Below are 118,575 nucleotides of genomic sequence, written 5' to 3'. Positions count from 1 at the left end.
ATCGGGCTAGGAACTGGAGAACCGAACCAACTTGAGTGAACCCTAAAACTAGTAGTATATATGGATCTTTTCACCATTTTCATACTAGTAATATCAAACTTTCAGGATTCGGAACATCATTTCATTTCTAATGTTATTCAGTTCTTCCTTTATTAGGATTAGTTTTAAATTTGCTTTGGTGCAGATGGAAGATATGTACTCATTAAAATCCACTTGCAACATATATGTATATTCATTGTAGAAGAAATCCACCTTCCACTTTGGAAACCTCAAATTAACTAACCATTACTTTTTTACACGTGTTTCTAGTTTACTCTTAAATCAACCCATTTCATTTACTCTAAATGATAACATAGTGCAACTTCTCTTATTAGGTTTGACAGATTACTTCACTTATAAATATGTTGGGATAAGTAGTCTTGTCGACGAAACTCTATCTATTTGAAGGGAAATTTTTGTTGTTATTTTAGTTTTCATTTTGCTTGACCAAAAATGAAGCAAAAAAAAAAAAAAAAGAAGAATTGGCCGATTCTTCGGTAGACCCTGGTACCAACCCTAAAACCACAGGTTTGGTTCCATTGTCGGTTCAGGATTTACAAAATAGGTTTCAGGTTCTAAAAATCGAGCCCGAATTGGTCCTAGAGTTGTACACGATTACTAAATGAGTATTGACATCGCCGTACAACTTTGTTTTGTGTCACAAAAGCAATCTAAGGAGTTCGGCATAACTAACTTGCGTCACGTTAGCTAATGCCTTCCTTGCCCACCTCTAGTCGATTCAAAAGGTTATAATGAATTAATGATGACATTCGGGCGAGTCAAGTTTGAGCTTTGAGCTCTATTGACTCGACCTGCGTAAACCATGCGCTTATTCCATATCACTTTTCAGCGTCTATTTATACCAGTGACTAAGGATATTCTTTGCAACAAGTAAGGAGATGTCCTTGACAATATTTTTGAACAAATGATAATTTGTCCATAATCTCGTCGCACCTAATTAGTAGCTTTCCAATAATTGATTAATGACGTCATGCCCGGGCTTTTTTCTCAGGAGCTATCTCTTAGCGGCCGACGCCGCATACCCTTGGGTCTAAGCTAGAAGGAATAGTGGGGTCTCAACGACAATGCCTCTTATCATCTATCCAATCACAACATTTCATATGACACAAAAGTCAAAACATTTTGGAAATTTTGCCGAAACTTGCCGTTTCTCTCTCAGGACAAGATTATTGGACCTAGCAGTAGCAGCTCTCTTAGTCAAACATTGGAAATGGAAATAGTCAAACCTAGATTTGGTCTTGGTGGCTTGCCTAAGGGCAGATAATTGCAGAAAACCTGTCCTGATTTTATTGGTGACATAAGGGTAGGCTTTAGACCACCCTTATCTAGACTTGGCATTGAAGTTTAATCCGCCAAAACCGTTGATTGATTCCCTTCATTATGGCTTTCTTAAATAGAATATCACTTTGAAGTTAAAGAAACAAGCTATAATCTCATTGAATTTGAGAAGGGCGCGATTTCCTTAAAAAGCATCGATTTTAAGTCCGATCTTAATTTTGATCCGAACTTTTTTTTTTGTCTCGTGAAAAACAAAATGTTTTAATTGATACCCAAATCCAGTTATCGTCAAGATTTCATTTAATGATGTCGTTAAAGTATTTATGTGTTATTCCATGTGTACATCTCTCTTTCTCTTTCACTTCAAGTCATCGTTATTTTTATTTTTTATCTGTTTTCTCTTTCGAAAAGATCGCTAGAGGAAAAGCTTGAAATTCTTAGTTCAGCGGGTGTTGAGGGCTTGAGTTTTTACTAATTGTGTTTCAGATTGTGTAGTGTTTTGATCCGATATGGGTTCTTTTCTTCGCGAAGGAGGAGTTCTTTGGGGTCGAATGGGGGATGAAGAGGATTAAAGGAAAAACAATGAAAGAAATGGCAAAGAAAAGAAATAAAGACGACATCGAATGACACGTGGAGGGAGACACGTGGATTGATACATCATAGGTGGAAACTCGACGAGAGCCAGTTTTGGGTACCCATTGAAAATTGGTACTTTTATATGAGATTAAAAAAGTTCAGATTAGAATTAGGACTCGTCCTAAAATTGGTACATATTATGAGACAAAAAAAGTTCAAGTTAAAATTGGAAGCAGACTGAAAATTGATACTTTCTAAAGAAATTGTGCCGTTCGAGAATAGAAACGGGTTGTGTAGCTCTTCGAAGCTACTCACAAACCACTCCAACTCAAGAATTTCAAGAAAAGCTTCATTTATTTCACGAAAAATAAATGATTTGAAAAATATTTTCTTAAAATTAATTACTTGTATCGCCTGAAATAATTAGCCAACGGAAAATGTTTTCATTATCGACAACAATTTATATCTGGATATTTTCGTGAACGATGAAAAATATTTTGTTGATTCATTTTTATAAGCAATATAAATGATTATTTTTTATAAAAATCCTTTCCAAATCATTCATTTTTCGTAAAATAATCAAAACTTAGCTCCATTCTCCTCAATTGCTTGAATTTGAGTGACTTGAGGAATTTGATCGAGACGAGATTGAGATTGATTTTGATTTTTGTCCATATGCTCCTCCATTTTAAGGATTCCACAAGCGTTAGCTGAGATTAGACTGAAATTTACCTATAAAAAAAACGAGTCGATTCTAAGATTACTATCAAGTTCTATTATGCCGAAGACTGGGTACTTCTGTCAAAGAGATAGAAACATTTTTTAACAATGGCCCTAAGACCAAAAACCAGAGCTACGAGTCTATTACTGGCAGTTAAATTCTTCAAAAAATAATGAAATTTATGAAAAAATAATGTAATTTCTCTTTGCAGGCGAAATTATTGGACCTAGCAGTTCTCTAGGAAATATCGGAAATAGTCAAAGGTAGATTTGTTCTTGTAAAGGTTTTGTTGGTGACATAAGGGTAGGGTTTGGACCGCCCCCATCTAGAGTTGGAATTGAAGTTTGATTCTCCAAAACCATTGATTATTTCTTAAATAGAATATCACTTCGAAGTTAAGAAAAAATTTTGTAACTTAATTGAGTTTGGGAACGGCCCAATTCTCTTAAGAAGCACCAACTTTAAATGGAGCCTCGATTTCTATCTAAACTTATTTTGGCTCATGAAAAAAATCAGCTTTAGGTCGGATCTTAATTTTGGCCCGAACTTTTTTTTTCGTCTTGCGATAGAACACTAACTTTCAATTGATACCCAAATCTAGCACGAACTAGTTGGTACTTAAATCCGGTCACCATCAAATTTATGTCCAATGATGCCGTTAAAGATTCGATGTGTCATTTCACATGGACGTCTCTCTTTCTATTTATCTCCGTGTGTCATTCACATGGTCTCCATTATTTTTTTCTATTCTTAATTTTCGAAAAAATCTTTCGAGGAGAAGCTTGTGATCTAAGTTCTGCATGTGCGGAGAGCTTGAGTTTTTGTTTGTGATGGGTGCTTTTCTTCGCGAAGGAGGAGTTCTTTTGAGATGAAGAAGACCAAAGGGCAAAAGGCGAAAGAAAAGGTAGAGAAAAGGATAAAACCAATGTGGAACGGCATGTGGAGGGAGGGACCGAGAGAGACAGATGTACAAGTGAAATGACACCTCCAATCTTTAATGGCATTATCAGATGGAAACTTGACAGGGTCGAGGAATTAAGACCCGACATAAAATTCGTGCTTCATCATGGGACCAAAAAAATTAAATTTCGGGCCAGATTGAAATATAGACTTAAAGTTTGTGTCTTTTTACGAGACTCAAAAAAAAAAAATTCGAATCGGAGTTGGAACCCAATCGAAAAATAATACTTCTTTAAGAAATTAGGCCGTTTGAGAAAAGAAACATATTGTGTAGTAACGCTTGAGAGAGCATCAAAGAAGCATTGGAGGTGAACCCAAAATTAGAGAGTCGAATTCATCACCCATCATACAAATTTTTTGTTGTCTATGCAGATACTACGGACACAGACACGCGTCCTTTTTCTTTTCAGAGATTAGTTGTTTCTCGTCTGGTCCTTGGGGCATTTTTTACTTTTTGTTCTCTCCAAAACTTGGAACAAGCTCGTCTGACCTTGTATTGTCTCCAGATGATATCTGCAAAAATGCTGAGTGTCAATTTATATTGGTTTACAAAGTTAATTTAATGATGTGTGAACTGGTTTTTGAATACGGCCTATTTGCTCGAAGGGTTACTCACCATCCGACACATCAATGAACAAATCGATTTTGTAAGTTAGTCTTCGTAAGACTAGCATCGAGCACCATGATCTACACAAAACCGCCGTCCAAAATGAATTCACAAGTAGAGGACAAACTTGACTCGAGCTCGAATTGACCACAGAGCGAAAGATAAATGCGCAGTTCGAGTTTCTACTTGGTTCCATTCGATTTGATATCGGGTCGTAAGCTTTACAAATTCCGTAATCTCGCATTCATCGGTTCGCTTTTGATTGGATCAAGGAGGTGGACTAAACCGATGGGCGATGGTTGCAAATTACGCCCGCATCACTCAAAATTGATCAATCATGTATTGGGGACCGCCTATTCAAAGATCAAATCGTTTTGGGGACCCCTTCCATCGGACCCTGAATACATCTAGCTTCTTCCAAAATAAGAGAGAAACTCCACATGGAAGGAACATGAACCGACGCTTCTTTTCTTGATACAAATATTATGACTGTTCAAATATGATATTATAGTGCTTACCCCATGCCTATGGCATTCAACATTGCGAGGGATAATGGTACGGTTGATCTCTGAATGTTTCTTTCAATATTTAATGTGATTCCTAAAATTCTCTTTTTGTTCAATCTAATTCTTCAACTCTCAAAAATCTAATCAATATGACGTAATTCTTCCGTTAGAAATTCCAAAACCGTTAGCTGACGCTGCCATAATTTCTATTGACTTGACCTATATGTACCGTGTTGGCACCCACATGGCTTACATGTGGCTATGTATGTATATAAACAAAATAAACAAAAGGAAAGGCCAAAAAGATTGGCTCACTTGGGAAAGCAGCACGGCGGTCCACATCAACATTTTGGCTCAACATACGCTAACACGACAGTCCACAACGAAAAAGCTCGCGTGATGTGGCGATATAGCACAGAATGATTAAATTGAGCAAATTTTTGAAAATTTATGGACTAAATTGAATTAAAAAAAGTTCAAAAATTGTATTGAATATTGAAGAGAAGTTCATATTCCATCCACGTCATTTTCCTTAATTTTGTAATTTTTTCATACTATTCCCACATTATGTTTGAGATAAAATGCCCGATTTATATGTGAGATGAGGACGTAATGAATAGTTAAGTTACTTTCTTTATTCAAAATTCACTTTCTTAAGTTTTGGTATGATCATATCCGTACCATACTTCACTTCGATTTAAAAAAATTCAATCATATGTCTATGTAAAAAATCATCCAAAAAGGATACACGTTGATTATCGTAAGTGTTTTCCCCTTTTTTGTTTATATTTAAATCTGCAAGATCAATTAGGGGCTTAAAAAACAAGTTTAGAAAATTCCCAAATTGCTCTATAAACTATCTTCCGTATTAAGAATTCTTAAAATCTGGATTCGTCTAATTAATTCAAGATTTATTTATTTGGAAAATCTCCCAAAAAATAGTAAAACCTATATTTTTTTTGTTACAGGTGGACGTGGGAATCCGTTGCTTGCATGTCGGTGACGACCACGACTTTTCCTCTTTCAAGTTTGGGTTCTTTTATTCAGAAAAAGATAAGGAATGTGACAATGGCAATGGCAACGAAAAGAATAAAGTAAAAAAAACCGACACTCGTCGGTGATGGAGATTTTTGTTTTGCATTAACTTGGTTATTATAATTTTTCGTTTTAAATCTTGGAAAATGAAAAAAAGGGAAAAAGAAAAAGAAAGAAGAAAAAGATAGACGTGCATGCATGTACGCGAGTGTCATGGACAAGGTAGTATCATGTGTTTACATTGAACTATGATCTTAATTTTGTAGATGACTTAGGTTGTTAAGCACGTGTTTAATTAGATTGTTATACAACCATCTAATCAACCATCTAGCTAAGAGTCTAGATCTGGGGGTTTTACTCTCTCGATTTAGATTTTGGTCTAGATTCGGGAGTTCTTTTACATGTGTTTGATATGTGTTTTTTCAACATATTGATATTGATATCTCTGCATGGCCATGGTGATGAGGACGTGGAACATATAGGCACGCACCGCGAGCCATTGCAAAAATAGTGGAGGATCTCGACGTTTGCTCATCACTGAATATGATGATCAACCGCCGAACATTTACATTGGCAGATCTGTTCTTAAGAGATGAGAGTGTGCTTCTAGTTGCAGGCTGTGCTTTGTATTTGCATTCTGACATTTGCTTTATTCCACAGTGATTTGGAATTTGTTAGGCTATGAGCCTCTCGAGTATTATTTTGAGAAATAATTGGAATCTTTTATTTCGACCAAAAAAAAGATGGTAATACATTAACATATTTGTAATTTATCAATCAGAAAATTGATTAGAGAAGATTCAGGACAGAGAAAAGTATGTGCTAGTTATAAATTGCTATATATTTGCTATGAAGCCTTTTGGTATTTATTTAATGTGGATTTTTCTTACCAAGGAGGACAAGTGGGTCATGTTTATGCCTCTTGGAGTCATCTTCCGTCTTCATCAAGTACGCATAGAATAATCGATTTGCGACAAGTGTCCGCGCGAGAGAGAAAATAATATATTTTTTTTATATTAAGCGACAGATTGACACATGATATATATCGAAGATCGAATGAATGGAGGAGAAGAGAAATGCAAGAGATGGATGTAGGGCGAGGAAGGGGACCTAGCTATCACCACCTCCATAGCCATCTCCCGTCACCACCCAATTGAATTGGTTTGATGTATGTCACATGACAATTTAACACCAAATTAAGAGGGCAAAGCAAGCCTTGTGTGGTGGCAAGAGCACTATAATGGTAACCGTGTGACCTTTTTAATTACGCGATAGATCGATACATGGTATGTCTAAATGATTTAGTTAATGGATGTGGAAATTAGACACAAGAGATGGATGTAAGAGGAGGAAAGAGCCCGTCATCTTCTCCGATCACCATCTTTCGCCATTAAGATGATTAGTCAAATGTGTGCAACCTGACAAATTAACACCAAACTAAATACAATCTCTCTCTTTCGCAAATGTGCATACAAACCCAAAACAACAACCCTTTGTTCACAAGCCCAAATGACCACAGGTCATCTCGATTCAAAACAAACCCTATAAATCCATTATTTTCAAACTAGGGATTAAGATTTTGCCATGTATATTTTCGACCAACTACGGACACATAAGTTCGCCTCAAAATCCATCCATACATTCTTTAAAAACAGAGTTCTCGATTCAGAAATCCAAAGCGAGAGTACCCATCTCGGAACAGTCGATCCTTCGGGTCTTGTTTTCGTCTCACTAAACTAGTTCTTTCTCACAGTTCTTGACATTTTCAAGGATACAACTTTCTTGTTTAGTGTTAAGTGAAGGCTTGGCTAAGACATGCTCTCTCTTTTTGACAATATTGAGAGAATTCTCAAGTGTTGAAGAAGGAAGGAAAACAAGAGATGGTTGGAGGAGGCAGTGACATGCTCCCTCTCCTTCGATGCAAGGTAGGGAAACGAAAGGACAACCTTGGAGATCTCTTCAATGAATAATGTTAAGTCTCGTGATTCTTGACTGGATTTCCAGTTATAAAATTGAGGGCGTTGACTATTGACATGTGAGGGCCATGAGATGGTGCACCCTTGAATTCAGTGTCTTTGCTGCCATTAATATTACTATAATCTCTCTCTACAGCACCGTCACGGTACTGTAATAATTGAAGGTAGCATTTTTTTCTTTCTTTTCTTGTCATTGTTGTTAAGGGAGGTACACTTTGATTAGTGATCTTAATGATGTAATTACCGCTTCCCATGCACGGCTTAATCCACATGCGGGGGATCGCTAATCCATGTGCCGTACATATTAGATGTGTGGACACCTGATTGAGTTGTTATTTTATGTTAAGGATGACAGATTATTGTGGGAGCTATAAGTATCATGTTAACCCAACAATATATAACATGTCCCAAATAACATAGTGATCTTCCATGTTAAGGAGAAAGCCATCTTCAAAAAGGCAAGCTAGAAGCTTCGTATTATTAGATGGTTCAAACTGGGATCGAATCGAAAGTTTAGGATGGTGTACGCAATTTCGTTTTAACTTCGAATTGGCCCTTCACCACGTACGATGTCTAGGCACTCCGAACCGAGTTTATGCCTTTTTTTTGTCATGGCGGATTCGAAAGTGAAGAAATTTCTTGATAGTTTATCTTTGGGTTTTCATGGTATTGTCTCTTCTGGGGAAAAAATCAAAGTGCGTGGGCAAACATGAATCCAACCAACTGATGTCTCATGTACCTAACTATGAAATGAATCCAACCAATTTGATCAAACATAGAATATTCTCTCTCTCTCTCTCTCTCTCTCTGAATGACAGTACGGACACGCGCAGGGCAATGAATTTTCTCTCATGGGGTTCGATCATACGAATTGCAGAATCAGAACAGGCCAAAAGAACAAAAGCGTAAAGGCAAGAGAGAAAAGAAAGGGAGGCATTCCCTGATCCCATCTGAAACTATGTCCGGTTTAAAGAGAGACAGAGAGAATCTCTCACCTCGCCACGCCAAGGAAACTTCGAGGAAGAAGACAGGGAAAGGTGATGATGTAGAGAGAGAGGGAGAGAGATTCACAGTCTGATTTCATCAATGGCTTCAAGCCGTACCAGGTGTGTCCATAGTTTAGTCCGAACGGTCTTCTTTTTTGCCGGCATAGATTCTGGTGAAAATATTCTTAGAATGAACCAAGGTGGAGTTTTTTTTTTAATAAAGAAATTGAGCATGACTAGTGCTATAACTTTATCAATTTCCAATTGATCGTTAGATTTATAAATGAACGAGAAATGATCTATGGGCAAATCAGAATAGTGTACGACCCTAGAATCGAGTGAAAATTATAGTCCAGGTTCACCGATGAACAGGAAATATATGTGTGCGCACACGAAGACCTAGCTCGGCCCTATAACTCGACCTAAAAATGCTTATGGGTACTTATGGCTCGGATCGGGTCTAGACGGGCCCCTGGGCTTGTAGGCTTATGATCAGGTCTAATATGGACATCATTCACATACAAATTTAATTAATAAGAACTTTGGTGAAAGTCACCATCGACAAGGGTCAGCACCATTGCCGCAATCATCGCCTCTTCTCAATAGATTTACGTATCCAATATCGATCTAGGTTTGCCATGAATAGTTTCGAATAATACACCCATTTCCGTAGTTACATCCAATTTTCTCTCGAGCAAGAGATAGCATGTATTATCTAACTTTATCCTATCTTACCTAACTTTTTGTGTGAGCAACCAAACACAGTCCAAAATTTCAAAATCTTTTCTTACCATAAAAATACAAACCGGATATATTGAAATCTAAAACATGCCGATCATATTATAATTGTTTTATGGAATTGATATATTAAATGATGCAACATATGCGGATACTTACCGAGTGTTTTATGAAAGTGATATATTAAGCGATGCAACATATGCGAATGCTCATCGAGCGTTCCATACTTAAAGCCTCGATAGAAATTTACCTCATATTATTTACTTTAAATTTATCTTGAAAGCATTACAACTTCTTGTCCGGTCTGCGTGTAATTCAGGTCCATCATGCTCCTCCACGGTGGAAATCAATGGAGGGTCTGTCGCTTTTTACCTGATGATGACGACTCCTGGAGAAGACAGTGAAAAAGGCGCAGAAAGAACCAAAAAGCCAGTAATAAAATCTCTCAGAAGAAAAGCTAAAGACCCACCAGGACGGTGAGCAAAGCGCTTGCCATAAGAGGAGAGAGAGAGAGAGAGAGAAACAGGGGCGACACAGCGAGGCAGAGGGCGAGAAAAGAGAGAGAGAGAGAGAGAGAGAGAGAGATGTTAATGTTAATGCTTATATCCCTGTGGCTGTGAGTCCTAGGAGCTCATCTTCATTCCTCATCTCTATCTCTGTGTGGGTGTGTCTCTCTCTGTCTCTACATCCTTTGAGACCTGAGACCCCACAAGTGGTGGCTGCTCTGCATCTGGGTCTCCCTAGATTTGAAGCAGAGAGGTGTCCAAGACTCTCCTCTGTCTCTCTTCAGAGTCGAGTGGGTACTTTCTTGAAACACGTAGACTCCTCCTGACTCTTCTTCTTGTTCTGTTTCGGCACTGTTCATTTCATTCCTTGGTACTTGCTTCTCTTCTCTCCTCTGTCGCGCGTAACTCAGATCCCATTAGCATTTGACCCCACTTTGTCCATTTCGGTCTTCTCCGTTTTCTTCAGAAGTAATTCGCATAGGATCTGATTGTTCCTGGGTGCGAAGTTCATTTCTTGTTCTCTTCTTGATCCTAGCTCCGCAAATTCAGTTGACCGGTCCTTGCTTATCACAGTTAGATTTTGTATGAGCAAGGACAGGATGGGAGGTCGCAGATTTCACTGATTCTTGGGTGGTATGCTTAGATTTAGATGCCCCTCGGCAACAGAGTACTATCACTTCAATTGTACTCTGCATTCTTTTCGTTTCTTCTTCGGATCTTGGTTTGCTAATTAGGCTCTGCTTTAGTCAAACTCAGGTGGATGTGACGCTATATACTTTGGTGGGCGACCATTTCAATTAAGATCTTTGAAGTTCTTGCTTTTCCTCTCATTGTCTGTTCTCTTTTAATTGTCAGTTTTTCTTGTTGAAAGTCAACAATTATTCTGAAGAGAGAACATCGATGTCGATATTGCCGACAGCTGAATTGGAAATGCCTCTCCTCTCAAGGAATTATGAAATCACACGAAGCGTGTCCAATTGGTTTGCTTTTCTTGATTATCCATGGCTTCTTTTTGCCTTTTTAACCTAGTGGGGCTTCTCAGAGAGAGAGAGAGAGAGAGAGAGAGAGAGAGAGAGAGGTCCTCCTATTAATGTTATTAGGTCGGCTGTGTTTGTTGAGCTTGGGCCCATTGTCACGTGAGAAAAAGGGAAAGTGACATGAAATTTTTTTATTTGTATGAAGTTACTGTCATGTCTTGTGAGCTTCAGAGGATTTTGCGAGTCCCTCTCATGAAGTCGGCATTAGAGTATTGACCGCTGATAACACTAGATCTGGTATATTTAACTATTTTTCTTAGATCCTTTTTAACACTGATTTGTCTTTTATGCTAAAATGGATACTGTTGCAGATAGCCACTAGTCCTAGAGACTTGATTTGAGTCCTACAATCATGCTCACCTAAACCTCTTCCAATGATCACTCGCTTTCATTGACAATGCATTATTGATTTTTCATCTTTTGAGGTTGATCTATGGGTTCTCTTTGATGAAAGATCTAAAAATGCTCGTTGTCTCTTTTCTCTATGAATTATGTTCTTAAATGCAATTCTGTCTTGACTGGAAACTTAGGGACTATACTTCTTTAATTTAATGTATCGAAACTATTCAGATTATTGCATTTGCAATTGGCATTTCGTGCTCAATATCTTGCTTTGCGAACAATGAGTGTCATAAGACAACGGAGTCATTGACATTATACTGCAGAACTAGTTTGAATATCATTTGTCTGATCAGTGGGCTTTCACAGAAATTCATTTATCTAAGCGTGGTGAAAAGTTCATCGTGAAGTAAGCTACAAGTAGCTTTCAGATGTATCGTGTTAGGAATTTGACTTGAAAAGCCACATCTGATCTGTGCAGAGAGTTGTAATTTAATAACAGTAGGATGACGAAGCATAAGGATGGAAAACTAGGGTCCTTACAAGACAAGCGATCTAGAGTTCTTCCGATGACGACTTTGCTCGTTGCCTTATGTGGCTTGTCATTTTATCTGGGAGGTATTTACTGTGCTGAGAAGAACAAATTCGAGGTAAAGAATGTCAAGGACATTGCTAAGGCCGTCCCTTCTCCTAAAGAATCGACAGTTGCTCCACTTCAGATGAAGTTTGTCACTTTCCCTGAGTGTAGCTTAGACTACCAAGACTACACTCCCTGCACGGATCCTAAGGTAAGAGTGGACCATGTAGTTCGTTATGATATGATCTTAACAGAACGAATCTGAGATATATGGTCTTCTTCTTTTGGGTACAGAGGTGGAGGAAGTATGGCATGCATCGTCTGACTTTCATGGAGCGCCACTGCCCAGCGGTTTTCGAGAGAAAGGAATGCTTGGTCCCGCCCCCGGAAGGGTACAAGCCGCCGATCAAATGGCCAAAGAGCAGGGACGAATGTTGGTACAGGTAATTCTGTTTCCTCAGTCATGCTAGAGAACAGAAATTTCTGGAATTCACAACATGAAAGTGAAAATGAATATTTGGATCGGGACATAGGAACGTGCCATATGATTGGATCAACAAGAAGAAATCAAACCAGAACTGGCTGAGAAAGCAAGGAGAGAAGTTTATTTTTCCTGGTGGTGGTACTATGTTTCCCAATGGTGTGAGTGCATACCTCGATTTGATGCAAAATCTGATCCCTGGTATGAAAGATGGCACGGTTCGAACTGCCATCGACACAGGTTGTGGGGTGAGTTTGTACTAACTCTTGAAGTGGAAAAGAATTGTGTACTTTTTTTCATTAGCATTTCTGAGATGTGCAGATGCTTCTGTGATTTAATAGATTCGGCACTTACAGTTCTAGTGGCAGTTTTAGCTGATGCCTACGATATCTTGACATTGTTAAAGGTTGCGAGCTGGGGAGGCGATTTGTTGGATCGTGGGATATTAACGGTTTCTCTTGCCCCTCGAGATAATCACGAAGCTCAAGTCCAATTTGCCTTGGAACGGGGGATTCCGGCAATACTAGGCATCATCTCCACGCAGAGGCTACCTTTCCCATCTAACTCATTCGATATGGCCCACTGCTCAAGATGTCTTATCCCATGGACGGAATTCGGTAACTTCCTTTCCTGATGCGTTGAATCTAAATACCAGGAATAATGGGATGTGGGGGGTATAAAATCTTTCTTGTCTAACTTATGAAAGTGCATTGGTCACAGGCGGATTATACCTCCTAGAAATCAACCGGATACTGCGGCCCGGAGGTTTCTGGGTCCTCTCAGGACCACCAGTCAACTACCAAAACCGCTGGCGTGGATGGAACACTACTGTGGAGGAACAGAAGTCAGATTATGACGGGCTGCAGAAGCTGCTCACCTCAATGTGCTTCAAGCTGTATAACAAGAAGGACGACATTGCTGTGTGGCAGAAAACATCGAACAGCAGTTGCTACAACCGCCTCACAAAACCCGACGCCTACCCACCGAAATGCGACGACAGCCTCGAGCCGGACTCCGCTTGGTATACTCCGCTCCGCCCTTGCGTGGTTGTTCCGGATCCCAAGCTCAAGAAGATCGGTCTCAAATCTGTCCCCAAGTGGCCTGAGCGACTGCACATTGCACCCGAGCGCATGTCACAAATACACAGAGGAAGCGCGAGTGCTTTCAAGCATGATGATAGTAAGTGGAAGGTGCGGGCGAAGCACTACAAGAAAGTACTGCCTGCACTTGGGACTGATAAAATTAGAAACGTCATGGATATGAACACTGTCTATGGAGGTTTCGCGGCTGCTCTGATTGATGATCCCCTATGGGTTATGAATGTCGTCTCGTCCTATGGTGCCAATACTCTTGCCGTCGTTTATGATCGTGGGCTTATTGGAACATACCATGACTGGTAACTTCAACGAGTTGATTTTTGTTCGTAGGATCTCCAACTACAACTTTAATTGCATTTGATCATTGCAATGTTTATCTGTTTGCTTTGCCTCTTTTGGTAGGTGTGAGGCGTTCTCAACATATCCTCGAACATATGACCTTCTTCACCTCGATGGTCTCTTCACTGCTGAGGGCCACAGGTATTACCGGCTGTCTTCCATTTCAAATTTTCTTATCACCGTGAGTGTGTTTTTAATAATTGGCGTCTTCTCTAGCTTCTTTGCTTAGTGGAAGCACTTTAGATGATGACACCGTTATTATGGCGTGCTTTTCTAATTGACCCGAACATGGCCGAACCGGTTTCGCCTATATAATAAAACAAGTACCTTTAAGAACTCAAATTTATATTTCCTGAGAATGGAGTTGTTGGAATTTTGGCAGATGTGATATGAAATTTGTTCTCTTGGAGATGGACCGAATCCTCCGTCCGAACGGGTATGTAATGATGCGGGAGTCTAGCTACTTCATCGACGCGATCGCAACCATCGCAAAGGGGATGAGATGGGGGTGTCACAAAGAAGACACCGAGTACGGCGTCGAGAAAGAGAAACTATTGGTCTGCCAAAAGAAGCTTTGGTATCCGTTGAGCAAGAGTTCGCGGTGAAAAGTGAAGGAAGACACACACTTCATGTACAACAAAATTGCCGAATAGAAGTATAGACAATTGAGAGTTTCAATCCTGGATCAGACACACAAGGAGATCAGTCAAAAGAACCCAACAAGGGTTCAGGAATTCCTGCATTCAAATTCTTTCAAGCGATGAACAGTGACGAATAATACCTGATTCTGGTTTAGTGAGCCTTCTCATACAAGTATATTGTCCCATAGGCTGAAGATGTATTTTTTTTTTCCTCTTTCGTTTTCGTACTTTAATTTGTGATTGTCATTCTTTAGTCCTCTTTCCGCCCCTGCTTCTCCTTTGTTTCCACACTAGTTGAAAACTGCCGGAGTTACTCAAATGCGAGAGGTGTATTCCAATGAATTTTTTCTTTTATTTTTGCAGTAGGGTGACATGCTGCAATGTCACTGTCCTCTTTTTTATCATGTTTACCTCTTCTTGTGAACGCAACAAAAGTGAAAGGAGGGTGACTGGTGTGAGTTCCCATTTCTATGGTTATTGCTTGGATTGTGTGGAATGTGATGATGCCAAAGGTGGTCCATAAACAAAAGATGCAAATGACTTTCTTTTTCAATAAGGAAAAGTGTGGTTTCTTCCCAAGTTCGTAATTTGTGTGTTCTCGTGTATAGTGAGATTCCTCATAGTTTGCGTGGAGGCTTCTGTAAAATTGAAATTATTCCGTTTCTGTAGAGAGAGAGAGAGAGAGAGAGTTTACAGGATTGAACTTTACAGTTGCTGTATGGTTTGGCACTACTTATAAGGACAATGTTCTATTGTCCTGAATTGTCTTTCCTGACTGGCAAAGTCGCAAGAATCTCAATAACCTTTCATCAAAGAAGCCAGTATCTCTTCTTTCCTCGTAGAATGATTTTCGAATTCCCGCGATATGCATGCTAATGAAGCATTGGTCGATTCAAATTCCTTCCTACTTGGCACGCCTTCGCTTCCAAATCGCAATACGACGGGAACCAAACAAATAGGCAACAGCAGCACTGATCAAGCATATATGCCAAGAGCCATTTATTTCAACAAATAGAACACCTCCAGATCACCGGGACATTACAAGAAAACAGAGTTACTAAAGAAATATATGTCAGAACACGAAACACCACAAACAGAGTACTGCAAGTTTGATCTTATTCTCAGACAGGAAGGACGGAAAAGGGCACCCTGCACATTCATCCCGCAACTTTGCGGTTATAGCCTCGGCCAGGTTGGATCCACTGTCCCTGGCGTTGTCCATAATAGGCGTGAACCGGTCCATCACGCCATCCGCCGGCCTTCAGAGGTGGCGGCTGTTGCTGCATCACCAGACCTTTGCGAGCACCAAAGCTCATATCTGCCAACTTTTCACTCACATCAGCCACTTCTCTAGACATTGGACCCTTTATCACAGAAGCTGCAACATTAAGAAGCATCATTTGTTAACGAGTAATAAATGACTAAATAAATGAAATCTCATGAACATTCTCCAGAATCCGAAGCCATCGATCGTGGGTGGAGTCTAGGACCTTGGGTGGATAAGTCATACTTTTCTGATTCAGAGCATCTTATATACGCGCTCACAATGAGCTTATATAAGTTAAGAGATTTCATTTTAGATTCTCATTTTAGAGGTATAGAGATTTGGCTTACGCGCAATGAATGAACAAGAAGTTTAAGTGTGCGTAAGACATCCAGGAAACCTCCCTCATAGAAACAACACAAAAAGGAAAGGAACAATGACACACCGCAAGTACCTGAATTTTTACCCATTCTCCAAATTGGATACCTAAACTTTTTTCTAAGTTTAATCAAGCGCAAGTACCTGAAGTTTTACCCATTCTCCAAATTGGATACCTAAAACTATATTTTAAGTTTAATCAAGTGCCTTTTTCAAATGAGGGTCGTCCATTAAAATCGCGGAAAATGTCAACGTGGTCACTAATGCCGTCAAATGACAATCAACTGTTCGTATTGACATCCAATGTGGCCTCTTAAAAAATTGCCACGTCAACAAATCAGATGACTAAAATCGTCACAGCAAACATACTCTTTCTCCTCACCACTCGATGTCTCAAAGGAAATGGCACAATTTTTCATAAGCAAGCAAGCCAATGTCGTCAATTGTACTTAACTTTTGTTTGGGAAATGAGCCACGCCAGCACATGACATGGTGATATATTTAACGAAGGCCTCACTTTGAGCTAAATTTGGAAAGTTCACATACTCAATTGAATAAACAAAAGGCAAAAGTCCAAATACTTACAGTGTCATTACCCCATAAAGAAATAAGACTTACTTGGGCTGCTGCTTCCCGATGGTTGAAATCTTGACTGTTTGACAGAGGAATTTGAATATGGCCCAACCTTGTTGGAATCCTTATGGAACAAAACAAAACTGTTTAGTACTTCTAGACATGCGATAATAGTGATACATTAATAATAAATTACGACAGATGGAAGCAACTATTATTAAATAGCCATGAGCACGTATGTTACATTACCTAGGCCCAAAAGCCCAAGGTAAAAACCACACGAGGACCTTACCTTAAATGGTCATGAGCATGTATGATATCCATAGTCAATAATTTAAAAAATGTTTACCAATTGCACGCCCAAACAATTTACTTCATTAGCTACCCAACATGTTGAATAGTTTTAACCATGATACTTAATATTTTTTTAATAGGAAAGGCACAAGAACTTCTCACCTGATTTACAATATTAAGCTTCCGCTGAGCACCTGTAAAAGTACAAATGATTACACTTCTCTTCGCTTGGCAATTTAATATCCATAGTGCTCATATATTGATAATCACTTCAAATAACCAGTAATTTATTTCATGCTACCTGTCTTCAGAGCCACCGCTCTTGGTGATGAATTGTTGCTGCCAAGCTTTCGATTATCCAACACCCCAGGATACCTTCTGCCGTTTTGCACCTCCAAAGAGCCTCTTGTTCCTACTGCAGCGAAACACGACAAATTAACTTCAAGCTGATGATTGATGATAAAAAGCAAAGTCTAGATAAGAAGACAACCAGGTGGAGGGGTCCGATTGGCAGTTAATCTCGATCGGAGGGCAGGAGGAATGTAGTAGCAACTCTGGCACAGAAAATATAAACAATGAACGAATATACCAAAAGAGCTCCCTTTATGTATCATAAATTTAACAACAAAAATTCAGGAAAAGCATAAAAGCTTCACCTGAAAGAAAGGATGCTGAAGGGCCTCTGCTGCTTCTGGCCTCTGGAGTGGATCCCATGAACAGAGGGACTGCATTTCACAATAAAATGTTATGATCGAATCTAGAGTAAGCAATATGTCATATCAATGGTGCTCACCCTAATGAGATTGATTGCATCCACACTGGCAGATGGTATCATTCTGGATAAATTCACACCAGGAAACTACATCGCAGAATAGCTGAGTCAGATTATACCTGCTGAGGGGAAAAAACACTGACCAAGCAGGTAAAACTTGTAAAGATACCTGTGGGAATTGATAATTAATGGCCCTAGCAAGATGAAGACCCTCAGCCCACGACTCCCAAGTAGGACTCCCCATCACACCACATATTTTAAAAACTTCATCCGCTTCACTGCAAAGCAGGCAAGCAAGGAAGTTCGTCAAACACTGAATTTCCAACAAAGAACTAGAAGAGAAACTTCAACCCAGAAATAAACATGAGGATCATGAGAAAACATTAGATTTGACATAATACAAACGGAAAATAGATAAATATTGATCGGACGGTAAGTGAGACGGGAAAAGTAACGGATATGCCTTAGCAAAAGATCATATACCTGATGCCAGGGAAGAGCGGGCGCAGTGTGAACATTTCAGCCATAATAGCACCCATAGCCCACATATCTATAGGAACATCAAAATCTCAGAGAGTCTAAAAGGTATGTACAAATGCTAAGTCAGAAGACATCTATTTTTTTCTTCTGGGACCCTTACCAACTTTAGAACCATAAAAGTGTGAATGAAGCAGCACTTCTGGCGCTCGGTACCTGTATTTATGTTTAAGATTTATCATAGTGTTGAGACAAAAGCGGAGTGAATCAGTCAGAGATCACATAGCGGAGAAACAACCCACCAGCGTGTTGAGACATATTCAGTGTATGGTGGATCCGAATTTATCTCACGAGCAAGACCGAAATCGGCGATTTTCACTGTGTCTTTGGTAATCAACAAGTTCTCTGCAAAAGAGAAACTGGCATAAGACTTAAACACAAGCCAGCCAAAAAGAAACCTATAGCGGCATTTGCGATCTTTATGATCAGACAGAGACTAAAGAAACCACCCAAAAAATTCCAGTAAATAAAGCTGGGGACTGATAAGCTGATCGTGACTTTTAACTCCCTAGTAAGCATGATTTACCTGGCTTCAAATCACGGTGGAAATACCCATGATGATGCATATAAGCAAGACCTTGAAACACTTGAAAGAACCAATTTCTTATTTCAGCCTCCGAGAAGAGCTTCTCTCTGTCCTTCATGAGCTGGTACAGGTTGCACTCCTGACAAAAGAAGACAACATCAGCCAATGAATTCCAAAAGACCACAAAAGGAATAATGCCACGCTACTTACCATGTACTCAAACACAAAATACAAGATATCATTCTCCCGGATGAGTTCTTTAAGCTTCACAATACTAGGATGATTCATTTTTCGCAATGACTGCCACAACACAACCACTACAATCAACACATAACCACAAAATTATATGATAGAGAAAACACAAAAAGAAAACTAATTTCTAGTACCTTCACTTCTCTCAGGTTCATGCACTCCTCCCAAGAATAGTATTTCTTCTTCATTTTCTTAATCGCAACCTGTTAAGGTTAAAGATTGACTAAGTACATTTACGGATGCAGAAGCATAGTAACAGCACCAAATATATGGAAAAATTGCAGTTCCAGCCGAGTCATGAACAACTTACAACTTCTCCAGTATGCTTATTAATAGCTCGCCAAACATTCCCAAATGTTCCATCACCTACTTCTTTAAGTAAGTCGTACCTACAGAAGTCAACAGGGTGGTCACATTAAGTCAAATTGCAAAACCTTCGGTCTACAATAGTAACAGAAGAAAAACTCACCTCTCCATTGTAACAGCAACTCCAGTGCAACAAGGCTCTTTCTTTATTCAAGAAAACAAAAGGAACTAAAAATGAAATATAACATTTACTTCAGTGGATGTCTCGTGCTGAACACCTCCAAATACTAATAAAAGCACCAAAGCCTGGGTCCCAGCTGAATCATCCGTTAAATTTCTATAAGCTGATGTGAGAAAGCATGAGCTGAATGTGCTGATGGATAGGTTTCTCAACTTTCCTCACCGTTGGAGCCATGGATTGTTGATCACAGATTGGCACCCGCGGTAAGAAAAGACGATGAGCGAGAATCATGTTGATAGCGACAACAAACTTAACAAAGAGACAGCCTCAGGGATACAAGCAGCAGCTGAGGTGTCAGGATCCCCTTCAATCTCCAATTAACAGCTTCCTCGTCACTCTAGCCGTTTGCCACAAAGGGAAACTTCAGATGACGTATCTAAGTGCTAAATAAGCAAAGCCTATACTCAATATCTCAATATCCGCCAAACTTCAACTTCAGATATGCAGTAGCAGACTTCAACCCTGTAATAATGTCACTAATGGGGTTAAAAGAAGTAAAGCCACATAGAAATTGACCAGTTACTGAAAATTGGACATAAACGGAGACAGTATGGGAAACAATTCACACGATTGCTTCTACCTCTGAAGATGTTCTCCCGGAAATTTTCACTTGATGGCCTGTTGATGCACTACCAAGTGCATTAAAGATCCAGGATAAATCACAGCTTGCATTACGCCCCCAGCAGTGATCATTCACAGAAGGCGACCACTAAGTGCAATTGACGAAGGAAACCAGAAGAAAGTCACCAAGCATAAGAAAACGCCAATCGAACACTTCCCAAAATGAAAAGAGACGAGACTGATCGCAGGTTGACCAAAGGCAGGCTTGCTCCATATCTTAGAAAATAAAATGCGCCTTAAAACCAGATCCTCAGAAACCTGACAACCATTACCAAAAACAACTAACCACATGAGAGATTTTATCATATGCAGGAAAGCAGATCATAAACAAACATCCATCAACTGGCTTCATCACATCTAAGGCTTACCAGAGATAAGCTAAAGATAAGAAACTAAAATCTTTCGCTCGAAACAACACGAAGTTTAAATAGAAGCCACGCCTCCATCTACTGGATTAAAACACTTCTCCACGGTAAAAGAGTAAAAGATCCACTAATTGAGTTTGCAGGCCCTTCATTTATTTCCCGATTATCTTCGATTTTGCGCTTGGTCTAAGGTTATATACCATGTTAGAAAGAGAATAATAGAACAAGGCAAGTTAATAAATACCAAACCAAGCCCAACACTAATTCGCAAGGAGTGATAACTACCGCGATATCACCTGCCTCTACCGTATATAAATCAGCTGACGTCCTAGAAAAAGGGGGAAAAAAATCACCTCGGAACAAACCCTTAGGTAGCAAAACCCTAAATTTAACAGGAGAGAACCAAAACCTTACCCATCCCGCCTTGAAAGCTAGCAATTGTAATAAATGACGGAAACCAACGGACAAAATTATCAAAAATTCAAGCGCCCCGACTCCTGAATCATTCCAAACCGCGCAAACATCACAACACTAATTCACAAGGAGCGATAACTACCGCAATATCACCTGCCTCTACGGGATAGAAATCAGCCGACGTCTCAGGAAAAGGGGGGAAAAAAAACCACCTCGGAACATTACCCCCGCGCAGGAAAACCCTAAATCAAACAGGGGAGAACCAAAACCTAGCCCGTCCCGCCTCGAAAGCTCGCGCAATCGTAATCAACGACGGAAACCAACGAACGAAATCATCAAAAATCCAAGCGCCCCCAACTCACGAATCGTTCCGAACACCCCCCGCGCAAAAACATCGCGAAAACAAAAAAAGCAAGAAAAAACAAAACTTGCGAACCGCGCAACCAATTCGAATCGAAACGGAGAACCTCAGCCCCCCTCAAAAAACCCCGGACGAATTCCTCAATAATCACGCCGCGACGAAACGCACCCAACCCCCCCCCCCCCCCCCCCTCCCCCACTTCCCCCGGTAAGCGACGATGATCCGCGCACAATCCAAACGGGATCGAGAGCGAGGGAGGGGGAGCGTACCCGAAGGCCGAAGCGCATACGAACCGGCGCAGGCGTCGGAGGAGGAGGGAGGAAGAATCCAGAGCTCACCCTCTCCCTTCTTGGATCCTCGACGAGATGCTCTCTTCCCGGGAATCGCTTCCGCCCTTTCTCCCTCTTCAACAACGACGAGACGCAGACGCAGACGACGCAGCAGCAGCAGCAGCAGCAGCAGCAGCTTCTTCTTCTTCTTCTGGTGTATAGAAAGAGAAAGCTTTGACCTACGCGGCGGCCCCTATTTATAGCACATGCGAACGCGTCGCCGATGCAAGGGAAGGGTAGGAGGAGATTACGAGGACGACCCCGTGGACGTGACGTGGCGCTGCGACACAACCGGGGCGGATCTGACGGCTGGTAATCGCCCGGGCCGCCTTCCCATCTCGCGGCCACGAGCGCGAGTTTGGGGGCCCCCTCGCGTGCTTTGCTTGCCGCCACTTCGTGTTGGGGGCGACCTAATTTCCGCGCGAGATCCGGACCGTCCGTGCCTCGGTGGTCGACCTAACTTCGCACGGAATCTGGACCGTCCCATTCCTTATGAAATATTTGACTTCCCCCTATTTCTATTTCTGACATAAATTGAGATTTCGGTTAATTTTCCACGTAAATCGCCGCGCTCGCGCATGTCAATAATTTCGTCCACAGCGTGGTGAAGAAATTTCCAAAGAGAAATCGATCGCGTGATCATTAATTTCGCGAATATTTTATTTTTTTCCGATCGTGTCTTTGATTTGGAAGTGTCGAATGTCGAGTTGCATTTGCAAGAGCACCCGATTGAAAATATTCTTTTTTATTTCTCGTTTTATACATGCATGACCTATTAAATTATTATGGTACATCGAAAAAATAAGCAAACTCATCATCTATCATTATTATTGTTATCATTGAAAGTAATGTGCCTAGGATATTATTTGTATAATGAGGCTTGGGTTTCACGCCGTCGGTGGTTGTCCGTTTCATGGTCTCTCTATCATACCACAAGGAGGAGAGAGAACAGACCTCCTTACCAATATTGACTAAGTTCATATCAATTCCTATTCCTAGATGCTCTCCAAGAGTCATTTACGCGGCACTCGGGATCTATCACTCGTTTAGTTATGATAGGATGACTAATCAAATCGGAACTTCCTTTCTTAAAAGAGCGATCGAACTTGAACTTTCGCTATCTAGAGACAGGTATGTCCTTATCATAGATAACATACGCGTAGCGTGATCTATTTAATGAGATAGCTTCACTATTAAGGCTGAATTGCCCCTTGGGAGAAGTTTCATCTTTGTGGGTCGCATTTGATCTAGAGAAAAGAAAAGCTTTCCTTCTTAGCAGTTGAACGGGAGCAAGAGCAGCTGTCAATTCTATCTAATCCACTGTAGACCTTGGACTTGACTCAAGCACCAAGACCTACTGTAGTCTTCTTTCGACAACCGGTGAAATGGTTGCTTCCTTCTTTGTCCCTCTCGGGAAGTGAAGCAGTCAATAGCATTTATCTTCTCATTGATGGCAGCTATCTTAAGAAGCAGACCCTCCTGTCCCAACTGTCCTCCACCGCTTCGCATTTGTCAGGGTTGAATCCCCTCTCGCCGGTGCTACCAAGCGACCAATGCATTTGAAGAACGGCGCGGCTGTGTTGAAGAGACAATTATCTCACTTGCAAACAAATTTTTTACAATCGTTCAAAGTGTATGTGCTTGACTTTTGTGCTTTCAAATTATTTATTGACTTTCTCGTAGAAACTTCAAAATATTATGCAAGTTTTTGAAAGTCGTGACAAATTGATACGTGGATCAATACGATGAATTTGCACGTCTTGAATTATTCCGGGCGCTCCATATGAAAATGTTTTGCTAAAAAGTGTCTACGAAATACTTTCGAATGTATTGACCGATGAATCTATCGACAAAAGGATGCGAAGGGTCATCGCTGATTCATCGACAAGAGATTTAAATCGATGAGAAAATTTGAAGTACAGAGACCAGAGTCCATCTACTCCCGACACGTAAAATGTTTCTGAAATATAAAGATAAATTGTACGTAATATTGAGCAACCGGTGTTCATTGACTGATCGGCGATCTTTTGCATGAACTATATTTTTTAAGTATTTATACCCACTACCGACAGTTAAAAACGGTTACAGAGAAATCAAATACATCCTACGTGACTCCTAGGATTTAGCAACTTATATTTACAAACGATTATTCAACACTTAGACAACTCTACTACTCAATGGTTGTACCTTCTCCACTCTACCACACCCAGCGTAACCGGTCACCTTTGAAGTTCCTCGTTCCCCAATTTGACGGTTGCAGTAGCCCGCATTTATCGGCTTCTATCATTTATTGCATCCGAGATCTATGGCTACCGGATCTGACGATCGTGTCGATTTCACTTATTCATAGCTAAGTTGATCTTCATTTTTTATGAGACTTAATGGTTGCATCGGAAATTATCAGGCCCCTGACTTAAATAAATACTTTGTATCCAGTTCATCGCAGATCGTGTTAGTCGAATCTCATTTACCGACCCCCACGGTCCAGAGCTTAATTATTTCCTTTTATATCTCCCGCCGGCTAAAACCGTTCATCTGATCGACTAGCTGTATTTACCGACTAAGAGCCTTCAATGCTTAGCAAATTTTATCTCCACCGATTTTTGCTCGACCTCTTCCAATCCGAGTCAAAAACTTGTGAACCAAAAAAAACAGATCAAAGTCCATCAATCAAAATATTCAAAAAATAAAAATAAGAATTACTCCAAACTGACCTAAACCGACGATGCAAGTATCATGTTTCACGCAAGATTACATGGAAACACTATCATGGTGAATGTCGATTATAAATGTCCGAAGGTCGCGAGCTAGATCGGGCATTTGAAAATGTCCAAAGAAGCTAAACGTGCGCACGGCATTCAATCAAACCATATTAAAACTTCTGCTCCACTTTTGATTGACGATAGTCAAACCTGTCCAGGAGTTCATTTGGCGTGCGGCCTCTTTATATGACCCTTCCAACCTTTCACGGACGGACGAGGAGCCTTTTTACGACCAAAGAGCTTCAAGAACGGCATGGAAAACGGTCGACATTTCACCCCCCCGACCCCGGCTAAACACGAGGATAAAAGCCTCTTTTTATGATCGTTCGTCCCGCTTGCTTCGACCGCTCGATAAAAACCGCCACTTCACCTAACATTTACCGGGAAGATTTCATCGGGACTTCTCGTTTCCTCGTTCTTAAACATCGGGGGAGCTCGAAATTCACGAGGGCTTCTCGCGGTCTCGAGTGCTCGACCCACGAGTTTAACGTGGATCGACGAGTGCACGGAATGATCTTTAAGCTTACTTAAATCTTCGCAACAAAATTGCACATTAAGAGAAGAAAAAGTAGGAGAAAAGGCGGTGGAAAAGATATGAAGTGGATGGTGAGGTGATGATGACCCTGTGTCTTGTTCGATGGGCGTGGGGGAGGGGCTTGATGATGACTTTGTTGACCATTGCGTAGAAACTTATCTTTGGGTTGGAGGGGAATGCATCTGGCATTCTATCTCTCACCAAGTTGCCCTTTAAATGGGTGGCCAAGAGTTTTTTGTTCTTAAATTGCCAAAAGAAACAAATGAAAAGAGAGGAAGATCTCATCTATCTATTCGCGCCTTTATTAATGTCAATTTTGAAGATTTACGAGGAGAATTTTCGACCTATCGTGAGGCCTGGATCTGATCTCAATATTGATGTTGCCAACGCCGAAAGCTCTTTTGAAGAACGACTTCATCCCAATATCGGTTTAATTAAATACCTCGCCAATCTTGTCAATGCGGCGAATTTTTGTGATTAGACTTGAGGTATTGGCCCCGCTACTTTTGATTTAGGATCTTAAATATAATCCTTTTTGCAATAGTACCCTGACAAAAATTCTAAAAAGGTGGTTAGCAAACAAACTGAATATTTATAATTTTTAAAAGTATGATGATTTGCAATAATTATATGGATCATTAAGATTTATGAACTTATGATACCTCTTCTCTTCCTAGATCAAGGGTGAGCATGTGTATTTTCTTTCTTTATGATAAACTAAAAGAAGGGAGAGGGGCAATTAGCTTTAGCGATTCTCTTGATACGCCTTCATAATTAGCCCGCATTAGCTAATTATTCCGCACTTGTGAACCCAAGTTTCGAGATTGGCAAGCTAATCACTGCGGCCTACCAAGGCGCTAGTTTGACTATGCAACGCACGCAACTCAAAGCTATTCAGAGGTTTGCTCGCGGCGAGAATCAAATTTGTGACCTTGTGAAAGACGATTGACGACTCTATTACTAGGTCAACCCCCTCAATAGTAATCAAGGGTAAACTCATTAGAGTGTGATTTTTCTTGCCGTTCAAATCGAATCAAATGACATCGGGAGGTTGGTCGGTATAACTTTTGATGACAACTTCAACTTGTGAAAAAAGAAGTGTGGCAACTTGTTTGCCAAACACATTACAACTGTCGCATATGAGGATAGCTTTTGGTAAATTGTCCAAACACAAATGATATAAATTCAATATTTCACGGCATAGTTTCACTACAAAATACGGTTTTGCTGCTCTTAATATCGTCTACAGTGTTGAGAAAAATTTTCTTATATGTTTTGAAGATTGACAAAATCTTTCACACTGACTATTGAATCTAATGAAAGTATTTTCAAATGATAATCACGAAGAAACAATGTTCGAACTCTAGTTATTGTCATTTGGATATTGCGCCTAAAATTCTATGTATTTACTTCGTGGACATCATAAGTGTATGCCATGGATATCATTAGAGCTATATGAGGGTATCACTAAAGCTTGCACATGGATATAGTCAAGATATTCGGCATCTTCAGACTTTATGCGAAGTCTATTCAGACTCGAAGAGTAATCAAACTCAGGCAGCATCGTTTGATCAAAGAGTCTATTCAGACTCATAATATGCGTTTATATGTGTGTGTATATCGTAACGACCGGTAATTTGACATGGAATTATTTTATAGAAAGCGTTGATTAATCTTCAATCTTAAAGATTGTTTGCAAATGTGCATTTCCTCGATATCAAATCGAACCGAATCGAACCGGCACTCAATATACGCCCGTCCTGAGATTCGAATTGAAAGCGAGGAAAAAGAGCCTACTCGGGAAATTGCCCAATCGCAGTTGAGCCCGGTGGAGAGAGAGAGAAACATAAAACGTTTTCAAATTTGAGCCGGAGGGAACGATGCCGGGGGGTGGGCCGCGACGGCGACGGCGACAGCGACGGCGAGCACCACCGAAGCCACCCTACCCTTTTCAAATTTCTTCAGCGGGGTCAATTCACAGCACATCCTCCACGTTCTCTCTCTCTCTCTCTCTCTCTCTCTCTCTCTCTTCTCTTGCCTTCCTTGGGATCTGCGAACTCAGCCACTCGGGAATCGCATCGTGCCTCCCTCCTCCCTCCTCCCTCCTCCGTCCTCTCTCTCTCTCTCTCTCTACAGCGCGGCGGCTTTGTTTGCGGCGCACGGCTCTCCCCTCCGCCATCTCTCGGCTGCTTCTTCTCTAAGCTGAATCTCCTCGGAGCCATCGCCGCCGTCCGATCATTCCGAATTGCGCTTCTGCGGCGGCGGACCGGTTTTGCTCTTGTGGGGGTGGGTTGCCTTTGCTCCCGATCTCTCTCTCTCTCGATCGAGAGGCGCGCGCGCGCGCGCGCGGGGGGGAGGGGGATGTGGCGGGCGTAGCTTTCGGTGGGGGGGCGGGCGGCCGGAGCTTCGGATTTGGGGGAATTGGGTGATCGCGCGCGCTCTTTCTTCGGTTTGGCTTCCCCGGGGACCGGCGATGTCGAAGGTGGTGTACGAAGGGTGGATGGTGAGGTACGGGCGCAGGAAGATCTACCGGTCCTACATCCACATGAGGTTCTTCGTGCTGGAGCCCCGGCTGCTCGCTTATTACAAGAAGAAGCCTCAAGATAACCAGGTTCTCCCTCCCTCTCTCTCTCTCTCCGTGGTCGTAATTCATAGTTCTTGCCTCCATCAAGTCTTCTGGGCTTCATTCCTTTGGGAAGTGGGAGAATGGAGTATGGGCAATTCGCGTGCTTGGTAGCTGCAGCTGCTTCCTTATGATGTGCAGTTGAATTTCGATCTTTGGCGCTTCTTTTTATGTTTTTCCTTAGTGTGGGGAAGAGGATTTACCATATTGGAGTGTCGGCTGTTTGTTTTTTTGTCTTAGGTTCCGATCAAGACCATGGTAATCGACGGCAATTGTAGGGTGGAGGATCGTGGCTTGAAGATGCACCAGGGACACGTGAGTTGTCATTTCCCCCTCGACCGCTTATTTTCGGGCATCCTATGACTGCATTTAGATCTATGGAAATTGATCGGCCCGGTGTGTACTATTGCTTAATCTAATTCTCATTAATATATGCAGGTAATTAGATCTTCATCTTCCCTTGAGATAATTACCTGATCTTTCTGTCACCCTGTCGTTGCGCATAGCTATACCCAGTTCCTCCGGTGCTTGTTATGTGACTTATAAAGTGATCCTCTTGGAAGGTGTAGGTTCATTAAAAGCATTGGCCGCATGGTTGTATCAACATTTTGTGTTGGTTATTTTGAGCGCCACCTCTGTTTATACATGCTTCAAAAACCAACCAAGCATGGCATCCATCGAGTGCTCATGTTTGTCATTGGGAGAACCCAGGCACACCCTTTTTGGGTTTGAAGTTTACTCGACTTGTGGATGTCTGCTTATCCTTCATCCTTCCCAATTCGACCCTAGTAGCAATAAAATAGCTGTGCTCTCTATCGTTGAAGTAGTAAAATTGATTCTGATGTACTCTAAACAGGCGAGCATAATTAGGATGAGAGGTCATGGGAGGTTACCCTGAGGGCCTTTTTCTCTCATGTGTGTATAAACTCCTTACGTGGTACTTTCCTTGTCTGCAAGATGAAGCTGTCATCGTGGTCTGAGAGTTGCTCTTTGCTCGTGGTCTGAGTTCATTCTAGAAATTCATGACACCTCAATTCAGGGGTGAGGCCATGCAAGGCAGATTCTAATGTTGCTAAGCAGTCAAGACCTCTCTCAATTTGCAGTAGTGTTTTTCCAGAAAACAAATGTTCATGTTAAAGATAAGCATGCATTTTTCAAGATCACCCACTTGCCAGACATACCTTCTGCTGGGATGTGCAAGCCTTTTGATGTGAAACAAATGAACGGCGAAGGTTGTAGTAGAATATGGTCAGGATGCTCCACATCACAAAAATTCATCAGATCTGGATTCCTATGCTTCTTCATTGCTTTATTTGTCTAGGCTTAGTTCAGTCTTCCTTTCTTACCAGCCTTGTTTTTGCAAGTTAAATGCTCAACATATTACTATCCTTTTAGTGTGGTATGAACAAAAAGTAGTTTATTTCATGAATTTAACTATATCATGAACTGAACTAAATAAACCGTGTCATGTTTTGTCTAACGGTGCTTTTAATTGCAGATGGTTTATGTACTGTGTGTTTACAACAAGAAGGAGAAGCACCATCGAGTCACGGTGTGTGGTTTCTATTATTTGCATGGATTCTCTTTTAAAGCGTGGAATGGTATAATTTGCATTCTTAATTAGCCGACAATGATGAATAGGAGATCGAATTTGGTTGTAGAGGAGACTTTTATGTGGCTTTCTTTCCTCATTGAATCTTTTCATGTTAGTTGTTATGTACGACGAGAAAATTAATGTATATGCTTATGGTGCAAAAGGACGTAAGAACTCTAGTTATTCTAATTTCTCTAAATGGGCGAACTACATACAAGACCTGTGATGTTGATTAAATTCCTGTCTGATATTTCTCATAATAAATCCAAATAATTCATTGGTTATTAGACAATAATAATAATGGAAATTCTCCTGATGGTTAAGAGCAATGTTTATAGCATGAAAATTTTGGTCCTTTCTTGAATGTAGCCATGTTTTTTCTAAAGCTGCAATACCTTGAAGCTAGGTGGAGTAGTTTCATGGAAGTTGCTGTGAGATGCCGCAACCGTGAAGTGTTGACCAAATACCTTAATATAACTTGCACCCCATTTTTCACACGATTTGTGGGGCCAGATGGAAGCTGTACAGGGCACCTGTTGAGTTTGGAATTTACAACTGTGCGTCTGTGATAGATTTAGCCAGTGTGAAGTAGTACACAATCTGTTGAGATCTCCATTAGGAATAGCTGGGTGAAAGTATCGGGGATGTCCTTAGTTTTTCCTTTGGCCCTTCGTTTTCCTCTTTTTTTAATGATTTTTTCGACCATTTCTTTGTCCCGAAGGTTGTAATATAAACTGGCCAACATGTTTAAGGCAACCAAAACCCAATCTTGCGTCCTTATTTCAGACTTTATTGCAGAACTGTAGATGTTCTCTTTCTTTTTTGTGTACTTGCAAAAAGCGTCTAGCAGTGCAAGTGGGGAGCGAGGTTGTGGCTCCTGCAAATACTTCCATGCCAAGTTGGGGAGATGAATATGGATTGCGGTAGTATTGAGGAATGCAATTTACTATCCATCAAAATAATACATTTGCCATGCTTAAAACAAAAGAAAAATGGGACTGTATCCACACACCATCACAGATGTGTACCAGACAACTATATTGACAATTGCCATTGAAGTTCTGAACCTTGATAGTGCTATTTTAAAACTATTTATTATACTCCCCCGACAGGAAAAAGAAAATTCTGTATAATACAAACATAGACCGGTTATAAACAGTCAAGAATAACGATTATATTGTTAAATTAGTTGAGACTAGTTGCCAACCTACATCTAAGGTAACTTCAAGTACTGAATCTTGTAGAGCCTACACTTATGAGAGAATAAATGCTTCATTTAAGGGTTTACTTTTGCTATAAACTGTTGGTAATTTATTCTTTTTGCTATAGTTTTAGCAGTGTAATGGGAAATCTTGATTGTTACTTTGCAAGCTTCTTTAGGGGAATGAATAATTATACTATGCCCTTGTTGCAGATGGCAGCATTTAACATCCAGGAGGCCTTAATCTGGAAGCAAAAAATTGAGACAGCAATCGATCAGGTTTGTATTTCTCGAAAGCAATTTCATAATAACCTCTCAAGTCTCTGAATATTGGTTTCAAATTGCGGCCTAACTTGAGTAGCACTTGTTAGAATTGTTCTGTTTACTAGGTATTGTCGTTTTGAGGAGACTTCTATACCAAGTCATCCAATGTTATTACTTTCTGTGTTCGATGCTTAAATATTTCGTAGTGTTTGAGCTTTTGATGTCAATATTTGAGTCTGAACCGTGGACGAGGAACTTAATACTTGTTGTTACCAGCAGCAGGAATCGCGAACTGTAAATGGCAATAAGTACGTTTCTTTTGAATTTAAGCCTGGAATGGACAATGGAAGGACGGCTTCGTCTTCAGACCATGAAAGTCAGTGAGTGCTTCGCATAAGATCTCTCTAACCATGTCAGTTGGCACGACACTCTTCTCGAGTTTGTTGATGCTTTCCTCTTTTCACCAACATTTTCTTTGTTTTGCTGTATGCATTATCTAACCTCAATTTCCCGGGGATGCCAACTCTAAATTCTTTATTTTGCTGCATAGCATCATCTGACTTTTCTCAGTGAATTCTCTCATTTCCTTAATTTTCTGAGTTCTATAATATTTAGGCCATGCTTGCTACACGGAATGGAGATTGGAATGGAACCGTGATTCGGTCTCCATTCGCATAATCAGCAGAGTGAGCATTCTGTTCGGAGTGCCAATTACATCAATGGATGGAATTAGCTTTCCTTGCCATAAGGGAAGGAATTGGCATTCATTTCTTAAAAAAAGAACATAGAAATTTTTTTTTTTGAGTTTATCCTTAATTTTTTTCTCTATCATACTTCTTTTTAAGGGCATATTTAACAATTGACTCTATCAACTTTTCGATTCTCACATTGTTTTCCTATCACAGCCAAACATATATTTAGGAATGCCTATTCTGTTCTATTTTTTTATATAGGTTAAAGAAAAGATTATAGGGAACCAAAGGAGTGCAAACCCGCATACAAAAGCTGAGGACCAAAAGAGCTCAGTTACAACACAAGGCATCTATAATGTTGACTAAAGCACTTACATCCACACATAACCGTCAACTATACAAAAAGTGTAAGACTTTCAACCAACTTTCAATAATTACAAACAGAGGCATCGCCTTGAATGAAAGCTCTCTTATTCCGCTCTTTCCAAATCAACCTAGAAACAGCAAGAGGGATTGAAGAAATGGCTTTCTTAACACGATGCAAAAGAAGACCTTGCCAAGCCTAACACTTGTTCAATAACTCCTCCTATACCCCAAGATCACCCAACGCACGCATAAGTGGCCACCCAGATCAATCTTGTCCACGGACGGTGAAGGAGGAGATGTCTCACCATCTCCGCCTCTTTTTTGCGAAAAAAGGCATCTGTTGACCAGCACAATCCCTCTTTTCTGCAAATGTCTAAGGTGAGAGTGAGTTCCCAAGATGGTTCCCAAACAAAAAATGGAATTCTAGTTAGTACTCTCACTTTCCAAATAGCTTTCCAAGGATAAGTGTCCCTGCCACCAACAATCTTCTACTCGATCAAACTATAACAATAATTTACAGAAAAAATTCTATCTCTACATATACTCCAAAACAAACTGTCTAAAGAAGTGAGAGAAGTCTTAGATGTCGAACAGCAAATAAAAAAACCGACAAAAGCTTCGAGTGTCCAATCTTGGGCTTGTCTTGAAAAGTCAATCTCCCAGGTCATTGTTCCTTTGGAGAAACAATAGCAATCCGATACAAGAGCTTCCTTGTTTCCTAGTGATGTCAAGGAGGTAGGGAAGCAATCTTTGAAAGACATTTTCCCACACCAAGTGTCAAGCAAAAAGTGGATCCGCTTACCATTTTTCACAATATGATCCATATGAGTAACAAGCTCGCTCCACTCATCTATAACTCCACTCATCTATAATCCGCCTCCAAACACCACTAGCATGAGCTATTCTTCTACTCTTAGAATTTAACCAATTTTTTCAGGGCCAAAATTTAGCAATAACCACTTTCCTCTAAAGATGATTGTTTTCAACATTGAACCGACAAAACCACTTGCCTCGAAGAGCCTTGTTGAGCAGTTAAAGAGACTTGATGCCAATACCATCGTTACAGAAAGGTTGCTCAACTGCATTCCAATCAAACAAATGAAATTTATGCAACTCATCGTAATCCCCCCACAAAAATCTATTTTGAATTACTTCCAACCTTTTGCCAGCCGAACAAGGGATAGGAAAGAGAGACATGAAATAGATAGGTAGATTGGAGAGAGTGCTTTTGATGAGGGTCAATTTTCCTCCATTTGTTTCGTGCAGATGATCTAAATGTGCCATTAGATTCCTCCCTTCATTCCATTTCCATTTCCTTTCGTATCTTCCTACCAAACATGCTGTTTGAGTAGTTTTTTTCGCTTTCTCTTGACTTGTGGTCTTACATAGATAAATCAAAATAACAGATGAAATTCCTGCTAATTGAGTACATGAAAAAATGCTCATAGAGAAACCTCACATTGTGGAGACTATTTGTTAGGATGCATGTGTTACTGTTTTCTCATTGTGAAGTGGGCCTTTACTTTGATTATGGAAGGAGTCTCCTTAGGTAAATACTGAAGATCCAAAGCAGTTCTTATTTTGTCTACTCTTTGTTATTTCTCCATTCAAATTGAGCTGTAACGTTATTCTCATTAGTGTTTTACTCCAGGCTGCTGAACTTAGAATTTATGAACTTAGTACTTGCCAGTGTATCCATAGAGTCTCCCTGGGCACTTTGACAGTCATAATTTGGTCATTCATGCAGACATTTCTAATCTCTAGAGTAAATTTTCTAACTAATTTTGATGTTTAGGTTCAGTGCACCAGAGGATGAAGATGATGCTCATCGAGACCTACTGCGAAGGAAAACAATTGGAAATGGTTATTCAATCCCTTTGATTTCTCATATTTGTCACAATTGCGATTTCTACCTATCTAACTTCTCCATACTTTCGGTAGGTCTTCCCGACTCAGTCCTTGACTGGACCAGGGAAATTGACTCAGAAATGTCTCATCAGAATAACAATAACCAAGGATTTCCCAAAAAGCATTGGCGTTTGCACCAGTGTCAAAATGGTAGCATGTTGTGACTAAATTTGGTAAAAGTTGGCCATCCCTGATGCAAAATAAATCAGTTGATTTTTCTATTGGTGACAGGTCTTCGGATTTTTGAAGAGCTTGTCGAAGTCGATTACTTGGTATGAATCTTTGATTTATATCTTTTGTATGCATGAATTGGTTACCTCACCGACCTTTTTTGATATTTGTTTGGTGGAGTTGCTTGATTCTGCTGCACGTTAGGATGTTTTGGGCTCCTTCAACATTTTTAGTTGCATGTATGCAGGCAAGGAGCTGCGGTAGAGCAATGAAGGCTGTTGGAGTCGTTGAGGCTACGTGTGAGGAAGTATTTCAGCTTGTAATGAGAATGGACGGGACACGGTTTGAGTAGGTCTTTTACTTACCATTTTCTAATTATAAAAAATGGGCTCAATAGAACTGCAATATGGCTTAGCTAGCATACTCTGAAGCATTGTCGATACTTTATGTACACATTTTAATTTATTTCGGGAATGCTTGTTGCTTATTCTGACATTATCTAGTGTAGTTGATCTAGTTCATGGGTAGCATGATCTATCGGCATAAAAAGGTGGTACTCAGATTTGTCCACTCTGAAAGTTTGACAGCTTGGAGGATATTCTGGTTAAACATAGTTCGAAGTTACTCTGTGGAATCTCTGCATCTATGAGATGATCGATATGATATGCAGATTGAAATGAGAAAGGACAATTTACTGTCTATGCAGGTGGGATAGCAGTTTCCAGGATGGCAGTTTAGTTGAAGAGGTAGATGGGCATACGGCAATATTATATCACCGGCTTCAGCTGGACTGGTACCCAATGTAATCATCTCTTCTTCGGTTTGATCTCCTCTTTGTACTTCAAAATAATGTAGATAAATGTGATAGCATTCTTTTTTGATGTGGAGGTTGTTACATCATGGTTTTGCTTCAGTGAAACTTAACTCTATGCATGCGCAACACTCTGATGTAATGGCAAATGTATTTATTTGTGTGACCGTGGGTTATGAGGATACAATTTTGTAACTATTATTTTGATGAGATGGCTGGAATTGCGTTGCTCAAGTAGATATGAAAAGTGCATGAAATTTGTGGAAAAATCATAATTTACAAAACCAAAATGCCAAAGTAACCAAGAGAGTTGTTGACAACCTAGCTTTAGTTTCATTTTCTAGTTTAGAGTTTGCAGTTTGAAGTCGTAGGGCCTCAAGAATGAGAACTTTCATGTCTCACTCTTGTAGTATGACCTGTGAAAACTTTTATGTACTTATCCTGGTCTGTTTGGACTTTGAAGTGACATTTACTTACTACTTTTTGCCTAGTCTTTTCTTGTACCTTGTGAAATTTCAATTTTTTTGTTTATATTGAGCACTTGAAACCTTTTGGAACGTACAAATATTTACATATTAAGCAATTTAGAATTTTCCCATAATTTTGAAATTTCGTATTTGGGAGGAAAAATGAGAGTATTTATAAACCATATAAAAATGAAGACCCATAATCTCTACACGGTGTGTTTAGAATTTTCCCATAATTTTGAAATTTCGTATTTGGGAGGAAAAATGCGAGTACTTATAAACCATATTAAAATGAAGACCCATAGTCTCTACAGGGTGTCATGTCTTTAGTACCTTGATCCTAAGCATTTTAGGTATTGATAACGTGGTCTCCCACTAATCCCTACTTAGTTTTGTGCTTTCACTTCTCTGATCTAAAATCATAAGATCTTGAGGGAAAAAAGGACTTATTTATTCTGGTACTGATAGTCTTTAAAATATTTTTATATGTAAAATCTCTGTTTTGAACTCCTAAGGCTTCGTGGAACTAAGGAACTACATCTTTTGGTTAGCTTGAAGGAGATTTCACATACATAGAGGTTGTTTTGCGAGAATGTTATTATACATTGGTTGAATCTTTATCTATTTAATGTCCATTTGTCAAGAAAAAGTCCCTTATTTTCAAATTTGTAAGTTCCGAAATAACCCAGGATTTCATACTTAATAAATTTCTGATTCTACATTATGTCATCAAGAATCTCATGTCATTGACTCGGGTCATCCTGTACTCTGTGTTGAACTTAAAAGTACCCACGGAAAGGATGTAGAGAGAGGGGGATTCGTTCTCTTGCAAGTGAGACAGTGTTATTAGATCCAGTGTTCATCCAATTGCGTTTACTATTCTCATGGATTTTCTTTGATTTGGCAAATTTTTACACGTTTCCTCAACAGTTTGAAGCCTGATATTTTTTCAAGTCTGTCGTGATGAATTCTGGTGCAAACTTACATTAGAAGCCTTGACCTTGGAGAAGTACTTATGGGCCATAAACGTCTTACGAAATTTCTTTGGATGAGTTGTGCCAAATAAGTGATTCAATCAGTCATTTAATGATTGCTATTACAAATTTAAGGACGTCAATGGGCGACTTTGGTATTTGATTTTCTGGTCTGTTTACTGTTTCTGCTTGTACTTGGTAAGTACATCTTTCTCCTTTATGAGTAGCTCACTCACAATAGACCGGACGTTGTCAATAACTCTATTGCAGGTTGGTGTGGCCACGTGATCTTTGTTATGTGCGGTACTGGCGCCGAAATGATGATGGGAGTTATGGTACTGTGTTTCTCCACCGGTCACAAATTCAGTTATTTTTGTTGCATGAAGAGTTGTCCTTTGCTTGATGTCAGAACAACCTAGCATTGGCATAGTTATTTGTGTATGGTATTTCAACCTTTATGTACAATTGCTTGACTGATTAGGCGCATTTAAATATTGGATTCTTTGCAGTTGTGCTATTTCGTTCTAGAGAGCATGAAAATTGTGGCCCACAGCCTGGATATGTGCGTGCACATGTTGAGAGTAAGTCATAGATGTAGATTTCGCAAAGCAAAAAAGGATTGTAGATTTCTTGGTATAAAGAATGCTGCTATGAGAATCATTGGAGCGACTTTAACATGTGCTCTCAGGTGGAGGGTTCAACATCTCACCGCTAAAATCTCGAAATGGGAGGCCAAGAACACAGGTTCAGCATCTTATGCAAATTGATTTGAAAGGATGGGGTGTGGGCTATGTTCCAGCATTTCAGCAACATTGTCTCCTTCATTTGTTAAATAGTGTAGCTGGTGAGTTTCTTCCTGCATTTCTCTTTAACTTTCTGAGGTTAAGGTTGGTGCTGATGCGCATTATATTTTGAGGGGTTGAAGACTGCATATATTCCCGATTTTCATATTTCTGTCCCCATTTTTTTATCTCCTTTCCATTTGCATCTTGTCTGGGTTTCAGCACTAAAATCTCGCATATTCTGATAATAGTTTGACTTGTTTATACTTAAGTGCGAAGACAATTTCTGATTACTAAATTCATTGGTTTTCAGCTAGCTGCAATAGATATTGAGTATTTGAAGGCAGAACAATTAAAAAAAATTGCATAATTTATTTTTCAATTATCAGAGCTAATTTTCTAGCTTATAATGTACTGGTTATGATAATTAGACTTATGATGGTCCATTTACTTTTATGTTTCTATATCTATGCGCTAGAGACACTTTCACTTTTCTTTGCTGATGACAAGTCTTCATTATATACTTCTTGCTTAAAGGAATGCGTGAATGGTTTGCCCAGACAGATGAAAGAAGTGCCCTTCCAAGAATCCCTGTCATGGTTAATATGACATCAGCTTCTGTTTCTTCATATAAGACTAAACATAACGAGTCTACTGTTCATCCAACACCTTCTCTTCAAACTAATGCTTCGGGTAGAAATTCTGTTATGATGGACGAAGATTCTGATGAGGATGAGGAATTTCAAGAACAAGAGGTTTGATTTACTCTTGGGTATTCCTCACATTCTGAATGCCTACCTTTTCAGGACCTTAACTTTATTCTCTTTTCATTAATGTAACGATGGTCTAGGAATACTCAACTGGTCTTGAGGGTGAAGTCAATAAAGAAGGTAAATGTTTGTACTTTGAACTTTGACTTCTTTATGTCACAAATGTTATGTAAATTGAACATAACACTTTGCTTGCATGCCGTAAATAAAATGAAGCCATGGAGGAAGAAGCAGTGGAAGAAATTGATTTGTCATGCTTCTCTGGGAATTTACCTCATGTTGACCGTGATAATGCTCGTGACTGCTGGAGAATTTCTGATGGGAATAATTTCAGAGTTCGGAGCAAGCATTTTTGCTATGACAAATCAAAGGTCCTTTATATCTTTCATTTGTGCTCATATACTCAGTTTCGTATTATTATTAGTAGTCATGCACTCACTACATTGTTTGCAACTTTTGTTATAAAGATTCCTGCAGGAAAACATCTAATGGATCTTGTTGCTGTCGATTGGTTCAAGGACACAAAAAGAATAGACCATGTTGCTAGACGAAAAGGATGTGCAGCACAAGTCAGTTCTCAAATTGCTCAAATATTTTGCTTATGACTGTTCTCCTGTCTGAAACCCGGTTAACTTGTTGTATGAGGTGCTTTCATCATGGTGTGGTGCGGTGGGACTTCTGTTTTGGTGTTTTGGGGTGGTCATGAAGCATTGTGGAAATCATAATTCTGAGTAGCCACATTTCATTAGTGTCCCCGTATTTAGCTCAGTAAAGGTGGTGCATCGTGTTATCTTATAACAAAATCTTAATGCCACTATACCCAATAATAGCTAATCAAGTCAATACGGACAAAGAAAGGAAAGAGAGATGCTCAGTTGATGCAAACTTGATCGTCATCTCACAACCATATAGAAACAGATGGGGATTGTAGGTGGGCAGTTTGGGACTGCTGACCCTGTTCCAAACTGAACCACATCAAGTTTCAAAGAAGACCACGAACCTGTTACCACCTTGAGTGGGGTTTAACAATGTAGTCTATAATCTGTCCCAAGTATATGAGAAGCTGAAACCCAATTGGAACCTGATTAATATGTTCATATTAATTAACTTATATATCAATTTAAAAATTAAAAATATAATTGTCTGAATAACTGCTGTATTTTAGAAGAAAAATGCTCTTCCAGTAATATATTTAGTATGCTTCGAGTTTTAGAGTGCCTGTCAACTAATTCTGTACTCGTCTAAACCTTGCAAGTTTCCTAAACGGGACTCCAGACTTGTCCCACAATTCAGAGTGGCGGAAGCTAGTAATGTTACAATGGGGTTGGGGCTGGTCAGGAATCTGATTTAACATGATCTGGTGAAGCCTTAGAAATAGAACAAATAGAGTCAAAATTTCGCACAAAGAGACACTGTCAGAGTTGCTGATTATGTCTCTTTTTCAAGTTTGGTGCCTCTCTAAATAGCAAAAGTAGCTTTCTAGCTTTTCCTCACTTAAGAGGCAAAAGAATTTTCTCCATTTCAGCTCCTTGTACTTTTCATATTGGTGGTGGATCTCGATGGATGGTATATTTTGTGCTCTGCATTTTTTGGAACTTTATACAGGCTAGTTTGGCCTACTCCACATTAAAATAGAGCCAACAGTTGGTTGAATTTGATTTAAGCACAGAATTTTGCAAAGGAAATGGCAGAACTAAAATGAGGGGATTGGTCTTTAATCTCTGTTGATGAGTGCTTATGTACCTTTCACATTTCTAGTTCAATAGAACAAACAGAAAAGAAGGGCAGTTTTCCTTTGAGATTTTCTGAAACCGTGTAGTCTTAATGTCAGTTTTCAATCTTAGAGCAGTTTCTTGAGAAAACTTTCTTTAGATGTTGTGCGCACTTCATTCTTCCTTGATTAGAAGTCTTATCCAGGTCTAGAATGCATTAAATGATGACATCAGGGAACTATATGTAGACTTGAAGGAAAGGAAAGTTGCAAGAATACAATAGTGTATTAGTCTAATTTTATCTAATCAAACACAAGCATCGCCATATTCTTTTAAGGGCTATTTGGACAAGGCTCATGTTAATGTGTGCCCTGGGGCGCTTGTCAATCATACATAATGCAGAAATGTTTTCATTTGCAATGCACTACTGATTGTGCCAAACATGGGAAAAACAGTGCTTTGGAAATGAGAAAGCTTTCTTTAATTGGATGCTTAACAATTGCCCTGGGGTACCTCTTAACAGACTCCTTTCGACAAATATTGATGGTGTTCAAGTATTAGTCTTCTTAGGTGATTGCTTCTAGTAACACTATAATGTGACTTGGCTTCGTATTTGCCTAGTGAATATTGCTGCGACATGAATATGACCACAGCTGATGCATAGTGGTCTCTAGGATTTGTTTATACTGTGCTTATACCAAACTCCGTATATCTAGATAGTGGTTCTCTGTTCATACAGTTGTAAATAGATGATTCATGCTTATTCTGTGACCTTAAGGAGCTTTCATATGAATTTAGATTTTTCTACGTGTCTCTACAGGTTGCTTCAGGGAAGGGGCTTTTCTCCATTGTCGTCAATGTGCAAGTAAGCACCTCAAATAAAGAACCTCAAATTGGATAATCATTTATTTTCGGTTTAGCTGACACTTCGGAGTTTGGCAATAGCATAACCCTATCATCTATGCAGGTACCTGCCTCAACCCATTACAGTATGGTATTTTACTTCGTAACAAAAAAATTAGAACCTGGATCTCTCTTGCAACGATTTGTTGATGGTGATGATGAATTCCGCAATAGTAGACTCAAGCTCATCCCTTCAGTACCCAAGGTACTCGTCCCAGCCATTTTGTGATATCAACAGATTGACCATACCAACAGTACTTGATTGCCCTCCATTCTTCAGGGTGAAACATATGATTACTTCAAGATCCTTGCATTTGACCCACATAGACATGTCTTGTCATAGGTTTATGTGGATAATACTATGTTCCTGAGTTGCTGTGCTGGGAATGCTTGGGCAATTTGGTCAAGTTGCTTCTTTTTCTTAGTGTAGAAGATTATGAGACATCCTAGTATATGTTACTAAGAAAATTGTTGTAATAAAATCTCTCTCCAAATTAATAATTTTCACTTTCCATCAAGTAAAGATCTAGCAGTACCTATATCTATCACTTTATAGTAAGAATCCTATTAATTTCCTAGAGTACTTTTCTGATAATTGGATCCTCACCTTTTCTTCTTTTTCTGCAGTAAACTTTTTCTTGAGGATGTTGACTTGTAATGTTCATTTTGCAGGGTTCGTGGATTGTTCGACAGAGTGTTGGTAGTACTCCTTGTTTGTTGGGGAAAGCAGTTGACTGCAACTATATCCGTGGTCCTGACTACCTGGAAGTAAAGTGTCATCTGGTTTTGCTTAGATGTAATGGTTATGTGTATTTGACGATATTCCGTTGGTTTTAACATGATTTCTTCTTTTTTTAGATTGATGTTGACATTGGTTCTTCTACTGTCGCTAATGGAGTTTTGGGGCTTGTGATCGGAGTCATCACAACATTGGTTGTTGATATGGCTTTTCTTGTACAGGTATGCTAATGATATGTGCAAACTCTGTCGTATGTCTTCTGTCGTGGATTTGTCCCCACTTTGATGCAGTTTTCATATAGTCCAAAGCACATTAGTTGTTAACCAAACCTTGTAAATGTGTTCTAAGCTTTTGGCAATTATAACTTGACTTGATTCTATACTTAATAACAAATACACAGAAATATTATATAATATTCAGGCATAGACATTCTTGTAGCATAATGCCTAAGCTAGCGAAGTGTCTGGTTTTACTCGAGCTAATATTCCCCAGTACTTACTCTGCCTGAGACATATATTCATACAATATTGATAGCTGTGTAATATGTCAATAGGGTTCTCATTTTGAGGGACGCATCAATAAGAGATCTGAATCGGTTTTCCTTGTTAATGAAAAAAGTATGTAACTTCAGATTAGGAGCATTGCACTAGTCTGTAAGCTTTTTCGGGCTGGATTTCGACCATCTTACTCATGTAATTCCTCATCGATGTGATAGGCCTAGCTACCATTTATAGCCTCAAAACGAAGATGATTCTCTTGGAAATTTATATGACGGAATGAGAAACTTAAAGCCACCTTGAAAGAAAGACAACAAAAACAACTACCAAAAACTAAGCCTTTCCCGCACGGTGGGGTTGGCTACATGAATCCTCTCGAGCTCTAGATGCTCCATCTCTTTTCGTGTTGTTTTCTCCCTAGTCCCTTTAGGCCTTTCCTTACCCTGTCTAACCCGAGTCTCCATCTCCATCTCAACATCTGTCTGGGGTTTACTCCAGTCTTTGCTGCGTTTTGGGTTTCTCTTGAATATACTCAACAAAGGACGGCAATGATGGATCATTAAGCACTCAGGAAAATGACATGTTGCGAACAGCTGAAAAAAGGGATACTGGAGCTAGAACGTCTTTATTAACTGGACGAAGCTCAAAGGCTAATTCACAATGCATTGGATGGACTTAGATGAGGACGTTAGAAATAAACAAATAGCAAACAAGGGGAAGTCCTCAACCACGATAAGCATAATTTGTTTTATTATTCTCTATAGTTTCTTGTGAGATCATGAGGGTATGTTGGATGTCCTAAGATTGGAAAAGAATGCCTCCATTGTCTGTAACTATATTTGTTCTGTTGCGGAGGCATTATCTATCAAATGTTTTTTCTTATTGGCTCGAGGTGCAGGCTCTGGCGGGCTTAATTTTGGGACATCTAACGCTTCATTTGCTGCTCAAGATTAAAGGAAAAAGGAAAAGATAAAGAATTCTAATGCTTCATTTGTGTAATGCATGGTGCAGGCTAACACTACTGATGAGTTGCCAGAACGGCTGATCGGAGCAGTTCGTGTCTCTCATATAGAGCTTTCATCCGCAATTGTTCCCAATATGGATGCGGAATCATCATGACCCATCCAGGTTTTGAAGGCACATTATTCATTCCGACAAAGCGTACTGATTACTGCCTCATTTTTCTTATCCATAGTAGAGTTACTTTCTGCTGGGAGGAACAAAAAGAATCATTATCCTTATCTTACGCTTAACCTTCTCAATCACACGGCACAATTCATTTGTCTTCTCATAAATTTTCTCCATGCGTACAGCATCTGTGGGTTTGGTACATTCTGAGACTAACGAAGAATTTTGGTAGTAAATCTTTTTTCTCCAAAAGCTTCTGCAGATACTTGCCTGTGCTCTGTATTACTGAGTGTTGGAAAAGAGATTAATAGCCTTGGAAATCTAATGTCGAATCAGAAATAGCTTTGGAAAAATAGGGATTGAAGGATCACTGCTATATGACCCCTGAACACATTTATCGCGAAAAATGGTAGACTGATGGTAGCTTTATTCTGCTAGATTCAAACTTCCACCTCCATAAAAGTAGGCAACCTCAAAGCACACAGTGCCCAATCTGTTTTCTGGTTGACAAAATCTCTAAAAGCATCCATTGACCTCACTGAGCTCTCAGGAAATCCCCTCTCAAACCTCTCTCCAAGACCCGGCCATATCCTTTGAATCTCTTGTCTGTCAAGACCTGCTCAATTCCCTTAAAAACATCATCCTTCACCACCTCAGCTGGGTTTTCATCACACACCAAAGCGCCGATCTTGAGATGATTCACCACCAGCTTGGTGTTGTAGTATTGGTCACCCCTGATTGGCCACGACAAAATCGGGACTCCTCTCACTAATGCCTCCACTGGGGAATTCCACCCGCAATGGAACACGCATCCACTAGTTGGGGGGTGGCTCAGTATCAGCAACTGCGGCGCCCACCCGTGTATGATCAGCCCCCTCTCCCCCACTCTACTGTCCAAACCATGTGGAAAGTAGCTGCTTTCCATTTGGGCTGGCCCTCCGCCCGGCGGGCCGGGATCACCCATATGAATGGCCGGTTCGACTCCTCCAGTGCCTTGGCTAGCTCTGGGTTCTCCTCCGTCGAAGGGCCCACCTCGCTGTCGAACGATATGCACATGACGGAGCCGCGAGGTTGCCGGTCGAGCCACCCGATTATCTCGTCGTCCGAGTAGTTGGACTCTCACTTGAGCCTGATCTCCCGCTCCTGAAGCAAGGACGCTACGGACCTCCAATATTTATCCCGTAGGAGCGGGCTCACGCCCCAGCCAGGCTTGCCCGTCAAATTGGCCATGTAGTCTAGGAACGGGCGCTCGAGATCATCGCACGTGTTGATTAGTACAATCGGTACAAACGAACTATACGTTGACAAATTCTGCCGGAATTTAATCGATGACAAAACTTAATAACGAGACGATACTAAGTTGGAATTTAATTGATAATGCGTCGTCCATGATAGAGATACACGCCGGAATCTAATCAATGATGCGAATCTAAAAGCTACAACTAATAAAAGTAAAACGCAGTGCAGGAAAGTAAAAATAAGAACAAATTTATTTGATTTGTGGGGGGCCTCTAGTTGGATGTGCGGTGGTATTTATAATAATCCAATTGTAACCGCCTTCCGACGGTTTTCGGCAGTTGCATTTCCTCGAGCGGTTTCTATTGATAACTTCACGTTCTTCTATTCTTGAAAGTTCGGTATCCATGTCTTCATGATGCTACATTTCTGCCTTGTAAGCCGTCGCTTTTGTCATGCTGCATGAGAACTGCCGTAAGACTTTGTCTACGACGGTTCTTGACTTTTTCTATCTTCAAGCAGAATACGTTCCCTCCGAAAGTGTCAAACTTATTTCTTCTCGATCTCAACTGCCCTACTAATTTTGAACTTTTGTGGTCGTATTTCGATGTTCTCCGAGTAGGCATATGCTCGTAGCTCTGTCATCCTAATTGCTCCGTCCTGATCGATGACCACATTCCTATGTTTTTCATGCTTTCAAAGGACTTTATTGGTGTTTTACTATTTGCCTACCTATATTGATAGTAGCTAGTTATTCGTCGCCGTATATCAACAATCAAAGGTGCACCACGAATGTAAATCAGCATCAACCGTTAGTCTCCATGGGCGTCGACAAGACGTCACATGTGTAGCAATTTTCACGCGTTATTCGTGTGACTGTTGATGCTCATGTGTCAAGCACGTGCTTATTCATGTCAACGACCTGATCATTTTTTGGTGTAAACACAATTTTTGAAAATTAATGCGAAAAATATCCAATCTTGCAATTAAATCAATGTGAATTCACCGGGGAAATAACACGAATAGTAAATGATACCAAAGATTTACATGGATCGGTCCGAGTATCGGTACTTACATTCAATGAGAGAGCCAACAGCAAATAATCTACTATAATCGGAGAATTAGAATTGCAATTGCTCACATTCTCGAGCGTTCCCCACAACTAAATTAAATCCAAATCTAAAATATTTACAAATAAATAACTTAACTGGATGCAAAACTCACAGCATAAATCACTATGTGTTGAAGCTCAAAGCAAAACTCTTTTGCACCGCTAAACCAAGAACGTTCCGTTCGTCCTTTCTCCGTGGTACGCTTTTGCCTTTCACTGCACGGCTTCTCTTCGGTTATCAAGAAAAAGGGACTAAAAAAAAAACACTAACTTTATTTTGAGTGATAATTCTGGATCGAACTTTTTTTTATTTTAATAAAAGGCGTAAATTTTTACTCGAGTCTCAAATCAAGCTTTCATGACGTGAAATGTTCAAATTATTCGGGTCAAATTTAAGATTTACGTTAAAGTTTGTGACTTTTTATGTGACGAAAAAAAAGTTCATGTCATAATTGTGATAAAGCTGATATTTTTTTTTTGGAATTAGGCCCAAGAAAAAGAAACCCGCAAAGTATTCTCTCTTTCCTTTTATGCGTCGACTGCAGGAAAGATTTACATGTGCAACCCTGAAAAGGTATAAATTAATGTACGGCCAGACGACGTACACAAGAAGTCCCACTCCCACGCTGTCAATAAAAGATTTGGACTTCCTTGACCAACAAACGGAGAGTTGACGTAGACAACAACGGGTCTCCGTACGCAAACCATGTTGATATTGGAACAGGAAAGTATGCGCACGAGCTCAGAGGACGCCGACACATAGTTCAAAGCCAGCCAGAGTCAACTCCAGTGGGTACCTTGCTCCTGATCTCGGAGAGCAGCTGGAGCTTCGGATTTGGAGAATTGGGTTCGCGTTTTTCTCCGCCTCCCGGAACCGGCGATGTCGAAGGTGGTGTGGGAAGGGTGGATGGTGAGGTACGGGCGCAGGAAGATCGGTAGATCCTACATACACATGAGGTACTTCGTGCTGGAGCCCCGGCTGCTCGCTTATTACAAGAGGAAGCCTCAAGATAACCAGGTTCTCTCTCCATCTCTCTCTCTCTCGCGTGCGTGTATGCCCTGGTCGTAATTCATTGTCCTTGCCTCCGCCAAGTCTTCTGGGTGTTAGCGGGTTCAGTCCTTTGGAAAGAAGGAGAATCGAGTATGGGCAATTCGTGTGCTTGGTAGCGGTAGCTGTTTTCTATGATGTTCAGTTCAATTTCGATCTTTGGCTTTTTTTTTGTTTTCCTAGTGGGGAAGAGGATTTACAACATTTGAGTTTCGACTGTTTGTTTGTCTTAGGCTCCCATCAAGGCAATGGTAATCGATGGCAATTGTAGGGTGGAGGATCGTGGCTTGAAGATGCACGACGGACACGTGAGTTGTCATTTCCCTTCGACTGCTTATTTTTCGGGCATCCTATGACTGCATTTGAATCTACGGAAGTGGATCGGCCCAGAGTGTGTTATTGCTTAATCTAGTTTTCATTAATATGCAGGCAATTATATCTTCTCTTGAGATAATTACCTGATCTCATGTCGTTGCCCATAGCTATACCCAGTTCCTCCGGTGCTTCTATGTTACTTATAAATTGATCCTCTTTGGAGGTGTAGGTTCTTTAAAAGCATTGGCGGCATGGTTGTATCAAAATTTTGATTTAGTTATTTTGAGCACCACCTCTGTTTATACATGCTTCGAAAACCAAGCATGGCATCCATCAAGTACTCATATTTGTTATTGGGAGAACCCAAGTACTGTCTTTCGGTGTGAAGTTTACTTGACTTGCGGATGTCTGCTTATCCTTTATCCTTCTTGGTTCAACCCTAGTAGCAATAATATAGCTGTGCCCTCTATTGTTGAAGCAGTAAAATTGATTCTGATGTACTCTAAAGAAGCGAGCATATTTAGGACGAGAGGTCATGGGAGGTTGCCCTGAGGCCTTCTTTTCTCTTGTGTGTATTAACTTCCTATTTGGTACTTCTGTTGTCTGCAATATGAAGCTTTTATCTTGAGTCATGTCCCACGTTATGTAAACTTCTCTTTTATCATTTTAAGATGATCTGATAATTTCTGCACTAGAACCTTATTTACCTTGGTTTAGTTTCAAGGCAGCTTGTGGCGTGGTCTTAGAGTTGCTCTTTGCTTGTGGTCTGAGTTCATTCTAGAAATTCATGATACCTCAATTCAGGGGCGAGGCCATGCAAGGTAGATTCTAATGTTGCTAAGTTGTCAAGACCTCTCTCAATTTACAGTAGCATTTTTCCAGAAAACAAATGTTCATGTTAAAGATAAGCAGGCATTTTTTTGTGATCACCCACTTGCCAGATGCACCTTCTGCTGGGATGCACAAACCTTTTGTGTGAAACAAATGAACGGCGAAGGTTGTAGTGGAATATTGTCAGGATGCTCCACATCACAAAAATTCATCATATCTGGATTCCTATGCTTCTTCATTACTTTATTTGTCTAAGCTTAGTTCAGCCTGCCTCTCTTACCAGCCTTGTTTTCCCACTAGATACCTTGTAGACTTCAATATTGGCATTTTTGTGGTGTTGCAAGTTAAATGCTCAATAGAGTACTATCCTTTTAGTATGGTATGAACAAAGAGTAGTTTATTCATGAACTTAACTATATCATGAACTGAACTAATTCAACCATGTCATGTTTTGTCTAACGGTGCTTTTAATTGCAGATGGTTTATGAACTGTGTGTTTACAACATGAAGGAGAAGCACGATGTCACGGTGTGTGGTTTATATTATTTGCGCAGATTCTCTTTTAAAGAGTGGAGTGTTATGGTTTTCATTCTTAAACAGCCGACAATGATGAATAGGAGATCGAATTTGATTGTAGAGGAGACTTTTATGTGGCTTTCTTTCCTCTTTGAATCTTTTCATGTTAGTTGTTATGTTTGTTCGACCAAAAACAAAAAGTTATGTATGCATGAGAAGATTAATGTAGTTGCTTATGGTGCAGAAGGACATAAGAACTCTAATTATTCTAATTTCTTTAAATGGGTGAACTACATACAAGACCAGCAATATTGATCAAATTCCTGCCTGATTTTTCTCATAATAAATCCAAATAATTCACTGTTTATTAGACAATGATATCAATGGGAATTCTCCTAATAGTCAAGAGCAATGCTTATAGCATGAACATTTTGGTCCTTTCCGGAATATAGCCATGTCTATCTAAAGCTGCAATACCTTGAAGCTAGGTGGAGGAGTTTCATGGAAGCTGCTGTAAGATGCCGCAACCGTGAAGTGTTTACCAAATACCTTAATATAACTTGCACCCCATTTTTCACATGGTTTTTGGGGCCAGATGGAAGCTGTACAGGACACCTATTGAGTCTGCAATTTACAACTGTGAATCTATGGCAGATTTAGCCAGTGTTAAGTAGTACACAATCTGCTGAGATCTCCACTAGAAATAGTTAGGTGAAAGTATTGGGGATGTCCTTAGTTTTTCTTTTAGCCCTTCATTTTCCTCTTTTTGAAATGATTTTTTCGACCATTTCTTTGTCCCTGAAGGTTGTATTATAAACTGGCCAACATGTTTAAGGCAACCAAAACCCAATCTTGCGTCCTTCTTTGAAACTTTATTGCAGAACTGTAGATGTTCTCTTTCTTTTTTGTGTACTTGCAAAAAGCGTCTGGCAGTGAAAGTGGGGAGTGGGGTTGTGGATCCTGCAAATACTTCCATACCAAGTCGGGGAGATGAATAAGGATTGCGGTAGTATCGAGGAATGCAATTTACTGCACATTAATTCTTACATTTGCCATGCTCAAAGCAAAAGAAAAATGGCAATGTATCCACACACCATCACAGATGTGTGCAAGACAACTGTATTGACGATTGCCATTGAAGTTCTGAATCTTGACAGTGCTATTTTTAAACTACATATTATACTTCCCCGACAGGAAAAAGAAAATCTGAAACATAAACCATTTATAAACAGTCATGCATAATGATTATATTGTTCAATTAGTTGAGACTAGTTGCCAAGCTACATCTAGATAACTTCAAGTACTGATTCTTGAAGAGCCTACACTTACGAGAAAATATATGCTTCATGTAATGGTTTACTTTTGCTATAAACTGTTGGTAATTTATTTTTTTTGCTATAGTTTTAGTAGTGTAATGGGAAATTGTGATTGTGAACTTTGCAAGCTTCTTTAGGGGAATGAATAATTATACTATGCTCCTGCTCCAGATGGCAGCATTTAACATCCAGGAGGCCTTAATCTGGAAGGAAAAAATTGAGGCAGTGATCGATCAGGTTTGTATTTCTTGAAAGCAATTTCATAATAACCTCTCTCAAATCTCTGATTCTTGGTTTCAAATTGCGGCCTAACTTTTTTTTTTTTTTTTTTGGTCAGAGCGGCCTCACTTGAGTAGCACTTGTTAGAACTGTTCTGTTTACTAAGTATTGTCGTTTGAGCACCAAGTCATCCAACATTATCACTTTCTGTGTACAATGCCTAAATATTTCATAGTGTTTGGGCTTTTGATGTCAATATTTGAGTCCTAACCGTGGATGAGGAACTAAGTACTTGCTGTTGTCACCAGCAACAGGAATTAAATGGCAATAAGCACGTTTCTTTTGAATTTAAGCCTGCGATGGACAATTGGGGGACGGCTTCGTCTTCAAACCATGAAAGTCAGTGAGTGCCTCAGATAAGATCTCTCTAACCATGTCATTTGGCATGACACTCTTCTCGAGTTTGTAGATGCTTCTCTCTTTTCACCAACATTTTCTTTGTTTTGCTGTCTGGCATTATCTAACTTCAATTTCCCAGGGACGCCAATTCTAGGTTCTTTATTTTGCTGCATAGCATCATCTGATTTTTCTCAGGGAATTCTCTCATTTCCATAATTTTCTGAGTTCTATAATATTTAGGCTGTGCTTGCTACACGGAACGGAGGTTGGAATGGAATCGCCATTCGGTCTCCATTCACATCATTAGCTGAATGAGAATTCTGATGGGCGTGCCAATTCCATCAAATTGATGGAATTAGCATTCCTTGCCATAAGGGAAGGAATTGGCGTTCATTTCTTTAAAAAGGCACATATTAAAAAAAAAATTTCAAGTTTATCCTTACATTTTTTCTCTCTCTCATACTTCATTTTAAGGGCATATTTAACAATTGGCTCTAACAACTTTTCGATTCTCACATTTTTTTCCTATCACAGCCAAACATAAAATTAGGAATATCTGTTCCGTTCTTTTTTTTTTTTTTTATATATTGGTAAAAGAAAAGATCATAGGGAACCAAGGGAGTGCAATCCCATATACAAAAGGCGGGGACCAAAGGAGCTCAGTTACAACACTAATCATCTATAGTGTTTGATTAAAGCACTTACATCCACACATAACTGTCAACTATACAAAAAGTGTAAGACTTTCAACCAGCTTTCAATAATTACAAACATAGGCATCTCCTTTCCAATGAAAACTCTCTTATTCCGGTCTTTCCAAATCAACCTAGAAACAGTAAAAGGGATTGAAGAAATCGCTTTCTTAACTCTTGTTCAATAAATCCTCCTATCCCCCAAGATCGCCCAGTGCACGCATAAGTGGCCACCCAGATCAATCTTGTCCACGGACGGTGATGGAGGAGATGTCTCACCATCTCCGCCTCTTTTTTGTGAAAAAGGCATCTGTTGACCAGCACAATCTCTCTTTTCTGCAAATTTCTAAGGTGAGAGTACGTTCCCAAGATGCTTCCCAAACAAAAAATGGAACTCTAGTTAGTACCCTCACTTTCCAAATAGCTTTCCAAGTCCCTGCCACCAACAATCTTCTACTCGAGCAAACTATAATAAGAATTTACTGAAAAAATTCTATCTCTACAAGTACTCCAAAACAATGTGTCCACAGAAGTGAGAGTAGTCTTAGAAGTTGAACAGCAAATAAAAAACCAACAAAAGCTTCGAGTGTCCAATCTTGGACTTGTCTTGAAAAGTCAAATCTCCCAGGTCGTTGTCCCTTTGGAGAAACAGTAGCAATCTGATACAAGAGCTTCCTTGTTTCCTAGTGATGTCAAGGAGGTCAGGGAAACAATCTTTGAAGACATTTTCCCACACCAAGTGTCAAGCTAAAAGTGTATCCGCTTACCATTTCTCACAATATGATCCGTATGAGTAACAAGCTCACTCTATTCATCTATTATCTGCCTCCAAACACCGCTAGCATGAGCTATTCTTCTACTCTTAAAATCCAACCAATTTTTTCAGGCCAAATTTATCAATAACCACTTTGCTCCAAAGATGATTATGTTCAACATTGAACCGACATAACCATTTGCCTTGAAGAGCCCTGTTGAGCAGTAAAAGAGGCTTGATGCCAATTTTATTGTTATAGAAAGGTTGTTCAACTGCATTTCAATTAACCAAATGAAATTTACACAATTCATCGTAATCCCCCCGCAAAAATCTATTTTGAGTTACTTCCCACCAACTTTCAACCAAAAAAAAAAAAAATTACTTCCAACCTTTTGCTAACCGAACAAGGTATAGGAAAGAGAGACATGAAACACAAAGGAAGATTGGAGAAAGTGCTTTTGATGAGGTTCAATTTTCCTCTTGTTTTGTGCAGATAATCTAAATTTGCCATTAGATTCCTCCCTTCATTCCATTTCCATTTCCTTTCGTTTCTTCGTACCAAACATGCCATTTGAGTATTTTTCGCTTTCGGTTTGTCACAAAGCTGATTAGAGAATCTGTGGTTAATAGCCAAGAGAGAAGAAGGAAGAGAGGAGAAATGGAGAGGAGAAGAAGAGAGGAAGAAACAGATTGTAAAAGCCAACAAGAGGCTCTTGGTTTCTGTGTTACCAAAGCCCTACACCTATCGCAATATATTTATATTGAATATGAATTATTCATGACCATAATGCCCTTATGTATATAAAAAGAATAAAACCTAAGAAATAAAACTGACACCACTCAAGTAACATAACACTCCTCCTCAAGCTGGAGCATATAGGTCACCCATGTCCAGCTTGAAACAACCAGCAACAAAGGTAGATGAAACAACGGTTTAGTGAACATATAAGCATACTGATCTCTAGAGGCAACGTAAGGAGTAGAAACCAACTTCCGCTTCACAGCATCACGAACAAAGTTGACTGTATGCTTAGTTCGCTCCTGAAAAACAGGATTCCCAGCAATATATATATAGTTACCTGATTATCGCACACCATATCAATAGGTTGATTAATGGAAAATCCAAGCTCCTGGAGAAGGGATTTCAACCACAACAATTCAGCCACAGTATGTGCCATAGCACAATATTTAGCCTCCGCACTAGACCTGGCAATGGTAGTCTATTTCTTGCTTCTCCAAGTAATGAAATTACCACCAAGAAAAGTGCAATACCCAGTCGTAGACCGAGGATCACATGCTAACCCAGTCCAATCAAAATCAGAATAGCCAACCAGAATGGAAGAACCGTTCGGTTTATAAAAAGTCCCTTACCAGGAGAGATTTAAGGTACCGAAGAATGCAACAAACAACATCGCAATGAGCCTTCTTGGGTGACTCCATAAACTGACTCACCACACCAACAACAAAGGAAATATCAGGACGTGTAACAGTAAGATAAATTAGTTTCCCAACCAGATGCCGATATTGATGCTTATCTTCAATATCATCTCTGCCATCAACTCGAAACTTCTGATTTGGATCCATAGGAGTATCAACTAGCTTGGAAGCTAGTGTACTAGTCTCAAACAAAAGATCGAGAACGTACTTTCGTTGAGACTAATTAATACCTTTCCTACTTAAAACTTCAATACCCAGAAAATACCTAAGAGCTCCTACGTCTTTAATCTGAAACTACTACTGAAGAGAATACTTGACCTCAGAAATGCCAGTCACATCACTGCCAGAGACAATTATATCATGTACATATACAACAAGAATGACCAACCCTGACTACTTTCAAACAAAAATAGAATGATCAAAATAATACTTGTGGAAACCACACTTGGAAATCACTGAACTGAATTTGTCAAACCATGCTCTTGGAGATTGTTTCAACCCATAAATGGCTTATGCAGCCGTCATACTTTACTACGATTCTCCCCCTGAGCAATATACCCAGGAGGTTGCTCCATATATACTTCCTCAAACAAATCATAATAAAGAAAAGAATTCTTCACATCCAATTGATATAATGGCCAATCAAAATTCACAGCAAGAGAAATAATAACACGAATAGAATTGAGACATGCCACGGGGGAAAATGTCTCAAAATAGTCCCACCCCATAAGTTTGAGTAAAACCTATAACAACAAGCTAGGCCTTAAGACGCTCAACTGAGCCATCCGGGTTGTACTTGATAGTGTATACCCACCAACACTTCACCACATCTTTCTCACGAAGAAGATCAATCAAAGACCACGTCTGCGGGACACCAGAACTTCCATTTCAACATCCATAGCTCTCTTCCACTCAAGACAAGACAAGGCCTCGATGGTAGAGGTAGGAATTGTGTGAGTATGTAATGATAGAGCAAAGTCATGTAATGGGGTAGGAAGATGTGAGATAGACACATAACGCTCAATAGGGTAAGCAAAAGAGGATCTTTGTGTACAAGAACGAGTACCTTTGCGAAGGGCAACCAAAAGATCGTCCGGACAAGGAGACATGGAGGGAGATTGGACAGAGGGCATGGAAGAGCTGGAGACTGGTGGTGCCGTAGACTACGTTCGCCGCTGATACACCTGCAAGGGAGGAGACACAGGAGAAGGACTAACAAAATCTAAGGGGATAAGTTGTAGGATAGGAGGATCGGCCACAATGTCAGTTGAAAACTCTTTATCCTCAGTAGAACAGTATGGTGTGCCCTTGAAGAAAGTGACATCAGCATTGACATATTGGGTACAAGTCATATGATGATAACACCGATATCCCTTTTGAGTATGTGAATACCCGAGAAAAACACATTTGGTGGCACGTGGGGATAGTTTGTCAGCACTGGGACGTAAGTTACGGACAAAACAGTGGAAGGCATATGATTTATGCTGTAATGGGCAGCAAGGACATCATCACTCCAAAATGATTTTTGGACATGCATACAAAACAAAAGTGAACGAGCAACTTCTAGAAGATGACGGTTCTTTCTCCCGGGCACACCATTCTACAGATGGGTATAAGTACAACTTGTTTGATGTATAATGCCAAGATTAGAACAAAACAAAGAAATTGATTTCTGTGAATATTCTAGAGCATTATCAGTTCGCAAAATTTCAAGGGATGTATTAAACTAATTAGTAATTTCACGATGAAATAATTGAAAAACAGATAAAAATTCAGAACTGTCATGAATCATATAGAGCCATGTTAGACGAGAGTAATCATCCACAAAAATAACAAAGTACTTAAACCCATTTCTACTAGCAATACGCGAAGGTCCCCAAATGTCCGAATGAACAAGTTCAAGTAAAGTAGATGCATGAGAATCACTACGACTGGGGAAAGAACTACGATGATGTTTCCCAAGTTCACAAGCCTCACACTCGAGAGTAGAAACTGATTTGCACTCAGGAATTATACGTTGTAACTTAAATAAAGATAAATGTCCTAAACGGGAATGCCATAATAGGGGGTAGTAGAACTAGCAGCTAGACCATTGGCGTCACCAGTATAGACTCCATCCAGATAGTAGAGTCCATCACGTTCATGCCCTCCACCAATCGTCTTCTTTGTCTGAAGGTCCTGAAAAATACAAGAAGATGGGTAAAATGTAACATAACAACCAAGATCTTTAGTTAGTTGACTAACATACAACAAATTCAAAGGAAGTTGGGGACCATGTAAGACAGAGGACAAACATAAGGGAGGTGTGAGTGAAACAATCCCTAATCCAACCACCTGAGTAGAGGAACCATTAGCTAAAATAACTTGAGATGAAGAACTAGAGTTATGGTGGGAAGAGAATAGTTCTTGCTTACCCATATGACTAGAAGCTCTCGAGTCAATGACCCGGGTGCAAGGAGACAAAGTAGAGAAAAATGCGATGTTACCTGTACGTGCAAGAGTGGCAATGGATGAGGAATTGGAAGCCTCTAGTTGTTGGACACACTTGATAAGTTGTGTAGGTAGATCATCCCGAGCCGCAGACTCAGAAGAACTAACCCCAATTGGCATAGATGGATTCATGTCGCCTAAAGACACATTTCCAGCATTCCCTTTAGACAAAGCAGCATTTGCAGTAACTAATCGCTGAGCCCACTCAGGCTTGCCATACTTGGCCCAACGAGTGTCAACATTATGACTAGATTTGCCACAGTATGTACACTGACGGCTGTCTTGATCAGAACTCTATCCACTACGTCCACCACCACAGCCATGACCTCCCATTGAACCACGGCCTCTATTAAAAAATCCACCACGACCACCACTACTAGCCACAAGTGCTGAACTGTCTTTAAATGATGTAGAAGATGGAGGAATAATGCGCTGAATCCGATGAAATGCTTCATTCATGGAAGGAACTTTCTCTCCAGCAAGAAGCTGGCTCTTCACAGGCTACAAGTTAGTATTCAACCTAGATAAAAACTTGGCCACTTGAAATTCTGCTCGTTGTGTCTTTAGTTTCTCAAGATCAGTAGTGATGGGCTGATAAAGATTGAGTTCTTCCCTCATGCCTTTCAAAGCACTGTAATACTCTCCAAGAGACTTGTCCCCTTGTTTAAATTTAAAGATCTCCTCAGATAAAGGACTCTAGACATGTTTTTGTCTTGTGAGTAGCTCTCCATAAGATCATCCTACGCTCCCTTGGCAATTGTGTGGAACATGACATTAGCAGCAATGGGTGGTTCCATGCTGTTCCATAACCACACCAAAAGTGTTATCATTCTATCTCATCTAGTCACCATATTCTTTAGAATCTACAATAGGGGGGTTTGATGTAAGATACTTGAGTTTCCCTTTGGCATTAATATAGACCTTGACAGCTTGAGTTGATAACAAGTAATTGGAGGCCCCATTTAATTTAATTGTGGTAATATGAATGTTGACACTGTCTATAGAAGACTTAGTATCACTCATGGTGATAATCTCAATATAAATGTATCTACCGCAGATCAAGAAGACTGAAACTTTAGTGCAAGAAATAAAACAGCCCTTGGCTCCATATAATCGATATCGACATATAATCAGACACAATTGGCTTCATCTATCTCAGAAAGGGGATGCTGAAATCTCATAAATATAGGCTGCTATATAGAAGAAAATATCGGACCAAAAAAAAAAGTTCCCAATTCAATTAATTATATTTTCAATGGAAATCCTGCACACCAGTCAAATATAATCAACAAAATATTCTGATCCTTGAATGTGCTGATCAGTAAGTGTTGTAATCCATAGCCGCAAACAGAACCTGATGGATATGATTTCTCCTGGTCTTATATGTAGCAAGACTAGTTGGGTGGCTGCGCACCAGAGAAGGATAAGGGTTATTAGGGGACTGTCAAACCAGCTATAGGATCAAGGAATCAGGTCGTCAGATTTGCTCTGATACCATATCGCAAAGCTGATTGGAGAACCTGTGGTAAATAGCCAAGAGAGAAGAAGGAAGAGAGGAGAAATACAGAGGAGAAGAAGAGAGGAAAAAACAGATCGTAAAAGCCTACGAGAGGCTCTCGGTTTCTGTGTTACCGAAGTCCCACACCTATCGCAATATATTTATATTGCATATATTGTACATGACCATAATGCCCTTGTGTATATAAAAAGAAATAAAACCCAGAAAATAAAGCTGACACCACTCAAGTAACGTAACACTGTTGACTCATGGTCTTACATAGATAAACCAAAATAACAGATAAAATTCCTGCTAATTGAGTACGTGAAAACATTCACTTAGAGAAACCTCACATTGTGGAGACAATATATTAGGATGCATGGGTTACAGTTTTCTCGTTATGAAGTGGGCCCCTACTTGGATTATGGAAGGAGTCTCCTTAGGTAAATACTGAAGATCCAAAGCAGTTCTTATTTTGTCTGCTCTTTCTTATATTTCCATTCATATTGAGCTGTAACATTATTCTCATTAGTGTCCTACTCCAGGCTGCTGAAATTAGAATTCATAAACTTAGTAGTACTTGCCAGTGTATCCATAAAGTCTTCCTGGGCACTTTGACAGTAATAGTATGGTCATTCATGCAGACATTTCTAATCTCTAGTGTAAATTTTCTTACTAATTTTGATATTCAGGTTCAGTGCACCAGAGGATGAAGATGATGCTCATCGAGACCTGCGAAGAAAAATTGGAAATGGTTATTCAATCCCTTTGATTTCTCATATTTGTCACAATTGTGATTTCTACCTATCTAACTTGATCTCCATACTTTTGTTAGGTCTTCCCGACTCAGTTCTTGACTGGACCAGGGAAGTTGACTCAGAAATGTCTCATCAGAATAACAATAACCAAGGATTTCCCAAAAAGCATTGGCGTTTGCACCAGTGTCAAAATGGTAGCATGTTGTGACTAAATTTGGTAAAAGTTGGCCATCCCTGATGCAAAAATAAATCAGTTGATTTTTCTATTGGTGACAGGTCTTCGGATTTTTGAAGAGCTTGTCGAAGTCGATTACTTGGTATGAATCTTTGATTTATATCTCTTGTATGCATGAATTGGTTACCTCACAGACCTTTTTTGATATTTGTTTGGTGGAGTTGCTTGATTCTACTGCACGTTAGGATGTTTTGGGCTCCTTCAACATTTTTAGTTGCATGTATGCAGGCAAGGAGCTGCGGTGGAGCAATGAAGGCTGTTGGAGTCGTTGAGGCTACGTGTGAGGAAGTATTTCAGCTTGTAATGAGAATGGACGGGACACGGTTTGAGTAGGTCTTTTACTTACCATTTTCTAATTATAAAAAATGGGCTCAATAGAACTGCAATATGGCTTAGCTAGCATACTCTGAAGCATTGTCGATACTTTATGTACACATTTTAATTTATTTCGGGAATGCTTGTTGCTTATTCTGACATCATCTAGCGTAATTGATCTAGTTCATGGGTAGCATGATCTATCAGCATTTGTCCACTTTGAAAGTTTGACAGCTCGGAGGTTATTCTGGTTAAACATAATTATTTAGTTCGAAGTTACTCTGTGGAATCTCTGCATCTATGAGATGATCGATATGGTACGCAGATTGAAATGAGAAAGGACAATTTACTGTCTATGCAGGTGGGATAGCAGTTTCCACGATGGTAGTTTAGTTGAAGAGGTAGATGGGCATACGGCAATACTTTATCACCGGCTTCAGCTGGGCTGGTTCCCAATGTAATCATCTCTTCTTCAGTTCGATCTCCTCTTTGTACTTCTAAATAATGTAGGTAAATGTGATGGCATTCTTTTTTGATGTTGAGGTTGTTACATCATGGTTTTGCTTCAGTGAAACTTAACTCTATGCATGTGCGACACTCTGATGTAATGGCAAATGTATTCTCTACCTGTGTGACCGTGGGTTATGAGGATACAATTTGCAACTATTATTTTGATGAGATGGCTGGAATTGCATTGTTCAAGTAGATTTGAAGAGAGCATGAAATTTGTGGAAAAACCGTAATTTACAAAACCAAAATGCCAAGGAAACCAAGAGAGTTGTTAACAACCTAGCTTTAGTTTCGTTTCTAGTTTAGAGTTTGCAGTATGAAGTCGCAAGGCCTCAAGAATGAGAATTTTCGTGTCTTACTCTTGTAGTATGACCCTGTGAAAACTTTTACGTAGTTGTCCTGGTCTGTTTGGACTTTGTAGTGAAATTTACTTTCTACTTTTTGCCTAGTCTTTTCTTGAACCTTGTGAACTTCACACTGTTGAGGAAAACAACGTTTGAAAACTTTTACGTAGTTGTCCTGGTCTCTTTGGACTTTCTAGTTTAAAGGTCATCACATTACAGACTTGAATGACAGTCTGTCATGTGATGAACTCTGGTGCAAACTTACGTTAGAAGCCTTGACCTTGGAGAAGTACTTATGGGCCATATACGTCTTATGCAATTTCTTCGGATGAGTCGTGCGAAATAAGTGATTCAATTGGTCATTGAATGCTTGCTATTACAAATTTAAGGAAGTCAATGGGCGACTTTGGCATTTGATCTTCAGGTTTTTCTACTGTTTCTGCTTGTACTTGGTAAGTACATCTTTCTCATTTATGATTAGCTCACTCACAATTGACTGGACATTGTCAATAACTCTATTGCAGGTTGGTGTGGCCACGTGATCTTTGTTATGTGCGGTACTGGCGCCGGAATGATGATGGGAGTTATGGTACAGTGTTTCTCCACTGGTCCCAAATTAAATTATTTTTGTTGCATGAAGAGTTTTCATTTGCTTGATGTTAGAACAACCTAGGATTGGCATAGTTATTTGTGTATGGTATTATAATTGCTTGACTGATTAGGCACATTTAAATATTGGATTCTTTGCAGTTGTGCTATTTCGTTCTAGAGAACATGTAAATTGTGGTCCACAGCCTGGATGTGTGCGTGCACATGTTGAGAGTAAGTCATAGATGTAGATTTTGCAAAGCAAAGACGGATTGTAGATTTCTTGGTATAATGAAGAATACCGCTATGAGAATCATTCGAGCGATTTTAACATGTGCTCTCAGGTGGAGGGTTCAACATCTCACCGCTAAAATCTCGAAATGGGAGACCAAGAACACAGGTTCAGCATCTTATGCAAATTGATTTGAAAGGATGGGGTGTGGGCTATATTCCGGCTTTTCAGCAACAATGTCTCCTTCATATGTTAAATTGTGTAGCTGGTGAGTTCCTTCCCGCAATTCTCTCTTTAACTTTTTGAGGTTAAGGTTGTTGCTGATCCACATTTTATCACATTTTATTTTGAGGGGTTGAAGACCGTATATTCCCAATTTTCATATGTACGTCTTCATTTTTTCATCTCCTTTCCATTTGCATCTTGTTTGGGTTTCAGCACTGAAATCTCGCATATTCTGTATAATAGTTTGACTTGATTATACTTAAGTGTGAAGACAATTTCTGATGTCTAAATTCATTGATTTTCTGCTTGCTGCAATAGATATTGAGTAGTAGAAGCCGGAACAGTTAAAAAATTTTGCATAGTTTCTTTTTCAATTATCAGAGCTAATTTTCTAGCTTAAAATGTACTGTTTATCACGATTAGACTTATGATGGTCCGTTTACTTTTATGTTTGCATATCTATGAGCTAGAGACACTTTCACCATTCTTTGCTGATGACAAATCTTCATGTACTTCTTGCTCAAAGGAATGCGTGAATGGTTTGCCCAGACAGATGAAAGAAGTGCCCTTCCAAGAATCCCTGTCATGGTTAATATGACATCAGCCTCTGTTTCTTCATATAAGGCTAAACATAATGAGTCTACTGTTCATCCAACACGTTCTCTTGAAACTAATGCTTCGGGTAGAAATTCTGTTATGATGGACGAATATTCTGATGACGATGAGGAATTTCCAGAACCAGAGGTTTGATTTTCTTTTGGGTATTCCTCACATTATGATTGCCTACCTTTTCAGGACCTTAACTTTATTCTCTTTTCATAAATGTAACGATGGTCTAGGAATACTCAACTGGTCTTGAGGGTGAAGTCAAGAAAGAAGGTAGATGTTGTGCTTTGAACTTTGACTTCTTCATGTCACAAATGTTGTGGAAATTGAATGTGACACTTTGCTTGCATGCCATAAATAAGAGGAAGCCACGGAAGAAGAAGCAGTGGAAGATTTGTCATCCTTTTCTGGTAATTTACCTCATGTTGACCGTGATAATGCTTTGAACTTTTGACTTCTTCATGTCACAAATGTTGTGGAAATTGAATATGACACTTTGCTTGCATGCCTTAAATAAAATGAAGCCATGGAAGAAGAAGCTGCGGAACAAATTGATTTGTCATGCTTTTCTGGTAATTTACCTCATGTTGACCATGATAATGCTCGAGACTGCTGGAGAATTTCTGATGGGAAAAATTTCAGAGTTCGGAGCAAGCATTTTTGCGATGACCAATCAGAGGTCCTTTATATCTTCCTTTTGTGCTCATATACTCATTTTCGCATTATTATTAGTAATCATGCACTCACTACATTGTTGGCAACTTTTGTTATAAAGATTCCTGCAGGAAATCATCTAATGGATCTTGTTGCTGTTGATTGGTTCAAGGACACAAAAAGAATAGACCATGTTGCCAGACGAAAAGGATGTGCAGCACAAGTCAGTTCTCAATTTGCTCAAATATTTTGCTGAGGACTGTTCTCTTGTCTGAAACCCGGTTTGGTTTACTTGTTGTATGAGGTGCTTTTCATCATGGTGTGGTGGGTGGGACTTCTGTTTTGGTGCTTTGGGGGGGTCATGAGACATTGTGGAAATGATAACTCTGAGTAGCCACATATCATTAGTGCCCCCATATTTAGCTCAGTAAAGGTGGTGCATCGTGTTATCCATTAACAAAATCTCTATGCCACTATACCCAAGAATGGCTAGTCAAGTCAATAGAGACAAAGAAAGGAAAGAGAGATGCTCAGTTGGTGTAAACTGGATCTTCATCACACATCCAGATAGAAACAGATAGAGATAGTAGGTGGGCAGTTTGGGACTGCTAACTCTGTTCCAAACTGAACCACATCGAGTTTCAAATAAGACCACAAACCTGTTACCATCTTTAGTGGGGTTCAAAAATGTACTCTATAATCTGTCCCACTTAAGTATATGAGAAGCTGAAACCCAACTGGAACCCGATTGATATGTATATAGTAATTAATATATTAAATTTAAAATTGAAAATATAATTGCCTGAATCATCTACTGTATCTTAGAAGAAAATTGATCTTCCAGTAATATTTAATATGCTTCTAGTTTTACAGTACCTGTCAACTAAATTCCATACTCGTCCCAAACCTTACATGTTTCCTAAATGGGACTCCAGACCTGTCCCACAATTCAGAGTGGTGGAAGCTAGTTATGTTACAATGGGGTTGGGGCGGGTCAGAAATCTGATTTAACTTGATCCGCTGAAGCCTGAGAAACAGAACAAATAGAGTCAAAATTTTGCACAAAGAGACACTGTCAGAGTTGCTGATTATATCTCTTTTTCAAGTTTGCGCCTCTCTAAAAGTGAAAGTAGCTTTCTAGCTTTTCCTAACTCAGAGGCAAAAGAATTTTATCAATTTCAGCTCCTTGTACTTTTCACATTGATGGTGGATCTTGATGGATGGTCAAATTTTGTGCTCTGCATTTTTTGGGACTTTATACAGGTCAGATTGGCCTACTCCACATTAACATATAGCCAACAGTTGGTTGAATTTGATTTAAGCACAGAATTTTGCAAAGGAAACGGCAGAACTAAAATGAGGGGTTCGGTCTTCAATCTTTTTTGATGTGTGCTTATCTACCTTACACATTCTAGTTCAATAGAACAAACAGAAAAGAAGGGCAGTTTTGTTATGAGATTTCTGAAACCGTGTAGTCTTAATGTCAATTTTCAATCTTAGAGCAGTCTCTTCAGAAAACTTTCTTTAGTTGTTGTGCGCACTTCATTTTTCCTTGATTAGAAGTCTTATCCAGGTCTAGATGCATCAAATGATGACATCAGGGAACTATATATAAACTTGAAGGAAAGGAAAGTTGCAAGAATGAAATAGTATATTAGTCTAATTCTATCTAATTGAACTCAGCATTGCCATATTCTTTTAAGGGCTATTTAGACAAGGCTCTTGTTAACACGTGCCCCGGGGCACTTGTTAATCATACATAATGCAGATCTGTTTTCATTTACGATGTACTTGTTGAAGTATTATCCCACATTGATTGATAACGGGTGCTAAATGCTCTTTATATCCATGTGGTCTCCTCCACCTATCAGCTTAAGCTATTGGGTTGAACTTTCTAAGAGTACTGATTATGCCAAACATGGGAAAAACAGTGCTTTGGAAATGAGAAAGCTTTCTTTAATTGGATGCTTAACAATTGCCCTGGGGTGCTTATTAAGAAACTCCTTTCGACAAATGATGTGACCTTAAGGAGCTTTGATATGAATTTAGGTCTTTCTATGTGTCTCTACAGGTTGCTTCCAGGAAGGGGCTTTTCTCCATTGTCATCAATGTGCAAGTAAGCACCTCAAATAAAGAACCTCAAATTGGATAATCATTTATTTTCAGTTTAGCTGACACTTCAGAGTTTGGCAATAGCATAACCCCATAATATGCAGGTACCTGGCTCAACCCATTACAGTATGGTATTTTACTTCGTAACTAAAAAATTAGAACCTGGATCCCTCTTGCAACGATTTGTTGATGGTAATGATGAATTCCGCAATAGGAGACTCAAGCTCATTCCTTCAGTACCAAAGGTGCTTGTCTCAACCATTTTATGATATCAACAGATTGACCATACCAACAGTACTTAATTGCCCTCCATTTTTCAAGGTGACATATGATTACTTCAAAATCCTTGAATTGGACACATATAGACATGTCTCAGCCATAGGTGTATGTGGATAATACTATGTTACTGAGTTGCTTTGCTGGGAATGCTCGGGCAATTTGGTCAAGTTGCTTCTATTTCTTAGTGTAGACGATTATGAGACGTCCTAGTATATGTGACTAAGAAAATTGCGATAATAAAATCTCTCTCCATATTGAAAATTTTCACTTTCCATCAAGTAACAATCAATCAGTACCTATATATATCACTGTATTGTAAGAATCCTACTAATTTCCTTGAGTACTTTTCTGATAATTGGATCCTCACCTTTTCTTCTTTTTCTGCAGTAAACTTTTTCTTGAGGATGTTGACCTGTAATGTACATTATGCAGGGTTCGTGGATTGTTCAACAGAGTGTTGGTAGTACTCCTTGTTTGTTGGGGAAAGCAGTTGACTGCAACTATATCCGTGGTCCTAACTACCTGGAAGTAAAGAGTCATCTGATTTTGCTTAGATGCGATGTTTACGAGTATTCGACGATATTCCATTGGTTTTAACGTGATTTCCTCTTTTTGTAGATTGATGTCAACATTGGTTCTTCTAATGTTGCTTATGGAGTTTGGGATCTTGTGAACGCTGTCATCAAAACATTGGTTGTTGATATGGCTTTTCTTGTACAGGTATGCTAATGATAAGTGCAAACTCTGTTGTATGTCTTCTGTTGTGGATTTGTCCCTACTTTGATGCAGTTTTCATAAAGTGCAAAGCGCATTAGTTGCTAACCAAACCTTTTAAATGTGTTCTAAGCTTTTGGCATTTATAACCTGACTTGATTCTATACTTAATAACAAATTCACAGAAATATTATATAATATTCAGGCATAGACAATCTTGTAGCATAATGCCTAAGCTAGCAAAGTGTCTGGTTTTACTTGAGCTAATATGGAGTTGATGGCGATCTTCCCCAGTAGGTACTCTGCCTGAGACATATATTGATACAATATCGATAGCTGTGTAACATGTCAATAGGGTTCTCATTTTGAGGGACCCATCAATAAGAGCTCTGCATCGGTTTTCCGTGTTAATGAAAAAAGTACATAACTTCAGATTAGGAGCATTGCACTAGTCTGTAAACTTCTTTGGGCTGGATTTCGACCATCTTACTCATGTAATTCCACATCGATGTGATAGGCCTAGCTACCATTCATAGCCTCAAACGAACATGATTCTCTTAAAAATGTATTTGACAGAATGAGAATTATAAAGCCACCTAAAAAGAAAGACAACAACAACAACTAACAAAAACTAAGCCTTTCCCACAAGGTGGGGTTGGTACATGAATCTTTTTAAGCTCTAGATGCTCCATCTCTTTTCATGTTGTTTTCTCCCAAGTCCATTTAGGCCTTTCCTTATTCTGTCTAACCCGAGTCTCCATCTCAACATCTGTCTGGGGTTTTTCCTGTTTGGCTTTTCTTTGCTGCGTTTTGGGATTCTCTTGAATATACTCAACAAAGGACGGCAATGATATATTATTCAGAACTCAGGAAAATGGCATGTTGCGAACAGCTGAAAAAGGGATACCAGAGCTAGAACCTCTCTATTAACTGCACGAAGCTCAAAGGCTAATTCACGATGCACTCGGGGGACTTAGATGGAAGTTAGAAATAAACACATAGCCAATAAGTTTTTGACCACGATAAGCATAATATGTCTTATTATTTTCTATTGCTTCTTGTCAGATCATGAGGGTATGTAGGATGTCTTAAGATTGGAAAAGAATGCCTCATTGTCTGTAAATTCTGTTTTGGAGGCATTATCTATCAAATGTCTTTTCTTATTGGCTCGAGGTGCAGGCTCTGGCAGGCTTGATTTTGGGACATCTAACGCTTCATGCTCTGCTCAATATTAAAGGAAAAAGGAATCTAATGCTTCATTTTGTGTAATGCATGGTGCAGGCTAACACTGCTGATGAGTTGCCGGAACGGCTGATCGGAGCAGTTCGTGTCTCTCATATAGAACTTTCATCTGCAATTGTTCCCAATCTGGATGCGGAATCATCATGACCCATCCAGGTTTCGAATGCACATTATTCATTCCGGCAGAGCATACTGATTACCGTCTCATTTTTCTTATTCGTAGTAGAATTACTTTCTGTGTGGAGGGACAAAAAGAATGATTATCCTTATCTTATGCTTGACCTTCTCAATTACAATGGCACAATTCATTTGTCTTCTCATAAACTTTCTTCCTATGTACAGAATCTGTGGGTTTGGTACATGCTGAGACTAATGACGAATGTTGGTAGTATATCTTTGATCTCCAAAAGCGTCTGCAGATACTTGCCTGTGAAATGGTTGTCGGCTCTGTATTACTCTAGTCTTGGAAGAAGAGATTAATAGCCTCGGGAATCTAATGTCGAATCAGTAATAGCTTTGGAAAAATAGGGATTGAAGGATCAAATGCTATATGACCCCTGAACACATCTATAACGAAAAAATGGTAGAAAGTGATGCTCGTTTTATTGTTCTAGCTTCGAACTTCCTTCTCCATACAAGTAGGCAACCACAAAGCACACAGTGCCTACTCTGTTTTTCGGTTGACAAAGTCTCTGAAAGCATCCATTGAACTCACTGAGCTCTCAGGAAAGCCCTTCTCAAACCTCTCTCCAAGACCCATCGATCTCCTAGTAATCTCTTCGGCGGTCAAGACCCGCTCGATTCCCTTCAAAACATCGTCCTTCTTCACCATCTCAGCTGGGTATCCATCACACACCAAAGCCCCTATCTTGAGATGATTCACCACCAGCTTGGCATTGTAGTATTGGTCGCCCCTGATTGGCCATGCCAAAATCGGGACTCCTCTCGCTATTGCCTCCACCGTGGAGTTCCACCCGCAGTGGGACACGAACCCACCGGTTGATGGGTGGCTCAGTATCAGCAGCTGCGGCGCCCACCCGTGTATGATCAGCCCCCTATCCCCCCCCACTGTGTCGTCCAAACCATGTGGAAAGTAGCTGCTTTCCATTTGGGCTGGCCCTCCGCCCGGCGGACCAGGCCGGCCTGACTTCTTCTGGATCACCCATATGAATGGCCGGTTCGACTCCTCCAGCGCCTTGGCTAGCTCCGGGTACTCCTCCGTCGAGGGGCCCACCTCGCTGCCGAACGATATGTACATGACGGAGCCTCGAGGTTGCCGGTCGAGCCACCCGATTATCTCGTCGTCCGAGTAGTTGGACTCTCTCTTGGGCCGGATCTCCCGCCCCTGAAGCAAGGACGCTGCGGACCTCCAGTATTCCTCCGGCAGGAGCGGGCCCACGCCCCAGACGGGCTTGCCCGTCAGATTGGCCATGTAGTCTAGGAACGGGCGCTCGAGATCATCGCACGTGTTGATTAGTAACGCTACCGAGCTCTTCACTTCTTCCACCCACGGGGCTGGCTGACCCGGACGAGGCGGGCCCATCTGCGGCCTTGACCCTCCCGGGTCCCTCCCTCCACCTCCCCCTCCTCCTCCCCGATTCGAGGGCATCCAGTGGCGCCTCTGTTTAAGATCCGAATAACTCAGCACCATCTCATTGGGCAAGCCCGGTAAGGCACGAACCTCCCCCGGCTTCATGTCGTCGGGCCGGACCACGTACGCCGCATGCTGCACCGCGGCCCAGCACGCCCCGGAAGTAATGAAAGTCACCGTGGGGATCCCAAGCTTGGAGAACACCTCCTGTGTCTTGTACATGATGTGGTCGATCACCGCGCAAACAGGCCGGGCTCGAGCTGGGTCACGCGCAGCAAGGAATGATTCGATGCCCTGGGCCATCTGTTGGTGCTGGCGAGGGAAGCTAGCAGGCGGGTCAGGTGGCGTGTCTTGTGGTGGTGAGATGTTGATCAGAGCAAAGAGATGGGATTGTTGGAGAGTGGAGGGGATGGAGGAGGAGATGTCGGAGGCGGCGACCACGGTAATGCGGAAATCACGGCGGAGGAGGTGCTTGCAGAGCTCGATGCAAGGGAAGAGATGGCCTTGCCCGATCTTGGGCACCACCAGGATCTCGTTCTCAGCCGACATGCCTTTGTCGTCACAAATCTTTTTTGGGAGCGACTGACACGAACTTCTTTGATGTATTTGCTGGTTAAGGATGTCAAAGAGAAGGAAGATTTCGTAGGCTAAGCATTTGTAGACTGATCATAATTCACAAAGAGAGAGAGAGAGAGAGAGAACAAACTTGGACTGTTAGGTGGCGACCACGATCGGATGTTCAAGATGGATGATTGTTGTGAAGTGGGGTGTTTGAATGGAGGAAGTACCACACAGTCTCGGTCTCTGTCTGTGCGCGCGCGCGCGTGCGCGCGTGTATTCGTGGTTTCGCTGTTTCAGAGCCTCTCACGCTTCTGTTTTCTGTCACTTGGTTACGATCTAAACTCCACCGAGATCGGATTTCGGGTTCAGTTCTCGTCCCCCTGCATCTCATTGCCGACGCGAAATCTGCAGGTCATTATTCTCTCCCTATGCGAAATCAAGTACAATCTTCAGTGACACCATAGTCAATGGCTTGCCTCATGGTCGGCAAATCTCTTAAGAGCGACCAGGAACTGTTTTTCTTTTTGATAAAAGTGACCGCTGAACGCAAATAAGTCCATAGCCGATGTAAACACTACGCAAACTCTACTTAGTCCGAATATCGACTGTGATGCTTACTCTTTCTTTACTTTAGGGGGTTGGCCCTTTCGAGAGGAAATGTCTAGACGCGCCGAAAGACATTGATGTGTTGTTGTCCATTACAGACACATAAAGTCAGTTGGATCCAACGTCATGACTGACGCCACGGATCGAAAAGACGTCCCCACGTTTGCTGTTGGATTATGCTCCCCGTCTCTGCGAAACCGAAAGCAACGGCAATATCTTCCCATCTTTATCCTCGCTTCTTTTCATTGACAGAGGAGCGAGATTGAAACCAAAACTCTTTAGCATAAAGCAATTTGTCTTCTTTCTTTTGTCAGCTCTTCAAACTCTCACAAATTTGCCATGGAGCAACTCACTTGGCATGAACCAGTGAATTCATTAGGCAACCTGAACACATGTATCCATTTCAACAGGGGATAGCCTCTCTGGTTTATTCATGAAACGGCTCACCATATTCATGCACTAGAGGCCACATGTGAACTGTCCCAATGAAAATTCAGTAGAGATGGGAAATTTTGCAAGCAGAACTAAGGTGAAATTTCATGGTTACATGGCCAAAAGATCCAATTACAACAGAACTCGTTCAAAGCCTCTGGTTAATAAAATCTCTAAAAGCATCGAATGCACTCTCCGAGCTCGCCGGGAAACCATGCCCGAACTTGGCCTTGATCGAAGCTGCTCTCTCGTGCATCTCCTCATCGGACATGAGGCTCTCGATCCCCTTCGCTATCTCGTCCTTCTTCACCACCCGCGACAGATCCTCGGCCACTCTGTACCCAATCTTGAGATGGCTCACCACCAGCTTGGCATTGTAGTGCTGATCGCCCCGGATCGGCCATGCCAGCAGCGGGACCCCACGCCCGATTGCCTCCGCCGTCGAGTTCCACCCGCAGTGCGACAGGAACCCGCCCGTCGACGGGTGGCTAAGGATCAGGAGCTGCGGCGCCCACCCTCTTATGATCAGGCCCCTGTCCCCAACCCTGCTCTCCATGCCGTCCGAGAAGTGCCCTCCGGACTTGGACCCGATGACCCATATGAAGGCCCGGGTCGACTCCTCCAGCGCCGCGGCCAGTTGCGCCAGCTCCTCCTCGTCCGGGCCCACCTCGCTGCCGAACGCCACGTACAGGACCGAGTGCGGCGGCTTGCTGTCCAGCCACTGGATCACCTCGTCCTCCGTGCAGTTCGACTCGCGACTGTGCTGCCGGATCGCGCGGTCCGAGATCAGCGAGTCACCGGACGTCTTCCAGTACTGCTCGGGCAGGAGCGGGCCGACGCCCCAGGCCGGCATCTTCATCTGGTCCCCCATGTAGTCGAGGAAAGGCCGCTCCAGGTCGGCGCACGAGTTGAACATGAGCCCGATCGAGCCCTCGACCTCCGGGACCCAGGGCGGCCGGCCGCCAGGCTTCGGCGGCCCGCCTCCGCCACCTCCTGGCCTCGGTCCCGGACCTGCCGGGCCGCCTCGAGGAGGACCGAAGGGCTTCCTTTTAAGATCGGAATACACGATGGCCATTTCTTCGGGCAGCCCCGGAATCAAGCGAGCTTCGCCGGGACGGACGTCGCCCGCCTGCGCCCTCCACGCGCCTAGCTCCATGGCCGCTGCGCAGGCGCTGAAGGTGACGAAGCTGATCACCGGGACGTCGAACTTCCAGAACACTTCCCTGGTCCACCCCACCTGGAAATCCACGACCGCGCACACCACACGCAGCGGCTCGCTACCGGCCGTCCGTTTCTCCAGGTGGGCCGAGAGATCCCGGCCGGCGGGCTGATTGAGCGGGTCGGAGACGTGCATGGGAGGGCCGGAGGAGCCGGCGATCTGGGCGACGGCGACGAGGGGGTTGGAGGCGAAGGAGGGAGGGATGGCGGAGGAGAGATGGGAGGGGATGACGAGGGTGGTGAGGTAGCTGCGGCGGGTGAGGTGGAGGCAGAGCTCCATGCAAGGGTGGAGGTGGCCCTGGCCCGGCCCGGTGACGACGAAGATCTCTGCCGTCGCCGTCATGGGAAGCGGCCGAGCGAATCGTTTCTTGCGATCGGTGTTGAAGCTTTCGAGGAGCGATGAAGGTGGTTGTCACTCACGGATTAAAAGGAGAGGAGTGAGTCCCAGTATTGAGTCTCAAGCTTGACTGGTTGGATCGTGGGAACTAACTTCTTCTTTCTATCCTCTGTGGATGATGAAGCAGAGAAACAGCAACAAAAAATTAAAATGAACAAAAAAATAATATAAAGTGCATAGACCGTTTGGTAAGATCAATATTACACTTATTTCATAAGTTTCTTTTTCCTTGCTTTTTATAAATTTTGTGTGTCAATATATGTAGAATATATCATATGATGATGTTGCCACTTTTTTAATACTTTCTATTTTCTTGATAGTTTTGTTATTCTTCTTTACTTTATTTGTCTGTTTCTTATCATATTGATTGTTTTCTCTGTAATCACATACATACACGAAGAAGGAGAAAATGATTTAACGTGGTTCAATCGATCAAGGAGAGGACCCTTGGAAGCCTATGTCCACGAGGGAAATCCCTAATTCTTCATGTCACCTTGGGGATTTCATTAAATTTACATAATAAACATGAATATCTATTGGAAAGACAAATACGGTCTTTATTTCATTTTTTATTGATTTGAGCCAAATATGCTACTAATTTGAACTCTAATGACTAGTCACGGTTATCTTTCTAACACTCCCCCTCCAAGTTAGGGCAAAGATGTCATTAGAGACTAGCTTGGCCATCACTCACTGAAAAATTTTGGTGGAAAAAGTCTTAGTAAATATGTCAGCCAATTGACCTTCATTTTCTTATGTATGGAGTCTCAATTATCTTGTCTTAAACTTTCTCACGAGTATAGTGACAGTCGACCTCTATATACTTGGTCCTTTCATGAAAGATCGAATTTGAAGCATTATGAATTCCTGCTTGATTATCGCAAAACAATTTCGAAGGAGTTTGAAGCTTATTAAGACCCAATTCCCGCAACAATAAACGAAGCCAGACTAATTCACACGTGGTTGAAGCCATGGCTATGTACTCAGCTTCTGCACTTGACCTAACTAACACACTTTGCTTTTTGCTCTTCCAAGTGACCAGATTTCCTCCTACAAAGATGCAGAACCCCATCATGGATCTTCTATCTGTGGGATTTACAACCCAATATAAATCAGCATAACCTTCAATCTCTGTGTGATCATGATTCTTTATAAGAATGCCACGTCCAAGTCATGACTTTAGATATCGCAATATATGGTCAGCCAACTCCATGTGACCTTTTGACCAAAAAAAAACTCCATGTGACCTTAGTATGATTAAGAGTGACTAGTCTATAAAATCTAAATTTAGTGGGAGATTTAGCTCAAATCGATAAAGAAAGAAATAACAATTGTATTTTCATTTTCAATGGATATTCATGTTTATCTCCAAAGATGTATTCTATCTTATTTAAAAATTATGAAATCCCCGAGGTGCCCATTGTGGACGTAGGCTTCCAAGCCTCTCCTTGGTCTACTGAAGAACTAGTCATTTTAGCAAGAAGAAAAGAGATGGTCAAAAGCTTATTTAAATCAGAAGTAGAATGAAGCGGCAAATAGCGACTTCAATAGCATAGGCATCACAGTTGAACCTACCTCTGATACCATGTCTTCTCTGTAATCACACGTATACGAAGAAGGAGAAAAGGATTTAACGTGGTTCGGTCAACCAAGGAGAGGACCCTCGGAAGCCGACGTCCGCAATGGGAGACCCCCCCAATTCTTCATATTACCTTAGGGGATTTCATCTTTAAATAAGACTGAATACATTTCTTGGGATAAGCATGAATACTTATTGGAAATGCAAATACAATTATTATTCTTTATGTATCGATTTGAGCCACATCTTCTATTAAATGTGGACTCTGCTGACTATTCGTCTTAATCTTTCCAACATTGATAGAATATAAACATGTTAAAAAAGAACTCCAAATATTTGATATATTTTTCTTGAATGAGATCTCAATTCCAACTACGCCTATCTTGGAGAGGGAGTCTTTCTAGCCGAACTCTCAAGAAGAATGGCATACCCCAGTGAAGTAGAGGCCTACCAAAAAGAAGTAGTTGTGTAGCCAATTGCAAAAACAAAGGTCGAAGTCTTAAGTGCTTCAATTGAAAATGCCTTCCCGTCTCCTTTTAGTCTAGTTGTAACATCATTCTAAATTATTTCATATCATACCATCGCCTACGAATCTCTACAGATTAGCAAATTACATCGACACATCCCAAGGAAAATGCCGAACTGAATTCCAAATTGACGAGTTAATATGAGCTTATCCATGGGTTATACACTATTTGAATAAAAATCAATTTTATGAAAGATCCCGGTTTTCATGCTTTGGTGAGTCTTCGGGATCCTTTCGATAACCTTTGTTGTATTGAAGGAATATCTATATGATTTGACTGATTGTGTAAAGCCCATGTTAGCAAAGAAACTGGTTTCTTGAGTGCGATCATTCCGCTTACTTAGTCCAGCTAGCAATTGATCTTGGCTTCAGATCTTTCATCTTTCTAGGAGTTTGATATTCCTTATTATAAGATGGATGTCTATCTTATTTAGATCAATTATTTAATCCAATGATATTGAGCATATTTCCCATCTCTTATCGAGAAACAAGTGAGCTATTTCTTTGCAAGAATTGTGCTAAATTCCAAATGGGGCAATGCCGCCAAGATATCTTCGTTAGTTGGGTTGGAAGCTGGGGTTGATTCGTGTAAGAGCAAGGTTCATAAAGCAGAGACCATTGAAAAGAATAAATAGGATTTGTTTCAACTTAAAACGAATAAATTCTTGTATCTCTTATTTCTATTTATGAGATGCCAAGAACTAATTTACGTCGACATGCTCATTTAGTGTTGATCCTTATAGAGTGAAAAAAGGGTCATGTTCGATTTCATTCTTCGATGGGGATTCTTTTCACCTGTCGCGACCCTAAAAAAATTCCTCATTTTTCGGGCTAATGGATTATTAAGACTAATCTTAACTCGGGCCCTCCCAAGCCCTACCAATTCGCAACTTTGAGTTTAAGTTTTTAACATGCAAAAGTTTTTATGCTCGGAGTCGCCACTAATCAATTTATGGTAGGTTGATTAGAAACCTAAATAAAACATAGGGAGATATGTTTTATTCCTACGAACCAGAGATTCTAAGCCCGGGGACTTGATTACGCTAGATCTGGTCTAACGCCCTTTCGGTACCTTTTCTTTTCAAAAATATTTTGGCAGGCAGTTTGGATCCATTTCAACTTAGTTACTAACATGTGAGGTGTTCATGCGAGTGCGCAAACCACCAATTTAACACTCAGAAAGCATTAAATAAATTGCAAGTTTGGAAGAATTACTTACCTGGAAGCAACGTAAGCATCTGCATTGTTAGCTAGAAAATCACATTGACACCCTAATATGATTTCTAATTAACAAGCAATTCACTCAATTTCTTTTTTGGATTTTCACTTATTTAAATGAAATCTAGCCTATATGCAATGACATGCGATTAATGCAACCTAGCATGCAAACTATATGTCGTGCGACGACGTGACCTATTTCTAATGACAGGACGAATGATTATTTTTGGTATTTTCACAATTTAAATTCGGAATAATAAAAATGCCTAAATTAACATGCAAGCTATGATGACTTAATCTACCCTAGCATGATTTCTTTTTAGGATTTTTGTTAAAATTCGAAATAATGAATTACTTAAATTAAGAATACAATCTATCCTAATCTATCCTAAAACAATTCATTCTTCTTTTTTGGGATTTTCATGGAAATTCGAAATAATAAAATAACCTGAATAATCTATTAAGATTAGAATATTACTTAATTTAAACTAGGAAATAGATCATCTCAAGTCCTAATTTAAATTAAACAACTACTCTATCTTCTAGATATATTTAGGATTCCTAGACATGTGAAAACTCTAATTCAAATCTATCTAATATTTTTTTTTTGAATTTTCTGTTTATTTGAAAAAGGAAAGCAATTAAATAAACAAGGATAGCAACCACATTCAAAACGTCCACGGGATCCGCCATATTTGTTTCAAACTCGGATTAGGCACAAAAATCAAACTATCGGTCATATCTATAGGGTTATAGATATCGACGGAAAGCCGATTATTCAAATTTGGAAAGCGGATAAAAATCATTATCGTACCCAAGTGGTTATGGATAAGATAACGATTTTCCGTATCGCCGCGTATCGTACCTTAGGGATAAGGTCGGATAGTCGTCCAGATACGTTGCCAAATTAGGAATGATTCCTAATTTTGGGTGTTTTCGAATATTGTGGATATCGAAAATATTATCCTAAGATATCTAGATATCCACATGATATTCACGAAATATTCAAACACCCATATTAGGAAATTAAATATTCTGAAAATATCGGATAATGTTGAATTACCTAATTGCAGATAATTCCCAAATTCGAATTGTGGATCGGGATCGGGCTTTGCGGATCGAGACGGCGGTGGTGGCGACGACACGGTGGCTCACGGGCGTCGAAGACGGCGGGGCGATGACCGGCTGAACAGCAACTTGGCGGGGGCTCACAGAATGCTTGGCCGATGGGGCTGCTCAACTTCGGGACGGCAGCCCGACCGCATGGGGTTGGGACAGCAGCTCTTCTTGGCGCTAGGCTCGCGGTGACTATGTTCCGTGGTGGTGCTCGGCAAGAAAACCCTGAGGAACGTCAAGAAACCCTGCAAAAGAGAAAGAGCCGCTCGGGTGGGCGCAGCAACAGCAATCGTGGAGTTGCTATGTCGTCAGCTTGGATACGTCAGTGAGGACACGCGGCTGCTCTGGAAAACCTTCAAAGGCATGAAGGCGAGGCGACGGGAATCACGATCGCAGCAGTACGCGTGACAGGATGCATAGCGATAAACGGATCTCCTGGAAGTTGACTGCGTCACCGAGCAGAAGGAACCGCAATCCGCTGGGCTGTCCGTTGAATATGCGAAGTCTCCACTGTACTTCGTGCAGTAAGTGGCAGCATCCTCTTTGGCCAATGGACTTCAGTGTGAGTGCTCCACTGACTGAGAACCCTTTGACTTATGCCGTGAGTTCTTCTTCTCCTCTATGGTGCGGCTTCTCACGATTTCTCTTTTCTGTAATATCGCGGAGCTCTCTTTGTGGCCGTGTATTCAATGTGTGGCCCCCTTAAAATCCTGACCTAATGATGTATATATAACACTAATCTAGGTTAATTAGATGGGCTCTCTAGTCCTAATGGGCTTAGGCTTGGGCTTAGATTTTAATTTAATTTAAATGGGCTGAATTAATTAAGGATAATGGGCTGAATTAAGCTCAAATTAAAACAACCGAGCCCGTTTGACTTGTAATTCCCGGCCCTTGCATTCCAAGCGAGCCGAGTCCCATTCGATGAAATTTAAGCTCGTTCGTCACCGCCGGTCCGATGCAAAATGCAATTAATCTAAAATGAATTTAAACTATATGTTATGCAACCTAAATATTTTTGTTTAGGGGTTAAAAATTTAATCCCTAATTTTCTATACAAATTACGACTAAATGATACGCCAAAATTTAAGTGTCAACAGCTGCCCCTCTTTGAAGGTGAGCTCGTAGAGGTTGCATTCAAAGACTAAATGATACCTAAATTTCAACCATGCAAATGCAATGAATGTTGTTTTTGTCGGGATTATGAGTCCCATTTTAAAATGCATTAAGAAATGATGTATGCTAACATGAGTGGAAAACATACCTGGAATTACTTACCTGACAGGAGTGAGATAGCGCAATTCGAGGCACGACTCGGACTTTGTATGTTGTTTGGCAAATGTCTGGGCTCATTTCCATAGGTATTGCCTGATATACGTTGATGAACTTCGGTGATCTGCAGTTAAGTCAAAACACACGAAGAAAGCTCGACGTATCCAATCATCATCTGGATTCGTGAGAACAGTTCCGATCTTTACCAACTACCTATACATCTCCATAGGTGTTTGCAAAGATTTGGCCGCTTCACTTATACCTGCTCATAAGTGAATTGCGGGGAGAACTTTTGAAGTCAAGAGGATATTCCGACCTTTACATATACCTGCTCATATGCAAAGATTTGGCCGCCTCACTTATACCTGCTCATAAGCGAGTAGCAGGGGAACACCTGGGGTTGAAAGAATATTCCGACCTTTACATATACCTGCTCATATGCAAGGATTTGACCACTTCACCTATACCTGCTCATAGGCAAGTAGCGGGGGAATACCTGAGATTTGGGGAGAATTCCGACCTTTACATATACCTGCTCATATGCAAAGATTTGGCCGCCTCACCTATACCTGCTCATAGGCGAGTAACGGGGGAATACCTGAGATTTGGGGAGAATTCCGACCTTTACATACACCTGCTCATATGCAAAGATTTGGCCGCCTCACCTATACCTGCTCATAGGTGAGTAACGGGGGAATCTTCTCGAGATTGTATGAAAATCTGTGATTTGGTGAACAAAGGGGCTAGCCCAAGTGTTCAAGGGTTCCTTGACAAAGTACCTGGATATCATCAGAGGTACCTGAAAAAGCTTGATCAATAGACACCTAAACATCATCAAAGGCATCTAGAGATCGCAAAAATGATCAAATGTGGGACCTGACGATTGCTCGAACAGGTTAGGGACACCTAGATAGTCATAGACATCCTAGGGATATAGATATACTTACCTGGCGATATCTCCAACTCTGAAGGTGTGTCTCCTGTTAGACACGGTTTTAAGTAACATGTAATATGCATTCGCCATTAAGAACACATATACACATGCACTATGATTTTCGACTGATTTTCATGCACGATGGTTTTGTCAAATCGGTATTACAAACTCCGCTGGGGAACAATCATGACAAGAGAATTCGAACTTACAAGTGGGTGTCTTGAAAATGCCGAATGAGGGACTTCCGATCTAAAAGGGCTTTCTCTCATTCTCATTGAAAAAGGCTGATTTATGAGAATCACTCCATCTCACCTTCATCATGTGGACAAGGGTCCGAGTATTCTCGCAAGCGGTACGACCTTACCAATATGAGAGGTCTTTGTCAGGACCGTAACATGGGCTTGGTCAATGGCTTAGCAAAAGGGGACTCTTTGAGTCAAGGCTATTGAAAGAACAATACTCCGCAATCGTCTCCGGGTTTACAAGTCAAGAACCCTGCAAAACGAGATAGAAATGGACTTGCTCGCACTTCTTTGAGCTAAGCTTATAAACATCTGAATCCTTCGTTAGTTCAAGTGCCCTAATCTGAAGAGACTTTACAAGGGATGTAACGTAGGCTAGGCTCATGGGTTGAGAAATGAATGGATCATTAGGCTCAAAATGTGTATAATTGGGGTGAATAAGTTGGTGATCATCTCGGCATTATCACCGGTCCTCTTTTCCGCCAGGGATTGTCTTCTCAGTAGATGCTCCATTGGCCTCGAGAGCTTATCACTTGACTCCTTAAGACTGTGGATGACTTTGACACATCTTAACATTTTCTACTCAGAAGTTCTCTCCTTTTTCTTCATTTTTTCATTCATTCTCTTCTTCTTCTTTTCTTTTCTTTTTCACGGGCATTGGCCTTGCTTTTACCAGGCACACTGCTTTTTCATGCCCCCTAATTTTTCTTTTTTTCATTTTTGACTTTTGACACACTCTGTTTACAATGCATATATTGGCCAGCCACCCTTTGGCTTGTTTTGACCAAATGACTAACATTTGGACTTTCCTTCATCTTCTATCGGCGCTCCGGATATGCTGCGTGGACAGTGATGGCTTTTACCCTGCCTCAGTGTGGGGGATGATCACCAACTGGGTTTAAGAAACGAATTTGCAGGCTCAATTGAGCTTAGCAAAGGATAAAGTGTGTATAGGATAGAGAATGAAATGCTCTTCGTCATTCTAAGGCACTTGAATTTCGTGTGAATTCATCTGAAAAAAGCAACACTCGAAGATTGATGCAAGTGAGAGCAAGAAAATTTCTACTCATTTTTCAACTTATAATGCTGACTTACCTCCAGTTTGCCCCAATGTGGGGTGGTTCTTGACAGGGGTAATTTGAAAGAATTTCTCCAAGTGTTTAGGCTCAAAGTGGCAAAACAATGGATAACTTGTAGTGTTTGGGATAGAGAAATGAACTGCCTCTCGTCATTTCGGTTGCCGTACCTTTTGCGATATAACCCTTTACCTTGCAGACATGGAATTTTTCCACTCAACTCACTGGGGATTAGTGCATGGGACTGTGTATAGGATAGGACTTGCCTTTCATCATCCCGATGTACCTCATTCGACACATTCAAGTCATTCCACATGAGTTATCAGATTGTCTAAATAGACTTCTCCTTTGAAGTCAATGATACTGATCGACAAAATAACCATGCAGAAATTAAAGCCAATGCAAACATCTTAACTTGAAATTGGTTGAAACCATTTATTCATCAGTGAAATGTTTGCAATTCAAAGGTATAAAGCCAAACACTGGAAACTTTTGCTGCAGAATGTCAGGTTTTATCAAGGATAATACATCTTTACAGCATCAGAATTAACAAGATTGGAGAACTCACGACCATCCATTTCTGTGAGAATCAGGGCACCTCCGGGAAGCACCTTTTTTACCACATATGGGCCGATGTAGTTTAGGGCAAATTTACCCCCAGGAACAGGAAAGACTGGCAGTACCTTCCTTAGGACTAGATCATTTACCTCGAAGTGTCATTGACGCACTTTTTGGTTGAAAGACTTACCTACTCATGCAGCAACTGAATCGGGCATTTCGTCTCACTCTCAGGGGGATTTGCCCCTCTCTTCGCTTCTCTGGGTTCCTCCGCATCACCCAAGTTAATAGTGACAGTTTGGTCTGACGTGAGAACTTTGGACCTTTCATGTCGTTCTAGGCCACGCAGCATTTCCGAGGAATCTTCGAGTTCGTCGGTGTCATCGAGATCAGGCTCGGCGGCACATAATTCATCAGATTGGACCGTTCCCATACCCTCACGTGTCACAAGATTGCCCCTGAAACATAAAGTAGGGGGTTCAAAAAGACAAACAAAGCTAAACAGTTTTTTTTTTTTTTAATTTTTTAGTGATTTTTCAAAATTCTTTTCAAAAAAGTTTTAACGCGAGGGAACATGAAGAAGCCCAGGCCTCAGAATTTTCCTTGGACTATATTTTCTTTTATCGGTTGGATATCATCACCGGGCTAGTTTGGTATACCTCAACATGTCCTCAAAACGAAAATAACTTGTAATTTCATTGATTATTTCAAAATGAATTACATTTATTGAATGGAAATTGCAACAACCAAATCCTAGAAATGAAAATGGAAAGCAGCGCCCGAAACGGGGCAAGTCCTAAAAAGCAGTAAAAATTTCCACGCAGGGGAGTGTGCGAAAAAGTAAAAGTTTTACTCTTGTGGGCCTGTGCCCATTCCCTCTAACGGTCCTTCCTCGATAGCTCCAACGAAGAAATCATCAAACAGGGCAGTGATTCCATCCATTGCATCATCAGAATTTTCTGTCATTAGAGGTGTTGGATCATCCATACCTCCCCATCCGTCGGGGATAATATCACGTGGGTCAATATAGAAGCTTGGGGGAGCCGAGTATTTCACATAAAAATCGAACTTGCCGCTCGGTTGCCCCAAAGTGTCGATCACCTCTTTCTCTTCATGTATCATTCTTGCTGGACTCGGGGGTGTGGTCCGGATGTTTGGAACTATGAGAAGATCGTCTCGGCCTTGGCAGAGCCACGAAGCACGGAATGTGAATGCCCCAATATCTAAGAGATCCTGAACCTTATGCTTTAGAACATAGCAGTCATCAATGGAGTGACCGACTTCTCCCAAGTGATAGTCACACTTTTTGGATGGGTTGTAGTTGGAGAACCGCTCAGGATTAGGCTGTTTCGGCTCAGTGGAAAGCAAGCCCTTTTCCCAGAGGATCGTCAATACTAGGGATAGAGACCCGGGGAGAGGAGTGAATTGTCTTCTAGCGCCTTGTCGTCGATTAGAGAACGGGTGTCTCGGTGGGCTATCTTGACATCCAGGGAGTAGTCGTGCTTTGCTTTGCTGGGGGCGCGATGTTGGAACGAGTGGATTCCGATTACCTTGTTCGTGCTTTACGAACTTTGGACGCAGGGTGCTCAACTCCCTAAGATCAGGGGACTCAATAGTATTGCCAGGTACGACTGCTTTGTCATTTGGGTCGGTGCTGAAGGGCTTCGTTTGAATCATCACCCTTGGCCATTGAGGAAAGGGGCGGGTCATGGTGAGTTGTTTCAAGCAGTCCGACAGATGCGCAGTTTGCCTCGTGAGTTGTTGGAGGATGACAGAGGCCTGCTTCAGGTCCTTCTCGATATTAGCAAGGCGGTTCAGCACTTCACTCTGATTACTTGTTTTCTCTCGTGGCCAGGCGGGAACGGCCGGTGTTCGACGATCCATGATCATTTAGCTCGAGTATCAACTTCCTCGCGGTGGTGGCTCACAGCTAGGGGCGTCTCGGCTTGGCGGCTAGCAGACGTATGAGGCTCCGAGAAACAAAGACACGGACGGCGTTTATGTAGAGAAGCCGCAGTCGCCGCGAGAACAGCAAGTGGTGGACGGAGCTGCGGTTTGTGCCGGGCGGTGAGCTCACGGTGGCGGAGGAGCAACAATGAAGGAACTCGGCGAGGTTGCCCCTTGGCGAGGCTCGAGCGACGGATCGATAACTGTGGATGATCCGTAGTCACCTAATTTAAGAGAAATGAACCAAATAAGCACATGGTCAAGACAAGGTTGGTCCATGACACGCTTTCTAGTCTTTTTCATTCTTCGTTTATTCATAAAAATACTCGTATATGAACGAGACTTTATGGAAAAGTGCTCTAAGCAAAGAAATATAAATAACACTCTAGACACAACCTAGGAAATAGACGCATCGAAATCCCCAATCATAAAATTAGGAAAACCAAAAATTAAGACTCCCTAGAAACTATGAACTGAAAACAAACTCTCTGAAATTTTTTTTTCGCCATTTTTGTTATAAAAACGATAACAACCTCTTGTGAAAATAATTACCCAGGAAATAAATTCTCTAAAAAAAAGGCTTTCTTTCTTTCTTTCTTTTTTCTTTTCAAAGGACTCAATGATTATGGCTTTCAAATTAAAACCTACCTAGACCTGTCATGGATCACCCAAAAAAATACGAGAAAATAAGTAAACTGCAAGATAAAGGTTCAGAAGACTTACTTCACCTGGTAGGACCATGGCAACCACATAGACATGCGTATGAAATGTGAGGTTCGATTTCTATCTAAACTCTGGCTTGCAAAGTGGAGACGCGAGGATTACCGAGCTAAACCAGTCATGATGGTGGTTAGGCTGGGATACCCCTTACTCCGGCTTAGTCAAGGAGCCGACCCGGGTTGCAAAGGGTGCAACCGTGGTGGGAACTCAATGACACCGTGAAAGAACTTTCGGGACCAAGGAGGGCGACCCGTACCACGCGGGTGTGGTCGGGGTGTCCGCTGTCTCAGTACCATCCTAAACCTGTGCCGCCCAGGTCCGGCAGCGGGTAGTGTGTGCGGTGTAGTGTAAATGCAAGGCATGCACAACATGTTATATCAAACAGCGCTTCGTGCGTAAAATAAACCATACATCCAAACACCTCCCTGCAAAACAAGGGTTAACAATCACGCCTCCCCTTATACCTCCCATTCTGCAAAAACATTTAACACTTAAAATGTTAGGGACGTACCTGGGATCCTCGTTGCCAAACAAAAATGTTTTTTTTTTAAAAAGAAAAATTGGCCTAAGTCCACTAAGAGTTTTAACTCAAGTCCCCAGCGGAGTCGCCAAGCTGTCGCGACCATAAAAAAATTCCTCATTTTTCGGGCTAATGGATTATTAAGACTAATCTTAACTCGGGCCCTCCCAAGCCCTACCAATTCGCAACTTTGAGTTTAAGTTTTTAACATGCAAAAGTTTTTATGCTCGGAGTCGCCACTAATCAATTTATGGTAGGTTGATTAGAAACCTAAATAAAACATAGGGAGATATGTTTTATTCCTACGAACCAGAGATTCTAAGCCCGGGGACTTGATTACGCTAGATCTGGTCTAACGCCCTTTCGGTACCTTTTCTTTTCAAAAATGTTTTGGCAGGCAGTTTGGATCCATTTCAACTTAGTTACTAACATGTGAGGTGTTCATGCGAGTGCGCAAACCACCAATTTAACACCCAGAAAGCATTAAATAAATTGCAAGTTTGGAAGAATTACTTACCTGGAAGCAACGTAAGCATCTGCATTGTTAGCTAGAAAATCACATTGACACCCTAATATGATTTCTAATTAACAAGCAATTCACTCAATTTCTTTTTTGGATTTTCACTTATTTAAATGAAATCTAGCCTATATGCAATGACATGCGATTAATGCAACCTAGCATGCAAACTATATGTCGTGCGACGACGTGACCTATTTCTAATGACAGGACGAATGATTATTTTTGGTATTTTCTCAATTTAAATTCGGAATAATAAAAATGCCTAAATTAACATGCAAACTATGATGACTTAATCTACCCTAGCATGATTTCTTTTTAGGATTTTTGTTAAAATTCGAAATAATGAATTACTTAAATTAAGAATACAATCTATCCTAATCTATCCTAAAACAATTCATTCTTCTTTTTTGGGATTTTCATGGAAATTCGAAATAATAAAATAACCTGAATAATCTATTAAGATTAGAATATTACTTAATTTAAACTAGGAAATAGATCATCTCAAGTCCTAATTTAAATTAAACAACTACTCTATCTTCTAGATATATTTAGGATTCCTAGACATGTGAAAACTCTAATTCAAATCTATCTAATATTTTTTTTTGAATTTTCTGTTTATTTGAAAAAGGAAAGCAATTAAATAAACAAGGATAGCAACCACATTCAAAATGTCCACGGGATCCGCCATATTTGTTTCAAACTCGGATTAGGCACAAAAATCAAACTATCGGTCATATCTATAGGGTTATAGATATCGACGGAAAGCCGATTATTCAAATTTGGAAAGCGGATAAAAATCATTATCGTACCCAAGTGGTTATGGATAAGATAACGATTTTCCGTATCGCCGCGTATCGTACCTTAGGGATAAGGTCGGATAGTCGTCCAGATACGTTGCCAAATTAGGAATGATTCCTAATTTTGGGTGTTTTCGAATATTGTGGATATCGAAAATATTATCCTAAGATATCTAGATATCCACATGATATTCACGAAATATTCAAACACCCATATTAGGAAATTAAATATTCTGAAAATATCGGATAATGTTGAATTACCTAATTGCAGATAATTCCCAAATTCGAATTGTGGATCGGGATCGGGCTTTGCGGATCGAGACGGCGGTGGTGGCGACGACACGGTGGCTCACGGGCGTCGAAGACGGCGGGGGCGATGACCGGCTGAACAGCAACTTGGCGGGGGCTCACAGAATGCTTGGCCGATGGGGCTGCTCAACTTCGGGACGGCAGCCCGACCGCATGGGGTTGGGACAGCAGCTCTTCTTGGCGCTAGGCTCGCGGTGACTATGTTCCGTGGTGGTGCTCAGCAAGAAAACCCTGAGGAACGTCAAGAAACCCTGCAAAAGAGAAAGAGCCGCTCGGGTGGGCGCAGCAACAGCAATCGTGGAGTTGCTATGTCGTCAGCTTGGATACGTCAGTGAGGACACGCGGCTGCTCTGGAAAACCTTCAAAGGCATGAAGGCGAGGCGACGGGAATCACGATCGCAGCAGTACGCGTGACAGGATGCATAGCGATAAACGGATCTCCTGGAAGTTGACTGCGTCACCGAGCAGAAGGAACCGCAATCCGCTGGGCTGTCCGTTGAATATGCGAAGTCTCCACTGTACTTCGTTCAGTAAGTGGCAGCATCCTCTTTGGCCAATGGACTTCAGTGTGAGTGCTCCACTGACTGAGAACCCTTTGACTTATGCCGTGAGTTCTTCTTCTCCTCTATGGTGCGGCTTCTCACGATTTCTCTTTTCTGTAATATCGCGGAGCTCTCTTTGTGGCCGTGTATTCAATGTGTGGCCCCCTTAAAATCCTGACCTAATGATGTATATATAACACTAATCTAGGTTAATTAGATGGGCTCTCTAGTCCTAATGGGCTTAGGCTTGGGCTTAGATTTTAATTTAATTTAAATGGGCTGAATTAATTAAGGATAATGGGCTGAATTAAGCTCAAATTAAAACAATCGAGCCCGTTTGACTTGTAATTCCCGGCCCTTGCATTCCAAGCGAGCCGAGTCCCATTCGATGAAATTTAAGCTCGTTCGTCACCGCCGGTCCGATGCAAAATGCAATTAATCTAAAATGAATTTAAACTATATGTTATGCAACCTAAATATTTTTGTTTAGGGGTTAAAAATTTAATCCCTAATTTTCTATACAAATTACGACTAAATGATACGCCAAAATTTAAGTGTCAACATCACGTTTTTTTTCTTGGTACTACTTAGCACTTGATCATGCAGGAGTATATAGTCTTGTAAGGTAGTCCGTGCTTATTCCCATCCACGCTACAAGATTGTCCCGCTCATAAATCCGGCAGTATCCCAAATTTCCCAATCAACGAAGACAGCTTAATTTGTCGTTAGATCACCCAGTCATTGTACAAGACCTCATTGCTTGCGTGGGATGAAAGAACACGTCCTACCATCAATCCATATTCTAAATCCACAATTGCATGTATATATACGATCTTCATTACATTACTGTACAGTCCATGAGCAATAAGAATGAGATTTGAGCTAATGCATGTATGGCTCCCGTTTGGGCAAAACTGCTACTTATGTAAAGCAATTGCAAATCTTTTTTAATAAAATCTTTAATATTACGTAGAGCAATATGCTAAAACTATTTGCGAGATGTTGCAGTTACAAAGGGTGTTCGTCAATTAACTTTTTGAAGCCAATATATCATCGTATTTCACAGTTATAATAGTCACAAAAACATTCATTAAACTTGTATGGTCGTGCTTACCGTATCAATGTTGAACTAATCGATTCATTAGATTGGAATTCTTCAAACGTCAGAATTAATAAATCTTCACGCATGAGGTGAGCATTTTCCTTTTGTCTATGGAATTAAACTTGGAGAACTTGTTCTAAGTTTGAAAATGGTGATTGATCATGTTAACGAGTGGCCTCAAGGAGAATAGCACCGATCACACATAGGTGACCTTGATAAGTAGGAAATAATGTCTCGAGTTATATATTTCTCGGGCACCTCTTCCATGTCCAAACAATTATATAATTTAATATGCTAGATTAAGATGTGCAGCGGGAACAGCATTGGAAGTCCAAAACCAAATTGAGTATGCCTTTGACAATGACGAGTTCCGATGTGGATGTGAGGTTTTCAATGTGCTCGCATCCGCAAGATTAACATAGATTTTATGTGTGGACACGAATTCTTCAGCCCTTTTAGCCACTTTACATTCTGTAGATATGGACAAATCATTCGATCCAATGGCGATAACCACGTATCCCGCCTATTTAGTATTACCCTCCTAATCACATCTCTCTGAATTTCATAGTGTTAGCTACATGGAAGAATTTGACTAAATGGGTAATGCCACGTCAGTAGAACATGCGGGATTACTGATGCATGAGATACTTTGTTCTACATTAGCAAAAGCACCGAGAATAACATATTTTCTTGGTCCAATTATCTCTTACTATGCCAGTAGGTTGGGAGAACCTTGTTACAAATGTTCCTCCAAACTCAAGAGAAAGTATTTATCTCAAGTCAACATGATTTTAGGTGAGAAAATTGATAAAAGCATCTAAATCAGCCACTGCACTTGCAGGGAATCCACCCTGAAACATGCCACTTACCTTGGCAGCTCTTTCCTTCACCTCTTCATCACTCATGAGCTTATCAATTCCCTTCACTATCTCCTCCTTCTTGACCATCACCAAGTCATCATCTGATACCCTGTACCCCACCTTCAGATGGTGCGCCACCAGCTTGGCATTGTAGAACTGGTCCCCCCTGATGGGCCATGCCAAAAAGGGGACCCCGCGGCCCAGGGCTTCCACCGTCGAGTTCCACCCGCAGTGCGATAAGAATCCGCCCGTCGACGAATGGCTCAGTATCAGGAGCTGCGGTGCCCATCCAGTTATTATCAGGGCCCGTTCGCGCACCTTGGCCTCCAGCCCGTTAGGGTAGTACCCTTCTCTGGACCCGCCTGAGCCCGGTTGGATCGCCCATATGAACGGCCACGCGGACCCTTCCAACGCCTTGGCCAGCGTGTCGTATTCCTCCGTCGTCAGCCCCACGGAGCTGCCAAAGGACACGTAGATCACGGAGCCGCGCGGCTTCGAGTCCAGCCATCGGATGACGTCCTCCTCGGTCACGTTGCTTTGCTTGCTGGGTCGGATCTCGCGATCTCGGACGAGAGAACCGGATGACATCCAGTATTGATCCGGGAGAAGTGGACCCACGCCCCAAACGGGTTTGCCAACTTGATTGGCTAGGTAATCAAGAAATGGACCTTCGAGATCGTGACACGTGTTGATCACCAACGCGATAGAGCTCTCGGTGGGATCCACCCAGTATGGCTTTTCGCCGGGCATCCTCGGCGGCCCACCCAGACCCAAAGGCCGAGAAGAACCTGGACCCGTGTCCGAACCCGCTCCATGCCCCTGCTGCTGGCCCCACTTCCGCAATCTAGCCACGCTAGTCCGCCTTTTAAGATCCGAAACCGTGAGCCCCATTTCTTCGGGTAACCCAGGAAGCAAACGGGTCTCCCCGGGCTCGATGTCCAGCGGGCTACCCTTCCAGGCCGCGAGATCCATCGCGGCGGAGCAACCTCCGGAGGTGAAAAATCCGACCGTCCGAACTCCAAACTTGTCGAACACTTCAGCCGCCCAGCCACTTATGACGAGAACATCAAGCACGGCGCAGACGGGCCAGGTCGAGCTCCCCAACCGGGCCGTGAGGAGCTCCTTGAGGAAGTCAGCGAGCTGGGCCTTGCCACGTTCCATATGGAGTTGAATCCCGTCGCTGCCGCCACGCGGCGGATCTGCCGGGACGACGATGACGTCCGTGAGAGGGTGGTCGTGGAAGGTGGAGGGGACAGAGGAAGAGAGAATGGAGGAGACGACGAGGGTGGCCTTGCGGTTTCGGGAGGTGACGAGCTTGCACAGCTCGATGCAGGGGAAGAGATGGCCTTGCCCGAAAGCCGGGAGGACCCAAATCTCACCTCCTGCCATTGGTTTCGGACCAATCTATTCGAAAGATACAAAATTTGAACAACTTATGTACGAGAGAAGCTGTTGACTAACGGGTGTGAGCGTGGCAATGGCGGCTTTATTCGACTCAGAGGTCGTGGAGTTGGTTACTTTTGTCAAGGCTAATATATCAAATGAACGGAGATGAGTACGTAATCGCTTACGCTTGCTTAGGGAGTGATGATGCTTCTTTGGATAGGTGATATTTGGAGAAGGATCTCGCAAGGTTAGTTGTCTTGATCATGTAAGTAAGTGCATTAGAATACTTAAAATTTATCAGAAAATGCAATTGAATTATGGAACTTTCAAAAAACGTGCGATCAACAAAAAACTTGATTGAACCAATTTGACACTTTTTAAAGACTCGTTTTGAAAATTTTAGAACTCAACCTTTTGAAAATTTTAGAACTCAATCACACTTTTCGTGTCAGTGAGTTTTGTCCGTCCCTCTCTCTCTCTTCCTCCTATGATACTTCGCCTTTTCGTCGCCACCACCATCGGCTTCCCGTCCCCAGCTCCGAGCCCGAAGCTGCCATCGCCTCCGCCGGCTGCTTCTCTGTCCAAGAGCAAGTGCTCGATGGTCAGTGAGCTTCGTCATCTTCTTTTTTTAGCTGTTCTTGGCGTGTCGATTGGCTTCCTTTTAAGATCGGAATACACGACGGCCATTTCCAAGGGCAGCCCGGGAATCAAGCGAGCTTCGCCGGGCCGGACGTCGCCCGCCTGCACCCTCCACGCGCCTAGCTCCATGGCCGCTGCGCACGCACTGAAGGTGACGAAGCTGATCACTGGGACGTCGAACTTCCAGAGCACTTCCCTGGCCCACCCCACCTAGAAATCCACGACCGCGCACACCACGCGCGGCGGGTCGCTACCGGCCGTCCGTTTCTCCAGGTGGGCCAAGAGATCCCGGCCGGCGGGCTGGTTGAGCTGGTCGGAGACGTGCATGGGAGGGCCGGAGGAGCCGGCGATCTGGGCGACGGCGACGAGGGGGTTGGAGGCGAAGAAGGGAGGGATGGCGGAGAAGAGATGGGAGGGGATGACGAGGGTGGCGAAGTAGCCGCGGCGGGTGAGGTGGAGGCAGAGCTCCATGCTGGGGTGGAGGTCGCCTTGCCCCGGCCCGGTGACGACGAAGATCTCCGCCGTCGCCGACATGGGAAGCTTTCGAGGAGTGACGAAGGTGGGTGTCGCGGATCAAAAGGAGAGGAGCGAGTCAGCCTGAGTCTTAAGCCTTGACTGGTTGGATCGTGGGAACGAACTTCTTCTTTCTATTCTCATGTGGAGAATGAAGCAGAGAAAAACAAATAAATATATAAATAAATAAAAGAAAGTGCATGGACCGTTTGGTGAGATCAATATTACACTTATTTCATAAGTTTCTTCTTCCTTGCTCTTTATAAATTTTATGTGTCAATATATGCAGAATATATCATATGATGTTGCTACTTTATTAATACTTTCTATTTTCTTGATAGTTTTGTTACTCTTATTTACTTATATTTGTCTGGTTCTTATCATACTGATTGCTTTCTCTGTAATCACACACATACACGAAGAAGGAGAAAATAATTTAACGGGGTTCAATAGACCAGGGAGAGAACCCTTGGAAGCCTACGTCCATGATGGGAAACTCCTAATTCTTCATGTCACCTTGGGGATTTCATTAACTTTACATAATAAACATGAATATATATTAGAAAGACAGATATAGTCGTTATTTCATTTTTTATTGATTTGAGCCAAATCTGCTACTAAATTTGAACTCTAATGACTAGTCACACTTATCTTTCGAACACTTCCCCTCCAAGTTGGGACAAGGATGTCATCAGAGGTCAGCTTGATCATCACTAGCTGAAAATTTTTGGTGGAAAACGTTTTAGTAAATATGTCAGCCAATTGACCTTCATTTTCTGGTGTATGGAGTCTCAATTGTCTTGTCTTAAACTTTCTCACGGATATAGTGACAATCGACCTCTTTGTGCTTGGTCCTTTCATGAAAGATCGAATTTGAAGCAATATGAATTCTTGCTTGATTATCATAGAACAATTTCGAAGGAGTTTGAAGCTTATTAAGACCCAATTACTACAACAATAAACAAAGCCAGACTAATTCACATGTGGTTGAAGCCATGGCTCTGTACTCAGCTTCCGCACTTGACCTAGTTAACACACTTTGCTTTTTGCTCTTCCAAGTGACTAGGTTTTCTCCTACAAAGGTGCATAACCCCATCGTGGATCTTCCATCTGTGGGATTTCCAAACCAATATGCATCAGCATAACTTTCAATCTTTGTGTGACCATGATTCTTTATAACAATGACACGTCTAGGGCATGATGACTTTAGATATCCCAATATATGGTCGACCAACTCCAAGTGACCTTAGTATGATTAAGAACGACTAGTTTATAAAATCTAAATTTAGTAGTAGATTTGGCTCAAATCGATAAAGAAAGAAATAACAACTGTATTTGCATTTCCAATAGATATTCATGTTTATCCCCAAAGATGAATTCTATCTTATTTAAAGATAATGAAATCTCCCGAGGTGATATGAAGAATCGGGGATTTCCCATTGTGGATGTAGGCTTCCAAGCCTCTCTTTGGTCGACTAAAGAGCTAGTCATTTTAACAAGAAGAAAGGAGATGATCAAAAGCTTTTTTAAATCAGCAGTAGAATTAAGCAGTGAATAGCGACTTCAATAGCATAGGCACCACACTCGAACCTAGCTCTGATACCTTGTTTTCTTTGTAATCACACACACATGAAGAAGGAGAAAAGGATTTAACGTGGTTCGGTCGACCAAGGAGAGGACCCTTGGAAGCTGACGTCCACAATGGAAAACCCCCCAATTCTTCATATTAACTTGGGGAATTTCATCTCTAAATAAGACAGAATACTTTTCTAGAGATAAGCATAAATATCTATTGGAAAGGCAAATAGAGTTGTTATTCTTTCTTTATTGATTTGAGCCACATCTTCTATTAAATTTGGACTCTGCCGACTAATCGTCTTTATCTTTCCAACATTGATAGAATATGAACATGTAAAAAAACTCCTGATATTTGATATATTTTTCTTGAATGAGATCTCAAATCCAATGATGCCTATCTTGGAGAAGGAGTCTTTCTAGCCTAACTCTAAAGAAGAGTGGCATACCCCAATGAAGTAGAGGCCTACCAAAAAGAAGTAGTTGCATAGCCCATTGCAAAAAAGGGTCGAAGTCTTAAGTGGTCTTAAGTGCTTCAATTAAAAATGCCTTTTCGTCTGCTTTTAGTCTAGTTGTAACATCCTTCTCAACAAATTATTTCATACCTTCGCCTATGAATCTCTATATATTAGCAAATTACCCCGACACCTCCCAAGGAAAATTCTGAACTGAATTCCAAATTGACAAGTTAATGTGAGCTTATCCATGGGTTATACACTATTCAAATAAAAATAAATTTTATGAAAGATCCTGGCTTTCATGCTTTGGTGAGTCTCCGAGATCCTTTCGATAACCTTTGTTGTATTGAAGGAATACCTATATGATTTGATTGATTGTGTAAAGCCCATGTTAGCAAAGGAATTAGTTTCTCACATGCAATCATTCCGCTTACTTTGATAAACTAGCAGCTAATCTTGGCTTGAGATCTTTCATCTTTCTAGGAGTTGATATCACTTGTTATAAGATGGAAGTCTATCTTAACTAGATCAACTATTCAATCCAATGATAGTGTAGCGTATATCCCATCTCTATTGAGATACAAGTGAGCTATTTCTTTGCAAGAATTGTGCTCAATTTTCAAATGGGGCAATGCCGCCAAGATCTCTTCATTAGTTGGGTTGGAGGCTGGGGTTGATCTGTGTAAGAGCAGGGTTCATAAAGTGAGACCAATGAAAAGAATAAATAGGATATATTTGTTTTGACTTAAAACGAATAAATCCTTATATCTTTGATTTCTATATATGAGATGCCAAGAACTAATTTACGTCAAAATGCTCATTTGGTCTTGATCCTTATGGAATGAAAAAAGGGTCATGTTCGATTTCACTTCTCCATAGGGGTTCTTTTCACCCTTTTCTTCATGGTACTACATCGCTGTTGATCATTGAGGAGTATTTAGTCTTGTAAGGAACTCCGTACTAATTCCCATTCACGCCACAAGACTGTCCCGCTCACAAATCCGGCAGTATGAACATAGACAGCTTAATCTGTCGTTAGATCACCCAATCATTGTACTTTCTTCTCAATCTATTTCCCGCAATGACCTCACTGCTTACGTGGGATGAAAGAACCTGTCCTACCATCAATCCATATTCTAAATCCACAATTATACGCACTTGTAAGATATTTATTACATTACTGTACAGTTCATGAGCAATAAGGATGAGATTTGAGCTTTATTCCAACCGATTTGCACTTTCTTGATAGTCTTATTATTCTCCTTTACTTTGTTTGTCTATCTGTATCATGTATAAGAAAGATAAAAAAAAGAAATACTACAAGAAATACCTCCATAATGTTGTTTTCTATTGTGTTTTTTTGCTTTTCTTATTTTAACATATATATTTATATTTATAGTAAAACGCTTTGCAGTGCAAATCTCTTACGTAAAGCACTATCCTAAAAATAGTTCCGAGATGTTACAGTTGCAGGGGCGTTCGTCAAATAACTTTTTGGAAGCCAATATATCGTCGTACTTCACAGTTATAATAGTCGCAAAGACATTACATTAAACCTATATGGCCGTGCTTACCATATCAATGTCGAACTAATCGATTCATTGGATTGGAATTCTTCAAACCTCGAATTAATAAATCTTCACGCCATGAGGTGAGCATTTTCTTTTTGTTTCTGGAATTAAACAAGGAGAACTTGTTCTGAGTTTGAAAATGGTTATTGATCATGTTAACGAGTGGCCTCAAGGAGAATAGCACCTATCACACATAGGCCGCCTTGAGAAGTAGGAAATAATGTCTCGAGTTATATATTTCTCGGGCCCCTCTTCCATGTCTAAACAATTATTTAATTTAATATGCTATGATTAAGATGTGCAGTGTGAACAGCATATGAAGTCCAAAACCGAATTGAATATGCCTTTGCTAACGACAAGTTCCGATGTGGATGTGAGGTTTTCAGTGTGTTCGCATCCGCAAGATTGACATAGACTTTATGTGTGGACACAAATCCTTCTGCCCCCTGTAGCCACTTTACATTCTCTAGACACAGGACAAATCATTCGATGCAACGCCGATAACTGCTTATCCTGCCGACTTAGTATTACCCTTCTAATCACATCTCTTCGGGTTTCACACGAAAGAATTCGACTGAATGGGTGATGCCCCGTTAGTAGGACGCGCGGGATCACCGATGTATGAGATACTTTGTTCTATATTAGCAAAAGCACCGCGAATAACATATTTTCTCGGTCCAATTATCTTTGACTATGCCAATAGTTTGGGAGCACCTTGTTACATATGTTCCTCCAAACTCAAGAGAAAGTAATATTTATCTCTGGTCAACATGATTTTAGGTGAGAAAATTGATAAAAGCATCTAAATCAGCCAGTGCACAGGCAGGGAATCCACCTTGAAACATGCCACTAACCTTGGCAGCTCTTTCCTTCACCTCTTCATCACTCATGAGCTTATCAATTCCCTTCACTATCTCCTCCTTCTTGACCATCACCAAGTCATCATCTGATACCCTGTACCCCACCTTCAGATGGTGCGCCACAAGCTTGGCATTGTAGAATTGGTCTCCCCTGATGGGCCATGCCAAATACGGGACACCGCGGCCCAGGGCTTCCACCGTCAAGTTCCACCCGCAGTGCGATAAGAACCCGCCTGTCGAGGGATGGCTCAGTATCAGGAGCTGCGGTGCCCATCCGGTTATTATCAGGGCCCGTTCGCGCGCTTTGGCCTCCAGCCCGTGAGGGTAGTACCCTTCTTCGGACCCGCCAGAGCCCGGTTGGATCGCCCATACGAACGGCCACGTGGACTCTTCCAGCGCTTTGGCCAGCGTGTCGTATTCCTCCGTCGTCAACCCCATGGAGCTGCCGAAGGACATGTAGATCACAGAGCCGCGCGGCTTCGAGTCCAGCCATCGGATGACGTCCTCCTTGGTCACGTTGCTTTGCTTGTTGGGTCGGATCTCGCGATCTCGGACGAGAGAACCAGATGATGTCTAGTATTGATCCGGGAGAAGCGGACCCACACCCCAAACGGGTTTGCCGACTTGATTGGCTAGGTAATCGAGAAATGGACCTTCGAGATCGTGACACGTGTTGATCACCAACGCGATAGAGCTCTCGGTGGGATCCACCTAGTATGGCTTTTCGCACACCCCAAACGGGTTTGCCGACTTGATTGGCTAGGTAATCGAGAAATGGACCTTCGAGATCGTGACACGTGTTGATCACCAACGCGATAGAGCTCTCGGTGAGATCCACCCAGTATGGCTTTGCGCTGGGCCCCGGCGGGGCCATCCTCGAAGGCCCACCCGGACCCGAAGGACGAAAAGAACCCGGACCCAAGTCCGAACCCGCTCCATGCCCCTGCTGCTGGCCCCACTTCCGCGGTCCAGCCACGCTAGACCGCCTTTTAAGATCTGAAACCGTGAGTCCCATTTCTTCGGGTAACCCGGGAAGCAAACGGTCTCCCCGGGCCCGATGTCCAGTGGGCTACCCTTCCAGGCCGCGAGATCCATCGCGGCGGAGCAACCTCCAAAGGTGAAAAATCCGACCGTCCGAACTCCAAACTTGTCGAACACTTCAGCCGCCTAGCCAAATATGAAGAGAACATCAATGATGGCGCAGACGGGCCGGGTCGAGCTCCCTGACCGGGCCGTGAGGAGCTCCTCAAGGAAGTCGGCGAGCTGGGCCTTGCCACGTTCCATCTGCTGGTGAATCCCGTCGCTGCTGGGACGTGGCGGATCAGCCGGGACGACGAGGACGTCCGTGAGAGGGTGGTCGCGGAAGGAGGAGGGGACAGAGGAAGAGAGATTGGAGAAGACGACGAGGGTGGCCTTGTAGTTTCATCGCTAATTTGATTTCCGTCGCAAATTAGCGACGGATTTGCTTTCGTCGCTATTTCCGTCGCAAATTTGCGACGGATTTGCTTTTGTCGCTATTTCCTTCGCAAATTAGCGACGGATTTGCATTCGTCGCTAACGTTCCGCGGCTAAATCCTTGTTTTTTTTGTAGTGGAAGTCTTCTGCAGAAATGCTTCTCTCCTCCATGGTCCTTCCACTAAGCTTCTCCCACATCTCCAGTTGTCTTTGGGACAGAATGTTCTCTGGTGACCTTAGGTACACCGTTTTGTTAAATGTTCTCGGATCATCAATCGTTTTAATTGTGGACGTTGCATTGTCATCTTCATCGAAGTAAACAGCTGCAACAATAATGCAGTATCAAAAACTTTCACGAGTTACCAAACAGAAATTCATACGTACTTGTGACTTAACTGGGAACACAAAGTGTTGAACTTGGCTAAATGACTCACCCAAGCTAAGGTTTTCGACCTTGATAGAATTTATGAGAAGTCGAAAATATTTTGTGAAGTCCTGATTTAGACTAGATATATCGAGCTAGTGATCGCCCTTCTGATCAAGTACACGTGTAATCTAATGAAGATGTTCAAGGATACACCTAGGAGGATACTGGTTGATTAGGTAAGCCTTACCCCATTATTGACATGAGATAAACATTTAAAACATGACAACCTCACCTAACAAGAAATTGGTGAAAGATTGAATCCTATATTTGTAATAAAATTTATAGCTCCCTCACACTCCAAGTTGACATAGATGAATGGCCTACTTTGATATGAGTTGATCATTTCACATGGTAGCATTTGGGACCTACGTTGGGGTTTGGGGGTTGTTGTGGCGAGAAGACATCAAACCTGAGAATGAAGTTTCTTAATGCCCGTGTTCCGATTATTTTACCACTTAGTCAACCCTTTTTTAATAAGTTTACCGAAAATATTACCATGTCTGTATTGTAAATGGGGAACATGTTTTCCTCCATCTCTAGTTGGAGGAAACTTGCTCCAACCAATCTTTTTATTGGTGGATTACAAATATGGACATCATATGGTTGTGACCTACTATTCAGAAATATGGTTAGAAGAGATTTTCTCAATATGCCTAAAGTAGGTTTATGCACCTTACATACATTTGACGTTGCCTCCTCCATATAGATTCACAGTGTCTTTTGGAGCAGGGAGACTCGATAGTTAAGAGAGATTGCCCACAAAATAATTGGCAAAGCAGTTGGCCGACATATATGTGCAGGGAATTTTAGCTTCCTCGATTGCTTTTCTCACCTCCATTTTCTCATTGAACGTGACCCTTCCCAGCTCAATTGCATGACCCATGAGGGCTGGGTCCATTCCGAACTCCGACGGCAGGAACCTCTACAAAGAATTAGCAAACATTCAAAATCTCATTAGTATTTGTTGCACTGCGATTCTTCAACATGATCTCGACGTGACTATACATTAGCAAAATTGAAAAAAAGAAGAAGAAGCAGCTTTGGGGGGTAGAGAAAGAAATGCACATATTGTGACAATGATGCGAGAGAAATGGCGTTCTTAACTGAGCCATGTCCGCATTTCAAGAAATAAGAAGATTTGATTGCAAAAATTGAGTGAATTACTAGGGGCGAGCAACAGGAACCGCTCGGACCGCATTGCCAGTAGGTTATGGGCGGTTCCTGGAGGCATAGATTCGTTTCTCGATTTCATAAAATTGGAACAGATGATTTTCAGTGGGAGATGGAATAGTCCACCCGGACCGGTCGGGCCGGACCGAATTGATTATTATTTTTATTTCTTAGAAATATATAAAGAAGCTCTTTCCCTATTTCCTCTCACGTCTCTCCCTCGTGCTCGCTCTTTCCCGCTTGAAAGCGTGGAAAAAAAGAAGAAGATGCGCTCGCCTCTAGACCCAGGAAGACGTTTCAACTCCATCTCTGCCTCTGCTCCAACTTCTTCAATTCCAAAGCCTAGCAGTAGCCCCACTCCGCCCTACGTCCTTACAGCCCAACCGGCTGTCATTTTCCCCGTACTTACCCTCTTGCCCTTGCTTTCCTTCGATGGCGAAACCAATGTTCCCTCTCTGTCCTCTGTCATTCCCGACCCTGGAGCAATCCCACAATGCCACTGTCTCCCAAATTTCATTACCGACAAAACAAAACTCGTAATTTCTTAAAAACTCTCCTCTCTCTATATATCTCCCAAAATCACAAAACCTCCTACGTAAAGAGCCTCCTCCTCCAGCCGCTACCTGCCATGTTTTCAGAAACTTTATGCACAAAATACAATATGAGATTGATTTCATTGGACCACCGGGAACTAGTCCCTCTTATCAGATTCTCAGTTCTTACCTAGAAATCGGATCGCCGTGGAACCGATCACCCCTATGAGTTAGGAGAATCAAATTAGAAAATCAACACAAGTTAGAGAAGGACATTTTCGTTTATCTTAATTCATTCATGACAGGAACATCAGTACAAGAATTTCTTCACAGCACGCTTCGATCGCATTAGGCGCTCACACAACCGAATGGATCATCTGTTTATCTATCTATAATAATATAATAAAGTTGGAAGATTATGACTTCTCTACTAGAACTTTCCATTTTGCAAACTCTAGGAGAGCAAGTGATCTGTTCAAGTTCAGCCAAAAAGGATATGGCAAAGGTACGGTGAATGGACAAAATGTTGACGCTACACCTAAACGTGATTTGGCAGATGCAATATCTTATTACATATTGTATTATATAAGAAAAGCCATACTGAAAACATAAACTGGAAAAAGTACATTGAGTTCCATGAAGAAACAGAAGAAATAATAAGGATAGAAAATTTACCAAAAGCAATAGTGAGTATAATAAAATTGATAAAATAGTTAACAATTGGGGGAAATTATGCAAAAGTCCCATAAAATTTTGGGGTAATACACGTTTGCCCTTGAACTTTCAACCGTTGCACAATACGCCATAAGTTTTCATTTTGTTACAGTCATAAATCCTCGGTTATTTTTTCCGTTTGCACGTGCAGTGTACATGTTTAAGGAGTAGAAGTATATTCTCGTATCATTATTTGAAGGAAATCTTTCTTTTACCCTTGACTGCCGCAAAATAATGAAAATATAAATGAAAGAAAACTAATTCAACTAAAAATAATAGAAAAAATAAATATCAATAATATAAAACACTAAGAACTTTTCATGATTTGATAAATGTAGCAACTTTAATAGAACTGAATAAGATATTTTAAGAAAAAGAATAAACCAAATTAAATAAAAAAGTGAAAATGCCTCAATAAGAAAAAAGGTCAATGATAAAAGTTTGTTAGTCAAAAGGGTTAACTAATATAAAAGTTTACACTTTTAACTTTACAGTATTGTTCTTTAAGAAATTAAAAAAAAATATAAAAATCAGTATGGTCTGGGCGGTTCGATTCCCACCGAAATCGGGAGCCGAACCGAAAATCACCGGTCCCATAAAACAAGAACTAGAAACCAGACCGGAATTGCTTAGAACCGGCCGATTTGATCCGGTCCGGACGATTCCCAGTTTGGTTGGTCCGTCTTGCTCACCCTATTCTTGTTAGCATATATTTGCCCTTAAAATGTGGTGGGCCGAAAAGAGCTTTTTCACATAAAATAATGTATAGAAGCAGTGGAAAATTACGTTTGACAAAAAAATAATGTGGAATTGTACATGCGTATGTACCTATTTATTTATTTGTCTATCATATAATATAAGATGGACAATTGAAGCCATAATTGGCAAGACATGTTTGGCCTTTTCCGGTTGGACCACTTGCTTGTTCGGACGTCAAATTAGGAAATAGCGACGCATTTACGCCACATCACCTTTTTTAAATAAAAAATTCATAATAACATAACTCAAGGATTGGCAATTTGAGTGTTAATAAAATGAGATGTGACGACCTAATCCACAAGTTACGCATTTCAAATTGCTGCTTGGTATCCCTAGCGCTTGTGAAAGGCAATATATCAATTTCAAAAGTTTATCCTAATTCCTCATCCGTGAAACATACATATGATACAAAAGGGATGAGTTGGACGGACGGAATAGATGATTATATAATTGACGTCATGAACACAACTTACTAGGCTCCAAAATTACATTAGAAATTTGATTCGAAACTATGTTATGTCCGGACAAATCATGTAAATAACGGAACTTGAAATATATGTTAACATTTTACGAATTTGCAGCTCTATTATTTTTTCCAACGACGAAATCCACCTAATTTTTGTTTATCTGGAATGACTACTTTAATTTTTATTTCCTTGAAATCTTATTTTTAAATATAAGTTTTATTTAAAGCGGAACATTTTTGGACTTTTTATGTCTTTTTATCAAAAGTGAACTTTAGAAAATTTCAATAGTTTTGTTGAGGTGGGGGACGAGTGGCCGTCCATCTCCTTATCATTGAATATTTGAAATGATCGAGACGATAATGCGATTGGTCAAATTGGACCAATGTTGACTTTAGCTGAACCGTTTTTGAACCATCTAGATAAATGGATTGCGCCAGGATTAAATTATGAAATCATCATTGAGTAATTGTGTAAAGGAGATAGTCTTATATACACAAACGTAGATATATATACCTACAATCTTTCGTGATATTTGAGTAATTTAATGTAGTGAGTTAACTAAATAATTGTTCAAGTTTTGCACTAATTAGTGTGAAAAATTAATTGTCCACCCGCTTGGACCCTCTAATTGCGATAATCATATAATGTGTGCACATGTACCATAATTTGCACAATCACGTAAATATTCAAAAGGGTAACTTATAACTTACGCTATTAACGTAGTTTTTTCTCCATAATCGATCTTGTTCACCTTTCATTTGATGGGTCAAATCAAAATTAAATAAAATCGCTTGTGCAGAGCCGTCTTCTTTGCACCGACGATATGTAATCTATTTTTCCTTTTTTAATATGCACATGCTCGAAAAGTCTGCAACAGTTCTCCTACTCTTTTGATATTCTCGACAAAATTTGGTCTCTACGGTGTGGACATTAGATTGATGTCCAAATCCAGCATGTGCATAAGGAAAAAAGAAGAAAAAAAAGAAAAATAAGTGAAGAAAGTCCTATCATAAGTTGAAAATCAATCAATTACCTTTTTATCTGTACTCTAAGGGTAAAATAAAATATTATTTCCATAAATATCTCCAGATCTATACGTAAAAATGAATTTTGTCACCGACGACGTTCTGTTATCAATAAAATCTTGGAGTATTTTAGTCTTACATAAATAGATACTTTTGTCGGTGTTTGGAATCTTGAATTTTTTCGAGACTTAGATATAGATAACACAAATATTTATCTTGATTAATTACATCAATTATCACGAGAAGTTGTTTTACTAAGCACTCCATTAATGTAAGTACTTGCTCTGAAATTGAGCATCATATGAAGTGCACAACACTCATTTAAACCCTATGAAAGAACTTCGAATCGAAAAGATGAAAGAACGTAGTAAATGGTGATGAATGATAACTCAGTAAATACCGCTCAAAAAGAGGAGAAATGAGTTTATGTGACGTGGATTACCTTGACATTTTCCGCTTAGAATAGCAATAATGCCAATGACCATATCTGATTTGCTATTGTTGTAGCTTTCAAACCCTTACTTTCTTTCACAGGTTTCAAGCTTCTTTCTTTGCGCCCAATTACTAGTGGATTGGATGCTGCTGGAACAATACGACGGGACTCGTACGACAATAATCAAACTTATGCCCCAATAATCACTTACACCCAATTACGAAAAAAGCCTTTTCCTTGAAAGTTTTATGAAGATTTTTCGTCTTAGAATAGTCAACATGAAGAGAGAGGACCATCAGAGCGATTAGCTTAGAGGTGATAATATTTAGAGGTGATCGCCAGCAATAATCGCATCTCCCCGTCCCTGATACCAACTAAAGAAAAATCATGTGAAGACGGGCAATTTTGGAACGCTTTCTATCATTAGAGAAATTAGAAAACTCCACGATGTCCTTCCAAATCATCCGGCACCCGCTCTCACACACTTGCACGCTCGTCGGAGGCATATTTGGAAGCTGAGCGAAGGAAGGCAATGGAGAGAGGACAAGAGGACCCGCGTCCAAACTCACTCTCACTCTCACTCTCTCGACCGTCTGAGAGAGAGGGAGGGAGGGGTGGGGGGACTGGGTCTTTCGGAGGGGATTTGGCTCGTCATTTCTCGCCGTTCTCGAGCCACCTTCGTTGGCCGTCTCGGAGCCGCCTCATTCAGACCTTGCTCCTCACTCACACTCTCTCTCTTACTACCGTCTGGGGGGGGGGGGGGGGGGAAGGGGGAGACTGGGTCTTTCGGAGGGGATTTGGCTCGTCATTTCTCGCCGTTCCCGAGCCACCGTCGCTGGCCGTCTCGGAGCCGCCTCATTCAGACCCTGCTCCTCACTCTCTCTCTCTCTCTCTCTCTCTCTCCCTACCGTCTGGGGGGGAAGGGGGGACTGGGTCTTTCGGAGAGGATTTGGCTCGTCATTTCTCGCCGTTCCGAGCCACTGTCCTTGGCCATCTCGGAGCTGCCCCATTTAGACCCTGCTCCTCACTCTCTCTCTCTCTCTCTCACTACCGTCTGGGGGGGAAGGGGGGGACTGGGTCTTTCGGAGGGGATTTGGCTCGTCATTTCTCGCCGTTCCCGAGCCACCGTCGCTGGCCGTCTCGGAGCCGCCTCATTCAGACCCTGCTCCTCACTCTCTCTCTCTCTCTCTCTCTCTCACTACCGTCTGGTGGGGAAGGGGGGGACTCGGTCTTTCGGAGGGGATTTGGCTTGTTATTTCTCGTTGTTCCCGAGCCACCGTTGCTAGCCGTCTCGGAGCCGCCTCATTCAGACCCTGCTCCTCACTCTCTCTCTCTCTCTCTCTCTCACTACCGTCTGGGGGGAAGGGGGGACTGGGTCTTTCGGAGGGGATTTGGCTCGTCATTTCTCGTCGTTCCCGAGCCACCGTCTCTGGTCGTCTCGGAGCCGCCTCATTCAGACCGTGCTCCTCTCTCTCTCTCTCTCTCTCTCTCTCTCTCTCTCTCTCTCTCCGTCTGGTGGGGAAGGGGGGGACTAGGTCTTTCGGAGGGGATTTGGCTTGTCATTTCTCGCCGTTCCCGAGCCACCGTCACTGGCCGTCTCGGAGCCGCCTCATTTAGACCCTGCTCCTCACACACACACACACTCTCTCTCACTACCGTCTGGGGGGGGGGGGAATGGGGGACTGGGTCTTTCGGATGGGATTTGGCTCGTCATTTCTCGCTGTTCCCGAGCCACCGTCGCTGGCCGTCTCGGAGTCGCCTCATTCAGACCCTGCTCCTCACTCTCTCTCTCTCTCACACACACACACACACACACACTCTCTCTCACTACCGTCCGGGGGGCAAGGGGGGACTGGGTCTTTCGGAGGGGATTTGGCTTGTCATTTCTCGCCGTTCCCGAGCCACCGTCTCTGGCCGTCTTGGAGCCGCCTCATTTAGACCCTGCTCCTCACTCTCTCTCTCTCTCTCTCTCTCTCTCTCTCTCTCTCTCTCTCTCACTACCATCTGGTGGGGAAGGAGGGGACTGGGTCTTTCGGAGGAGATTTGGCTTGTCATTTCTCGCCGTTCCCGAGCCACCGTCGCTGGCCGTCTCGGAGCCGCCTCATTCAGACCCTTCTCCTCACTCTTTCTCTCTCTCTCACTACCGTCTAGGGGGCAAGGGGGGATTGGGTCTTTCGGAAGGGATTTGGTTCGTCATTTCTCGTCATTCCCGAGCTATCGTCTCTGGCCGTCTCGGAGTCGCCTCATTCAGACCCTGCTCATCACTCTCTCTCTCTCACTACCGTCTGGTGGGGAAGGGGGGGACTAGGTCTTTCGGACGGGATTTGGCTCGTCAGTTCTCGCCGTTCCTGAGCCACCGTCGCTGGCCGTGTCGGAGCCGCCTCATTTAGACCCTGCTCCTCACTCTCTCTCTCTCTGTCTCTCACTACCGTCTGGGGGGCAAGGCGGGGACTGGGTCTTTCGGAGGGGATTTGGCTCGTCATTTCTCGCCGTTCTCGAGCCACCGTCGCTGGCCGTCTCGGAGCTGCCTCATTCAGACCCTGCTCCTCACTCTCTCTCTCTCTCTCTCTACCGTCTGGTGGGGAAGGGGGGGACTGGGTCTTTCGGAGGGGATTTGGCTCGTCATTTCTCGCCGTTCCCGAGCCACCGTCGCTGGCCGTCTCGTAGCGGCCTCATTTAGACCCTGCTCCTCTCTCTCTCTCTCTCTCTCTCTCTCTCTCTCTCTCACTACCGTCTGGGGGGAAGGGGGGGACTGAGTCTTTTGGAGGGGATTTGGCTCGTCATTTCTCGCCGTTCCCGAGCCACCGTCTCTGGCCGTCTCAGAGTCGCCTCATTCAGACCCTGGTCCTCACTCACTCTCTCTCTCTCTCTCTCTCTCTATAAAATATGGGTTAAAAAAAGAAGAAGAAGAGGATAATGGTTGAAAAGTCAAAAGAAGCAACAGTGATGCTCGGCTCGTTTTAAGAAGCCAAGAGCACGAACAGAAACAGAAGAAAAGAGAGGAAAAGAGGAGAAAGGAGAGGAAAGGAAAGAGGAAGAAGAAAAAGAGAAAAGAGAAGGGGGCTTTGCACCGCAGGGGTCTGGCTAAGCCGATTCGACTTCGTAACGCAACGCTCCGTAAGTATTCGCACCCCTCGTTCAATTAATCGGAATATTTTTCGGGTTAGGGCTCGTAATTCGAAGTTATGTGTTATTCGAGCGGTGAAGTCAGATTTTTTAGTTGTAGAGTTGCGTATTTATATAGAATTGGTAGTTTATGGTGTTGCAGAGATGTGAGATTTTACAGAATCTGATTTGGACTTACTATTTGCCGGATATGAATTTTTGAAGTTGAATGCGCGCAGTGAATAGTGCACGACCGGCGGCTTTTAGGCTGATTTTCGTCGATTTTCGGCTCGATTTTGGGGCTGCCAAGTTGAGGTTCCTGTAGTGCTCCGAATGAGCTTTCTTTTGACTATAAACTTGCTTGGATTGGAGTTTAGTGGAGAAAGTTATGGCGCAATCAAATTTTGTGCTCAAGCTCCGCATTGTGGACGATTTTGGATAATCACTTTGGACGAGCGATTTGAGGGCGTCTTTTAGTGGTTATATTAGCATCTAAGCCTAGTTTAGCCGAGTCGTAGTTGAAGTAACATTTTACTCGGTTTTGATATCGTTTTTCGATTTATTGTTAGGTATTCGAGTGCGTCGGCTCGAGAAATCGCCGTAGGTTAGTTTTTCGGCTTTTCAAGGTGAGTGGTACTATTTCTTCTTTAAATTTGTAAGCTCATGTTTAGAAAATGAGATGTTATAGATATGTTATCATATAAGAAATGATATTTTGTTTGCATAAAACTGGATTGAGCATTTACTGTCATTTTGTGTATTTGGAATAAAAGATTTCCTTTTGATTTCGGTTTGAACTTATGGGATGTAAAGGGGTTTGTGAAATCTTTTGTGAAAGACTTATGAGGAGTTCTTGAGTTTGAATGTGATTTTTGAAGGGTTATATACCCGTTTGCGAAATGATTTATGAATATTGGTGATTTTGATTGTGGATTGGATTTGCTGGTATGGGAGGATATGGATTTTGATGCTCAGTGTCTTTTTGAACCCAATGAGGGGTATGAGTATGCGCATACTAGTCTAGGATATCCTTGTGGGCCGAGCCACCGGCTTATAGTAGGTGGAGACCTTGCCAATGGGGGAATCTTGGTCGTCTTTCACGGGGCGTTATCCGTGATCATAGTTAGATTTCTGAGCATGAGATTGGCCAATTGAATGGATCATTGGCGTGTACTTTTTTATGAGATTGGCCAATGGAATGGACCATTGGCGTGTGCTTTTTGACGAGATTGGCCAATGGATTTGACCATTGGTTTCTTCTTTGATATTATTAATTGGAATGAGCTTTCCTATTGTGAAAATGTGATGTTTAAAGTAGCATATAACGTATTTTGAACCTGGAGTTTGTTATATGTTGGGTTAATTGAGCTTTCGTTTAGTCTTATAACTGTGTGCATAGTGGGTGCTCAATCTACTTAGAAAAAATGTATTACTTACTAAGTCGTGGTAGCTCATTCCTTTCATCTTACTTGTTTTTCAGGTTCTTCACCGAGCCGCAAGTAGGGCTTGAGAGTTTCGATATTAGGGTGGACATTTTGATAGTGGGGACTTTTTGGTACGAGTTATGCATAGATGTGGAGCTTAATGTATTAGCTTGTTTCTGGTTATGTACTTAGCTTTTTTATGGATTGTAGTTAACATTGATATTGTAACCAAATAAACTCTATATCATGTATATATATGTGGATGCATATATTATAATATTAGGTGAGTTTTGGTTATGTTTAGGCTGCGTCCTTTGGTGAAAGAATAGTCGTGTCATGCCCTTATTCTTGTTGAGTTTTGGGTGTGACACTCTCTCACTACCGTCTGGTGGGGAAGGGGGGGACTGGGTCTTTTGGAGAGGATTTGGCTCGTCATTTCTCGCCGTTCCCGAGCCACCGTCTCTGGCCGTCTCGGAGCTGCCTCATTCAGACCCTGCTCCTCACTCACTCACTCACTCACTCACTCACTCTCTCTCACTACCGTCTGGGGGGAAGGGGTGGACTAGGTCTTTTGGAGGGGATTTGGCTCGTCATTTATCGCCGTTCCTGAGCCATCGTAGCTGGTCGTCTCGGAGCCGCCTCATTCAGACCCTGCTCCTCTCTCTCTCTCTCTCTCTCTCTCTCTCTCTCTTTTTCTCTCACTACCGTCTGGGGGGCAAGGGGGGACTGGGTCTTTCGGAGGGATTTGGCTCGTCATTTCTCGCCGTTCCCGAGCCACCATCTCTGGCCGTCTTGGAGTCGCCTCATTCAGACCCTGCTCCTCACTCACTCACTCTCTCACTACTGTCCAGGGGAAAGGGGGGAACTGGGTCTTTCGGAGGGGATTTGGCTCGTCATTTCTCACCGTTCCCGAGCCATCGTCTCTGGCCATCTTGGAGCCGCCTCATTCAGACCCTGCTCCTCACTCACTCACTCTCTCACTACCGTATGGGGGAAAGGGGGGAACTGAGTCTTTCGGAGGGGATTTAGCTTGTCATTTCTCACCGTTCCCGAGCCACCGTCGCTCGCCGTCTCGGACCCACCTCATTCAGACCCTGCTCTTCACTCTCTCTCTCTCTCTCTCACTACCGTTTGGTGGGGAAGGGGGGACTGGGTCTTTCGGAGGGGATTTGGCTCCTCATTTCTCGCCGTTCCTGAGCCATCGTCACTGGCCGTCTCGGAGCCGCCTCATTCAGACCCTGTTTCTCACTTTCTCACTCACACTCTCTCTCTCTTTCTCTCTGGGAGGAAGGGGGGATTAGGTTTTTCGGAGGGGATTTGGCTCGTCATTTCTCGCCGTTCCTAAGCCACCGTCTCTGGCCGTCTCGGAGCCGCCTCATTCAGACCCTGCTCCTCTCTCTCTCTCTCTCTCTCTCTCTCTCTCACTACTATCTGGTGGGGAAGGGGGGACTGGGTCTTTCGGAGGGGATTTGGCTCGTCATTTCTCGCCGTTCCCGAGCCACTGTCGCTGGCCGTCTTGAAACCGCCTCATTCAGACCCTGTTCCTCACACACACACTCTCTCTCTCTTTCACTACCGTCTGGGGGGTAAAGGGGGACTGGGTCTTTCGGAGGGGATTTGGCTCATCATTTCTCGCCGTTCCCGAGCCACCATCTCTAGCCATCTCGGAGCCGCCTCATTCAGACCCTGTTCCTCACTCACTCTCTCTATCTCACTATCGTTTGGTGGGGAAGGGGGGGACTGGGTTTTTCGGAGGGGATTTGGCTCGTCATTTCTCGCCGTTCCCGAGCCACCGTCTCTGGTCGTCTCGGAGCCGCCTCATTCAGACCCTGCTCCTCTCTCTCTCTCTCTCTCTCTCTCTCTCTCTCTCTCTCTCTCTCTCTTTACCATCTGGGAGGGAAAGGGGGGACTGGGTCTTTCGGAGGGGATTTGGCTCGTCATTTCTCGCCGTTCCCGAGCCACCGTCTCTAGCCGTCTCGGAGCCGCCTCATTCAGACCTTGCTCCTCACTCACTCACTCTCTCTCACTACCGTCTGGGGGGGGAGGGAATGGGGGGACTAGGTCTTTCGGAGAGGATTTGGCTAGTCATTTCTCGCCGTTCCCGAGCCACTGTCGCTGGCCATCTCGGACCCGCCTCATTCAAACCCTGCTCCTCACTCTCACTCTCTCTCTCTCTCTCTCTCTCTCTCTCACTACCGTTTGGTGGGGAAGGGGGGACTGGGTCTTTCGAAGGGGATTTGGCTTGTCATTTCTCACCGTTCCGGAGCCACCGTCGCTGGCTGTCTTGGAGCCGCCTCTTTCAGACCCTGTTCCTCTCTCTCTCTCTCTCTCTCTCTCTCTCTCTCTCTCTCTCACTATTGTTTGGTGGGGAAGGGGGGGACTGGGTCTTTCGGAGGGGATTTGGCTTGTCATTTCTCGCCGTTCCCGAGCCACCGTCTCTGGCCGTCTCGGAGCCGCCTCATTCAGACCCTGCTCCTCTCTCTCTCTCTCTCTCTCTCTCACTACCGTCTGGGGGGAAAGGGGGACTGGGTCTTTCGGAGGGGATTTGGCTCGTCATTTCTCGCTATTCTCGAGCCACCATCTCGGAGCTGTCTCATTCAAACCCTGCTCTTCGGCTGCGGTTCGATCGTTTGTGGTGCTCCACCTCGGCGCGATTCTCATCCGTTACACCTTCCAGACGTTTGTCACGGAGCCACGACAGCCGCCGATTCACCGCCGCGACTCGTTTGAGACCAAGTAAGCCTCGAGTGAGCCCTTCCCTCTATTTTTGCTCAACTCGCCATACCGGGGTTGTCAAGCCCCGGTCCGTCCGCTCTATAGACTCGGTTGTGCCGTTCCATGTTCTTTATGATTGTCTCTGTTGAATGTGTTTTGGGTTTGGTCGACATTTGAGTCGGGGTAGGGTATTTTTTTAGACAAACAAGATTTCACTGTAGATTGGGTGTGGTTTTTTTTTTTTTAGGGTATTAGCCCCATTTAAATCGTTGTATGGGTCGTGATGCACCCACCAGTCACTTATATTGCTTCCCTTTCTCAATTTCCACTTTGAAATATTTCAATGAAAGCCTTCATTTTTCATGATTTATGTGAGCCATAGTAGAGCTAGAGGCTGCCACCATGCCAAGAATTAAAGATTGTGATTTATTATTTAACATGGATCAGTTGACGTATGAATTGGGTAAATTAATAAGATTAATGTTTTAATGGGATAAAGCATCATAGGTATCTGAAGTCTGAACTATTATAAAATGTTCAAACTGTTTCCTCCATTTGTTTTTGTAAACTAAATTACGGATATTCTTTCAAGTTAGTCCTTCCGTTGAAAGGATAACTCGAGATGCAGCCGTGATAATTCCACATCAGCTCGACAAGAGCATATTTGTCCAAATTATTTTTGTAATATTTGAAAAAAAAGAAGAAAAAGAAAGCAAAGCAAAAGGGTTGAAAAGTCAATAAAGAAGCTACAGTGGACTTCAATTTATAAAAGGGGACCGAGAGCTTGCGGGAGAGAGAAAAAGAAGGAAAGGAAAGAAAGAGGAAAGAAGAGGAAGAAAGGGAAAGAGAAAGAAGAGGGGTTTCACACGTAGGCGTCACTGACATTTCATCAAGTCGATTCAACGTCGATTCGCAATGTTCGGTAAGTGCTCGCGCCTCTCGTTCGTCCAATCAGAAAAGTTTTCCGGGTTAGAGCTCATATTTCGGAATTATGTGTTATTTGAGCGGTGAAGTCCGATTTTTGAGTCGTTGAGCTATGAATATATATAGGATTGATAGTTTAGGGTGTCGTTGTAAGGACCCGGGATCTACACTGTGTAATATTGTCCGCTTTGGGCCCACTGACCCTCACTGCTTTAAAACGCGTTACACAGAATAGAGAACTCAAGCCTTATAAACTAACCCAGGACTCCCCCCTAAGCGATGTGGGACAAGAGACATGCCCCCCTTGCCATCCTAGAAGCCTGCCAGGAGCCGCTCCTTGACCAGGCCTTCTGGCCCCAGCGACCACTCCCCGCCCTCGTCGGACCGGGTCGTTACATTCTCCCCTCCTTCGAGCACCGGCGACCACTCCCCGCCCTCGTCGGACCGGGTCGTTACATTCTCCCCTCCTTCGAGCACAGCATCCTCGCTGTGGCCCCACACGCGGTCGGGAGTCGGCTCTGATACCATTTGTAAGGACCCGGGGTCTACACTGTGTAATATTGTCCGCTTTGGGCCCACTGACCCTCACGGCTTTAAAACGCGTTACACAGAATAGAGAACCCAAGCCTTATAAACTAACCCAGGACTCTCCCCCTAAGCGATGTGGGACAAGAGACATGCCCCCTTTGCCATCCTAGAAGCCTGCCAGGAGCCGCTCCTTGACCAGGCCCTCTGGCCCCGGCGACCACTCCCCGCCCTCGTCGGACCGGGTCGTTACAGTCGTGGAGCCGTGGGATTTTACGGATCTTGATTTGGACTTACGGTTTGCCTAATATAAATTTTTGAAGTTGGCCGCGCAAGGTGAACAGTGCGCGACCAGCGGCTTTTAGGCTGATTTTCATCGGTTTTCGGCTCGATAATGGGTTGGCCAAGTTGGGGTTCTTGTAGTGCTTTGAATGGGCTTTCTATTGACTATAAGCTTGCTTGAAACGGGGTTCGGTGGAGGTATTTATGGTGAGATCAAGTTTCGCGCTCAAGCTCCGCGTTGCGGACGGTTTGGATAATTTCTTTGGACAAGCAATTTGTGGGCTCCTTTGAGTTGTCTTGTTAGCATTTAAGCGTCGTTTAGCCGTTTCGTAGTTATCGTGGTATTTTACTTGATTTTGACGTCGATTCTCGTTTAATTGTTAGGATTACGAGATTGTCGATTCGAGTGAGCGTTGTTATTTGGTTTTGGAGCATTTCCAGGTGAGTGGTACTATTTCTTCCATGAATTTATAAACTCATGTCTTGAAAATATTAGAGTTTTAATATGGTATGAGTTATTAACATCATGTTTCTGGCATCAATTGGATCGAACTTTTACTACCTTTTTAGTAGATTGAAAAGGGAATGAGAATGTTTTATGAAGTGGTCTAAAATGACCAATTGTGAATGCTTTTGTTAAATGTTTAGTGAAAGGAATCTCCAAAAGTAGTTCGTATTGATTACGAAATGTTTTATGAAATGCATTTTATTTGATAAATGGAATTGTGAATGGTTATGTGATTCGGTTTGTAATACCGGTTCATGAAATAACTTTTTGGTGTTGATTGTGCATTGTTGGAGAAATGTTTTGGTTGATATGGCTCATATCGCGATGACGAGAACCCATTGAGGAGGGAGTATGCATACTGTCAGGACGTCCTTTTGGGCCGAACCGCTGGCTATATAGGTGGTAGACCTAGCCAAGGGGGGTAAACTTGGCCGCCTTTGTCACGGCGTTAAACGTGACAATAGTTCGATAATGAGCGTAAGATTAGTCGATGGAATGGACCATTGACGTGTGATTGATGAGATTAATCGATGGAATAGACCATTGATACTTGTTTGTATTGTTGAGTAAGTTTTGATGACTGATTTGGTATGTATAGAGTTTTGTTGGAAAGTTATTATACATTTTCGATATTTTACGTATATTGTATATTGAATTTGAGATTGATATCAATTTGCAATGATGCATAGTAATTGTTCGATCCGCTTGGAAGAAATGTATTACTCACTCGGCCGTGATAGCTCATTCCTTTCATCTTTTATGTTTTTTAGGTTCTTCGGTTAGTGGCCGATAGTTCGAGAGCGCTTTTGATGGGGACTTTTGGGAGCTGATTCTCTTGGTAGAGTTTGAGGCTATGTCCTTCGAGAGGAAGGACGGCCGTGTCACTACCCCTATTCTTGTAGGATTTGGGGTGTGACATCTTGTGGTATCAGAGCTTAGGTTGTGATCTTTTATTGGGTAGATTTTATGGGACGCTGTGAGGTAGTGTGTTAGAATGCGTCAATCTTTTGTTAAGTACTAGAATGTACAATTCATTTTGAGTCCATACGGTTATCGATCCTGATTCAGAGAAGCATACTTCACTTTGTAAAGTAGTGATTTCTTAGTTGCGAATCGTGTGTTCAAGAAGTGTGTTTCGGATGGCTGATAAAGAGTTGCATGGAAATCTAGAGGAGTTGAATATACATGATTTTGATGTTATTTTAGGCTATTGATTGGTATCCTCACATTATGATATTGATGTGATTATGTGGCTGATATAAAAGACACATGAAAGAATGTTGTGAAGCTGGAAAGTATTGTTGTTATCAGATGTGTTTCTTGAGAATCTACCGGGTTTGTCTTCTGATAAAGAAATTGATTTTTGTATCGAATGGATTTTGGGTGCATCATTTTCCTTAAGACACCGTATTGAATGACACTTTTCTGAACTTGAAAAGAAGAGGAGATGATGTGCCTAGAATTGTTTTCAGAACAAGGTATGGCATTAGGAATTTCTTATCATGTCTCTTGGATTAATGAATGTGCTTTCTACTTTCGTGTTTTTGATGAACAGAGTATTCAAAGAGTGTATAAATAGATTTATTGTGGTGTTCACCGAAGATATATTGATGTACTAGAAGGGCCTGCAGGAAGACAAATAGCACTTAAGGATTTGAAACAGTTGGTCAGTAGAATTGCTCTACTAATGTTATGGAAGTGACAAGTCATGATCATTGTTATGATAAGTTGTGATCTCTAGATAGCAAGTTGAGATTTTGAGAATTACATCGTGACTGGTTGAGGTAGATTATTTTTCTTGGTTAGAAAAAGGGAATTTATATTGGAAGTTTTGATACGTGGCGATATTTGGTATGATAAGAATTGATCTTAGAAGTTATAAGCTTGAATTGACATGTGAGACAGAGATTTACTTATGATAAATAGGTGCGATCAGCTTGTGAACTTCTGAATAGTAGGTTATGACCTTACTCTAAAGAATTTTTTTGGAACTAGTAGAGGCTGTCAATTTCAGTTGCGATTTTCGGTAAAATGGTAAAACGAGGCGAGTGCTTCGGTCTTTGAATTAAGAAGAGATAATTTTAAGTGAGGATTCTTTAAGTTGAGAACTCGAGACCATTGAATTTAATGGAAATTAGATCCGTTCTTATCTCAGTGATTTGGGAAGTTGTAAGCATTCAATCGTAAGTGATGATCTCTTAAGTGGTAAAATTCTTAGATAAGATTTATGAGTAAATTGTTTGGGGAGACAGTTGAGATTGGAAATCTGAATATGTGGATCTTGTCTTGAGAGTATGAAGAGTTAATTATCTTATGGTATTAAATTGGCAAATTTTGAAATAGTGTTATCAATAATCTCTTCTCGAGGTGTTAGTAAGGACATGAAAAGTATTCGAAAGTTTTTGTGCAGTAAATAAGAGTTGATTTGCACGAATCTTCAAGTGGATGATGCAATATTCTTAGACTACGTACGTAATTGAAGTGAACAGAATGTTGAAAGGAGAATCGATAACTTGTGAAAATTCAGGTTGTGATATGTTTTGATTTGATGGATATTCTGCGGATTATATTTCAAGTGTTGGCAAATGATTATGAACTTTATGCTACTGGAGAAAATTGTCATAACGATATTTTGTTAATTGATGATACTTTGGAGATATTAGAGACTATGTAGGAATTGATAATAAAAAAAGAAGAAGAAGAGGTGTTTGGATGCTAGACTACTTCGGTAGTGTGATCTTTTAGGCATGACAAATTGTAAGTAATAATTTTCGGTGGATTGATTTGAGGATAGTAATGCGAAATGGGAAGACTAAGCAATAGATGTGAAATTAGAAAATGTTTAGTAGTAGTGGACGGAAAAAGGAATTTCAGAATTTTGGTGATGCAAATGGTAAAGTTGGGCTTATACTTGTAGACAGTTGAGATCACATGGCGGCATTACTTGTATGACGAAAAATGCAAAGTCTTCATGGATCACAAGAACTTACGGTATATTTTTACTTAAGCAGAACTGGACATGAGGCAGAGGAGATGGTTGGAGCTTCTGAAAGAGTATGATTTGTTCGTCTATTAATACAAGCATAGTAGCAAATGCCTCATAAGTCTTCTGGAAGTGACAACTTTACTCGCTACTTGGAAATCTATTATCGAGGATATGGGCAAATTAGACTTGAATGCTACATGCGTGATTGTTGATCGATTGACCAAGGCCGCGCACTTTTTGCCACATCAATTTGGCCTTTCACCGGAAGATATGGCAATGTGATATGTCAATGAGATAGTGAAGCTTCGTGGAGTTTTAGCAAGTGTCAATTTTGATAGGGATCCAAATTTGGGTTTAATTCTGGAAGACTTTATAAGAAATGTTGGGTACTAAACTCAACTTTGGTACAACATTTCACCCACAGATAAATTGACAGTTAGAGAGATTGATCTAGACTCTAAAGGATATGTTGAGATCCTGCGTCATTGACTTTGGTGGTTCTTGAGATGAACCTAAAAAAAAAAAGAATAGATCTTGAGATTCTTGGACCTTGTAAGAAGGTCATGGTGTCTAAAGATGATACAATTATCCTTGATGGTGTTGGTGGCAAGAAGTCCATAAGGGAGACAAGTGAACAAATTAGGTTCGCAAGAGATATTGACAAAACTATATGGTGTTATGGCTATTTTTGAAGATTGGAAAAGTTAGTGAAGCAGAAGTACGTAAGAAGAAGGATAGGGTTACATATGCCTTGAATGCCGCAAAGGCAGCTATAGAAGAGTGTATAACATCAGGTGGAGGTGTTGCTTTTCTTTATGCATTAAAGAGTTGGACAAATTGCAAACTGCCAACTTTGATCGAAAACGCCAAGACATTATTTGATTTGATGCCCAAAAAAAAAAAAGGAAATAGTTTCTGGGAGTGCGATGATATTTGGAGATGCTTAACATGACCGTTTCTCATATACTTTGGAGTTGTTTCAAGAGATGCGGCTTACATGAATGGCTTGATAGAGATGATAGGATGAAAGCTCGGTAAGCTTCAGCCAGACCATGATGGTTTCCACATGTTATTGTCAAACCTGTATGCTTCTAAAGGGAATTGGGAGGTGCTTGAGATTAGATGAATTATGGAGCAACATGGAGTGATGAAAATACCAGGTTGTAGCATGATTGAAGTAAACGGAGTGATTCATGAATTCCTAACTAGTGACAAAACGTATTCTCAACAAGACGAAATTGAGAATATATGTGAAGATCTAATGGCAAAATCACACAGGGAGGCTTCTTGGGAATTTTTAGGAGGAGGAAACACGCAAATATCCTTATATGTTTGTTGATTGAGGTAAATGCAAATTTCGAGGACGAAATTTCTTTTAAGGAGGGTAGAATGTAATATTTGAAAAAAAAGAAAAAAAAGAAAGCAAAGAAAAAGGGTTGAAAAGTCAATAAAGAAGCTACAGTGGACTTCAGTTATAAAAGGGGACCGAGAGCTTGCGGGAGAGAGAAAAAGAAGGAAAGGAAAGAAAGAGGAAGGAAGAGGAAGAAAGGGAAAGAGAAAGAAGAGGGGTTTCACACGTAGGCGCCACATTGATTCAACATCAATTCGCAATGTTCGGTAAGTGCTCGCGCCTCTCTTTCATCCAATCGGAAAAGTTTTCCGGGTTAGAGCTCATATTTCGGAATTATGTGTTATTTGAGCGGTGAAGTCCGATTTTTGAGTCGTTGATCTATGAATATATATAGGATTGATAGTTTAGGGTGTCGTGGAGCCGTGGGATTTTACGTATCTTGATTTGGACTTACGGTTTGCCTAATATGAATTTTTGAAGTTGGCTGCGCAATGTGAACAGTGCGCGACCAGCGGCTTTTAGGCCGATTTTCGTCTATTTTCGGCTCGATAACGGGATGGCCAAGTTGGGGTTCTTGTAGTGCTTTGAATGGGCTTTCTATTGACTATAAGCTTGCTTGAAACGAGGTTCGGTGGAGGTATTTATGGTGAGATCAAGTTTCGTGCTCAAGCTCCACGTTGCGGACGGTTTGGATAATTGCTTTGGACAAACAATTTGCGGGCGCCTTTGAGTTGTCTTATTAGCGTTTAAGCGTCGTTTAGCCGTTTCGTAGTTATCGTAGTATTTTACTTGGTTTTGACGTCGATTCTCGTTTAATTGTTAGGATTACGAGATCGTCGATTCGAGTGAGCGTTGTTATTTGGTTTTGGGGCATTTCCAGGTGAGTGGTACTATTTCTTCTATGAATTTACAAACTCATGTCTTGAAAATAGTAGAGTTTTAATATGGTATGAGTTATTAACATCATGTTTCTAGCATCAATTGGATCGAACTTTTACTACCTTTTTAGTCGATTGAAAAGGGATTGAGAATGTTTTATGAAGTGGTCTAAAATGATCAATTGTGAATGCTTTTGTTAAATGTTTAGTGAAAGGAATCTCCAAAAGTAGTTCGTATTGATTACAAAATGTTTTATGAAATGCATTTTAATTGATAAGTGGAATTGTGAATGGTTATGTGATTCGGTTTGCAATACCGGTTTATGAAATAACTTTTTGGTGTTGATTGTGCATTGTTGGAGAAATGTTTTGGTTGATATGGCTCATATCGGTATGACGAGAACCCATTGAGGGGGGGAGTATGCATACTGTTAGGACGTCCTTTTGGGCCGAACCGCCGGCTATATAGGTGGTAGACCTAGCCAAGGGGGGTAAACTTGGTCGCCTTTGTCATGGCGTTAAACGTGGTCATAGTTCGATAATGAGCGTAAGATTAGTCGATGGAATGGACCATTGACGTGTGATTGATGAGATTAATCGATGGAATAGACCATTGATACTTGTTTGTATTGTTGAGTAAGTTTTGATGACTGATTTGGTATGTATAGAGTTTTGTTGGAAAGTTATTATACATTTTCGATATTTTACGTATATCGTATATTGAATTTGAGATTGATATCAATTTGCAATGATGCATAGTAATTGTTTGATCCGCTTGGAAGAAATGTATTACTCACTGGGCCATGATAGCTCATTCCTTTCATCTTTTATGTTTTTTAGGTTCTTCGGTTAGTGGCCGATAGTTCGAGAGCGCTTTTGATGGGGACTTTTGGGAGCTGATTCTCTTGGTAGGGTTTGAGGCTACGTCGGCCGTGTCACTACCCCTATTCTTGTAGGATTTGGGGTGTGACAATTTTGATGTGGAATAATAATAATAACTATAAAACAAACGAAGAACAAGCATTTGCATCGAATGATTATATCTTTGACCAATACAATGTTTGAGACATTGGCAACATCTTGAATTTAATCCTCCATTTATTTCAATCAGGCTTTCTCGATGATTCCAAGTCGTTTTGCTCCTGCACTTATTATTTTCCAAGTCAATGATTCCGAGTCGTTTTGCTCCTGCACTTATGAGTATGCGTATTTTGAAAATTTTCTTGACAAGTATTCTTTTTTTTTTTTTTTGCTTATGGCAGAAATTTCTTGACAAGTATTGGAGCAAAAAGAAAACTTGTGCTTTCAGAGGTCTAGATAAAATTCTTGAAAAATGGATCACCCATCTTAACTCCCTCTTCTTCTCGGGAGGGACTTCGGCTCTTCATGGCCAGCTTATTCAATGCCTTGGCTTACAACAAGGTACTCTTCCTTTTCGTTATCTAGGCATGCCCATTATCTCGTCTAGACTACGTAAAGAGGATTGTAAATCCTTGATTGATGCTATTACTGCTCGGGCAAGGTCCTGGACACAGCGCTTCTTGTCCTTTGCCGGTCGACTTCAGTTAATCAAGTCAGTCCTTCATTCCATTCAAGTGTATTGGGCAACTATATTCTCTATCCCGAAATCAGTGTTATATAAAATAGAGACCATATTGCGGCAATTTCTATGGAAAGGTCCTGATCTAGGTGTGGGAGGAGCTAAGGTAGCGTGGAACACTGTCTGCCTACCAAAAGAAGAAGGTGGTCTTGGGATTCGGCGACTTGTAGACCACAATAGAGCCATGACTCTTAAACACATATGGCTTCTTTTTTCTGATAAAGAATCTATGTGGTGCAAATGGATACACTCAAATTTCTTAAAGAAAAACTTTTGGGTCTTATCCAAACCTACGTTTTGCTCTTGGACATGGAAGAAAATCTTGGATATGCGAGCCTCCGCTCAAGCTCTCTTTCGGTGGAAGATTGGCAATGGACACTCGGTATCCTTCTAGTTTGATTGGTGGCATAACAAAGGCCCTCTCTACCTTATTTTCAGTGATGTGGACATATATCAGTCGCGGATTCCCCGGGACACTTCGGTTCGAGACTTCTATGATTGTGTATGGCAACCTTCAGCCACTTTGGATTCTATCTTGAACTGGCCGGAACTACCACCATCCTTTGTGGATCCTTCTCCGGACAAGATGACATGGACCTCACATCCATCGGAATCTTTCTCTGTTGCTTTAGCATGGAATCATATCAGGAGAAAAGGGCATCTAGCCCCTTGGCACTCATTCATTTGGGACCACCATATTACCCCCCGACATTCCTTCCTTTTATGGTTAGTCTCTCTTAATCGGCTGCCTACTCAGGTTCTCCTCATTCAAAACCGCAGGATTGGCTTAGCAATGTGCGCATTCTGTGGTACCACACCAGATTCGGTAAACCACCTATTTTTTGGCTGCACTTCTACAAGTAGGCTGGCTTCTCTTTGGGCAACAAAATGCCACCTCCCATGGCGCAACCAACCTTGGCAAGAGCATATTCAGTGGGCAATGAAAGTCTGCGGTGGTTCTTCCTTCACTCACCGCCTATCCAGATTTTCATTCGGCGCCTTATGTCATATCATTTGGACTGAAAGGAACAATTATCTCTTCAGGAACAAGAATGTCTATATCCCGGGTATGCGCAAACATCTTATCAAAGTGGTAAAGGATAAAGCCATATCCTTTGGGGGAATTGCAGACACTCCAATGAACCGGCGATTACAAAGGAATTGGGGACTTGCTCCTTCAATCTTTGAAGCAATGTCGATGGCCTCTTAGACTTGTTGTACTAGTTCTTTTAGTTCTTGCTTTGCCTCTCTGTGGGCTTGGCGCATAGTTCTTGCTAAGCCATCTCTGACCTCATGTGGACATCTCTTTGTCCTTGTTGGGTCGGCGGTTGCCTAGGCGCTATTTTGTATATGGTATCTTGAAAAGTAATACATATTCTTATCTTTACCAAAAAAAAAAATCTTAACTCCCTCTCTATGTATATCTGTGTGCAGAAATTGGCGGACCACTTAGTGGCTCCTCTGCTGAAGTAGATTTCTGTCCTATTGCAACAAGAATGACGCCTCGCTTTAGATGCCAAAGCGGAATTAGAGTACCTCAGGAACTTGATTGTCATCAGTGGCAACATCCTCAAGGAAGCCAACTCGAAGGAGGTCATCAATGAGAATCTCAAAGCGTATATTAAGCAAGTTCGGAAGTTTCTAGGCAAAAGAACACTAGAAACGCCATAAATTGTGTACGGCGCTCACTTTTGTGCCATAAGTTTTTTTTGGATCACTTTAGTGCTAAAATTTTTTAAAAACGATCACTTGAGTGCTAAAAATTTTTAAAAACAATCACTTAAGTGCCAACTCCGATGCTGTACATAATTTTTCGCCGGAAATCCAACGTGGCATTTTTTTTATTAATTTCTGAAACTGACGTGGCTCGCCGGAGATTGGCACTCAAGTGATCGTTTTTAAAAAATTTTAGAACTTAAATAATCATTTTTCAAAATTTTTAGCACTTAAGTGATCATTTTTCAAAAATTTTAGCACTAAAGTGATCCAAAAAAAACTTTTGGCACTTAAGTGATCGTTTTTCCTCCGATTTGGCACTTAAGTGAGCCGGCAAAAACTTTTGGCACTAAAGTGAGCGCCGTACACAACTTATGGCACTTATAGTGTCCTTTTGCCGAAGTTTCTATATGACTCTCAAGATGCTATCGATGACTTCATGCGACGAGAATCAAACTGTGAGTTGGAAGGTCTTTTTACCTACTTTTTAGAACACTACAATCGCCGAACTGTGGTTTCCGAATCACGTGATGTGAGAAGGGTGCTGCAGAATTACGAAACTACACTGGATATAGCCGCTGCTATGCAGAATTCACCTCAATTATCTGCAGATCATACCAGTTCCAGCTCGGCCTACCATTGGTCATCGTCCATCGCCTTTTCTG

The 118,575-nt window shown here is 41.5% G+C and overlaps 8 protein-coding genes, 1 long non-coding RNA gene and 2 pseudogenes across 17 annotated transcripts; 5 read left to right on the top strand and 6 right to left on the bottom strand.

Moving 5' to 3' along the window:
- Positions 1–9,961: 9,961 nt before the first annotated feature.
- Positions 9,962–14,802, top strand: LOC115693809 (probable methyltransferase PMT20). 7 transcript variants are annotated; one of them, XM_056317583.1, is made up of 8 exons: positions 9,967–10,202; positions 11,807–12,113; positions 12,197–12,345; positions 12,436–12,631; positions 12,790–13,000; positions 13,104–13,779; positions 13,883–13,960; positions 14,202–14,802. In XM_056317583.1, the coding sequence occupies exons 2-8, from the start codon at positions 11,832–11,834 to the stop codon at positions 14,422–14,424; spliced, it is 1,815 nt and encodes a 604-aa protein (XP_056173558.1). In that variant the 5' UTR covers positions 9,967–10,202; positions 11,807–11,831; the 3' UTR covers positions 14,425–14,802. The 7 variants fall into 7 exon arrangements, with proteins under 7 accessions (XP_056173561.1, XP_056173558.1, XP_030476730.2 ...); XM_030620870.2 differs by having other exon boundaries at positions 9,967–10,239; XM_030620868.2 differs by having other exon boundaries at positions 9,967–10,243.
- Positions 14,803–15,442: 640 nt separating this feature from the next.
- On the bottom strand, positions 15,443–21,801 carry LOC115693810 (cyclin-dependent kinase F-4-like). 2 transcript variants are annotated; one of them, XM_056317587.1, is made up of 18 exons: positions 21,634–21,801; positions 20,184–20,482; positions 19,526–20,065; positions 19,367–19,445; positions 19,191–19,259; positions 19,015–19,104; positions 18,805–18,943; positions 18,521–18,623; positions 18,382–18,434; positions 18,225–18,291; positions 17,911–18,019; positions 17,763–17,828; positions 17,626–17,694; positions 17,460–17,523; positions 17,271–17,384; positions 17,132–17,163; positions 16,721–16,799; positions 15,443–15,838 (listed from the first exon to the last, which is right to left on the bottom strand). In XM_056317587.1, exons 3-18 carry the CDS (start codon positions 19,531–19,533, stop codon positions 15,618–15,620), a joined length of 1,362 nt encoding a protein of 453 aa, XP_056173562.1. In that variant the 5' UTR covers positions 19,534–20,065; positions 20,184–20,482; positions 21,634–21,801; the 3' UTR covers positions 15,443–15,617. The 2 variants fall into 2 exon arrangements, with proteins under 2 accessions (XP_056173562.1, XP_056173563.1); XM_056317588.1 differs by having other exon boundaries at positions 17,271–17,381.
- Positions 21,802–27,368: 5,567 nt separating this feature from the next.
- On the top strand, positions 27,369–42,844 carry LOC115691847 (protein ENHANCED DISEASE RESISTANCE 2-like). Of its 2 annotated transcripts, none has more exons than XM_056317717.1 (22): positions 27,369–27,601; positions 27,854–27,928; positions 29,112–29,165; positions 30,622–30,687; positions 30,952–31,052; positions 33,526–33,593; positions 33,672–33,788; positions 33,870–33,910; positions 34,057–34,157; positions 34,516–34,611; positions 36,332–36,396; positions 36,571–36,642; positions 36,750–36,905; positions 37,381–37,598; positions 37,694–37,733; positions 37,830–37,984; positions 38,081–38,182; positions 40,146–40,190; positions 40,293–40,433; positions 40,901–40,996; positions 41,087–41,188; positions 42,476–42,844. In XM_056317717.1, exons 1-22 carry the CDS (start codon positions 27,464–27,466, stop codon positions 42,581–42,583), a joined length of 2,157 nt encoding a protein of 718 aa, XP_056173692.1. In that variant the 5' UTR covers positions 27,369–27,463; the 3' UTR covers positions 42,584–42,844. The 2 variants fall into 2 exon arrangements, with proteins under 2 accessions (XP_056173692.1, XP_056173691.1); XM_056317716.1 differs by having other exon boundaries at positions 30,949–31,052.
- A 2,703-nt stretch (positions 42,845–45,547) lies between these two features.
- Positions 45,548–65,677, top strand: LOC115664024 (protein ENHANCED DISEASE RESISTANCE 2-like). The gene is made up of 22 exons (XM_056317718.1): positions 45,548–45,957; positions 46,221–46,295; positions 47,611–47,661; positions 49,137–49,202; positions 49,493–49,587; positions 57,147–57,208; positions 57,290–57,406; positions 57,489–57,529; positions 57,676–57,776; positions 58,124–58,219; positions 59,141–59,205; positions 59,367–59,438; positions 59,549–59,704; positions 60,188–60,405; positions 60,501–60,540; positions 60,792–60,946; positions 61,043–61,144; positions 62,993–63,037; positions 63,138–63,278; positions 63,745–63,840; positions 63,931–64,032; positions 65,308–65,677. Exons 1-22 carry the CDS (start codon positions 45,820–45,822, stop codon positions 65,413–65,415), a joined length of 2,142 nt encoding a protein of 713 aa, XP_056173693.1. The 5' UTR covers positions 45,548–45,819; the 3' UTR covers positions 65,416–65,677.
- A 172-nt stretch (positions 65,678–65,849) lies between these two features.
- LOC115664022 (probable UDP-glucosyl transferase 73B6) lies at positions 65,850–67,705 on the bottom strand. Its single transcript, XM_056317719.1, has one exon. The coding sequence runs from the start codon at positions 67,406–67,408 to the stop codon at positions 65,933–65,935; it is 1,476 nt and encodes a 491-aa protein (XP_056173694.1). The 5' UTR covers positions 67,409–67,705; the 3' UTR covers positions 65,850–65,932.
- Positions 67,706–68,536: 831 nt separating this feature from the next.
- LOC115664027 (probable UDP-glucosyl transferase 73B6) lies at positions 68,537–70,086 on the bottom strand. Its single transcript, XM_030585975.2, has one exon. It carries the CDS (start codon positions 70,017–70,019, stop codon positions 68,607–68,609), a length of 1,413 nt encoding a protein of 470 aa, XP_030441835.2. The 5' UTR covers positions 70,020–70,086; the 3' UTR covers positions 68,537–68,606.
- Positions 70,087–85,638: 15,552 nt separating this feature from the next.
- LOC115691835 (UDP-glycosyltransferase 73B3-like) lies at positions 85,639–87,519 on the bottom strand. Its single transcript, XM_030618569.2, has one exon. It carries the CDS (start codon positions 87,298–87,300, stop codon positions 85,843–85,845), a length of 1,458 nt encoding a protein of 485 aa, XP_030474429.1. The 5' UTR covers positions 87,301–87,519; the 3' UTR covers positions 85,639–85,842.
- A 627-nt stretch (positions 87,520–88,146) lies between these two features.
- Positions 88,147–88,470, bottom strand: LOC115691836 (uncharacterized). The gene has a single exon (XM_030618570.2). The coding sequence runs from the start codon at positions 88,468–88,470 to the stop codon at positions 88,147–88,149; it is 324 nt and encodes a 107-aa protein (XP_030474430.1).
- A 4,191-nt stretch (positions 88,471–92,661) lies between these two features.
- LOC115691867 (UDP-glycosyltransferase 73B3-like) lies at positions 92,662–96,482 on the bottom strand (annotated as a pseudogene).
- A 6,324-nt stretch (positions 96,483–102,806) lies between these two features.
- On the top strand, positions 102,807–104,607 carry LOC130139872 (uncharacterized). Its single transcript, XR_008817919.1, has 3 exons — positions 102,807–103,013; positions 103,571–103,627; positions 104,482–104,607. It is a non-coding gene; the product is annotated as an uncharacterized LOC130139872 (long non-coding RNA).
- A 12,527-nt stretch (positions 104,608–117,134) lies between these two features.
- The window catches only part of LOC130139844 (disease resistance protein RPM1-like), a 3,259-nt pseudogene continuing 1,818 nt past the window's right edge, over positions 117,135–118,575 (top strand).

This window comes from Syzygium oleosum, unplaced genomic scaffold (genome assembly GCF_021117445.2).
Source record: "Syzygium oleosum isolate NSW1041296 unplaced genomic scaffold, Sole_v2.1 Sole_v2.14, whole genome shotgun sequence".
Lineage (NCBI taxonomy): Eukaryota > Viridiplantae > Streptophyta > Magnoliopsida > Myrtales > Myrtaceae > Syzygium > Syzygium oleosum.
The sequence above is the reverse complement of the archived record's forward strand: the minus strand, read 5'-3'. Positions and strand labels throughout refer to the sequence as shown.

Coding starts and splice junctions, on each gene's coding strand:
- LOC115691847 (XM_056317716.1), top strand. CDS start 27,464: ATGTCGAAGGTGGTGTACGAAGGGTGGATGGTGAGGTACGGGCGCAGG. Junction 40,434..40,900: donor TCATCCCTTCAGTACCCAAG/GTACTCGTCCCA, acceptor TTCATTTTGCAG/GGTTCGTGGATTGTTCGACA. Junction 41,189..42,475: donor ATATGGCTTTTCTTGTACAG/GTATGCTAATGA, acceptor TGCATGGTGCAG/GCTAACACTACTGATGAGTT.
- LOC115664022 (XM_056317719.1), bottom strand. CDS start 67,408: ATGTCGGCTGAGAACGAGATCCTGGTGGTGCCCAAGATCGGGCAAGGC.
- LOC115691836 (XM_030618570.2), bottom strand. CDS start 88,470: ATGTCGGCGACGGCGGAGATCTTCGTCGTCACCGGGCCGGGGCAAGGC.
- LOC115693810 (XM_056317587.1), bottom strand. Junction 18,624..18,804: donor CCACCGTGATTTGAAGCCAG/GTAAATCATGCT, acceptor TCTCTTTTGCAG/AGAACTTGTTGATTACCAAA. Junction 18,292..18,381: donor CTTTTATGGTTCTAAAGTTG/GTAAGGGTCCCA, acceptor ATGTTCCTATAG/ATATGTGGGCTATGGGTGCT.
- LOC115693809 (XM_056317583.1), top strand. CDS start 11,832: ATGACGAAGCATAAGGATGGAAAACTAGGGTCCTTACAAGACAAGCGA. Junction 12,632..12,789: donor CCATCGACACAGGTTGTGGG/GTGAGTTTGTAC, acceptor ACATTGTTAAAG/GTTGCGAGCTGGGGAGGCGA. Junction 13,780..13,882: donor ATTGGAACATACCATGACTG/GTAACTTCAACG, acceptor CTCTTTTGGTAG/GTGTGAGGCGTTCTCAACAT.
- LOC115691835 (XM_030618569.2), bottom strand. CDS start 87,300: ATGGCAGGAGGTGAGATTTGGGTCCTCCCGGCTTTCGGGCAAGGCCAT.
- LOC115664027 (XM_030585975.2), bottom strand. CDS start 70,019: ATGACGGCGACGGCAGAGATCTTCGTCGTCACCGGGCCGGGCCAGGGC.
- LOC115664024 (XM_056317718.1), top strand. CDS start 45,820: ATGTCGAAGGTGGTGTGGGAAGGGTGGATGGTGAGGTACGGGCGCAGG. Junction 57,777..58,123: donor ATGGACGGGACACGGTTTGA/GTAGGTCTTTTA, acceptor CTGTCTATGCAG/GTGGGATAGCAGTTTCCACG. Junction 63,279..63,744: donor TCATTCCTTCAGTACCAAAG/GTGCTTGTCTCA, acceptor TACATTATGCAG/GGTTCGTGGATTGTTCAACA.